General features: G+C 41.6%; 8 protein-coding genes, 3 long non-coding RNA genes and 3 other non-coding genes across 23 annotated transcripts; 9 read left to right on the top strand and 5 right to left on the bottom strand.

The window, feature by feature from the left end:
- Positions 1–11,449: 11,449 nt before the first annotated feature.
- Positions 11,450–16,061, top strand: LOC26535334. Of its 2 annotated transcripts, XR_001453903.2 has the most exons (3): positions 14,554–15,098; positions 15,479–15,796; positions 15,862–16,061. It is a non-coding gene; the product is annotated as an uncharacterized LOC26535334 (long non-coding RNA). The 2 variants fall into 2 exon arrangements; XR_001453904.3 differs by having other exon boundaries at positions 11,450–15,796.
- An 18,653-nt stretch (positions 16,062–34,714) lies between these two features.
- LOC6535357 (mpv17-like protein) lies at positions 34,715–54,768 on the top strand. The gene is made up of 4 exons (XM_002095972.4): positions 34,715–34,828; positions 52,325–52,527; positions 52,608–52,815; positions 54,415–54,768. The coding sequence occupies exons 2-4, from the start codon at positions 52,376–52,378 to the stop codon at positions 54,634–54,636; spliced, it is 582 nt and encodes a 193-aa protein (XP_002096008.2). The 5' UTR covers positions 34,715–34,828; positions 52,325–52,375; the 3' UTR covers positions 54,637–54,768.
- LOC120321744 lies at positions 40,136–42,514 on the bottom strand. Its single transcript, XR_005561457.2, has 2 exons — positions 42,132–42,514; positions 40,136–42,060 (listed from the first exon to the last, which is right to left on the bottom strand). It is a non-coding gene; the product is annotated as an uncharacterized LOC120321744 (long non-coding RNA).
- Positions 54,769–54,906: 138 nt separating the features above from the next.
- On the top strand, positions 54,907–58,763 carry LOC6535356. The gene is made up of 2 exons (XM_002095971.4): positions 54,907–58,188; positions 58,303–58,763. The coding sequence occupies exons 1-2, from the start codon at positions 56,753–56,755 to the stop codon at positions 58,517–58,519; spliced, it is 1,653 nt and encodes a 550-aa protein (XP_002096007.1). The 5' UTR covers positions 54,907–56,752; the 3' UTR covers positions 58,520–58,763.
- A 4,321-nt stretch (positions 58,764–63,084) lies between these two features.
- LOC6535354 lies at positions 63,085–63,249 on the top strand. The gene has a single exon (XR_005561877.1). It is a non-coding gene; the product is annotated as a U1 spliceosomal RNA (small nuclear RNA).
- A 3,120-nt stretch (positions 63,250–66,369) lies between these two features.
- LOC120321898 lies at positions 66,370–67,089 on the top strand. Its single transcript, XR_005561630.2, has 2 exons — positions 66,370–66,591; positions 66,654–67,089. It is a non-coding gene; the product is annotated as an uncharacterized LOC120321898 (long non-coding RNA).
- Positions 67,090–72,293: 5,204 nt separating this feature from the next.
- On the bottom strand, positions 72,294–75,259 carry LOC6535352. The gene is made up of 4 exons (XM_002095968.4): positions 75,047–75,259; positions 73,461–73,570; positions 72,615–73,029; positions 72,294–72,549 (listed from the first exon to the last, which is right to left on the bottom strand). Exons 1-4 carry the CDS (start codon positions 75,108–75,110, stop codon positions 72,398–72,400), a joined length of 741 nt encoding a protein of 246 aa, XP_002096004.1. The 5' UTR covers positions 75,111–75,259; the 3' UTR covers positions 72,294–72,397.
- A 4,221-nt stretch (positions 75,260–79,480) lies between these two features.
- Positions 79,481–83,800, top strand: LOC6535351 (protein takeout). The gene is made up of 7 exons (XM_002095967.4): positions 79,481–79,546; positions 79,909–79,987; positions 80,843–80,961; positions 81,149–81,270; positions 83,163–83,296; positions 83,355–83,507; positions 83,572–83,800. The coding sequence occupies exons 2-7, from the start codon at positions 79,921–79,923 to the stop codon at positions 83,724–83,726; spliced, it is 750 nt and encodes a 249-aa protein (XP_002096003.1). The 5' UTR covers positions 79,481–79,546; positions 79,909–79,920; the 3' UTR covers positions 83,727–83,800.
- Positions 83,801–85,380: 1,580 nt separating this feature from the next.
- LOC6535350 (protein takeout) lies at positions 85,381–87,256 on the top strand. The gene is made up of 3 exons (XM_002095966.4): positions 85,381–85,536; positions 86,316–86,411; positions 86,478–87,256. Exons 2-3 carry the CDS (start codon positions 86,342–86,344, stop codon positions 87,146–87,148), a joined length of 741 nt encoding a protein of 246 aa, XP_002096002.1. The 5' UTR covers positions 85,381–85,536; positions 86,316–86,341; the 3' UTR covers positions 87,149–87,256.
- A 640-nt stretch (positions 87,257–87,896) lies between these two features.
- On the top strand, positions 87,897–91,891 carry LOC6535349 (ubiquitin-conjugating enzyme E2-17 kDa). The gene is made up of 3 exons (XM_002095965.4): positions 87,897–88,106; positions 90,901–91,186; positions 91,253–91,891. Exons 1-3 carry the CDS (start codon positions 88,063–88,065, stop codon positions 91,376–91,378), a joined length of 456 nt encoding a protein of 151 aa, XP_002096001.1. The 5' UTR covers positions 87,897–88,062; the 3' UTR covers positions 91,379–91,891.
- A 2,056-nt stretch (positions 91,892–93,947) lies between these two features.
- LOC6535348 lies at positions 93,948–94,112 on the top strand. Its single transcript, XR_005561868.1, has one exon. It is a non-coding gene; the product is annotated as a U1 spliceosomal RNA (small nuclear RNA).
- Positions 94,113–96,824: 2,712 nt separating this feature from the next.
- Positions 96,825–96,989, bottom strand: LOC6535344. Its single transcript, XR_005561857.1, has one exon. It is a non-coding gene; the product is annotated as a U1 spliceosomal RNA (small nuclear RNA).
- Positions 96,990–98,768: 1,779 nt separating this feature from the next.
- LOC6535340 (FERM, ARHGEF and pleckstrin domain-containing protein 2) lies at positions 98,769–126,821 on the bottom strand. Of its 9 annotated transcripts, XM_039376594.1 has the most exons (14): positions 126,726–126,814; positions 125,631–126,370; positions 120,219–120,451; positions 119,825–120,046; positions 119,521–119,764; positions 119,302–119,462; positions 119,161–119,235; positions 117,329–117,435; positions 116,992–117,107; positions 116,674–116,929; positions 101,051–102,310; positions 100,076–100,096; positions 99,509–99,995; positions 98,769–99,039 (listed from the first exon to the last, which is right to left on the bottom strand). In XM_039376594.1, the coding sequence occupies exons 2-14, from the start codon at positions 125,883–125,885 to the stop codon at positions 98,961–98,963; spliced, it is 3,516 nt and encodes a 1,171-aa protein (XP_039232528.1). In that variant the 5' UTR covers positions 125,886–126,370; positions 126,726–126,814; the 3' UTR covers positions 98,769–98,960. The 9 variants fall into 9 exon arrangements, with proteins under 9 accessions (XP_039232528.1, XP_039232529.1, XP_039232530.1 ...); XM_039376595.1 differs by lacking the exon at positions 100,076–100,096 and having other exon boundaries at positions 126,726–126,813; XM_039376596.2 differs by lacking the exon at positions 98,769–99,039 and having other exon boundaries at positions 99,592–99,995; positions 100,076–100,091; positions 126,726–126,815.
- Positions 126,822–134,187: 7,366 nt separating this feature from the next.
- Positions 134,188–137,752, bottom strand: LOC6535339 (replication factor C subunit 1). The gene is made up of 4 exons (XM_002095959.4): positions 137,625–137,752; positions 136,231–137,558; positions 135,159–136,001; positions 134,188–135,105 (listed from the first exon to the last, which is right to left on the bottom strand). The coding sequence occupies exons 1-4, from the start codon at positions 137,631–137,633 to the stop codon at positions 134,358–134,360; spliced, it is 2,928 nt and encodes a 975-aa protein (XP_002095995.3). The 5' UTR covers positions 137,634–137,752; the 3' UTR covers positions 134,188–134,357.
- Between the last annotated feature and the right edge of the window lie 5,060 nt (positions 137,753–142,812).

The raw sequence follows: 142,812 nt of genomic DNA, 5'->3' as shown, positions 1-142,812 counted from the left end.
CAAAAGGAACAGCAATTGCGGGACTGGCAGCGGAAACAAGCTGCACACATTGGATTCCATACCCGGCTGAAGACCAATACCCATACCCATACCCATACCCATACCCATACCCATACCAATACCCATTCCGATGCACATGACAATCCACATTGGATATGATAAAGGGTAATAAGAGGAGAAGCCTATTTTAAATATTTTCAAAACCTTAATCATTCTTTTCTTTACTTCACCTGAAGTGTAACAATAATTTTATAAATTTTATCGTTTCCATAAATTAATCTTTTGAAACTCCTTACTAATAGAGGTCGTACTGAGACCCAAGAAAACCCAACTCTGTAGAACTTAGAACTTTCGACTCAACGTTTGACTTCATACATGCATCCCTTCATTGTATTTCTTTTAATAATAATAAATGATTGTACGTTGACAAAAAATCGCCAAATTAGTGGCACAGCCAGCCGCATCTACAACCAGAGGCAGACAGGGGCGATTTCCGAGATCAAACTGTGTCTATTGTTGCAGCTGCAGCCGCTTCGTTTTTGCAGACTGCTCGCGAATAAATGGGAAAAATTGGTATAAATGATGGAATTACATTGTTTGGGTCGCCACATCGGGCCGAAGGCAATGAGAGCCACATGAAGTTGTATTACGCTCGAAAATTGCTTTCGGAGCCGGGCCTCGGCTAATTATTGCAGTTCATAACTGCTCCATAAGCTGCACAATCTGTCGGCTTTTTAATCGATTCTCCTCAGTTATTCGCTCCATATTTTGCGATGCGCTGGTTTTTAAAGAGTGATAGAATCTGGACCAATGCGATGGAAGACTGAAGAGAAGCAGCCGCTAAGTTAAGCTCTTCCGTTAGACCAGAGTAATCCCATAAAAATATACTTATGTCGGCCCTCTTAGGAGCAGTGGAAAATAATGATCCAAAAAATGGATTCATTTAGGTATCAGCCATTCAGACAGAAAGAGGTCAATTCGAGTGGCTCTATTTATAGATACATTTCGGAAAAGTTCATCTGGTAACTAGAACTCCATTGTTCAACATCGTTAACAGTTATTGAATGTAAAGTTCGATCCGAATGATTTAAAAAATAGTTACTTTACTTAAAACATTGTTGTCAGTTAGATCGCATTAAACGACATTTGTTTCCAGGCCAGTTGTTGATTCAAATAATCCGATTAAACGGCTTTAATCCAACCATAAAATGATTCACCACAATGGAACGATGGCTTTCACTCGCAAAAGCGTCCTCTTACCCACCAGACAGCATCAATGTTTAATTTATGCCGCCAATATTAATCAATTAGTGTGTGGACAGCAAACAGCACTTATGGTCGTCTGATTGGCAGTGCTATTCACCGCGGGGATGGCAAAAGAGGGTAAAACACCCCCAGTGACCAAAGGGTCGGCCCTGTGGGTCTAGACTGCGTGTATCGCATCGTTGCGGCACAAAGGCAACAAGCAAATCCAATAATAGAATTTATTATCAATGCCAGTCCTCGAAGCCACCCCCGAATGTCAACGACACGGGGTGGAGACTTCGTAATTAAATACAAAGAGCCGGGCCAAGACCGCTGTAACGCAACATATTTTCAGACGGACTGATTGTCTTTGCCATATGCATTACAATACAATTAAAACCTAATTAAGTTTTAATTAAGGCTTATTAATTAAATTATAACGCCAGGCTTAAATAATACGCGGTTCGTTTTAATTCAAATATGAAGTGGTGGAATGTAAGGCAAAAACCACACATTGTGCCTGGGATTAGTCGCAGTCAGCTGCATTTGACAGATACTCGCACTCTCTGCTGTGCAAGCACCGAAAAAAACTGCTACAAATGTCACGCAGCCAGATACAGCTTTAGATACGGATACGGATACAGCCACAGATACTGGCACAGATACAAACACCGCAACCTATGGACTTATGGGTCATATCTGTAGCTAGAGAAGATTACGTTAGCGCACTTGCCAGTTGCGGTTTCGCTCTGTCTTTTGGCGCAGTGCTAACAGAAATTAAATCCGAAACGAGAAGGAGAGGCAAATAAGAAATAAATATCTTGTGCTAAAAAGCAAACAGATACGATTACGATTACGGTTACGGCTCTGGCTGTGGTGCTCTTACAAAAGTATCTTTGGCTCCGTATCTGTATTCGAAAGATACGCATTAGGCATAAGGCCGAACGACCGGCCAGCTATTAAGGAGCTTTTCATTATACCCGTTACAGTATGTAACAGGCAGAAGGAAGCTTTTCCGACCATATAAAGTATTGTGGGATTGGTTTTGGTTTTTAATGACAAGTCCCACTGTTTTCTTATTTTATGTGATTTTTAATAGTTTTATTACTGAAAATAGTGCTAAGTATAGCTTGGTTAAGATACTTTAGAATATAATGTAAGTTTGAACAGAATTTAACATCATTTGATATTCTTCGTCGTGGTTTTTTCGTCGTAGTTTTTTACGTCTTCTCAGCGTCGTCTCTCGATTTCAACTCCTCGCTTTTCACCTCCTCGTCAATCTCCTTTCGTCGTCACAACTCATCTATGGTGTGTTCGGCTGAACAATGATGCCAGACCCATTCCCACAGTATAAATATTCTTGATCAGGATCATTAGCCGAGTCAATCTGGCCATGTCCGTCCGTATGAACGTCGAGATCTCAGGAACTATCTAAAATGTTAATCTTAAGCTTGCAGCTTTCAGGAACATAGACGCAGCGCAAGTATCTATTTGCAAAAAATCTTTTCTTGACGCCGAAACTTTTGGAAAAGCTTTTGATATTCTTTTATATTTTACAAAAGCTTTAGGCCACTCCCACTCCAATGCACACAAGCGGCGCAAATCTGTCACGCCCACTCATTTGAAAAATGTTATGATACACGCCCATATTTTTTTAAATTTTATTTTCTTTCTTAATTTCTACCGATATTTTAGAAAATGTTAAAATTTTTCGTTCACACTTCCACTAGCTGAGTAACGGGTATCAGATAGTCGGGGAGCTTGACTATAGCTTTTTCTCCTGTTTTGTGATTCATTTGCGCTGACGTCGCTGATGACAACAAAATGATAATGACTCCAACAAAAGCACAACGACGGAGACGATGTAGCTACCTGTATGAATGGGTTTGTGGGCCATCCCGGGGGGATCAGCCGGGGCCCACAAGTATTTATTGTGGGGACTGGCTGCAATGAATGGCCGGTCTGGTCTGCTTCCTCCTCGAAGCCCTCTCTGTTCGGGCCAGCGATTTGGCCAAGTTAGGCGCATGACGACGATGTTGTCGTGAAACTGAAAAAAAAAGAAAGAATGCTATAGTAGAGTTCCCCGACTATCAGATACCCGTCAGCTAGTGAAAGTGGGAAAGATAAATTAACAAATTTTTCTGGCATAATGAAACAAATAGGGAAAAACAAGAATTAAATGAATCAACAAATTTTTTAAAAGTGTGGGTGTGGCGGTTTGTGGGCGTGGCAACATGGGACAACAACATTATAGTTTATAGTTCCAGAGATCTTGACGTTCATAAGGTCGCACAGACGAACGGACATGGCCAAATCGTCTCAACTATTGATCCGGATCAAGAATATATGTATATACTTTATATGGCCGGAATCGCTTCCTTCTGCCTGTTACATACTTTTTAACGAATTTAGTATACCGTATTACTCTACGAGCAAGGGGTATAAAAACTCAAGGAAAAATCAGGTGGTCGCTGAGGCGAAGTTAGAATACTCTGGGAAATACTTTAACAAAAGAATTTCTTTGGCTTAATAAAAAAACTCCACAATGTAATAAATAAAACAAATAAGTGTACTGCCTGAATTTTCTGCATATTATGCTGTACATAATTCCCAATGTTATACTATCGTACTTTAAATTTAGATTGTATATATAATTTAAACTATTCGAATTTATCGGCTCACTTAGAGCTGAAAGAATCACCGCACACCATCTGCCGATAGGGTATCCAAAAAAGTAACATCTGACAGTGGGTATATAATCTGATAAGACAAACGAGTTTGACGCTTCAAATAAATGTTCGCCAGTCTTCTGTGCCCGTGCCTTAGCAAAGTAATCGCTTTATGTGTGTTCATACTCGGATCCATCTCTATTTATGGTTCGACGCTTGATGCTTCTACTTCCCATGCTAAGCGCAATTTTATCTAGCCGCTGGCATCTTGAGTATGCGAAAGAGTATCCGAAGTTGCCTTGTAGGTTTCGCTTAGCAGTTTGCGGCCGGGGTTTTTCGCATTTATTTGCAATTAATTTTGTCTCAACGTCGACAAAAGTGTCCCCAGACTAGGACGCCTCCACATTGACACGTGCTGCGGATGCCAATATTCCTGCCGACGATGATAGGAAATTGTTTCGAATAGTTAGCTGACTCAGAAACGAGAACCGACGTCCCTGGCAAACGAAAAAAAAATAGGAAGGCAATGGCTGATGTCCTTGTCTATGCAACGTGAATGCAGCTAATTTTATTTACCAAACGCTCAGTTTCGGTGGAGCAGATGAATTTTGTATGTAAGTGCAAAAACATGTTTCCAAGAACTTCAAGCCGAGTCGAGGGGCAAATACTACAGAGTGGTGGCAATAATGTCGTTCTGCGACTGTGATTACACCAGACTGATAATCAGCGAGTGCATTGAACGTTCTCGCAGTTGGAGGTCGTTCTACCCCAAAAGTGCCTTTCACGACCCCCACCTTTCTCCTTCCTCCCGAACATTAATGGACAGTAGGCGGGTAAACGCCCATTGGGAACAGAAGATAGAAGACTGGGACTTGACTGTCATGTAGGAGAAAGGGGAGTTGGCGGAGTGGGTTTTACCGTTGATAAAACTCTTAAGGGAAACGTCAAGCAAGAGTGTGTTTATTATGCAAGCAAGATTGACATTAAAGAATATTTTGATGAAAATGTGCTGTCTTCCATTTTGAGTGACTTTTCCAAAGTAAGAAAGTGTATGAAGAGTGCATTAATTAGTATACAGCCACTCACTCAAGTCTAGTATCCTATTGAGATCTAAAAACTCACTCACCTTGCCCTCCAATCAGAAACATTTAAAAACTTATAATAAAAACAAGAGAGAACGCTATAGTCGAGTTCCCCGACTATCTGATACCCGTTACTCAGCTAGTGTAAGTGCGAAGGACAGTTTTTGGCGGTTTGTGGGCGTTAGAGTGGGCGTGGCAAAAAGTTAGAAAGTTAGATAGAAATTTACAGAATTTAATTTATACAAAAATGAAATAATATCAAAACATTTTTCAAAAGTGTGGGCGTAGCAGCTTTGGGTGGTTTATGGGCGTGGCTGAAAGCTTTTTGGTAAATCGATAGAAAATTACAAGACAAATAAAATAATGAAAAAATATTAAAACATTTTTCAAAAGTTTGGGCGTGGCAGTTTTGGGCGGTTTGTGGGCGTTAGAGTGGGCGTGGCAACCTGAATCGACCAACTTGCGCTGCTTTTATGTCTCTGGAGTCTGTATGCTTAATCTCAACTTTCTAGCTTTTGTAGTTCCTGAGATCTCGACGTTCATACGGTCGGTCAGATGGACAGACGGACGGACAGACGGACATGGTCAGATCGACTCGGCTATTGATCCTGATCAAGAATATATATACTTTATATGGTCGGAAACGCTTCCTTCTGCCTGTTACATACTTTTCAACGAATCTAGTATACCCTTTTACTCTACGAGTAACGGGTATAAATAGCGAGGAGGTCAGAGAAGTTGCCATAATATGGGCATAAATAAGGCTCGCAGCTTATAATTGTTATAAAGCGATAAGACCAACGTGGAAAAGCCAGAGAGCGAGTCAGCGGAAAAACCGTAAAACAGTCGCAAAACAAACGCGAAAAACTATTATTGACAGTGGATGAACGGCGTGTATCGTCATGGCATGCTCCCCCCTTGAATCATTAGAAATGTTCAACGATTCTGCATTCTGCGACCAATCCTTAATTTTAATTAATTAACTCCAATTAAATGCCAAAAATACGCTGATGGGGCCCTTTATCTTCCATATTCATGACGAGCTCCGGAGTGGGCTGGTCGAGTGGGTTTCTCGGTTAGATATGACTGAAGCTCGTTATGTAAATGATAGTTTAATGATGCCCAAATGTAATCACGTCTGGGTATGTGCACTGGCATTAATTGCGACCTCCAGGGTTTCTTACCGCCATGCTGAACTGCTGAGTACTCCGTAGACTCAAAATAATCCTATATTTCGTGTAAGTGAAGTGCAAGTTCGCAAGTAACATTGTATAATTAATACAGCTCAACATAGTAATACGATTTAAAAGGTTTATTTATAGTACGCGTCATACATTTTAGATTTTATATTTGTAGGGTACTTCAAGTCGACCAGACTTGATCACAAATCATTTCTTGAACCACTGCGATTGCAATTTGCGATAACACATGACGCCTCTAATTATTCGAATTTGGCGCCTTATCTGAAGGCAAACACGACATTTGGGCGGCGATGCGACGCGGTTGTTTTATGAGCAACATGCCATATAAACGGACTAATGCTCTTCGCCAACCAGACTATTTTCACCTCAACTCCACGGACAAATCAAGACACAATTATCCGAATGACGCTTTTGGCTAGGCGAACACAACATGAAGTGTTAGTTTCCTTACAATGCGATTAGTAATAACCAACATACTAAGAGGCGTATCTAAAAGCCCCTACAACGAAATCTATTACTACTGCAGCTAAATTTTGTTTTGCCGATTTTGGACTTTTTCGGATCATTATAACTTGCAACTTACGCCTAAGGCTATTTTAGGCAGATGTTGTGGACGGAGGTTTCATGATACACACCGAAAAAAAATACAAACCAATGACCATATTTAAATGTGCTATGAAAATACACTATTAGTCCGGTTAAACGAGAAAATGCTAGAAATGCTTACTTAGTCGTCACTAAACTGGTCATCATGCGGGAGTTGTGGCTGACAGAAATCCTTAACGCAGTCAATCATGCACTGAGGAATATTCATGTAAAATTAATGCGTAATTAGTTAATTAGTACAACCAATTTAGAGAAACAATCTGTATACATTCTCTGGAAATGTTCACTGCTCCTCGCGCTCGCTTTTCCCTGTAAAGGTGCAAAGGAAATAGAGACAGTCGTAGGTTCTAGTGCTTTGGGCTTGGCTGTGGTTACCTACTGCCAAGGGCATTAAAGCCATATAATATTTAATCCGTGTAATTAGGTCCAAGGAGAAAGTGTATCAAGGGAGATACATACAATTGTGTATGTGTTCGACTGGGTGAGTCCCGGCCCGGCTTTAGTCTTGGCGCATAAAAATGAAATTACAGGTTGACTGTGCCGGCTGTTAATGTTTTTGTTGCGTTTAATTACCACCACGAACTCACTGGGCCACAGGTACGGCCACTTGCATGGCCCTCTGCCGCCAGCACACACATTCTGTGTTGCCATTAATTTTTGTGTCCGCGGTCCGTGTGTCCGTCCGCCCGTCCGTCCGTCCGTCCGTCCGACCGTCTGGTTGTCTTCGGCTTTGTCCGATTGGGCTGTCCGTCAGGGTTTTCGGGGTATTGCGAGTGACAAACATTTTAAGGTCACGAAGCGGGATTATCATGGAAATAAGAAATGGAAATGGGAAACGTTCGAGGAGGGAAACAAATATATCGAAATCCCGTGGAAATCCCAATACCAGCGACCCCGTAAAGGCCTTCGCCGAGATCGGAATACGTAGATTGCGCGGCGGAAAGTGCGACATGAGCCAGTGCCTAATGAGCTGATTGGGGTTTGATCTTTTTGTTCCCGAGAACCGGGCTGCGAAAGGTGAGATATCCCAAAATAACGCGAGAACACCTTCGAAAATGTCTGACAACGCTGAAAACTGATAGATCTGCATAGTTCTGCAAGCGGTCAATTTTTGAAGTCCTATGCCCAAAATAAACTTTTTAGTTGTCAAAGGTTCTTATTTTAGATTTTCAAAAGTAGGAAACTTATGGATTGTAAAGAAGGACAATCTTTCATGAGTGTGCATAAGGGACTTTCCTTTAATGATAGAAGGATCTAACTTTTTGCGGCTAAAGTTTTAAGTCCCAATATTAAAAATCCATCAATGAAGTCTATGGGTATCTGCAATATTTCGAATTCTTCAACTAATAAGTTTATTATCGAAGTAATCTATCCGAATAGACCGTTACCCCAAATAAGAGCTGCGCTTGATGACTGCAAGAAACCCATACCAAAAGCCATCGCCTGCCATTTTCGAGGTCTGGGGCTGGAAATGGTTATACGACTGGGCAAATGCTGGCAAATGTATATGACTTTGCTATTTGGTGCGTGTAAGATTACACTTCTCCGCGCTGATACCACTTTCCCCCAAGTGCCCCTTTAAGTCCCTGGGATAGTCGAAGACGTGTCACAATGTCGTACTTCTACGTTTGTCCGTTTGTATTTCTCCATCTAGTTGGGGTTAGTAGCGTTGTCAGCTTTCCTCGCCGAGTTCGCAGCTTAATTCCCATTACACCTTAATATTTCGTGCAAGTGCCATACAACATTCACTTTAACTCGGAGCGCGAGTGAGGACGTAACCCAATCCCGAGATGTTGAATACACTGTAAGTAAACCTTCGGACTCAAAACTTAATTTCTGCTAGTGGGAACTTTAAATGCGGCTTAATTTAAAAAACAACATTTTGTAATTGGGTCGGTTTACTTAACCCATGACTGTTCCAAAAATTTTCAGTGGGTCGTGAGTCGTTGTACACGATCAAGAAATTAAAGGTGCACTGGTTTTGACCAAAATGTTGCGTTGAATAGTAAGAATTGTACAATCAAAGTATATAAAACTGCGATAATATAATTTAATATAAGAATAATAATTATAGTGTAAATAAAAGTGAATAAAAGAACAGTATCGTCGAGATGCGTTTTTAAATAGATTAGTAAGTATATCTCCTATAATTGATTATTGTGACCCCAATCTGTACAAACATGTACATGGATACAAGTGATACATTTTTTCAGTGCAGGCCTGATTGCAAAGCTTTTCAAGCACAGGCGGAGTGCTCGGCTAATACTAAAAAGTAAGGCCAAAAGCTGACATCGGCCTACCTGAGCCGGGTCCACTTCGCAGGGGTGCGGGTCGATATTATCAGTTTCTTAAAATATTAAATTGCTTAATGACCTCGTTTCGAAATTGTGCTCCTGGTCTCGGTCAAATGGCCACGTAAACGCTAATCCGAGCGTTTAGAGCCTGGAAATCGGAACGGCGGCCGTTCCTCCCTCGCCCTTCGTCCTTCCAGCTCACCCCCGATAGAGAATATAACTGGCAGATTGACGTGTCGTGGACAGAACAGCGCTTAATTACACCGCCTGGCGGCCCCTGTAATTTTCATGCGCCCGTTTAAATAGGAACTCATTTAACTTTTATACTCGGCCGAGCAGAGCGTTAACGAAAGTTACTTCGTGATGGTGCAAATTATGGCAAATATAAAAGTCAGCCGCTCGACCTGATGAATAATGCAAAAATGGCCGCGTGGGGGAGGAATAGGCACAATGGGCTTACAATTTAGAGGCTCCGCTGCTGTAATTATATACATATATAGAGGAGCTTGGGCAATAATTGGCCTGATTACCTGTGACTAAGCCACCGCACATTCAGCCTTATAGTTATTTTCCGATCATTGGCGATGGGTGATCGGTGGTCGGGAGGTGGTACTACTGCTAGTTGCTATAAAGTGGGCAATTGCAGCAGGCCAGAAGTCTCCATTACAATGCTTTCAGGTCCGGTATGAAACTTTCTTTCGTTTATTCAAGTGTTTGTATTAATAAATGAGGGTCTTTGTGGATCTATTTGTTTAATTAAGTGTGACGTTCTCAAAAGTCATAAAATCGTTGGATTAAATGACTTATATATGGGTACGAAGTCGATAATAAATATGTATTAATAAAACTCTTAACTGGTTACGATTGTTCATAGTGGGGCAGCATTACTCCGATGTTCTTGGAAACGTCTTGATGAAGTCTTGTTGAAACTTAGAGCCATGCCATCTATACTGTATATGGTTTGCATCCTTGACATTGGTTTTTTATATTTTTTAACCCCTTGTGACGATTTTCAACTTAACACTGAGAATTTACAATAGTTTTTACAGGAGATAAATATAATTGGACTTGGATGTTAAGCGATCAACGGCCATAAGGGTTTACTAAAGCCGAATTTCAGATCCAGTATCGGGAAACAAATTCCCTGTAGTCATTATGCTTATCCCCTACAATCTGCTGGTCTTCCGCCTGGGTTCACCATTAAGCACGCAACAAATCCCAGGAGGCATTCATCAGTAATCCATCAACATCATGCATAAAATTGAAAGGCGAAGCGAACAAAACGCCCGCATATTTGATTTTTTTTTTGTTTGCATACAATTAGATACAAATCGGAATCGGCTGCCGTCGAAGTCAACCCAATTGAACCTGGCTGGGAAACTCTATCCAAGTTCCGCTCGGCGACTGTTTGTCAAATGTTCCTCTGACAAAAGACAAGAAAAGGGCTGGAGCCTTCTGCTTCCCCTTTGTTTGCCCGATACCGTCGGCAAATAAAATTTCATTCCATTGCGCCCCTCTAAAATAACGGCAAAGTTGAAGTTCCTGTTTGCCAAACCGCACACACGCAAAAAGTTTTAAAAATCGAACTTTTGCTTGCATTTGCCACAAAATGTGACCCCGTTGAGAACCCAAATCCCAATCTTAATCCCTATCCGAACCCCAATCGGAATCGGAATCCGCATCCAAAAGCCGAAAACCAAAACAGCTGGCTCACTGCATTTTTATACCCGTTACTCATAGAGTAAAAGGGTATACTAGATTCGTTGAAAAGTATGTAACAGGCAGAAGGAAGCGTTTCCGACCATATAAAGTATATATATTCTTGATCAGGATCAATAGCCGAGTCGATCTGACCATGTCCGTCTGTCCGTCCGTCTGTCCATCTGACCGACCGTATGAACGTCGAGATCTCAGGAACTACAAAAGCTAGAAAGTTGAGATTAAGCATACAGACTCCAGAGACATAAAAGCAGCGCAAGTTGGTCGATTCAGGTTGCCACGCCCACTCTAACGCCCACAAACCGCCCAAAACTGCCACGCCCAAACTTTTGAAAAATGTTTTAATATTTTTTCATTATTTTATTTGTCTTGTAATTTTCTATCGATTTACCAAAAAGCTTTCAGCCACGCCCATAAACCACCCAAAGCTGCTACGCCCACACTTTTGAAAAATGTTTTGATATTATTTCATTTTTGTATAAATTAAATTCTGTAAATTTCTATCTAACTTTCTAACTTTTTGCCACGCCCACTCTAACGCCCACAAACCGCCAAAAACTGTCAGTGTTGAAGACTCTCCTTTGCACTTCCACTAGCTGAGTAACGGGTATCAGATAGTCGGGGAACTCGACTATAGCGTTCTCTCTTGTTTTATCTTTATCTGTTGGATGTGAATACTCTACCGCCTCCGCCTCCGCCTCCACCTCCTCTCCGAATCATCCTGACCCCTCGGCGGCATTGGCGCTTTAAAAAGCAAACACTGGCTTGTGGGGGCCACTGGCGAATTGTTTGCTCTGTCACAGTGTGTGACGCCGTTTTGTTTAAATAATGAGAGGGAAAATGGCAAAAAATGCGAATGTTTTTCGCCGCCTTTAATGTAAAATTCAAATATTTACCCGACGCGGGCTTCCTCAACGTTCAAGGGGGAGCATTGGGTGGATCGGGCATGGGCGCAAGGGACGGCAAACTTATACAAGCGGTCGGCATTTGCATGGCTTTCCTTGTTGCTCGCCATAAGAAAGAAATTTAAATAAACCACGAACATTGTTTGAGTAATGTGCTCAAAATAAACGAAGCCATTCATGGGCACCACTGAGAATTGCAAACAGAAGCGCACACACTGCACAGTAGAGCTTCCCTAACGAGAGCTATACCACATCAGAATTTAAGCAAGAGGGAATGCTATAGTGGAAGCTAGTCGCAGTGCGAACGAGATATCTTAAAATTTTCTGAAATATCGGCTGAAAAATTAAAACAATTTACATTTTTTTTAAAAGTGGGCGTGACAGTTTTGGGAGGCTTGTGGGCGTTAGAGCGGGCGTGGTAACATTAGTGCGGTGTGTCCATGTCTCTTGAATCTGAATGCCCAATCTCAACTTTCTAGCTTTTATAATTAAAAAATTAAAATGTGTGTGCGTGACAGTTTTGGTAAATTTGCCCCTTTTGCTTCAATTTCATTTTGTACTTTTCTTGCCATAACTACTCTACTGACTGTGCCGCTGCTGAAGTGAAATGAATGGCGACAAACTGTGCCCATAAGTGGCATGCATTCATTTCTGGGCACGAAACATGACTAAAGTCCCATTCGATTCGCACAGGAATTGCTTGTTTCAGTGTAAATCTTTCGCCAAATGTCTGAGGCCTCGGCACGTTTGTTTTTCTCTCCTTTGTACTTAAGCGGGTATTTGCTCGGGACCAGGGAAAATATTTATTGAGCACGATTTTGAAATATGAACGCTTTCCAGCCGCTCGTCCCTCGCTTTGCCTCAGGTTACGCAAGCAATTAGAAGGGACTCGAACTCATGGCAAAGGTTGTCACTCATGCCATGAAGGCGAAAAAAAGGCCATCCGCAGAGGTCCTCCTGTGCACCGAAGAGGAAGTAAGCCGGACTACCGTCGATGGTACCTCCAACCCCGAACACCGATCCCCGATTCCGTACCCACGGTACTATCAAAGAAATCAAGTGAACAAAGGACAAAGCCTCTGGCATTGGAGGGCAGTCGCAGAAGCGGCCAAAGCCTCGAAGTGGGCTAACGACCTATGGTAAAACGTGATCCTTCTCAGAATAAGTAGGAAAGTCTGTTCACAGGCTCAACAACTTAGTCTGCTAATGATAACTACTATGCCAAGTGAACTCACTTAATTCGCACTTGAAAAGATGGATTCCCTGGGAGCAGCGTTGATAATTGAGCTGGCACCTAAGGCTACCTGCCCTCTTCTAGTTTGAAGAACATAGAGTGCAGATTCCAGTTCTATTTGAAAAATATGGTATCAACTTCGGTACAAATGAAATCAACATCAATCCATACTTTATATCCAACATTCTAAAGAGCTGAGGCTTTTAGCTAAATGCCACGACCTTCTAAAAACTCCACCCGATGCTGGGCTGATTTCTATATGACTATATCTTTCCTCGCGGCTGCTACAACACCATCCCCTTCGCTCCCCCTGGACATCGCCATCCCCACGCGGTCTTCACAAGCAAACTGCACATAAAGCCCCGCCCAGGCCGCCTTTTCCATCTCCTACGAGTGGTGTTTAGCTCTTCGCGTGCGTGTCTGGGGCCATCAGAAAAGATATATCACTACCACGCAGCGCCGACATTGTTGCATATGGGAGTACATGTGAATATGTGAATACACGCGGGCAGGAGGCAAAAACCATTCGGTATGTAACAACTAGCACGGGCGCGGCCCTCTAAATTCATTAAAAAAGGCCGATAATCAACAAATTTATAGGCGTATGCCAACACATCAGTGTCCGAGGTACGGGGAGTACAGGGAGTGTGGGTTCGAACTTCGAAGCCCGGGGCAGGTCTCTCGTGTAATTTGCGCACGCTTATCAAATTGTAAAATCTACTTTCAATTCGAGACAAGAGACTTGCCGTAACCCGAGACGTGAGCAATAACGAGTCGAGTGATATTTCGCGTTCTCCATAATAATTCTGATTATGGAAAATCGATAAAAATCAATTTGCAATTTGTAGACTGCGCCCTACCGATGGTCGGTCACACCCAGTCCACAGTGCCTTCAATCCAACTTAAATCGCATTGAGTTGCCCACTTTAAAACTTATTTCTATCCGACTGTGGATGAACTATTAAGATTAAATTCTTCGAAAATTTAAGTAAGCAGGTAATTGCATATGAGTCGAATCGATCAATGAAAAAATCCTTTGCTGGTTAATTGCATGCGTCTCGAATTAGACGCAATTATTTTGAAAATGAAAAATGACCGATGGTTGAGCCAATTTAACCATTCTCGCTGAAGGCCAGAGGCCCGCATAAGGTCCGCTTCCCCACTACTGTACCTGCCAGCAAAACTAATTAAATAGTGTGTGAACGGATACACCTGAGCTGATGTGGCTTTTGTCGACGGAGCCAGCGGCGAAAAAATCAATTTTAAAATGTCAAAGACGAACGCGCATGGGACAGCAGCCCCAGCCCCAATCCCCTTCTAACCACCCCTCACCCAGAGCAACAGACCGTTTGAAGTGACAAGGGCGACACCCCCAAGCCACCAAAAGCAACCCACCCACACGCAGCTAAAGCAATTTGTATATTTTAATAGATGAAAGTCAGCTCGCTTTTGTGGGCCCCGAACGGAGAGATTCTTTGGGCGCCCTCCTATCCGACCAACGGAAATCGGTTGGGTTCTTGTTCTCGTTCTCGGCTCGGCCCAAAAGCTCTTACAATGTTCTGCCTCTAATTGAATTACGCGCTGGGTTCGTCTAGGGGCCTGCAGTTTGGCTCAGTGCGCCTTTGACTGGCGTTCTGAAATCTCTAAGAGCTCTGAAGACTTTCAATGCAGTCCATTTTTTGTTCGGAAACCAAACCCAATCCAGAAACCAGAGGAGTACAACTTCTTGACATTCAATCGCATCGCATATGGGGCTCCTGCTACACGAAGTTGTCTGCGAGCTCGCTGTTTGGATTTAATTTTTTGGAAACAAACAAACAATGAGGAGAGCACAATAAACCAAGACTCGGATGATGAGGGTCGCTAAGAAAAGTCGTGGCATGCTGGCAAATGAAGAGAAATCCAAATAATATACAGGCCATTTGTGAGATGCTTTCGAGTTCAATTAAAAGATGGCCCATTGTGCGCTCATTTAAAATCAATAATCCCTCCGTGACACATTTAAAATCTCTAAGCAGTTTAGGGATCTGCAATCAAAATTGTCCTCGAATTAGTCTTATAAATATTTATTATACATGATGCTAGATATTTGCTAGAACTGTGATGGGAATATTTGGCATCCAGTTCTTACGACTTTAAAAGGTATTTCAATATATATAATGCGTTAAATATTGAATTAATATAAATTTGAATAATACATTTAAATGTCAATTTCAAGCCAATTTCTGCTAAAGCGCCCCATTTTAGAAACATTTTGTAATAGAAACATGACATGAATCACTTCCTAAATAAATCGTTAGGTCAAAAGTAGTTTTGGACTAGAAGAAGTAAGTAATACACGTTTCAAGTGCACGCACGAATTTAGTCTCCTCACTGACGCCAAGCCCACATTGATTTCCAAAGTCTTCTTGCCTGGTAGTTATCTTCCACGTCCGATACGATAGGATACCCAGCCCAGTCAATGAGCTCACTACAGCAGGAACCGTTTTCAAACTACGAGCTAATGAATTTATTTTCAAAAGTCATACGCATTGTTTGTGCAACAATTTATCACCGCCGGAGTCTCGGATCACATTAGAAGCACGCTTTGTTCGCCGAATATGGCAGAAAATCCAAAGCCGGCAGCCAGCAGCCCCATCAATCACCGGCTGACAAGCCACCTAAATACAATATAAATATATTGAGCTGCCAGGGAGGTCAGTCGCAGTCCACAGTCGTTATAATCTTGGAAAGGCTAACCCCGCCGACTTATCGCATATGTGCATTACATTAAGCTTAATTAGTCTTTCAGAGAGTTGACTGGAGGAGAAAATATTATTTATACACAGGAACAACAAAAGGTTAACAATCTGGTGCACAATTTATTATATTTACATTACTAATTTTATATCAATATTAATTTTAGATCAATATTACCCAGACATATCCCCGAATCATATTTATTTCATTGATTTGAATGGTTTTCGTTCACACATTGCGTTCAATGTAGTCTGGAGCTGTGGGAAAGCTCGGACTCTGATTAATGAAGCGTTGTATTTGTGCATAAATTGCGGCACGTATAATAAATTACGCCAAATAATAAATTGTAAATTATGCAAAGCGAAATGAAAAGGTCTCATGTAATCGGCGGGGAAGGTCGTCGATGGAGAATATCTATGTGTCGTTCATGCGAAAGATATTTGCAAACCTGATTCGCTTAAAGCCGCTAAAGTGATGTACACAACCCGATTCCTTTAAATCGTTCCACCTCAGCTACGGAGGCAACTCCAAAGAATTATAAATTCATAATTCGAAGGAAAATCCAATTAGATTTTCTGCAAGGCTTCGAGTAGCCTAACGGCAAATAGGATTGTGTATGAAGCGCCTTTGGGGCATTTCCTTTGAATTATTGCGACCTCATCGCTGTGCCTCTGTTTTCCATTTCCCCTGCAAATTATCGTAATGAGTTTAATATTTATTTTGCCAACGTGTCGAGTGTCTTCAAGAGCTAGATAAAAGGAGATCCCGACGGTGCAAGTGGCGTGAGTCAGCAATTATTTTTTGTCGCATTGATGAGGTTAAAACTTGTTGATAACGTAGAAGATGCTGACTTCCCCATTTTAAATAGAAACAAGAGAGAAAGCCACAGTCGAGTTCCCCGACTATCTGATACCCGTTACTCAGCTAGTGGAAGTGCGAAGGAAAGTCTTCAACAATGACAGTTTTTGGCGGTTTGTGGGCGTAAGAGTGCAATTATATCGATAGCAATTTACAATACTAATACAAAAACAGAAGAGAAAGGTAAAGTCGAGTTCCCCGACTATCTGATACGCGTTACTCAGCTAACAGTTTTTGCGGTTTGTGGGCGTTAGAGAGGGCGTGGCAAAAAGTGTTTGGCAAATTCACCGAAATTTACAACACTAACAAAACTGTGAAAAAATATTTTTCAAAAGTGTGGGCGTGACAGTTTAGGGCGTTAGAGTGGGCGTAGCAAAATTTTTTTTTGGCAAATCCATAGAAATTTACAAGACCAATACAAAAATGAAAAAATATTAAAACATTTTTCAAAAGTGTGGGCGTGGCAGTTTTGGGCGGTTAGTGGGCGTTAGAGTGGGCGTGACAACATGAATCGACAAACTTGCGCTGCTTCTATGTCTCTGGAGTCTGTATGTTTAATCTTTATGCAAAGCTTTTGTAGTTCCTGAGATCTCGACGGACATACGGACGAACAGACGGACATGGCCAGATCGACTCGCTTTATCCTGATTAAGAACTTATATACTTTATATGGTCGGAAACGCTTCCTTCTGCCTGTTACATACTTTTCAACTCTACAAGTAACGGGTGTGAAAACTGACATTAATAATGCATGCGACACAATTAAAAGACAAAACATTTCAAACTCACCCTCGAGGCTCGCAAATCGCCAACTGCACGAGGGAAGTAAACTGCTGGCGGAGTTGGAGTTACATTGACATGTAAGGAGTTATTGGAAGTGCGATACAATACAGGAAACAGAAAGGGTACTTTTGCAACAGGGTGTTGTCAGACCTTAAGTCCGGCAATCCTTTATCGAAGGAAATTTTATCAGAACTTCAATTTCGGGTATTATGATCAGAATGGGGAGATACAAGTTTAGTGCGTAAGTCAGAATCTCTTTAATTTCTGGATTTAATTTACACTTCAACTAGTGTTGCCATCTGCCAGTTAAAAAGAAGATAGAACTCAATAGTCGAGTACCCCGACTAAATACCTGTTACTTAGCTAGTACGAACGAGGAATTTCAACATTTTCCTGCCATATCGAAAGAAATTTATCGATAGAAAAAATTTAAAAGTGTGGGCGTGGGGGTTACCGGCGATTTGTGGGCGTTGCAAAAAAAAATGGTTGGCATACCGATATAAATTTGAAAGATTAATTCGAAAACTGTGGTCGTGGGCGTATTGGGCGTCAGAGTGGGCGTGCCATGCTTGATCTCAACTTTCGAGCTTTTGTGGTTTCTAAGATCTCGATGTTCCTACGGACGGACAGACAGACATGGCCAGATAGACTCCCCTATTTATCCTGATCAAGAATATATATATACATACATACTTCAATTATATAAATATTTATTTAAATTATACTTTATATTTGTATATACACATATATCTAAAATTATATATATATATATTGAAAACTTTTTCGTTCGCATATTAATCTTTCAAATTCTTATGAGTTGTTGCAACAGTGATTCGATAATTATAATTCCCCCAGAATAAACCTGTTCCATTTTAGGTAGAGCTAACGTTGGCATTAGGTTTTGATTGTGCCTGTAGGAACAGCTGTTCCATTGTTACTTTGTTTCTTCAGCAATCTTGAAGAATATTAGTTCTCACCTTACCGCTCTCTGAAATTCACAAATAAGGAACTTTGCACATTGTAAATTACTGAATACGAAGCTCTTAAGAGCTTCAAACTCTACTGCTGCGATGAATGGCCATTCACAATAAGTTCACCCCACAACTTGCAGCGTTTTCCACCGACCGCCCAGATACCCCTCCATTTGGCACCCCATCCGCGGAGTCGGTGTGTGTGGATGCAATGGAACATCGGGAGCGAATGAGTTCGCACACGCCCGCGTAAGTAGCAACGTTTAGAGAGCTTCAATACCCGAGCACCCCCAGTTACCCCGAACTCGCGGGCCAACGGCCTTTCCCCATCCTTTCAACAATTGCTCATTTGACGACGCGTCGGAAACTAAAAATAATTTAACTGACACGCTAATACAGATCTCATGTACAACGTTTTATCGGGTCTCTGCTCCAATGTGGAGCAGATGGCTGTCCGTTGGCCGTATATCTGTCTGGGGTCCGTGTGTCTATGGGCAAGTGTGATTTACAGTTTTCCCAATACTCGTACATTGCAATGCACGCTGACAGCGAAGGCGGCGGGATCGTAAAACCCCAAATATGCCGGCATCGAAACGGAGCCTCTACTTCGCCCCGCAGCAAAACCACTTTCGTTAGCTCGTAAAATTGTCTATAAAACACGATGACAATAAAAACCAAGCATGGACGACTCATTTACGTACTACGAGTATATGTGTGCGCTGAAGACCTCGCTTTTGTCTGAGTCCCTGAGAGCTCGTCCTCATCCGCATCTGAGTTTTGACGCTTCGAACTTCTCCTCGTCCTTTGGCCCGATGGCCAAACTTCGTGTATTGCCTTTCACGATGCCTTGGTAAATTGCCTTTCGAATTTCGTAAAAGCGCAAACTCACACTGGGAAAGAAAATAGATGAAAGGGAAGACGGTAGCGGCGACAGACTCATAAAACGGGAAAAATCGTTTTATGGCTTTCACTTGGCTGGACACATTTGTATTGTGCCCCGTTTTGTTGTTACCAACTGTTCGGCGTTTCTTGCCCTCGGATTCTTTGACATTTGAATAGTTCATTAATTTCGCAAAAAAAGGAAAGATGTGTATAAAATGCACTCACATTGTCGCGTTAGAAACTTTGAAAGACGCTTTTCTATGCCAGGTTTTCTTTTGTCCCTTCAGTCTTTGTTCATCAATTTGAAATGTAAGGTAAGCCGGCAGTTCTTCCAGTTCCACATCCACTTCCAAACCCACTTTGAAGTCCAAAGTCCCATTCCGGGCAACAGTTTCAATTGAATTGTGCGTCGCTCCATGGAGCGAAGTGCTCTCCTTCTTTCATTCATTCATTCAGTCGGTCATCCAGGCTTTCAGGCATTCAGTTGGCAGTCAGCAACACTGAACAAAAAAAAAAAGAGTGGATGAAGCACCCGTTTAGGACATGGCTTGGACTTGAATAAAATACTTAAAGCACCTACTAACTGTTTGGTGCACTTAATATTTTCTTTTTTGCAAAGACAGAAGTTGGCATTCAGTACTTTTCCTCTCAGTGCCCTCGCTTCAGTTACTAGTCACTCAACTGTCGTCCAGTTTTAGTTTCAACTCGTTTGTTTGCCGCTCATTAGCATTTCTTTTTTGGGCCACTGAACTGATTTTTTTTGCTAATTTTGGGCGACAGATTTTGGCCGCTTGTCTCGTCCCTAGCTTTAGCTAATGGGATCGGATCGAATCAGATGTGCTGCCGAGATTGGTGTACCATATCTTCGAGTCTACCTTCGAGACTGGATATATTTTGGTGGCCGGCTAGTAGTGAGGTGCTTCCAGATGTCCGAACGTGAAGTGCATTCTCCCATGGGTAATTAACATAAATGGAACTTACTCACAACGCCATAGGATTGTAATGAAACTTCCGCTGCTGAATTGATTTTAAGGGTACAAACTGCTACTAAGACTTTTTTCTGTAACATGAACCTTTTGAGAAAAGCGTGCTAAAAAAAGATGTTAGAAATCAATTAGAAAAATATATGAAATATCAGACTTCGAGTACCGAAGACTATACCCTGTCTATTGATTCGCTATATTAAGGTTAGCAATAATGAATACTTTCCGAAGGTCTCCGATTTGATTGTGCGATCTGAGCGACCCTGAGATTATGGAAGATATTTATGAATTTGACTGCATATTCAAGACAAGTTTGAAAAGATGATCCACCCCCTGGTGTCAGCTTGTTCCATAACGAATTCCCCGATTATGGCTTTCGAAAGAAAATATTTATCAGGCATGCTCATACGATACCCGGCAGGCAGTTCGTAAATACAACATATTTCGGGGAAACGGTACTCAACTAGAGGCAACGACATCCCCTACAACGTTAACAAATTACACTTATTCGAGTGATTCGCCTTTCTGCACAACTAAGCAAGCAGCTCAAGCAAAAGCAAACACGCAAGTAAAAACAAAGCCGAGGAAAAATATCAAAAAACACATATTCGGGACGGTCAACTCGAGTTTACTACTAGGCTGGATTTCCCAGAACTCGATCCGAACAACACGTACAACATCATCCGAACAACATGGACAGTAGACCGCAGGCTCGAGATAGGAGCTCTTATATCTATTACGATTGAAGCAAGAATGCTTCGTTTTTTAATGGGCGAGAACACACAGGGGAACTCGAGCACGGAACACAAGGGTTGTCCGTTGGGACCTTCGAGGGCCTCAATCTCCAATCTGCAATCTCCATGTGGCCGGTTCTCATGTTCCCGCTGCTCGACAACAAAAATGATTATGTATTAATAAATGTTCAATTTTTGCCAAGGGCTCGCGGGGAGCAGTGCCATAAAAGGCCGAAATGTAGGTAAAATAACATTTTTGGGCCGGCGGCGTGGCAGTGCGTGAGCTCAGCCCATTCACTTTGAGTCCCAAGGCCCCAGCCCAAAATTGTTCCCTTTTCGGCGCATTCCGAGAATCTTCTGGCTTCCCGGACGATTCGACTGGGGAATGAATGAGTTTCGGGTCTACTTTGGGTTTTCGCTATTTGTCGTCCAGGGTTAGGGTTGCTTCTGTCGCCGCATATCTCTATCTCTATATCTCTTTGTTTCAAACTTTTAGTTTTAGTTACGTTTTCTTTAGATCTTGTTTTGTTTTGATATGACTGAAAAACACAGAAAAACCGTACGTATCTGGAAAGAGTTTTTAGGGACTTGTATTGCTCTTTCCAAATAAATCATGATGTGCGCTTATCTAAAATATAACTCATTCATTCACTCTTACTATTTATATTTATATCCGTTACTCGTAGTGTATATATATATTTATATATACTTATATATTTTGGTTCATATAAAGTATTTATTTAAAAACTGACAGTGTTGAACTGTCGCACTTCCACTAGCTGAGTAACGGTTATCAGATAGTCGGAGAACTCGACTATAGCGTTCTCTCTTGTTATACCCGTTACTCGTAGAGTAAAAGGGTATACTAGATTCGTTGAAAAGTATGTAACAGGCAGAAGGAAGCGTTTCCGACCATATATATTCTTGATCAGGATCAATAGCCGAGTCGATCTGGCCATGTCCGTCTGTCCGTCTGTCCGTCCGTCCGTCCGTCTGTCTGTCCGTATGAACGTCGAGATCTCAGGAACTACAAAAGCTAGAAAGTTGAGATTAGGCATACAGACTCCAGGGACATAGACGCAGCGCAAGTTTGTCGAATCATGCTGCCACGCCCACTCTAACGCCCACAAACCGCCCAAAACTGCGACGCCCACACTTTTGAAAAATGTTTTGATATTTTTTCATTTTTGTATTAGTCTTGTAAATTTCTATCGATTTGCAAAAAAACTTTTTGCCACGCCCAAAGCTGCCACGCCCACACTTTTGAAAAATGTTTTGATATTTTTTCATTTTTGTATTAGTCTTGTAAATTTCTACCTATTCGCCAAAAAACTTTTGGCCACGCCCACTCTAACGCCCACAAACCGCCAAAAACTGTCCTTCGCACTTACACTAGCTGAGTAACGGGTATCAGATAGTCGGGGAACTCGACTATAGCGTTCTCTCTTGTTTTGATTTAATTCTTGTTCTCCTATTTCTATCATTATGCCAGAAAAATGTAAAAACTTCTTGTTTTCACCTCCAGAAGCTAAGTAACGGGTATCTGATAGTCTTTGACTATAGCGTTTTCTTTTGTGTTATTATAAATTTTCAAGCACCATTTATGATTGGCCAGCAGGATCTCATGCCATTTATCTAAAATGTTATAAACGAAATAAACTTTCTAGACACGCCGGGATATTTCTAATAATCAAAAACAGACCAAAGTACCTACCTTAGATGTTGTCTCGAATTATTTCTGGTTCGATCAAAGAACATGATTTCCTGTCATTCTCGGCGGATCACCGCCTGATCGAGGGGGAAATCAATAAAGAGCATATCCAATTCGATGACATCCCTGTGAGCAGCTATTCATCTTGTTTTCGACTTTATTGTTTTCAATGTTCACAAGAACGTACAGAGGACAAGAACGAGAACGGGGACGAGAAGGGGAATGTGGATGAATAGTAGGTTGAGGATGACGACAGGACGTGCTTTAGTTGCTCTGGCTGCTGGTGATGTTGTTGTTCAGGGGAAAAATGTTCCAAGTTTTCTTTGAACAATCCACTTTGAAGGCATAAATTATGCCTTCAGTTTTCACTGTGCATGAGCTGTTGGCTGTCAGCTGTCGCCTTGTCCCCTTGTCCCCTCTTCATCCTTTCACCAAGGATAGTTACCCCCCTGTGCAGTCACAAAAGCTTAACTCGCTTTTGTGCAAAAAGTTTTCGGGCCTGCGGAAGAAAACAATCTTCAAGGGTTTTCTGACAGACCGGCAGACAGGCTGGTCGGGTATGCTCCGCTCTCCCTCCTTTGGGGGCCTCGCTCTGTAATTAATTTGATATGCAACGAAGCGTTTTGAAGTTTATATTGTTTGTCTTACTCGAATACGCTCGAGTGTGCGTTTGAGCCGGACTGCGAGTCCTCGACCCGGAGAACTGGTTGAAGTGCCTTTCGGTACTCTAACATTCCTCCTCGGACACCATATACACGGAAAACAATCAGTTACATCGCCTTTACCAATGAACACCTATATACATAAGTGATATACCTGAAAAATGCGGATTTCTTGGTTATTATACCCGTTACTCGTAGAGTAAAAGGGTATACTATATTCGTTGAAAAGTATGTAATAGGCAGAAGGAAGCGTTTCCGACCATATAAAGTATATATATTCTTGATCAGGATCAATAGCCGAGTCGATTTGGCCATGTCCGTCTGTCCGTCCGTCTGTCCGTCTGTCCGTCTGTCCGTCCGTCCGTCTGTCCGTCTGTCCGTCCGTCTGTCCGTCTGTCTGTCCGTATGAACGTCGAGATCTCAGGAACTACAAACTGTCCTTCCCACTTACACTAGCTGAGTAACGGGTATCAGATAGTCGGGGAACTCGACTATAGCGTTCTCTCTTGTTTTTTCATTGATCTACGCATCTCTCTCTGGTTTTTTCTTCAGTGCAAACACAGAGGCAGCTGATACTCAGCTCATCTTTGGCTCAAAAATGCTTATAGGCTATGACTTATGCATGCTGAACTATTTGTATGCCCTGGCCCAGACAATAGTTTTTTTTCAATAGCCATAATTTCAGAACGGGTCAGTTCTGCTGAGTTTGGATCAGTTGGGCTTCTGTCGAGTTGGTCTCAACCGGAAAACTTGTGTTCACTGTAGTGCCCAGACTTTGATGAGGCTCGGTGTATTGAAAGTGGAACTCGTCATTGTTATGCATATTGTACAATGTATGTGAAATTTATATTGTACACACACAATACATTCGATTGTCTGAGCTTCTTCTTAGAAACGTGGTTTACGAGTATTTTTCATGACACAAATTTTCAATTAAGGCCCTCCAAATGCCAAAATCGTAGGGAGAGAATGTGTGGCTTTTATTTGAGCGTCCGTATGAACGTCGAGATCTCAGGAAATATAGAAGCTAGAGAGTTAAGATTAATCATACAGTTTCCAGAGACATATATTAATTTTGTTGATTCATGTTGCCACGTCCACTCTAACGCCCGCAAACCGCCAAAAAACTGTCAATGTTGAAATTTCTGATTCGCAATCCCACTAGCTGAGTAACGGGTATCTAATAGTCGGGTCTTGTTTTAAAATTTAATTCTTGTTTTCTCCATTTCTATCAGTATGGCAGACAAATGAGAAAATTGTTCGCACTTCCACAACCTGAGTAACGGGTATCTAATAGTCGGGAAACATGAATAAACCTCTCTTGTTATAAGTTTAAGTTGTGCGCCAGCTATTTCGTTTATTTCATATTGAAGAAACCCCATTAATTTGCCTCAATGTCTAAATTTCGTCATGTTGAAGGCTAATGGAATTCCTCCTTAGTTTCATCATCATTTTCATGCTCCCGATACTCCATCACATTGTCCGCGTCGAAAAAGGCTTGCAAAGTTTCCCGAGCTATGTACACACATGTGGCGATGCGATGAATAACAGGAAGGCAGTGCCCAGGGCCAAGAAAACTTCCCGGGCCCTTGTTTCCTGGCCAACATTGTTGTCGCAAGTGTTTCATACTCCCCGCTTTGTGCAAGCACAATCATCCGCGCGACGTATGCAGCATATTTTACAACAATAAAGCAGCTAAAACAGCGGCAACAAAGGGCGAATGTGCCTGGCACTTTTTATTCTGTACGGAAACTCACACAGATGTGGCAAAAATAATACATTCCACAGTAAGCCATTATTACGTAGGGGCACGCATGCAAATTTAAAATCCTTCATATGTACATACATATATTGGCCAAAAACAGTTTGTGAAACCATGAGCAGGACTCTAAAATTGTCATTTTAGTTGGAGCAAGTCGATATGACAGTTAAGGAGTTGCGTATGCAGGAATTTAAAACTAATATTAATGGAGCATATACTTTTATAATTCCAGCAGAACTAGCCACCATTCTCACTCCTGCTTTTTGAATTTTATGTAGGCCCCGACGGTTGTACATATGTACATTGCTATGGGTATATACTCATACCTTGGGTGGTAGCACTGCCTCATTTTGTTGAGCAAGTGCCGGCAGACGACTTTGAGCTGTACATACATACATACATACGTACATACATTCTACTACCCAGACTCGCCGATTTTTCGTCTTTGTCCCTGGGTGTTTCAGCCAGAGTCTCGGTATTCGCATAACGAGGTTCAAACTATCCGCACAATGCCACAGCCCACCCACCGCACTCAACCCATGGCACCCACACCTACACCTACACCCACACCTACAGCCGAAACCCCACCCCCTCTCACCGATGTCATCGGGATGGCTCGGCTTAAGTTAATTACACGCCGGTCGACGCCTCGTTGCATAAATGTGTGACCCTCTTCTGCGGGCGAGCTTTTGTCTCTTTCGTCGGATTAGCCCCGTCTCTTTCGGCCCGACTGTCCAGCTGTGCGGCTTGGGCCGTTTTACAACGGTTGGCAAACGACCTTCCCAAAATGCGGCGATTGTTGCTGTTGCTGCATCGGCTTCCTTTGTTTTCCGGCTGCTCCTGTGACACGCCTTTCTACTGCGCAGGCGCTCGCCATTCAGCAGAGAGCCGAGAGAAAATCGGGAAATCAGGAAAAATGGGAAGAAAACGCGCAGAATCGGTCCCTACAGCCATAGCGAGACTTCTGCGGGGAGAGGCGAACCCACGGGAGCAGTCGATGGCTTCCAGTGAACCTGAAACAGAAAAGCCGACTGTCTGCACTGGAATGAAAATCAGGAAAACTCCGCCAAGGCGTGGCTATGGGCGGCGTGGCCGGAAGGTAGGTGAGCGGGGGTTGACGGTCTGGTCTGGATCATGAAGTTACTCAGACATGCATAAAAATGCCGGTTTTATTATGTCGTTAGGTTCAGTTAAGTGTCTGCATGTGTGGGTGCTCTATAAGTATCCATGAGGTTGTATCTGTAACTGTATCTGTATGTGTATGTGTATGTGTATCTGAGGAGTTGGTCCCTGTAGAGGAGTCCTTTAAAGGCGCGTCCTGAAAATAAAAGAAAGAAAACGGGAATAAGGAAACCTGCTTTTATGTGTATGCCCCTCGTTTACGAGGCAATTTGACTGAACTACAGGGTGCCGGCTATATAGACAGGTATATAGATAGTTAGTTGCAGCTCTTGCGAGCTGGTTAACGTAACATTTTCGGACCGAACCCTTTTTGGCCATAAACGAGCTTTATGTAACCTAGTGTTACCACGGCATACATAAAATGATATATAAAAACGTCTCTCGCTCCGAGTTCTCCTTGTTTTATTTTCTGGCCTGCATCCTTGGTCCCTGCGAAAATAGAGGGCACACTTTATATAGATTGTGGATGAGCCTGTTTTTATGTATGCACAATTTTAAAATATGCTTGTGATTAATTTAATTTATTTGCCATTGTTGTTCGTGAATTGTGGGACTTCCTCTACTCTTCTAGGTTTTCATTGTGCTCAAAATTCCTCGTAGCTCTTTGTGTCGCTGCTGTATGGGAATTGCCCTGCCAATGATTTTATTTCAGTTTTTTTCCGTCTTTTTTATTGGCCTAACGAGCTACCAAAGAGCTATGTTGTGGGTGAGTGGTGGTTCGCGTCGACGCTGAATCTCCGCCCGTAATATATTGGTATAATTTTGTCATAAAAATGAAAACTTTTACAATTAGGATTTCTGGCGTTTTATTTATGAGCTCGAGCTCGCAAAGCGTGGGGTACTCTACGCTTGGCAATTTGTTCAATTGCCAGCACCCTCCAAAAAGCGACTGGGATATATATTCGAACATATATAAGTAAACCTTATATATGAATGAATGCGATGCGCTCGAGTGAGCCGAGCAGAAAAGTTGATGACTCTATGACGCAACGGAAATCTTGACAAATTGACAACTTGCCAAGAAAGTAAAGAATGGATCACAATGGCTTCTGGAGGAGTGCTGTGCACCCACGGCAGAATTAATGCCATTTATTGGCAGAATTACAAAGTGTAGCACCATTTCATTTTTATTTATGCAATTATTACACTCAAAATCGTGTTGTAGCTATAGCAGATGATCCAAACGAATAAATGGTTTAGGTCGAACAGAACGAATTACGTTTCCTAAATAAATAACAAATTAAAGTAGAGGTAATCTGAGAGGAATATATATAAAATTTGAGATGAGAAGCACACTCAGATGTATAAAATAATTCGATTGCACTTATAAGCTGATTTTAAAACGGCGGATGTAACATAAAGAGCCAAAGAGATTAATGATGGCCATGCCAGAGAACCGCATCTGGCGCCAGCAGCGACTTCCATAGGCATCGAGTTTAAATAATTCAATTTTATTTTAGTTTTATTGTCATACTCGCATTACAAACCATTTTAAAAAGGCATTTATCAAAATTTTCAATCTCTGGCTTTCACAACCGAGTGTGTTGGCCCCACTGATTTTGGCTGTGGTGCATATCTGATTTACCCACCCCACACGGAAACACCCACACGACCTTCACAGCTTGTGCGACCATAAGCGCCAAAAAATATGGCCGATAATTTTGTGTACGCCAATGCCGAATATGCAGTCTGCAAAAACCGGCCAAACTATCCGGGAAAAGTCAAACCGAATCCCAAGCCCGTGGGCAAGACCAAGCCAACGTGATAAATTCAATTGAGTCGGGGGGAAAAGTAGCATAGAAATGAACATCGCAGAAACAGGAGAAAAAGCCGAAAGCATAGAATAAAAATAAGAAGTACATATATAAATAAAATGCAATTTTTAATTTCGCTCCGCTGTGTCTGCTGACACAAACTAATTTATGCCATTTACACGACAACATTGTACAACGTTTGCACATCCACAATTTCCATTGCCTGCTGCGGCAAATTAGCCAGCAACAGCGAATGAGGTTTTTCTCCTTTTAACTTTATTTTACTTTTATTTTTTGCTGCGGCAGCCGCGCGTATAAATTTCGCAACAGCAGCAAATGAAAGAAACTCCAAGAGATTTGCCTGCAGTTAAAGTTGCGCTGCTGCATGTATCTGTCGCTTGTTTTCTGCTTAAATTATAGACATTTGACTTGGCTGTGACTACACAAACAACCAAACAGCAATTGGCATGCAATTTTTCTTGCTAATTTGCATGAAAGTCGCTGGCGCATATTTTTCTCTCACAGCGCCTGCAAAGTTCTGGGGACCACTTCCTTTCAACTCGGGTGCTATGGCTGCCTCCAATATTTGTAATTAAGCAATTTATTTTCCGCCGCTTGCTGTGGACGACCAACATTTCCGGCTTCACTAAGCGCGAGTGGAGGGAAAAAAGACTGAAAATATTTTCGATTGATCGCAGAGCAGGGCGACTCGAAGCAGAAGGGAATAGCTGTGCAGCGGATGTGACCATTTTGACTCTGTCACATGGCAATTAGGGAGCAGAACAGAACTCGGGCTACTTGTGAACAGGGCGTATGCGCAATTTCTTGCAGGGGAATGAATATCGATGCTAAATACTCGTAGTAGAAGTAGTGGCATGATAATGTAATTGCCTTGTAAATTTCTATCGGTATGCCCAAAGTTTGTATCCCACGCCCACTCCAGAGCATAAATTTATTTGATATTTATCTGGAAACATCCTGTCCAGCCAAGACACCAAATATCCAAGCTGCGTAACTTTTCCTCCTCATCTTGGTAGAAGCTGCATTTGCAGGCCTCACACGACTGCACATGGAAAATGTCAGGATGTGTTCGCTTGTGGGAATTTCTTATGGCCACTCCCATGATGACGACATGGGTTTGTTTGCCAAGACCCAAGTCTTGGCTGTAACTTTGGCGTGGCTGCCACTTCCACTTCCAGCTCCACTTCGACTCCCCTTTCGTCCTGGCAGCCATGTCCTCATTGAGCTGTTCGCCTAAGTGGGCGACTGTGTGAGTGGCAGAATTCAGATTCCTCCGGCTCCAGTCAACCTTCATGTCAATATTGATTTTTCATTGCTCTTGTCAGCGACAGCAGCAGCGGCAACAACAACTACAACAGCAATAATAATAATAAAAAGCGTAGAGCAATATAATTGGAATTTGAAATTGGAAATTGGATATTTGCAACAAAAAAGAGAGCATGCGAAGAAGTCGCACAGCAGCAGCAGTATATTTTATTCGATTATTTATTCAATGAGCGTCGCTCTGTTTGGATTTTATTGTGCGGACGAATGGGCACATGTATGCCATACGTGAGTGCCGCCTGAGTGTCCGCACAAAGGCCAATTCAATTTAAAGCACAAACAGGCGCGCGGACAGACTCAATGGACTGCTGGGTACAAATGAACCAAGATATTCGAAAATTAAAGAATGTTTATATACTCGTAGTTCCCGTTGTTCCAAAATACAATCTCCTCTAGCAAAATGGCTGCATACTTAGGACGACTGTCAAGGCGGCTATGTAAATCCTTCCAAAATTAAACTCTATCTTGAAAAGTTGTGAGCTCATGCAAATAAATATCATTGAATCACCGGAGGTTAGTAATTGCTGCAATGTTATGCATGCCCAAAACTAATTGTGTAGATCACTATGTACATTATGCTAATTTTTCTGCGTGTAAATAGTCCGCAAAGTGACAGAGAGAGGCAAGAACTTTGACCAGACAAAACGCAAATAGCTCAATGTAATTACACGAAAACGGGGCTCAAACTGAAACTAACAGCCAAGTCTCTGGACGGACAAGTTAAGGACAAGTTAAGGATGGAAATAAATTGGAAAAACGTAAACCATCGCCTGATCGATGGCCACTGACGAGTGCTGAGTAAGCTGGAAATGGTCGAGTGACCAACTGGTTTGGTGTTTGAATGATAGCGAGTTGGACAAACATGAATAAGCGGCGTTGGCGGCAGCAGGAACACGAGCAGGCGAGTGTTTATATGGAAAATATAAAACAAATAATGGCGCAGACGTTAACAAACAACGCATGTGGCACGGCAGACATCCAGATGATTATCGGGCTTACAAAGGTCTCGATGTGTATTTAATTGCAGACACACCACGTCCGGTGCGAGGGATCCGGGGGTTTGTAAGTGTCTACAAATGAATAGTAGAGACAAGTAGAGAATATACCATATTGCCGTTTTTTGTGCTTAAATACGAGGAAAGCCTAAAACTGACGTAAGAGGCTAAAACAAACTTTGATTTTGCACAAATCAAGCCTTAATTTGATTTGTATTGTTTGTATGCAGTAGGCTACAGTTTTTTCAGCACATGGAAAATATAAATTAGGATAAGTACCGAATACTGAATGCAACTGCACAGTGGTGGTTTTCAACATAAGCATGAAAAGAAAAATGCCTCTTGTTGTTTATTTTAATTTTGTGAGACACAACTTCTAGCTTACGGACTTAAAGCTATATTTTTTGGCTGCTTAAAATTCCTTAAAGCACAGTAAGCCCATTTAGAGAGAAAATGTCTACACCTCGCAGTTGCCTTATTGATTACACAATATGAGTTGCACACATTTTAATCTGAAATTTACCTCACTATGGGCGCAACCTTAAAAAGTGTACTCAGGATGGCTGCGAAAGTCTGCGATCAATTGCAGCATGAAATACCCGATAATTGGCCAATTGCACTGGGATTGGGACACCGCGAAAGACAATGCGGCGTAATGCTAATGCTTACACCGCTTGCCCACATGGGTTCAGATGTAGCTACAGCCATGGCTGGTGGGTTGTGGATCAGTGGATCGGTGAATCGGTGGATCGGTGGATCGGCGGATCGGAGCACAAGCCACTTAACGAGGTCGGGCCCATAGCGGCACGTAGTCATTAGCCATATAATGCGGCGGGCAGCCAGCCGAACATTTGGATTACAACGAAACCTCGAAAACGAGACCATGTACGAGTATACGGGTTCGACGCTTATCGGCCTGTTGTTGCGGTAATTATAATGCGCCATAGTCACGCCAGACACGCTGCATAAATATTTAAATAAAATAATAACAAATGCTAGAAGTGAAAAAGGCGAGCAACTGTAAAAACAATACATAATGCCACAAAGGCGAACACAGGCAAATATGAGCCGCTGTCGCATTCCAAATCCAATCCCCTCCATTGACTAATGTTGCTGTTGGGAGTTTGGAAACGAGTTGCTGCCGTGTCTCGGTTTTTGAGTGGCTTTCCGTGGATCTGGCCGTGGATTCCTTTGTTCTAGCCATTCTCCGCATCTGGTACTCTGCTCCGGGGCGCCACTCCCCTTCGCATTTTATTTTAATTTCTGTCCTGCCCCAGCTCGAGTTTCAAAAACCAATAATGCGGCTGCCATCCGCAACATCAACAGGAATAGCAAGAGCGGCTACGTCGACAGCAACATGGCGCACAACAGGCAATAAAAATGGCATAAAATTCAAAATGAAAGCTAAATGCTGACCCCGACCTCTCCGCCCATAAGTATGGCCACATAAGTATTCCCGATCTGCTGTGAGCTGCATAAAAGTAAGTAATATCGTAAAATTGCAGGAAATAAAATCGCAACGTAAATACGTGTAAGTGCGAGACTCGGCCAACTTTCCCAGCTGCTGAAACGGGCAGAAAAGTTATGGCAAGAGCGACAAAGAAGTGGATGGACCTCTTAGGGGAGTGGAAAGCCATTAAAGTTTAAGTTAGACATTACATGGCCATATTCTGGGCAAATGTTTTGGAAAATAAATAATTCTCCGTTGCCATAAATGTGTTTTCAGGGGTTGTTGTCCTACAGACCGTCCTCGGCCGATAAAATAAATGAGATAACTTTTCCAAGCAACCCGAGCGGAATACGCAAGTTCAACGAGCCGGCAAAGAGGCAGATATGAAAGCGTTTTCTAATCCTCCAATTAGGCAGCACCTTTCTATCAACTAATCATTTCAAACAACAAGCGACTAAGGCATTCCTATTCCTTAAAGCACCACTTTGAATTATAGTTTAGTAGTTCTCGCTCCACTTAAAGTGGACAACTGACACTTGTCATAAATATCAGCAAGACTTAGGCTCCTAAAAGTAGCACATGAAAAGTTAGGTAAAGCTTGGTCTATATAAGACAGCCTACTTGCTACAGGTGCCACACAACACCACTGAGCCAATAATCTTCGTGGCCAACTGAAGCTTTGAACATATTGATTGTACATATGAAGCCAGTCCGTGGATTAATTAGCTAGACAACAACTGTCGCGCAGCTAAGCATGTCGCGTATTGTGCATGGATATGTCTTCTGGTATAACTACAAACATCTGCATCATTGCCAGTTGCAATAACCGACTGTGTATCTCCCATAATCATTTCAAACGGCAAATTACGACAGCGGAGAGGGGTGTAAAACAATCGCAACTGCAGTTGCAGTGGCAACAACAGGCAATGAAATGGGCTTTTAATCAATTTCCGGTATTAAAGTCTAGCCAAAACAAGTGACCAGCCAGCCATACAATCCGACAACCGTCCCACAGTTGTGTGGTTGTGTTGTTGATCCTGCTGGCCCTTATTGTTGTTGGTCTTAATTAACAAACAATTTATATTCATAAACCTCAATCGGTGACATGCAAATGCACATGCGCCTTGGGAGCGAAGTGGAGAATCGTTCCGCCGAGTGCAGATACCACTTGTGCAGAGTATGCAAGGGGGTGGAAAATAGATAAACCCCACTTATCACCTTTTAAAGATTACTCGATTAGCACTATGATTTCTATATTTTGATTAGATAAATACTTTTAATGTGCCAGAGCGACGATAGAAAAAAGGTCTAGCGGATATAAACAGAAAACCCTGTATTCCGACGAAAATGTGATATTGTACTGTCATTTCATTTTGAAAATATTATAGATATCAATTCACCCCTCAAGCAGAGGGTTCGATTGAACTTCGCGACGTGGATGCAATAAATATGGCAGATGCAAATGCGTGGCATGGCAAGAAACTTAAGTGTGCATGCTTACAGTCGCAGTCACATGTTACCTACGTACATGTGTAGTAAGCTCTTACATCAGTAACTCTATGCTTTCTTGACCCTCGGAGTAACTGGGCCTTTGTGTTACGAAAAGTGGCAGTGAAAAGAAATGTTGTCGCCACGACAAAAGCAAACGCAGCAATATGGGAGCTGATTGGGGCGCCCCGCAGTCGGGTTGTACGTTTCAATGGGATGGACGCAAAGCCGTGTGGCAACGGAAACCCGTCTCGAACTAATTAGAATGTTTGGCCAAGATGTGCTTAGTGAAGCGGACCATTCAGAGGCTGACCAAGAACACACATTAGTTGCAGCAACAAGAGCAAGAGAGTCAGGAAGGTGGGAAAAACCACCTATACGAGCAAGCTGGTTCAAAAAAGGCTTAAATGAACAACTAAATAGTTTTTATATTTATTTTGGCCATGCAGTACACAACTTCATGTCCCGCATTTAAATCGCAGCTGACATTTGTGTCAGTGACATATATAAATGGTGATTATGAACGTCTGGTGACGCAAAGCATTCACCGAGTGGAAAGCAGCCAACATTGTATGGCTACAAATTGCACGAGAACAAATATAAATATGAGGGCTTATACATTATGCTCTGCGGCAGATTCAGTCTAACCACAAACTCATTACGGCCCATTCTCTCCGGCCCCGCCCCATTGCAGCCACTACTCCTCCTCTTTCCGCTTTAATGACAGACGAATATTCCGCATAATATAGACATTTTCTACGGCCCCTACTTGGCCAAGTTGAAGAACCGATGAGGAGACAAAACCAAGCCAGCTGAATTGCGACCTGGCAGAAACCACAAAAACTTGCCTTTGGTTATTTTGTGTCTGGCATTGTCATTGCGGCGGATGTTGCTGCTGCGATGTTGCCGCTGTCATGGCTGTTTTGCTGGCCAAAACGTGCAATTAAATGCTGTATAGCTTCTATTGCTGCCGCTGCTATAAGCCATAGTCCGTACACAGAGAATTACTTTTTGAATAGCTGTCAATTAATTAGGAAAAATTCAAAGAAACAATCATGAACTAAAATTATACCTATGTATACATTGATTTCGGCAATCGATGGAAATAAAAATAAATATTTCATTGTTTTAGTTTCCTACTTAATACATCCGCATTTCTTTCTCTGTAGAAGCAACTTATTGGCAGTTTCTTGCCAAGTGCAATGAATGAAAATTGCACAAAAACAAAGGCAGAGGCCAGATCACAATTACAACCGGCGGAGGCATTCACCAGGCAAATTATTGATTGGCAACCGCAGAGATGCATTCCGCCTAGAAACCTAAAGATACAAAGATACGAAGATACACAAATGCAGAATCGTTCGGCACTCACTAATGATGATGACGCCGCCTGGCCACCGGCCACTATTTACTCTCTTTTGGCCGCCATTGACATTGAAATCTGGCTATTTGCAATCTTTGCAATTAGTTTTTATTTCTTGGCTGAAGCAAACGCATCGCGAATCGTCGCGAGCATTTTCGAATAAATTTCTGCTCAGGATCGGAGTGCGAAGAATTTCCGAGGACAGCATAGGGTATGACAAACGATGGCAGCTTGCATAAGTCCCTAGCAAGTTTTCCACTCTCCCAAACCTCGAGAGTACAAATTGCAACTGCAGGCAGCTAGTTGCCAGTGAAATATTGAAACGCGTGCATAAAGTTCACATTTGCCATTCGTCGGAAGTAATTTGTATTTTGTCCATTTAGCCCTTCTATAAATAGCACCTGCTTCTCGCTCGCCGAGAGCGAGTTGAGGCTTTAGATACCCCTCTCCACCGATGGGTTTCTGGTTCACAGACTCCCTACTCCTATCCTTCATGCATCTGCGACTGTCATGCTCCACACAAGTGGGTCATATCGTCATCGCCGCAGAGAAGCCTTGCTCCACATTGTCCACTGACTATTCTCGCTTCCGCTAATCTCGAGGCAAACTGCGACAAGCGAATGTATTTATATATATATGTACATACCTACATATATATGTATGTATGTATACATAAAATGCAGGGCACACCGGTCATGAATGATGCATATGTAGCTGGCGGTCTGCCCGTGGCTAATACCTAGGTCATTGAGATATCCAATAATCAATGGCAGTAAGCCCTTTTAAGCAATTAAACAATTCCCCTTACGTTAGTAAACACTTTAGGAATCCAGAGCTCTTCGTAGAGAAATTCATATAAATTTAACATATTCCGTGCAGGCTGTCGCATTTATTTTCGGTGTAAAGAGTAGATCTTGGTATAAATTTAGTTCCATGCTTCGAGCTACGTCTTTTTAGTTTTCCAGCCGAGTTCATGCAAAAGGCAACTGATAATTAACAGGTTTATGCTGATTGCCTGCCTTCCTTTTTCATCTTTTGCTGCTTTCTGAGAGTCTTTGGAGTGTTTGGAGTCAGTGCGTAGGTACAAGCTTTTGTGCCAGTCTTCCCGTCCATTCCCAATCCCTGTCACATTAATCACGGCAACATTTGGCATGCAATTAACCAAATGAAGCCTGCATTTAAGTGCTGACAATGATGATGATGATGGGGACTTCGAGTTGGCCTCGCACTGGGAATGGAACTGGGAATGGGACTGGGAGTGGGAATGGGCAACTCGGCGAAATCATTAGGCTAATGTGGTTAGTTGAACATCGATAAGTGAGTGTGCCCCATGGGCAAGCGGCGATGTGTCTTTGCTTAATGCGCATTTAATACCCCTTTGAGTCATTAGAAATTCAATCGAGCCGCTCAAAATAATTGACCCCTCCTCGGTTTCGATTTGCGACAGACGTTTCTGGCTATTCGTCAAACCCGAATCACAATCGAAATGCAATTTGCTGATTTTGTGATGGCAAATTAAAAAAAAAAGAAGAGAGAACGCTATAGTCGAGTTTCCCGACTATCTGATACCCGTTACTCAGCTAGTGTAAGTGCGAAGGTCAGTTTTTGGCGGTTTGTGGGCGTTAGAGTGATCGATAGTGACCGATTAGAGAATCGATAGAAATTTACAAGACCAATACAAAAATGAAAAAATATCAAAACATTTTTTAAAAGTGTGGGCGTGGCAGTTTTTTGCTGTTTGTGGGCGTTAGAGTGGGCGTGGCAAAATTTTTTTTTGGCAAATCGATTTGCAAGACTAATAAAACTATAAAAAAATATCAAAACATTTTCCAAAAGTGTGGGCGTGGCGGTTTTTTCGGTTTGTGGGCGTTATAGCGGGCGTGGCAACATGAATCGATAAACTAGCGCTGCGTCTATGTCTCTGGAATCTGCATGCTTTTAACTTAACTTAATCTTAACTTTCTAGCTTTTATAGTTTCTGAGATCTCGACGTTCATACGGACGGACAGACGGACGGACGGACGGACAGACGGACGGACGGACGGACATGGCCAGATCGACTCGGCTATTGATCCTGATTAAGAATATATATACATTATATGGTCGGAAACACTTCCTTCTGCCTGTTACATACTTTTCAACGAATCTAGTATACCCTTTTACTCTACGAGTAACGGGTATAAAAACAATCGTACAAAAAAAGAATTGACGCAGACCGTCATTCATTGACGGTGTGGCTTTTTTGCAGCTTGTCTTATTGGCCAAACAGCCGGTTAACGAAGAAAAAGGACAAACTGTCAAAGGCATTCCACCATTACTGAATTATAAAACAAATATTACACAAAGTTGTTGCTTTCATGCGCAACAACAAAGGTGCACTTTGGATTTTAAGTACAAGTCGCTGAAATGCAAGAGTGTGAGGGCAGTGAAATATCGCGCATACGCCACGTTGCGCTTTTATTATTCGTACCTTCATTTTTTGCTTATGCATAATTCGTCATTCAGATTTCTGAATTTACTAAAAAACTAAAACAGTCAACCATCCACTTCCTTAAACCTATGATGTTTTAGGTTTTAAATGATATGCAGCAGTCATTAAAGAATCTGGCAATTGAACTTAGTGAGTTCATGGACATAATGATTTCGTGTGCTCGCTGTGTGCAATCGGAGTGCAATCCTGTGCCCACTTTTCCGGCTCCTCTTAACCCCACAGGGGCTATGCCTTTCTGTTTGGGTCGCCAATCACGTGTCGCAAACATGATTTCGTCAATTTATGCCAAGAGTGTAAAACGATAATTACATTTAAATTCAATTGTAAGCCGAATAAATTGAGGGGTTTTCGGAGTGGCGACGGGAGGAGGTTTCTGCGCATTTGAATTGGCCAGATATTCACGATTACAATTGAACGCAAATGGCATACAACTCTTTCTGCGGGCTACTGTCTGTATAATTTTTCATATATATATTAAGGAAGTTATCAGCTTTTACACAACCTTCCTGAATGCCTAACTTCAGGCTTTTTCTCAAAAGTGAGCATGGCTGACAAATTTCAGTTAATTAACTACGCTTTTCCTAGTGTTCGTTAAAAATTTTTTTGAACCACAACCACATTAGAGATCAACTTTTGCGATAAAAGACAATTGCCATTTTATTTGAGTTGTGTGTGCTGAATGCGAGTTGTCAATGCTGGACTTGTATTTATTGTGACCACATCAAGTCCGTCAACCTAAATAAAATTGAAATTCACTTAGCAGATGGAATATCCCACACAAAGCAGGCGGAAACACAAACACAAAATTAAGACCATATTTGTTCCAAAGCCAAGGAAAATTAAACATTTCTATTAATCACGTCATTAAACTTATTGAGCTGTGATAGGGCCTTTAAAGAAGAGGGAAACTAGAAATGCCGAGCGGATTGAGCAACCGCAAAATCCCAACTAAATAAATTAATAGGAAACAAATGCATAATGAGTGCAGGCGACCCGGACCAATCAGTCCGTATCTGCAGAGCCAATTAATGATTTAGGTGCAATAAAACTGCAAATTCAGACATTTTTTCTGCTAAGACGCCGCTCCCGTGCAATATGCAAATTAAGCAAATGCCAACTAAGCTATCTATGGTCAAGTGCAGATACAGATACCCGTATGCACAAGACACAAGAGACCAGATACCAAATTGCGAATTGCGAATAGCGACTACAAGATACCAGAAGCCAAAAACCAGACGTTGCAATAGCAAAGCCATCGCAACCATTTTTATCGCATGTGCATTTTCTTGGCCCAGGACGCCAACAACGATAAATGCAAATCTTGACAGTTTTCTCTGAAACATTTTTATTTATTTTCGGTTGCAGTTTTTCTGCCTGCGCTTTTGTCCCCATCTATTTTCTTGACTGTAGTTTTCATTGTCTGCCCGTCTTGCCGGGTTTGCTGGGTTTTGGCAATTTCGCCATTTGGCCATTCGGAAAGCACGTTTAGTGCTCGCACATCCGCCGCGCTCAGATGGCCATTTGTTGGTAGTTTTGGATGCGGTTGCAGTCGTTGCTCTTGAAGTTACAAATGTATCTAACCCACAGAGGATAGAAGTATGCTGACTTTAGGCATTTATAAATAATAGCTTTGGGTCCGATTTATTCATTTCTTATGTATTGCTTGTGTCAAGTGTAATATGTGACCATATTACTAAATTAATAAAGCCATTTCCCGAATCATATATATAGAATATTGGAGGCTCAACTAGTAGTCGGAATTCATCAGTGCGGAATGTTTATTAATCCATTAGATACATTTCGCGGTGTTTCCGTGTACCGACCATAAAGGGCAGGGCAATAAGGATTTTGGCGACCGAGGCTACGGAATCACAATATCGATTGCTACTTACCTTCTTATACATAATTCATTGAGGCCTGGTCGTGTCGTTTAATATGAAAGCCAATTAATTAAACTCTCAACAGCCAGCGTCACGACTAAAAGCTTAGAAATTACTTAATAAATTACTTTCATTAAAGTCACAAAGGAAAAGTCAGCGGACAGGTCACCCACTTCCCATTCCCTTTCCCCTTTCACAGCCAAAGCTCCAACCTTCCCTCTCAACTTCCCTCTGACGACACCGTCACGCGTTGATTTATATTTATCGAACCGCTTGCACAGCTCCAGGCGTTATTTATTTCAGGCAGCAGCAAAAATAAAGCAGCGGCAAAAAATATGCCAAGTAATAAATTGAATGAATCTACACTTCACATGGGGGTTCGCTAAGTGCACGGAAAGAAAAAGGGGTCACCCCGCACTAAACTCTTTTTTCCCATGGCTCACTTTAACTCTTTTCCTAAAATATGGAAATAGGTTATTACTAGGCTGGTAATGTTATATAAGGTAATTGACACGGAAAGTTCTGCTTTTAATTTATGCTAAATTACAATTAATTATTAATAACTAATTAGGTTATCAATACAAATACATTTTCATATTACATACTTGCGATTTAGAATTTGGAAACTAAAAAAAGAAAACAATACGATATAGTCGATTTCCCCGACTATCAGATTCCCGTTATTCAGCATCAACATTTTCTGAAATATCACTGGAAGAAGGAAAAAAGTAATGGAAGTTAACAGTATTGTGTTGTTTGAGGGTTTCAGAATGGGCGAGGCAGTTTTAGACGGCTTGTGAGAGAAATAAGGAAATATATAAGTGAAAAAAGAATTAGAGAGATTAAGCATGCAGATTCCAGAGACATAGACGCAGCGCAAGAATGTTGCCACGCCCACTTTAACGCTCACAACTGGCCAAAAAATGTCATACACAAACTCTTTAAAACATTTTAAATTTTTATTGGTTCCCATTTCTATCGACATGTCAAAAAGAAAGTTGAAACTTCTCGTTCGCACTACCACTTGCTGAGTAACGGGTATCAGATAGTCGGGAACTCGACTATAGAGAGAGAGAGAGAACGCTTGTTTTTTTTTTAGTTGCATATGTGAACCAACGACTCGGAACTGAGGGCAAACAAAAGAATCTTAAAGAAAGGAAAAGAGGGTACACAATGTGCCACAAGATTTATTGGCCAAAAAAGGACAGGAAAAAATTGGTATTCTTGCAGCTTAAGTGGGTTGGAGCATCTCCGGTAGAAAAACACTCCCAATCAGCTGTCCCAATCCAGCTCGGGGTTAATTCAGAAGGTAAGCTTGATGTTGAGATGGCTCGGCGAAGCAGGACAAGAAACTGCTGACTACAAAATGCAGTTGCAAGTCGTGCCCAGAAGAAATTGCCTCATCATTACGTCGACCGTCCGCCGTTCCGTCCGTCCGTTTGTCAGTCCGTCTGTTCATTTTCCGGTCTGGGTCTGTCACGACCATGTCGTCCAGCTGTCTCTTTGGGTCTCTGAGGAAACACTAAAGTTTACAAATTTCTGCGCTATAAACACGTGCCTGACTCTTTGCCAAAATTTCCCACCGCCCCCGGCATTTTTACCGGCCGTTCGTTAGTCCGTTTCCGTCTGCCCCTTTTTCAGATTCCCTTCATGTTAATTTTCTTTCCTTTGATTTTTCGTTTCCATTTCGGCATGCCTCTGTGTGTTTAATGTAATTCTTTAGTATTTGCCTTCGAAATAAGGTTACGCTGGCACAATGCTGAATGGCCAATGGTGAATGCTAAATAGCAGGCACTGTGCAAGCAAAATGGGTCACCTCAAACAGATATACGAGTATCAGTGTAGCGGAAAATGTGGACGGACGGGAAAAATGTGCGCACGGGAAGACATCACAGTGGATCTGCAAAAAGCGAGTTAAGAATTTTGGAGAATTAGTTATCTATGCCAACTTGTCTGTAGTATATTTTACGGACACCGCTGCCCCATAAGAAGTTATACCCCGATGTCGCTTCAAAAGCTTTTAATGACTATACTTGGCTATGTATATTATAGCCGCGCCTAAATTCTAAACGCAGTCCAGTAACTAAAACAGGAAAACTGGTTTCGGGAATAGGGTAACTGCGCCAGTAAATGCACCAAATGATCATACTTGTAATTTTTGAGACCCAGCCGACAAGGGCAACCCTGCGCACCATCAATGTAATTACGAAAACGGCACGCAGTCGGCCAATCACACCCCTTTGCCCAGTTCCCTGGTAATCACTACACCTCAAATTGCACAGGGGTTCAAAAATATAAATATAAGCCCGAGGTTTTTTCCAGCGAGATATCAAAACGAAACAAGGAAACGATGACGTACCGAAAACGACTCGTAGCTGAAAAAACCATTACCCCAAATGAAAAAAAGAAAATCGGACAAACAACCGAATTAACAAAACGAAGGAAAAAATATCTGGGAGGGAGGAACAAAAAGCGAGTTTAAGTGCATGAAATTACAAGCTGCATGGCCCTTGTTTCGTTGGGATCAGGGGCGTACGAATATGTATTTGAAAAGGGGAAACTGAAGCTGATCTTAAAACAAACTCTTATATAAGCTGATAAAAAGAAATAACTATTGTTTAATATTACACTTTAGCCCAATATAGTTTAACATTATTCATATGCATCCGGTTCTAATAATTGTTAACTATTCTCTTGTGTAAATAAACCTTTGATATGTTGGTATGTATTTGTATGCCCTTGCAGTGTGCAGACTAATTTTAATCATAGGTTGCAACTTAGTAAAGGAGCCATTTGGGCGGGGAGAATATCTAGCATTATGCGAAAAATCAGTATTTCGTACATCGGTACCGCAACCTTATTTTATTTGACGTTTTTACTTATGTTTTCACTTATTAGATTCTTAAACACCAAATTTCTAAAACCCCTCTCAAATAAACGCAGTACGTTCCTGGTTGGGATTTTCTGGGTGCAGGGTCTTTCGTGTCGAGCCTCGGTGCTCAAAACTGGCTGCACCCGTTGCTCTTCCATTTGTTCCACTAATTTCAAGAGCCGCGCTAGTTTGGTGACGATCTGAAATGAGGCATAGAACACTGCACTTCATGGGACATTGTAAATAAATGCGGAAGTGTGTTGAGCCTGACATTTAAATCGCAGATGTGTTCGAACTTCTGATACTCGTGGTGAATTGGGCTCGCCGCCGGCCGTTCGCTTATCTGGTAATTGTTGATTTAGTTCTCGGTTTTTATATCTGTGCGGTTCGATGGTTTTTATTTCTCGATGCCCTGAAAAGGTGCCAGGGGATCCGGCGGCGGTTAAGGGACTTGCTCGGGCGGAGGGGCGGTTTGTTTGCCCGCCCGGTTCATTGTTCGCTCGTCAATGAACCGCCCGTGGTTGTTGTTGTTCCCGGCGCGTGACAAATGACTTCGCCATTGCATTCCACATTTTCGTATCTACATACACTCCCGAAAACTAAGAAGTCAAAAAAAACAAGAGAGAACGCTGTAGTCGAGTTCCCCGACTATCTGATACCCGTTACTCAGCTAGTGTAAGTGCGAAGGACAGTTTTTGGCGGTTTGTGGGCGTTAGAGTGGGCGTGGCCAAAAGTTTTTTGACAAATAGATAGAAATTTACAAGACTAATACAAAAATGAAAAAATATCAAAACATTTTTCAAAAGTGTGGGCGTGGCAGTTTTGGGCGGTTTGTGGACGTTAGAGTGGGCGTGGCAAAAAGTTTTTTTGCAAATCGTTAGAAATTTTCAAGACCAATACAAAAATGAAAAAATATTAAAACATTTTTCAAAAGTGTGGGCGTCGCAGTTTTGGGCGGTTTGTGGGCGTTAGAGTGGGCGTGGCAGCATGATTCGACAAACTTGCGCTGCGTCTATGTCCCTGGAGTCTGTATACTTAATCTCAACTTTCTAGCTTTTGTAGTTCCTGAGATCTCGACGTTCATACGGACAGACAGACGGACAGACGGACAGACGGACGGACGGACAGACGGACAGACGGACGGACAGACGGACATGGCCAAATCGACTCGGCTATTGATCCTGATCAAGAATATATATACTTTATATGGTCGGAAACGCTTCCTTCTGCCTGTTACATACTTTTCAACGAATCTAGTATACCCTTTTACTCTACGAGTAACGGGTATAACTAGTCTTGTAACATAATACCATGTAGTATGACAATAGAGAACAAATAGTCTCATTCTGCCTTTTTTGAGGCTTCTTAAAAGTGTCCACTAACTATTAGTGTACACATCGCCAATTTAATTGTTGTTTTGTTTTCAAATGATTAAAAAATTCCTCAAGAAGTGATTTTGATCCTATACCCAGGTATCGGATCAGAACATACATTAGTATCCAAAGGGTTTTTTCGATATCGCCCCATGCAAAAATCGCTGGGTTTCACGCTATCCTCTTTTAATATTTCAATGATTAAGATAACCTCCATGAGAGTTACGGCTCGAATCGGTTCATCACTTTCTCCAAGTGTATGGACTTAGTTGGGTGCAGCACATGGCTCTTTCAATGGGTGTCCGATTCGGGTCTGTGTCCCTGTCCCTGTCCGCGTCCTACGTTGCCATCAATCGAAAGTCAAGCGGCCGCCAAGCGGGTGGCGAATCAACAAATTGAACTGCTGCTGTTTATATAAAATATCTACATACTCGCATCTATTGTTGCCGTTGGTCGTGTATGTATGACCTCAGCCGGAGTCGATCCCACGAGAACCACGACCATAATTGACAGTTGTGCCGGCATTTATTTATTTTCATTCTTTCTAGGCGAACACAAACGCAAACACACACACACACACAGACCAAGTGCAGTGAACCAGTCGCTAAATATGGGCACAGCGTTTTTACTGTTTTACTGGGTTCAACGAAACCCCACGGTCTCCCACCCATCCGATGGTGCCGGTTACCAGATTGCCGTGAATTCATGGTGGTTCTTCGGTTCCTCGGAGTTGCGGGGTGATTTGCCTGTGAAGGATAGCTACATAAGTGGGCGCCCTGAACCTGAATGGATCGGGGAATGGGAATGGAGAGTAATTGAAACTGTTTAAGCAATCTGTTGAAAAGCCTCCGGGACTTGCAACATTAAATGAACTTGACACAGATCTTAACGGACCACATTATTCAAGGTATATACATATATTTCTTATCACAAAGACAGCGGTCACATAACTCATTTAGCTATCTACATACCTACCACGAACTTCCAATACTAAGAGGTACAGCCTGTTCTAAAAAAAAAAAGAAAACCCTTTAATAAAAAACCGTAGTGTTTCTGATCTGTTTTGTTTTTATACCCGTTACTCGTAGAGTAAAAGGGTATACTAGATTCGTTGAAAAGTATGTAACAAGCAGAAGGAAGCGTTTCCGACCATATTACGTATATATATTCTTGATCAGGATCAATAGCCGAGTCGATTTGGCCATGTCCGTCTGTCCGTCCGTATGAACGTCGAGATCTCAGGAACTGCAAAAGCTAGAAAGGTGAGATTAAGCATACAGACTCCAGAAACATAGAAGCAGCGCAAGTTTGTCGATTCATGTTGCCACGCCCACTCTAACGCCCACAAACCGGCTAAAACTGCCACGCCCACACTTTTGAAAAATGTTTTAATATTTTTTCATTTTTGTATTGGTCTTCTAAATTTCTATCGATTTGTTAAAAAACTTTTTGCCACGCCCACTCTAACGCCCACAAACCGCCCAAAGCTGCCACGCCCACACTTTTGAAAAATGTTTTGATATTTTTTCATTTTTGTATTAGTCTTGTAAATTTCTATCGATTTGCCAAAAAACTTTCTGCCACGCCCACTATAACGCCTACAAACCGCCAAAAAATGTGTTTAAGACTCTCCTCCCTTCCACTAGCTGAGTAACGGGTATCAGATAGTCGGGGAACTCGACTATAGCGTTCTCTCTTGTTTGGTACAAAATTATAGGGGCAAACATATACGTATGCATACATATATGTATATATAACACGCTGTCGGTGAACCGAATCTCACTACCTGAGCACTAAAATACTTCGTTCTTTCTTTTAGATTTCATAGCATTACATTTTTCAATATTTTTTCGAAACTACGGTTGCACATTCTGCCCACCCGTATTCAATTCACTTTGCTCCCTGGTGGCTGAGAACAATTTGTGGCTAAACGTCAATTTGGCACAACTGCTGGGCGAACTGCCTAGAAAGAGATGCGTAGCTGGGGAGGAAAGAGACAGGGGGCACATATAGAGGGAGAAGCAAGAGCGGAAGCCCACTAAAGTGTCATGCACGTTTGATGACCAACTAATAACCCAGAGCCGTTGTCGTGTCAGCTGCAATTGACACTTGTGCGTCGGATGGCAATACAAGTATTTATGAATCCGCTGAACTCGGATGCGCTGCCTCTAATTTCAATGGCCTCTGTCTCTTAATGGCAATCTGTCGCCCTTTCTGACCGCCTGTCTCCTTTGTATACACAGTGCACATGTCGGCATGAAAACAAAGCGAGAAATAGGGATTCGAAATGGAGGGGCTCAAAAGGATATCCTGAATAGAATCTTTGCTTCTCAGTTTTGTTGCCTAATGCTAGATATTCTGAAAGACTTCTTCATATCCAAAAATTTAGAACTTTTCCCTTCTCGCCTCGACCCCTTTAATCGTCTATGCTGTATGTCTGAAGATACCTTAAAAAAGAGCCAAACTCGCAACACTGATGGTCCTGAATCACTTTCATGGGCTTCCTCGTCATTTCAGTTGACAATCAAATTCTACGGAATTGGATTCTCTTGTTGCACGGCACGCTCTGGTGGGCTCAAAATTCACCCTCCTGCTGCCCAAAGAAAAACAATACAGTACACGAAAAAAGAAAATCAGAAAAGAAATCTGCCAATGGCAATTGTGTTCGCTCCTCGGCCGCATGTGTGCCGCTGTCCGGTATTGTATTTTATGTGTTTCAGCTTTTATTTGCCCGACCTTGCGTTTTTAATGCGAAAATGATTTCATAAATTGTTTGCGGGCGTTGTTTATTCTGAGACTTAAGTTACCGTTGGGCCCCCAGGGATGGCTAAAACCCGAAAGAAAGAGATGCGCACCCATTTCCATTCTATTATTTCAGCTATCGGACATTTAGATACTCCAAAATGAGCGTGCGTTATGTTATCATTCTTGCCAAAGGGAAGGGGTCGCGTAGGTGGATAAAAAGCGCCACTTTGCCGGAATATGAAAGTCCAACACGGAACAAATAAGAGATTATTTTAGAAGGCAGCACACTTCTCGCATACTTCTTGCATGCTTATCTAAGTGTACAAAAAAGGAATGGGAAATGGGGAACGAAGGAAGTTCGCACAACAGGAAGCTGTAATTGGCCAGGAGCGCTTGAGCAAACATCGCCAAAGTAACCGGCTTCGGAGGGGAATAGCTGCTTTATTGGAGGAACGGCAGCTGTTGCGCGATAAGGTCGCACCCAGACTTCAGACATCAGGCTGAGGTCCCGTATCCCATATTGCACTTCCATATTCCGTATCCCATATCCGAAGACCAAACACAATGCCAACTGATTGCCGTCTTGCGTGTTGGTTTCCCCTCCAATTTCCACCCGAGCCTTATTAATTATGACGGGACATGAATTGATAATGGCCAGAGTTCAGCCCCCGAGGAACTGCCGATGAGCAACGTTAGATAAGCATTGGACGGGAGGAGGGCTTCCTCAATGACTGCACTGGATTGGGTTTGGAGTCGGTTGGAATTGGGTCTGGGATCCGATCCGAGTCGGGACTGGAATTGGGGTCGGTCAGGCTTATGGCGCCCAACTCAAATGAGGCGTAATTACGGGAGTTTTTGAATCGCTTGAAAAACGTTCGATCGAGAGGAAGTTGTCCGGCGCAGAACCTTTTACAAAATAATAACAAAGCAGCTTGGAACTGCCTCCTATTATCGCCTTCAGTAACTTTTGTAATTATCAGGCACATGAAGCGTAATCACCAGCCTGATACAAACTAAAGTTATAAATTACTGCACTATTACTTTGAAGCTTTAACATAAGGCACAAACTTAAAAAGCGCCAAATCAAACTTAAGTTGAAATATCTTTATCCCATAATTATCTATACTTTTTGTAAGGAATGCAACTACAAGCTATTATATTTGACTTTCCAATCACATGACGAACAAGCATTTTCCAGCCTTTCCGCTCCGAAAATCTGCAAGATTGAAAATATTGCATTTGCTGCTTCTGCTCTTGCCCTTGACGATCCTTCAGCCTTCAGTTGCAGAAGTGTATCATAAAACTGTGTACAAATAAATCAAATCACGGTGCAGGGCGCCGAGAACAAACAAGAGAGAACGCTATAGTCGAGTTTCCCGACTATCTGATACCCGTTACTCAGCTAGTGTAAGTGCGAAGGACAGTTTTTGGCGGTTTGTGGGCGTTAGAGTGGGCGTGGCCAAAAGTTTTTTGGCGAATAGATAGAAATTTACAAGACTAAAACAAAAATGAAAAAATATCAAAACATTTTTCAAAAGTGTGGGCGTAGCAGCTTTGGGCGGTTTGTGGGCGTTAGAGTGGGCGTGGCAAAAAGTTTTTTGGCATATCGATAGAAATTTACAAGACCAATATAAAAATGAAAAAATATCAAAACATTTTTCAAAAGTGTGGGCGTATCAGCTTTGGGCGGTTTTAGGGCGTTAGAGGGGGCGTGGCAAAAAGTTTTTTGGTAAATCGATAGAAAATTACAAGACTAATACAAAAATGAAAAAATTTCAAAACATTTTTCAAAAGTGTGGACGTGGCAGTTTTGGGCGGTTTGTGGGCGTTAGAGTGGGCGTGGCAAAAAGTTTTTTGGTAAATAGAAAGAAAATTACAAGACTAATACAAAAATGAAAAAATTTCAAAACATTTTTCAAAAATGTGGGCGTCGCAGTTTTGGGCGGTTTGTGGGCGTTAGAGTGGGCGTGGCAACATGAATCGACAAACTTGCGCTGCGTCTATGTCTCTGGAGTCTGTATGCCTAATCTCAACTTTCTAGCTTTTGTAGTTCCTGAGATCTCGACGTTCATACGGACAGACAGACGGACAGACGGACAGACGGACGGACGGACAGACGGACAGACGGACGGACAGACGGACATGGCCAAATCGACTCCGCTATTGATCCTGATCAAGAATATATATACTTTATATGGTCGGAAACGCTTCCTTCTGCCTGTTACATACTTTTCAACGAATCTAGTATACCCTTTTACTCTACGAGTAACGGGTATAAAAAGCCCGCATCAGGCGGTAACAAATACACGTGTTCCGATGTGTTCGAAACACTGCCCCACTCCACTCCCTTGAAAATTAGTCAGCCAAAGTTCAACATACACAAACCAAAAAAGGTGAAGGGAGTGCCAGAGGAACTCACTGAAAACTACATAACTTGAAATCAAATAAAGCGCCCCTCTGTCCGCCTGCTTGTCAGAGCGAACGCAATCAGAAATTGCACCTTCCGATACGGCCATTGATACACTACAGATACAGATACGTATAGGCAGGGACTGGGATACAGAAACAAATGGCTTCTTTTCTTGGGCAATGCCCTTTGATGTAGCCCCTTGATATTAATAAACTGAAAAAACAGCCGAGTGTGAAGTATTTTGATGCAAGGGGTATGGGACTCAAACATGAATTCAGTTCAAAACAAGAGAGAACGCTATACTCGAGTTCCCCGACTATCTGATACCCGTTACTCAGCTAGTAAAAGTGCGAAGGAGAGTCTTCAACACTGACGGTTTTTGGCGTTTTGTGGGCGTTAGATTGGGCGTGGCAAAAAGTTTTTTGGCAAAACGATAGAAATTTACAAGACTAATACAAAAATGAAAAAATATCAAAACATTTTTCAAAAGTGTGGGCGTGGCAGCTTTGGGCGGTTTGTGGGCGTAAGAGTGGGCGTGGCAAAAAGATTTTTTGCAAGTCGATAGAAATTTTCAAGACCAATACAAAAATGAAAAAATATTAAAACATTTTTCAAAAGTGTGGGCGTGGCAGTTTTGGGCGGTTTGTGGGCGTTAGAGTGGGCGTGGCAAAAACTTTTTTTTGCAAATCGATAGAAATTTACCATACCAATACAAAAATGAAAAAATATCAAAACATTTTTCAAAAGTGTGGGCGTCGCAGTTTTGGGCGGTTTGTGGGCGTTAGAGTGGGCGTGGCAACATGAATCGACAAACTTGCGCTGCGTCTATGTCTCTGGAGTCTGTGTGCTTAGTCTCAACTTTCTAGCTTTTGTAGTTCCTGAGATCTCGACGTTCATACGGACAGACAGACGGACAGACGGACAGACGGACGGACAGACGGACATGGCCAAATCGACTCGGCTATTGATCCTGATCAAGAATATATATACTTTATATGGTCGGAAACGCTTCCTTCTGCCTGTTACATACTTTTCAACGAATCTAGTATACCCTTTTACTCTACGAGTAACGGGTATAAATAGAAAAGCAAAACTGCGCGACAATTCCAAATTCATAATTAATATATAATATAAATGTTATATATTTAAAAAAGGGTTTTAAATTAAATTAAATAAGTTGGAACGGGAAGAAATGAAGTTAAGTATTGACTAGTCGTTTCATAAAGATTCCGATTTTACTTAGACAGGGATTTGTGATTTCTTTTTACCTGAGAGCGTAGTTACAGTATTACAATATTTGAAAGTGGCGTTGCAGCAAAAGGGGGAGGGAAACGATGGGTTGACATTCCCTATGTGAAATCGACCAGCGACTGGCTTTATTCCCTGTTTTGGAAATACATATGTGGCTCCGGAGCACTTAAATTGGCCAACTTTTAAAGCCGTCCGAGTGGCGGCTGCCACTTTTCAAAAGAGTGCGAAATTAAAACAAAATGTTGCAAGATGCTGATGCATCGGACGTCCAACTACACTATCTTCTCCGACTGCTGGGCCGTTTGATTTTTCAGGGCTGATAAGCCAAGTTGCCGGGGCTCCTCACATCATGTGTAAAGCGGCGTCCAAATGCAAATGTTGCGCAAAAAACCGCCGGCGAGTTTGCCTCTTTTATCCGATTTCCCTCCTACGGGCCTTAGCGTAAATAAACATTTTGCGCCTGAATTTATGTTGCGAGACTTGTAATTGTGTGGATTTTGGTGCACACTCGCCCGGGGAAACATTGCAGAATTGAACTTCGAACTAAATGGGCCAAATGTTGGCAGCATCATCAGCAGCAATTACCTTTTTCGCCCATGAACTATGTACATTTATGAAACCGGGCACATCACCCATTAAGAATGGGAGAACTATATTGTGTACTTAAGCCCAGAACTTTTTCGGTTATCGAAAACCTTAAAAAAACAATGAAAAGCGATCGAAATGTAATGATCTTAATGTAAGCCAAAACGAATTTAAAACTATAAACGTATTCTAAGTTTAAAAAAACTATTATTATGGAAATAGAAAGGTTCTCTGGTTTTAGGAATTTTCTATTAAATGGTCCTTTAATAATCGTTGCTTTCATTTGCTACACACCAGTGCACCCGTTTTATTCTCAGAGCTGAAAGCTTAAAATTGTGATTGTAATTGTGATATGGGATCCAATGCTGAGGTGGCGTCTGGTCAATAATAACCTATGTATATATAATACTAATACCGGTAGCTCCAGATAAAAACCATCCGAAATGAAACCTTCAATGCCGTGCCTTAATTAGTGATGGCACTTCAGTTCTACCTGCTCTACCTGCCCCACGTGTTTCTTCACTGGCAGAGTGCATCTTCAGCAGGCTGCACTCGCTAAAAAGTTAAATGAAGGCAGCGCTTTGTTACCCCGCTGGAAAAGGCTGGAAAGGCTCACCGGATCCCTGGCTACGGACAAGGACAACGTCGGTCGGGTACATGTTAATTACTTGTGAAAATATGCAACAGACGGCAACAACAAGGCCAGTTGCCATGGGCGGACTTTTCACACTAACCCGAATCGGCAGGTCGCTTGTTTTTTGATCGGAACGTGGATTGTATCGCCCCTCTCCTCCTTTAGTTTCTGTTGACGAGTGCCTTCAAACTGAACCTGCCTTTCTCCGTCCAAACGGGCCAACTGTTCGCCGGGATCTCCGCTTCCGTTTCAAATTTAGAGGGCATGGCGTGTGTGCGGGCATACTAATTACAAGGGCTAAGTTGCACTCAAAGAAATTATTTCACTTACCTTTTATATTTTTTATTCCCTCATGATTATTACAAATTTAGCCAAACTTTTCGTTTAGAACATCTTAAAAGTCGACCAAATAATAAATGATGTGATATTAATGGAACGAAATGGTGCTTTCAATTATCATTAAAAGAAGATGAAAATGAGTTATTTTCGAAGCAATTAGGTCTCGATAATATGTGGTCAAGAATTGAATTATACTTTGTCAATAGTAGTTTCAGTTGTAATATATAATTCTGTCGTTCAAAATAGTCATCATCAAAAGGGAGGAAACCAATAGCAGCTGTGAAAACTCTTTGACATGAATTAACTGAGAAGTTGTGCTCAATATCCAAAACGTGTTGTAAAAGCAGGTATCTGGAGGCACTGGACCACTCCCCTGCACTTTTTTATGATAGCATAGAATGAAATTATTTTTTCGGGTGCAAGGCCATCAGCTACAAAAGCAAGCAACCCCGACGTACCGCGCTGGAAGTGGATCTTTAATCGCTTTCCTCGAGCGACTTTTTGTGCGGCAAACTCATTAAGCGAAACCGAAAACCAGACACAACATCAAATCACACATCGTTTCTTTTTTCTTTCTCTGCCCCTTCGGTGTATTGTGTTATTTTTCATTACATTTCGGGACTGCCGGTCGTGTATCTTGCGCCTGGGCCTAATTGCTTTTTATGACAGTCGAGTGAATATGATAAATCTTCGGCCGTGGCCGGCATTATTTCGACATTTGTTTGGGTAGAAACATTCTTGGCAATTAAATGTATGTTTGTATTTCGTTTGTAGTTGCTCGATAATAATACTTGACATGTGTTACTGGCGGCGGTCACCACCCCCTCTCCATTTCCCGACCAACCCACCTTTTACTCATCCAGCCATCCATCAGTTCAGAGGATCGTCCAAAAGTGCCAGCTGTGCATGGCTGACAATTATTTGCAATTGTCTTGAGCTTGAATTCTTGAATTTGCAAGAGGACGTAGCTCTGTCGAGGGTCGAATAATGAGTTGGAGTTTGAAAAGTTTGCCAAAGATAATCACTATTCGATAACTTTGTAGTTCGAATAAGGAAAACTTACCCAAGTTCTCTTTTCTCAGCCATGCAGAGCACACCGTATTGATCTAAAACCATTTCTCTTTCAGCGTGTTTATAGCACTGGCTTTCGGGAAGATTATCACACGAGAGCGTCGAAAATGTTCCGTAACTTCGTAAATATTACAAGCAAATACAAAGTCCTCCGCGGTATGATTTCGTATGGCACCCTCTGGCCCTGCGGCTCCCTCATCGAACAGACCATGATCGAGAAGAAGACATTCCAAACGTACGACTGGATGAAGTGTCTCAGGTGATGACCGATGTGCCGCGCATCTTGGCCCGATTCGAATGCTAATTGGCCGCGATATGGTTTGGCTAATTCCATTACAGGTTCAGTCTATTCGGCTTCTTTTTCATGGGGCCGACCATATATGTGTGGATCAGACTGGCGGGCGTTATGTGGCCGCGCACCGACATCAAGTCATCGCTTTGCAAGGCGATCACCGAGCAGACCGCTTACGATCCGATGGCCATCAGCTCGTTTCTCTTCTTCATGACCTTGATGGAGGGCAACTCGCACGCGGAGGCCAAGCGGGAGGTACAGTGGCTTCCCATTCCCATCCCAGTCCTAGGCCCAACGAATTCCTGTCTTTCATTTCAAAGATCTTTATTTTGAAAGGCTAGCGAGATCTAAAAAGCGGAACTATAACTTTTTTATACTCTCATTTTCATGCCCAATCACACTAGTAGTGATATATTGGCAAAGCTACCCCAAATCCTTTATCAACTTTTAACGATTTCCTTTAACTTTACTTTTAAATATAGACTAGATATTGACTGTTATTTGGTCATGCGGCAGCCATGTAAATAACTTTCATCTCCCAGTTGTGCTTAGTACGACATGTGTGCCCTGTATGCATTGCTATTTATTTGGAAATCTCTCGGGTCTCGGTCCGTTGTTTTTGATTTGGAATCCATTTTCTCACGACACATTCAGACAGTCGCCGGGCCAGTTTCCCCACCTTTGTATCTGTACCTATGAATCTGCATCTGTGGCGGAGACAGAGGCTGCAATGTAAGCATGCATAAATATCACCTGTCTGTCGCTCACCTCCATCCGTTCCCAATTTTTGCGTCTGGTCCTCCGTTTTGAGCTGTCAACATTGATTTGTTGGCTCTGCGGCCATACTGCAAGATACTTTCGGATACTGTGCTCCAGGGCCAAGCTCGGTTCGATGGCAAACTTCCATATCATTAGAAACCATTTATCTTGATAAATGTAAATGTTTTACCGTATATTTGTGTCAGGAGTGCGTTGTCTCATTTGTTTTGCATGCGTTCTTCAAAGATATATGGCTCGAATATTCTGAGCGATTTGGTTGAGATACGCCATAGATTTCAGGCTTAGGCCGTAAAAGAGTTGTGTGCATGGCCGATAAAGTCGTTAGTATCCCGACCCTCAGCCAAATAGTTTCAAATTGGGAGCGAGTGAAAAGCAGAACCAGTGACAAGATCGGTTTGAGACCAACTATGTGTTAGGAATGAAGTATGATTCGACTTCCTGTAGATCCAAAAACAGTTCTTAATATAGCCATTGATCGTCTTTGAAAACGCAATCATTAGTTAGTACCAAAACTTCAAATTCTACATCTCTTAAAAGTACTTTAAGTTTCTGTTAGCTAGAAAAAGAAAACTTTGCTTCCATCCATTTCGAAGTTCTTTCATATTTATCATTTATTCACGCCTTAAAGAAATAAATAATTGGATATGCAACTTTGATGACTGTTATGTAGAAGGATAGATAAATTAAATTAGTTTATTTAAAGTAAAACAACTGAAAACAAAAACTAAAACCATTGGGAAAGCTTTTTCACACTTTCCATGCCAGTGAAAAATATGCCAAAAGAGGTATTTGTTAGATTCGATATCGTGTGCAAACTTAAATACAATTTGAGCCTGGATTATAATATTTCGAGCCGGGCGTTGCCTTTAAATGAACAACATTAACGGAATACCTCGCCCCAGCGTAGCGCCTCCCAAAAGTGAAGGGGGATTGAGCCATAAATAAAATTTTAAACGTCTCCTAGCCGGCGGCACTTAATTACAATATTCCGCGCTGGCATTTTCCATTTTCCGACCGCTGCCGGGGGCATTATGTCACTTCACTCACTCACCCCGATGTCTCCTCTGTTTCCAGGTCGCCGATAAATTCCTGGACGCCTACAAGGTGGGCGTTATTTATTGGCCCTGCGTACAGACGGTGAACTTCGCTTTCGTGCCGGCAAGAAACCAGGTCGTGTTTACCTCTTTCTTCAGCATGTGCTGGACCACCTTCCTGGCCTACGTCAAGTTCCTGCAGCTGCATCCTCCCGTGGATGTGGACCACCACGCCCTGGACATCCACTTCCTGGAGATGTGATTCTGGGTCGGACCCGCACCGAGTTAATGACATGTCATTTCTTTAGTTTTATTAGTTACTTTTAATTATTTTTCTTTGAAATTAAAGTTTTCATAAATTCGTAGTTGGTGTTCTTCCCAGAACTGAATTGAATTTAGGCGTTTAGAAGTAAAACCTGGTGGAGGACTCTTAGGAGTTAGAGAGATCTCGCAAAACAAGCGAATCAATTATTTCACATTCAAAATTTTGAAATATTAATTGTAATCAAATTTACAGAAAACTACTACAAAAAAGTCTTTGACATTAGTTGATCTGCATCAGAATTTAAAATTAATATCTTTTATCTGAGGCACGTTTTGGCCGAGGGAATTGTGGTTAAAATTTTGTGCATATTATATGCACGAATATATGTATTATGGATCGGTTGGGATGAAAGCTAGAACTTAATACATAACTGAATGCCGATTTAGATTATTCTCAAACAGAAACATCATCGTCGAAGTGTGTGCGTCGATGCCATCATCAGGGAAAATAATATGGAAATATATGCAGCGCAAAACAAAACCGCGAAAGTGAACGCAGAGCACCAAACTCAACCCACGAAATCTGTGCGCATGTATAGTAAGTTCCGTTATCAGTAAGGGAAAACGTGGCAAAGTTCCTGGTGAAAAGGGATGTTAGTGATGCACAGAAAAAATATAACCACATACATCTCTAATTTGGTATTTTATTCAGATAAATTAAACGGGCGGACAGACGGATACATTGACTGATGATGACAATGATCCTGATCAAGAATACACATACAGATTTTAAAGGGTTGGAAACGCTTTCTTCCACCTGATCACTGTTTTTTAAAGAAACCTGATACTATTTTTCCTGATATTTTTATTCTACGAGAAACGGGTAACTTGACCTAATAATGTTGCATTTCAACTGTATCAGGGAAGATTTTACGTCACTCCATAACTTATATTTTTACAGTACAATTATATGGCAATACTTAAGTATACCATTGGCCGGTATATCTAAAAAGTTTGTTCAGAACAATGTTAAAAAGTTCCTTTGTCTTAAACTCATTGTTTTCCCTGTACCCCAACTGTGCAAAAGCAATTGAAACAAGAGTTTCATTAAATTCTGGCAGGCCAGTCTTGTGTCTTGGTCGGTCTTACGCTGCTGTTTTATAGCGCATTAATTTCGAAAGTAGCGCTACGTGTGCCAAAAATCATTAGCAACGGAATTACGCTCAATGAAATGCAGTCGGCGTCGCCGCCCAACAAACGCCGTCGAGGGGAGACAATACAGCGTGGCCAAACCAGACCCTGCCGCCCTCCGTCCCCTGTCCTCCGTCGACTACGATGGTGATGTCGATGCCGGAACAGGGAAACCGAGATTGGTATGGGGGTGGATCTGGGAATGGGAGTTGACGGGGAATGAGGGGAAAATTAGACAGCTGCTTACGCTAGCGTTTCTGATGCTTATAAATTTACCCTAACGACAAGTTAAATGCCGAATACGAAATGCTTCAAACGGAAGGGTTCCCAATTCAAGTCCATCGGATACATTTGAATACAAGTCGCTGAATATGCCGTCAAGATGATGGGCTTGATGGGCTTCACACTCGAAATAAAAGTACATGTGAACTGATTAAACCCATATTTAGAAGGAACAGAAAAATCTTCAAATGTGTAACTTTTCGTTCAACCCTTTTATAATGGCAATATTCAGTCAATGTCAATTTAATGTCTTATTATTGACACAGATAGTTGAACTAGAATGTATTATTTTTGATTTAATTAGTGGAACTCAACTATCTAGAATTACGATATCAAACATTATATTATTATGTTTCTTAATTTAATGCGTTTATGGGAACTTTAATGTATAATTATTCGATTTAATTAGCAACTAGAATTATGGCAGCCAGCCACATCTATGACTATGTTTGGAAAACGGTGCACATAGCGCTTATCCGACTTTAGTTTATATCAATGACAATCTTATCACTGAGGAATAAAGCATTATCAGATAATAGGCGGAACTAATTCGCCTAATGAAATTATGCAAATGGCAGTCAGTTTGATTTCGGCACGGCAGGTGCGAGCATTCCACACCTCTGAAAATATACACCAATAGTATGTTCAAGTCCAAGTCCTTTGATTTGGTCATTGAGGAAAAGACAAAGAAACCGGAACGGCTATACCAGCCTCGTCGGATGCGATGGCTAAAATATATCATCCTGCCGGCCGTTTTCTCCTTTGCGCTTCTGCTGATCCTGGTTAATGTGGACTTCTCCGATAACGATGAGGATTCGAAACATCTGGGAAATGGATGTGACACATCGCTATTTATATCTAACTATGGATTCGAAAATAACACACTTTACCAGAGCTTTTTCTATGGAAGATTTGCATTGCAAAGCCTTTCCATCGAAAACTCCACTATAGTTCATATCAACGATGGTGCTTTTGACCAGGAAAGCACTGTAAACATATCAAGCCTACAGCTCATAAATGTGCAATTGGAAAATTTAACTGAATCTGCCCTCCAAGGTCTTCAAAAGCTTCAGAACTTTACTCTAGTCAATAAAAATAATAACTTTAGGCCACTTAGATTCCTCTCAGCTGTGGCTGAATCGTTAATCAGTGCGGAAATACACCAGTCATTAGGCGCAAAAATAACGTATTCGGTGTGCGACTTTTTGGGATCCCGGAACTTCACCCAGTTGAAATATTTAGATCTGAGTGGGACACACTTAGACAAAAGCCTTATTAAAGAGTATTTTAACAATCTTCCTGCCTTAGAGCAACTTATTCTAAAGAACTGTGGGTTGGACCACATCGAGTGGGAAATCCTGAAACCAACACATACATTTTTGCATCACTTGGACTTGGGCGTAACTCGGAAGACAGACAACTATGAATATCAATTGGACGATCCTGAGACAACGAAAAACGCTGTGGATATATATACTAACCTGGATAAAGCGGCAATGGCTCCAGAAGTAGTAGGCACCACCACAACAGAAACTATACATACATCCATAGAAATTTTACCACCATCATCCACATCAACATCACCAACTACATCCACGGAGGAATTATATACTGCAGAGTCAACGGTATCAACAACACCATCGTCAAATTGCGAAGAGGAATTTTGCCAGGATCTGGTATGCTCAAGAATATCCACCGATTCGGTTGCAACTGCAGATCCAGAAAGTTCGTCGTGCCAGGACGGCTTACTGGTGGAGATCTGCGAATCGGATTGCTCCACACCCACATTTTTCTGTGTGATATTAGGCGAGAATTTTACCTCCCAATCAAACTGTTGTTCTTACCAGAGAATGAGATGTGTGATCTCCGCACAGGTCTCCTGGTTCGAGGACCACAGCGGACTGGTCATTGGATTAGGAGTTGGTCTTCTCTTCATCGGCAGTTTCCTCGGAATGCTCATTGTCTTCGGGACCCTGCGACTGAAGCCATCCTGGTTGCGCGGCAGTAAGCAGCGTGAGTCGAACACGATGGGGCTGATTCAACGAAGATTCGAAAAGGACCCGTATGAGCAAGTGGAGTAGGTATTCAATAGAGCCCATAAGTGGCAGCACATATATACGTCTTTTAAAAATAGCTCCTCTCTACTAAATAAAACTGATTTTAAAACCACTCATCTTTCCCTCTTCCCCAGAGGTCCGATTGCGACTATCGACAATAACGAATATGTCACTGCCTATCACCGTTACCTGGAGCAAGCGAATCACCGCCCCACGGAGTCGAACAAGTATATTAGCCCACCCAGGGATAGGGCTCCTTCTGTTCCGCCCTCCAGCGATTATCCCTTACCACTTCCGGCAAGAAATTGCAACGTGTACGAGAGCTGTGAGCTGTACGAGGAACTTCCGTAGAAATATTTTATTCACCGACGTGTACAATATACAGTTATAGATATGCATACGACACCGAGAATTCAGCACATTTCCATTGCTTTCGAGAAAGCAGGCCCCCTGCAAGAAACTGTGGACAAATAATCCACTGATTATTCATAAGATTATTTATAATATTCATATTCAAAGTATTTCAGCAGACACAACTAAAATCACTGCTAGAGGTATCAAATTACGTTCCAATAAAATCGAAATGTTAACGGAGTTTAAACAGAGATATATGTAGGTATCTAAAGGTGCGGCCTGATGACGTACCCAATTATACTAGCTTGTTCTGCTCTAAATCTTGTTAAAGAACTTGTTAAAGACACTTGTCTTGATTCTGTGGAAGTTTGCACAGTTCAATGCTTTTATTTGGCTTTAATGAGTTCCAGTTGGCGAGGAGGGCGCAAAAACGCCATCTGAACTGCCACATCTTGACGTGCCACATGCTCAATAAAATATTTTTGCAATTTTTACGGCTGACATGTGACTTAATACACACAAGCGCAGAGACCTTTTTTGCGACCGCTTTGCCACATTATTAGTTCGTTTCAGTTTGGATATCTGTTTTTTGGTGCCCTGCAGGCTGTGGCTGCCTTAATTTCCCAGGCACATCCCATCCCGAGAACCGAAAGGGAGGAGGGAGTCGGGGGCCCTGTAAAAGTCCGGCAAGTCTCTCGGCCATATGTTGCACACATTATGCTTACTTAACAATTAGAGACGCTCTTGTAATTCCACAAAATTGCTTTGTTCGCCTGAATTTTCTCGCTCCGGGGAGGGTGGGTTGACGTCTACTGGGGCGGGGGAGCAGGCAAAGGGAAGGAAGTGCCGCAGACTAGCTTTGTGCTCCTGAGCTGTAAATCGTTATAAGCTTTAAATCCGAGGAAAATGTGTTGATGTCAGAGGGGAAAACTCAGAATATCTTATACGCGCTTTGGTAATCTATTCAATCCCTTTGCTGCTCTCTACCCTAAAATTATATGATAATGCATATAAAGTGAAAAGTTGAATGATGTGTAATAAATGAAAAATAGTCCAACATAGACGACATGGTCTATGCCTTCATGCAATGGCCTAATTGTCAGATTGCCGATAAAACCTAATTCGATTAGATCATTGTACGTAAATACCTTTACTTCACTGGTGGCAGAAAAAAGAGACCCGCATTCCTGGATTGTGCTAATATCATAAGTGCATCTGGACAATCCTACATGTGGGCAGATGGATCGATTCTGTGCGAGTATCTGTCCCAATTGATATTAATGATTTGCCGCAAATGCCATTAGGCCGTTCGTACCTTTGTATCAGCGTGAAGTGAGGAAAGAGAGGAATACAGAAAAAACTAGAAACAATCTCCGATTGCATGACGCGAAGCGAAGGCGTTGCTTCAGACAGATACGAGTGTATCTACCCTCGCAGGAAAGCCCATGACACGGGCGAGAAAATCATAGGCCCTTCTGCCTGTTTCCCATTTTCCATTTCCTTGCCGATAACGAAAACGAAGCGACGGCCTCGTAACGTGGCATTTGTTTAATGGATTAAAAATAATATGTACGAGGGGAGGACGGATAAGCAGTTTGGGTGCAGATAAAAATCATGGCACGTTTTGTATGCGCTCAAAAAATGGAAAATGTGCCGCGGCGTGTCATAAATTAATTTTTGTAAATTCAGCAGCCTGTCTGATTCGGTTACGGATCGGAATCGGCTTAAGCTGGGCTCGAAACAGGGATTCTGATTAATAATAATAATGCCACACGACTTTGATGGGCAGACAAAGAATTTCCTCGGACGGAAACCATTTCCATTTCGAGGCCTACAAGGGTTGAAAGCCTTTCAACTACGTTTGGCGAGCGGAGAAGCTTTTAAAAATTATGCCAAAATCATGATTAGGCAATTTCCCGATGCGATGCTGGAGTCGGTTTTGTCTCTCAGCAACTAATTAGCCATTCATGAAGTGTGGTCTGTCTGCCTGGGGAATGTTTAAACAGTTGGATGGTTCCCAGAAACGGCGGCAAAAGTTTAATTAGTCCGATGAACAAATGCGCCTTATGAATATGAAATCCGCACACAAATCTATTCAGCCCCAAATCAGACTCTCTCGCATTCGTATCCTTGAGACTTCATCGCAACTCAGCTCAGTTCGGCTCGACTCAGTAGATTTCAGTTCCGACTAATGAGCCCGAGCAGAAACAGCACACAAAATGTAGCAGTTATGGGGCGCGACGGGAAAAACTGGCATTAATGACAAAGGCCAGAAAAGTACTCGGCGCATGAGGACGGGCTGCTTAAGAGGTGCCCTGAAAAGATGAAACATAAAACGGGGCCCCTGAAGCCCATAAAAAACACATTGTGCAGGGCCGCACTCGAAAGGCAACTTCTTACCATACCCGCTCGCCTTACACCTTCACTGAGAGAAACTAGCAATGATCAGACAAAACTTTGATATGAAATGTAATTTAATGTGTTGCAGGTAAACGCAAATCCATCTAAACCAATTCTAATTCTAAAGGCAAAAAATACATAAATTAAAAACCAATCATAAAAATTTCAACATTTTGGGGTGCAACCAATAATGGGCGTGGCAACGTTGTGAAACAAACTTTTACTGCCGCTACATCTCCGGGAACGGCATGCGTAATGCAAACTTTTTAGATTTTATACTTTTACCGCAAACGTGATTTAGTTAGTTAGAGATTTTTTTACGTATATATTTAGGCAACAAATTTCGTTCAATCCAAGTATTCCAAATTTAATGTGGCAAAATAAAATCCTGTTCAGATATAACCTGATACTCGTTACTCAGCTAGTGGAAGTGAAAGGGAGAAATTTCAACACTGGCAGTTTATGGCGGTTCGTGGGCGTTACGGAGGGCGTGGCAAAAAGTATTTTGGCAAATCGATAAAAGTTTACAAAACTAACAAAAAAGTTAACACATATCAAAACATTTTTCAAAAGTGTGGGCGTTGCAGCTTTCGGCGGTTTGTGTGTCTTACATACTCTTCAACGAATCTAGTGTACCCTATTACTCTACGGGTAACGGGTATAATAAAAACATTTTCTCGATCGGCTACGATTGTGCAACTACATATCTTAAATAATACATACCCCTTAACGTGCACTAAAATTTTCCTCAGTGTGGGCTAGTATGGGGCATTTGGAAGGACTGCCACCATAAAAATAAAAATTATGCCACTAAACGCAGTCCAAACGCGGCCGCATTGAGTCCAGACGCAGACTTTCAAGTTTGCCCACCCCTCCCGGATTGATTTGACTTTGAGCTGGCTGACAGTTCGGGAATCGACCCAAGGGCAGAACCTCACGTTCGCAGGAATACGGATAAGGGTGGCGAGTGCGTTCGAGTGCCCCTAATGGTATTCAATATTAATACATGCGCATAAAAACCACTTGCGACCCGCCGCCCGGGAGTCGTCAACATTTCAGACATGCCCCAACTGCGCCTTCAGAATTTAATGTGCTTATAATGCCGCCCGCTGGCTCTTCGTCATAAACAGTCCTCACTGCCGGGATTACCCCATGCCCGCCCATCCGGATCCCGACCCCAACTCCAATGCGAATCGGATAGGCACACACGTAATAGCGAGCGCAGCACCCTCGACATATTTTAACAGCAAATGAAGTCAATTTCCATGCGCACCAAGGGCAGCAAAATTCCCAGATGGAATCCGATGCGATGGATCAGGGAATGCAGAGTGCGCTTTGTTATTCTATCGAAAATTGAACTTAATTGGTGCGTGAAGTGTGCTCGGAGTGGATTTGACGGCCGAGTTGCCAGGCAACTATTGTAGTAGGGCTGCAAATTTGTCTCCTGCCGTTACTGTACTCCCATCCGCTGCGCCCCCGGCCGCTAATCCACCCACCAGCCCTCATTATAATTTGCCAGTCAACAGGCAAATGCGGCCATCACATGGGACAGGCGTCGAGGGTGTCTAAGATATAGCACGGGAAGAGTTGTTAACGCATACCAATTTGGTATAATGCTGCTCCTAGATGTTTCAACGCTATAGTCGAGTTCACCGACAATCTGATACCCGTTCCTCAGCTATTGTAAGTGCGAAGGAGAAATTCCTACACTGACAGTTTTGGCGGTCTGTGGGCGTGACAAAAAGTTGTTCTGCAAATCGATCGAAATTTACAAGACTAAAACAAAAATTAATAAATATGGACGGTTCGTGGGCGTTAGAGTGGGCGTGGCAACATTAATCGACCAACTTGCGCTGCGTATATGAATGAGTCTGCATGCTGTTCCAGTTTGACTTGGCTACTGATCATTATCAAGAATATATATACTTTATATGGTCCGAAATGCGTTCTTCTGCCTGTTACATACTTTTCAACGAATCTAGAATACCCTTTTACTCTACGAGTAACGGGTATAAATACAGTTAAGAAAAGTACAGGAATCGCTTTTCCGACTCCAGTGTAATTCAGTCCAGGGGTGAGTTTTTGCTTATATTCAGCAAAATAATTCCCAACTTGTTTTAGGTTCGTCCTCATGGATACTCCCTTGCCTAGTTGAGCAAGGCATACTTACCTGGCGTAGAGGTTAACCGTGATCACGAAGGCGGTTCCTCCGGAGTGAGGCTTGGCCATTGCACCTCGGCTGAGTTGACCTCTGCGATTATTCCTAATGTGAATAACTCGTGCGTGTAATTTTTGGTAGCCGGGAATGGCGTTCGCGCCGTCCCGACAATGGTAAATAAATACGTACCTAATTAAAACCATCTAAAGGTTTTAAAAATGTGATATGGATTATTTATGATAATTTGTATTTATACCCGTTACAAGTAGAAGCAACTATAAAAGCTAGAAAGTTGAGATTAAGAGCATGCAGTTTTAAAATACATAGACGCAGACCATGTTACCACGCCCACTCTAACGCCTACAAACCACCCAAAACTGCCACGCCCACATTATTGAAAAATGTGTTAAATTTTTGTCATTTTCTTATTTGGTTTTTATATTTCTATATTTTATAGAAATTTTTATATTTCACGCCCGCTATAAAACCCAAAACTGCTAAGCCACAGTTTTATAATTTTTTCATTTTATTATTTGTCTTTCCAATTTCTATCGATATTATTTTTTCTTTTAATGCGCGAGTCTTACTAAGTATCGTACGGCTCGATTCGCGAGAGTATAGAAGCGATATAGAAAAGAGTACTGAAACGAGGAAAAGTATAAATATTAGTAAGAATTGATTGCTTTAAGTGCGGCAGAGAGTCGAGATTAGAAAATGAATAAAGTCTATTTTAGTCAGAACAAAATACTCTGTAGGGGTCATGCAACTCAAAGTTAGATCTACAATAAGTTAGTTTAAGTTATATAATTTATAAGTTTATATAAGTTAGTTTCTAAGTACAGTAGATTCCGGTTATAACGACTCCGCTAGCGTTAGTCCGATTATTGCGACGGAAACTCGATGGCTTGGTCGGTCCCCATACAAAATTTTATGAAAGGACCTCCGGTTTGTACGTCTCCGCTTTAAGCGAACCGGATATTGCGACGTTTCATATAAAAACAAGAGAGAACGCTTTAGTCGAGTTCCCCGACTATCTGATACCCGTTACTCAGCTAGTGAAAGTGAGAAGGAGAGTCTTCAACACTGACGGTTTGTGGGCGTTAGAGTGGGCAGTTTTTGTAACGATTTAATATAATAAACCACCGACTAATATTAAAGCATGGCATATTTAATATAGACGCTCAAAATTCTGAGCAATTGTCACATGGGAAAACGGTAAGCTGAAATCAAAAACACAAAAATGCTGGACTTGAATGTTTCGAAACTTTTGACTTGGCGTGTTGAAACGCAGACCCTAATAGACGCGATTTGGATTTGAACGATTTCCAGAAGAATCCAATTCCAGTGAAGGGAGTCATCGATGTTTCTATTTGCTACAATCAAAAACATATCGGAAATCTGACTCTGGTTATTGTCACAGGTGGCGGCTCAAACTTGATAGGGTGTTGAGTTGAGTATTCGGAATGGGCAACACCAATTGTCCTAGTTATCCAAAAGGATGGTTTTGTCCGCATTTGCGGGGATTACAAATCAACACTATACAAAGCAATTAAGCCACATTGCCACCAAATTCCAGCTGTCAATACATTGCTAGCAAACCAGCAGGTTGTTGTAGACGAGCACTCAGCAAATCTTCAAACGATCATCACACACATGGGGGCATTTAAGGTAAACAGGCTACAATTGGGTATTGCATCAGCACCAGGAATTTTTCAAAGCTGCATTGAGAAACATACTGCTGGGAATACCTGGCGTATTTCTGTTTTTCGATGATATCATGATCATGGGAAAATCTGAACAGGAGCTTGGTAAAAGACTATATACCAACAAAAGAGTACACAGCAGTTATATCTCCAAGAGCGAGGTCATCCATCTTAGAAGCGCTACATTCAGCTCACCCAAGAATTAAGAAAAATTAAGGCTCTAGCACGCAAACAATTACAATTACGCACTGCGCACATTGGCACGGGATTGTAATTTTGGTGGCCCAACATCGATGCTATAACCGCGTCATCTGTAAAGAACTTTATAGCATGTCAGGAAAACAGGAATCAGCCACCACAGGCGGCAATATTGGGAATCATTGGGAATCGTCCCTGGTCGCGTTTACACGTGGACTTTGATGGACCCTTTCAAGGTAGAAATTTCTTTTCGGTCGTCGACTCATACTCCAAATGGCTCGAGGTTACAGTAGTCCCCTCAACATCTGCGCACGGCGCAATTAAGGTTCTTCGCCAACTATTTGACACACACGGCTTACCGACGAACTTGTTTCCGATAATGGCACGTCGTTCACATCGGAGGAATTCAAATTGTTCATGGAGAACAACCTGACTAGACCTGACCTGACTACAAACTGTCAAGCGGAAGAAATGGACCAGAGCACCAAAAACTTTCTAAAGAAGTTTGACCGTAGTGCAGACATCAACCTGAACTCAGCCAGATACTTGTTCTATCAGCATAAAACGCCGCACGCGACCACCAACCATTCACCGTCTGAATTACTGCTAAATCGAGAACTAAAAACCTATTTGGACAAGATCCAACCCACCGAAATAACATATGCACAAATCAGAGACGGTGTTAATGATAAGATTTATATTGCAGGCAGCCCAGTGTGGATTAGAAACTATGCTACAGGTCCCAAGTGGATCGAAGGATGGGTCGCGAGCCATTTCATACAATGTTTGTTTGCTCGACCATTGCATAATCAAACGCCATCATGACCAACTTCGCAGCCGAAAGACGGCATTACAGTGCAGTGACAATACGAACATAATCGAGGACCACGACAATGAGCCAGCTGATCCGATTTCCGAAGCCATCGAAGAACCTGATCCTTACCAGCCATATTCTCCAGCTGCTTCGGAGACAGTACCGCGCTACGTAGATCTCAGCGTAGTAGACGACGTCCGGAAATATACGACCCATCAGGATGTTAGGGAGTGTTGTCAATTTGTTGACATAATGTAACATCTGTAAGCACACAGCAGTGTCAGTCGAGTAAGCAGCGTAGTATATTTCCTTACCATCTTGTAACGATTTAATATAATAAGCCGCCGACTAATATTAAAGCTTGGCATATTTAATAATATCAAAACATTTTTCAAAAGCAAGTTATCGGCAGTTTGTGGTCGTTCGAGTGGGCTGTGCAACATGAATCAACCTGTTTTTGGAGTCTGTTTGCATAATTTCAAATTTCTAGTTTCTGAGATCTCGACGTTCATACGGACAGATCGGCTCGCCCATTGATCCTGATCAAGAATATATGTATATACATTATATGGTCCGAAGCGGTTCTTTCTGCCTGTTACAAACTTTTAAACAAATCTAGTATACATTTTTCAAAAGTGCAAAAGTGTCAGATTTAGACTTGAGGGCGTTGGAGTGTGCGTACTGATAGAAACTGACAAGAAAAATAATTAAAAGGAAAAAAAATTACCAATTGTGGGCGTGGTCGTTTTGGGCGATGCAAACCGCGTGGCAACATCTTCTACTCTACGAGTAACAGGTATAAAAGAAATTTGATCAAGTTTATCAGAAATTCACGTTCAATAATATTATAAATTATAGAAGTAAAATCTGAAAATATCCCTTTACCTGTCCCACAACTATGTAGTAAAATGACAGAACGTTTCGCTATTTAATTGCAAGTTTATAAACCGTTAATTTGTTGCCTTCATGATGGACTCCTATATTGGTAATTGCGCTGTACCGGAACCGGAATTTAATGTCAAATAATCTTGCCAGGCCCGACAATCAAATTAATTTTTCATGCCCCAGTTTACCACTGGCCCAGCAACCCTCTTGGCCAAAATCCAGAAGGACTGACTTCCAGGGCATCGAAGCTGATTAGCATAAGTTCGTCTATGTCGTCGCTGGCAACGTTGTCGTCTTTTGTCAACGTGTCTGGCATGCCAAGCTGGGAAACTTGCAGCTTTCCACAAAGTAAGGGAAACTCAAACAATCTAGAAAAGGAACAGGAAAAGAAAAGAAAAGAAAAGAAAAGGAAGAGAGGCAGAAGCAGGAGCAGTCACGGACCTCGGCTGGGAAACATGTGTCACTGGGGCCTGTCTGCTTATTGCACGACTAATGTCACTCGCAGGCGGCCTCTGGCTGCCAACAAAAGGTGGCTAAGGCAAACTTCCTGGCATAAAGACTGGCTTTTCAGGCAAATTCAGGCAAATGCAAGTGCTGGAATTTGTCGGCCTTCCCGGGTGTGCGAAATCATTTCCGAGCCCCTGACGTGGCTGGGTGAGAACGATCGCCACAGGACGAGCCATTGTTTTCAAGAAGTTTTCAGTCTTGAGTCTGCATGCTTGCAGTGAAATATATATAAAAAAAAAGGTTCCCTTAATTAATAATCCTTCGGTACATATAAAGTATAATTGTCTTTACGATAACCAGAATATTTTTGATGGGAAATATATACGAAATAAATATAATTTAATAGAAAAGAATAAATTTATTATTTACTGTAAAACTTTAATTTATGAACAAGGAATTACGCTTCGGATGACAGTTGTTATTTCATATTTAATATTAATATATTTAATTTTTTGTAAACAAAATAACCATTTTCGAAGCGACAATAACGCAAAAAACGGGTTTTCCTTTTCATCAAACCCGTTCCTGTTTTCTACTTTTCGTCGTTAGCACAGTGTCATTTTTCCAAGGGCTTTACGGCATTTTTCAAGTCGCGATCTGTCTACGTGGGCATTATTGTTGCCGAGCCTTTGCTTGCAAAAAATGTCGACATCTGAGGTAGGAATTAATAGGAGGAGGTGGACGAGTGCGTACTAATCATTTTTTAGTGCGGTTCATCTAATTGCGGTCGCAGCACGAAATTCTCGCTTCTCCCTTGTGTTGGGACACGCAGAGCCCCAAGTGCACCCTCCCAAAGAAGAGCAGGGACACAGATACTCATACCTACGCATACAGAGTCACTCGACAACAATGGTGCGGTTAAGGATGCTGGCGGGAGAGGGGGAAAACAATTTACACCTGAAATCTACATCTGAAATCTACAAGGTATTGCAGAAACTTGGAGAACGTCTTACACATACCGTGTTGTATCGTGGGTCATATATATTACATAAAACTAAGAAGTTGCCAAACTAAAAAGAGAAATAACTAGATCTGATTAAAATCCCAAATGCTTTTTCTGAAAATGGGGATATCATGACGAACTTCATAAAACTGGTTAGAAATTACTAGCATTCTCACAGAGAACCAATTGAGATTCGTTTAACGTAGCCCAAATGGCTTGTCACAAACTCTAAGAGGGTCGTGCATATTCTTTGCAAGCACCGATAAGACAGGGTATACATATGTACATGTACAGAGATCCGAGAATCGCAGCCTGACTCTAAAGACGTGTTAATGAAGCAGACAAGCGGGCCAGAACGAAGTCGTGGTCTTCGTCGCCGGCTTGGCATTGGCTTTGGCTTCGGCTTCGGCTTAGGCTTTCGTCGGCGCTGAATGGATTTGTGTATCTTGCAAATCATGTTGACTGAAGAAGAACATCGTGATGGGGTGTGGGGAGCTGGGGATTGGTGCTGGGGATTGGAGACCAAGCTCGGTGCCGCTGAAGTTTACTTTGGCCGGGCAAAATTTGTAAAGTGTTGAGCGCAGAGCACAAACACCCAATCATATTGTGCCATACATATTATAAAAATACCAGGCGACAGAGAGGCGATCGGGGTTGTCTGTTCTACTAAATCAACATCATTAAGTTTTCTGTTTATAAAGAAAACAATCGAGCATCATTGCGCGCTCTTTTTTATACCCTTTAGTCGTAGAGTACACAGGTATACTTGATTCGATAAAATGTAGTTGAAAAGTAGGGGGAATCGTTTCCTAACCCATGAAGTAGGTCTTGCCATATCGAAATGTCCGTCCGTCTGTCATAGCGAACAATTTTGTATCAGAAGCTAGACACGCCAACTCGAACGCACACAAGCCGCCAAAAACTGTGACAACCATAACTTTTAAAAAGGTTTTGAATTTGTTTCCTGCCGAAAAATGTGATAACCCCTGTTGAAAAATGTTTCGTTTTGTTTCTGCACATTTTTATCGAACTTTTACCCATTTCAATCGATATGCCAAAAAAAAATTAAAATGTCTCTCTCGCACACCCGCTAGATAGGTGACGGGTATCTGATAGTCGAGGCAATCAGCAATAGCGATCATTCTTGTTTATTTTTGCCTTTCCAGGGGTTCGGTCCCCGGTCCTCGGTCCTCAGTTTTCGGCTTTTGCTGCACCGGAGTATTTACACAAGCCGAAGATGCGTTCAGTGTTTTTTTAGGCTGGCTCTATCATGAACAGCGCGAAGACTTCAAAAAGAGATACAACCAAGTGCCTAAAACAAATTAGTAGTAGGCAGTCCGGGCACAAAGTGCTGGAAACTGAAGTTTCTTGCATATTTTCCTGGCCTTCTTACAAAATTTCTGTAAACTAGTATAATACAAGTACCTCCGCTAAATTCTAATTTGTGTCTAATCGTGGCATTGCAGGTATACAATGATATTTCAATATGCTATAAATATTTTATCTAGACTTTATTTTTCTGTGTAACTAACGGCTGACTGGCGCAGACATCCATTATGTGTGTCGAACGAGTGGTGCATCAAAATGCGAGGAAAAATAAACAACAAAGTCACGAAATGGTATATACAATAAATAAAGTGTGTGCGGAGCGCAGCGTCTGCGGACGAACAGCAAAAGTATCTTAAAGATACAAACAAGCACGCATGCCGAACATGCCATCTCCCAGGACGTTGTACATCGCCCAGATACGGAGATTCAAAGGCATTTTCTCAGATGCGCGTATCTGCACTTGCATGCGGCTCGAATTACTAGCAGGCAAATGTTTAAATACTTGAGTGCCGTACACGAGCATATTAACTTTTGCTCAGCGCTCAGTGTTTGAAAGTGTCAACACGAAAATTCACTTAGATCTGTGCTTCCTTCGGTCGCCAGACAGTTTTCCCTTTAGCGGCAGATGCAAGCGGACATTAGGAGCTGGTTTCCATCTCGCACTGATTTCTTGGCGCCCCGTTAAAAGCTGTCAGAAAAGGCTCGGGTTGCTGCGGGAATGTCTAAAAGGTGTCGGGACCCCGTTTTGTCAAATTGCAATTGCACTTGTGTTTCCAAAAAATAGTGTCTATAAGAAGTGTGTAAGCTAAAGACTTCAAACGAAAGATCTCCTGTAATGGACACTCTTCTTCTCAAAAAGGAAATATAATATAATTCACCGCGAGCTTTTGAAAAGGACATTAAGATCCAAGTTCAATTTAAGGCGAATGCCTTCGTAGCTTCCCACATCACCTTTTATTAGGATGAAATCATCGATTTTCTCGTATTCAAAGATAAATAAAGGCTTATTCGATCGATTTAATCAAACCTGAGTATACGTAAAGTTTAAACACAAATATAAAATCGAAAAACCCGTATTGATTGAATAATGCGACTATCTTTAAAAAAAGTGGGGAGAAGTACTCGTTTAGGCGCAATGAATATACAAGGGAAATTCAAAACATTTGCCGAAATAGCAGACAAGTATGCTATGAAAATAAGTACCTTACATGAGTTATTTCATCTCTTGGTTTCGTTCACTGTTATTTTCATAAAATTTATCAACAATAAGGAAGTGTTAAGCGTAGCGGATTTATCCCCTTTCAGCTCAATGGTGAAATTCAGAGGTGCTAGCTACAGCAATTGCAGTCTAGAGCGTAAGCTCTAAGTTTCATGGCCACATCCTGTCGGCTGGCAAATAAATCTGAAAACCAAAATTATCCTGCAAAGCCTGGTCGTAATGTCTACAGGAATCGAACGGCGTGTATTCCTTCAGTTAATTTTACGGTCAGGATCGTTCAAAATTTATGTAAAATAAATTTCAATGACAATGTCAATTACATTGCAGTCATAATATGTTTTTTGCTTCACGCCATCTATGGTTATCAATCCAGTTAACCCGAGTCTTTACCCGAAATCAATACCAAACCGTTTGTCACGCTCAACCAGTATTATTCCAAGTACAAAAAGTTATAAATATCCAGGCCCGATTCAACGCCATCTATGGCGTATTTCGTTGATGCATCCCTGATTATTGTTGTATTTGACGCCATCTATCTCACGCCTATTAAAATATAACACGCGCGACAGTTTTTGAAAATGTTAGAAACAAAAATGACATTATTTTTCTACCGAGTTTTAATCCCAGTACTTGAACCGCATTGATACAAAATATTATAATTAGAAAAATTATGGAATTAAAAATAACCCTCTACCTATATTAGTTTTAATCCCAGTTTTTGAACTGCTTTCTATTCAAAAAATGAAATTGTCGAAAAAGAATAGCATACCCTAATTCTCTTAAAAAGTTTAATTCACCTTATTTTAACTTGAAAGGCATTGGAAGTTCAGTTTAATAAACAAGACAATTTATTAACAAAAAATATGTATTTGCTGACTTAAGACTGAAGTAGTAAAACATTACACATCTCACGAAAACAATACCTTTGGAGCAAAAAGACCTCAAAGTTAGAAACACAAATTTGTGCTTTTTTTGAACGCCAACCGTAAACTGAAGCACCTATTTTTCGATTTCAAATCGAAATTGTAAAATTCTTACAAATTCCGTTACTCGAGCATGCCTGAAAATAATATCTCACAACCTTTCACATTCTTAGACAAGTTTTAGTCCGCAGCTAGCTGTGGTTGAGAACAGCGCCACCTATGTTTGGAAAAACAGGAGGAATTCAAAAAGCACGGCTAGTATTGGTTTTTTAACTTCTTGCTTCTGACTTCTTTGACAAATGAGTGAAAATTATTGGATTTTTTTCCTAATATTGCACCATTGTTTTATATTTGCTTCATTAAATTAATTATTTATTAATAATAAGATATAACATTATATAAAAAAGTAATACACTTTTATCACCTTAAAGGGTAAAGGATTCTTAAAAATTAAGTTTGTATTTTTATTAAAATTATAGCTTTTTATCTGGTAATCACTAACGAATTGCGTATTCGTATTCGTCATTGTATACTCTGATCAAAAAATACGCAACTATGACTTATTTTCAATACGACTTCTGGAAGTATTGAAGTATCTCCAATCGATATTTTGTGTGTAAAAAGCATTCTCGCTTTAATAATTCTACATACATGTATTCTAAGTCCTTACTACCCCATACAAATGCGCACAGTTTACACCATATACAATTTAATACTTGGTCTAGCATTGGAGTGTAATTTAGAATTAAATACAAAATTCCTAAGACTAACGAACTACCATCTAAAGGATTAAGGCTTAATCCACGTAAAATTGCTCTACAGGAACGTTTTTCAGGAGCTGGTTGGCGAGCTTGCCAAACTCGCTAGCCAATTTTTTTTGCAATTGAGCCTGCATAGCCTCCAAAACGACTTGAGAGTTTTCCCGTAGAAACAGATTGGTGGCCTCCACTGTGAAATAAGAAGCGAATTTGTAATCTTATATTTTGGCAGGTGGGCAATAAGTGGACACCTACACAGAATTCGGTTGTTGTTGAAGGCACCCGAGATGCTCATTTTCACATCCTTTACATCCAGAACCAAACTAAGTGCATCGATGTGGAGGTAGTTTGCGCCCTTGGAAGCGTGAATGGACGTCTTTCCTGTGAGATCGGCACTTACACCTTCGAAGTCAGCGTGGAAGTCTCCCCCTCCGGAGGCTGGCAGGATCAGAAGGACTCCGGAGCTCGTGTATTTAGCCTCAATCTTTAGCTTGGGCATTACGATTTTCGCCTTGAAGGGCTCACTTCCTTCGCTCAGTTTTAGGGATGTCACCTTGAAGTTGCTCGCCCCGAAGGCCTCCATGTTCTTTAACGTGATTTTATAGCCCTGGGGACCCTCTGTTAACTGCAAGGCCAGGGTGTCCATCTTGAAGGGCTCCACAGAGGGCAGCTAATAAGGGGTAACAAAAAAGTATTATTTCTAATGCTAATGGTTACGGAAATGTTGTGATTTGTGTGTCTTTTTGACTAGTTTGTGCATTTATCATTAATTTTGATTATTATGCAGTACGTGAATTGTGATTCGGTCATTACTTTCGGTATGATTCACCCTTACTGTCGTAAGCTTTCTATTCTCGTATAAGTTTTTAAGCTTCCCATACAATATTAAAATAAATATATATGCGAATATGAATGTGTCGAATGACCTTCATAGTAAATTTTGTGTTCATTGCGCCACTGTGCAGAAAGTAAACCCTTCCGTCGCGTTCTCCCGCGATAACACTCATTATGCAAGTGCGAAAGTCACAGTGACTTTCATTCAAGTTGCTCTATGCTCTTATGCAACTTAAAACACGTTTTCAATCATTAGCTCCAGCTCACCTGAATATCAGGAATGCCACTGGCCAAATATGGCTTAAGGTGTTCAATAGCTCCAATGAAGCAGTCCACCAATTTGGGGTCGTTCCTTTGACATTTTTTGATGTAGGGTGCTGAAAAAATAAAGAGAACATTTTTAAATTGCCAGCCGGCTGGTGTATTTATTCTATCTATGGGGTTTAAGTCACCCCTAATTGTTATTTTTTGATAAATCCCCAGAAAACTCACATGTAAATTTCTTACGGATGTATGTAGCGTTTACTACATTTTCAAATGAAAGATAGAAAACAAATTAAAACAGCAAATATTGATAAATTTGTTAATGTTTTATGTTTCAGTCGGAAGACAGCACTCAGAAGTGCCAACAAAACTAAAGATCAACACCATTTGCCGATTTAATACCTGTAAAGTTCATCGACTTTGCAGACGGGCTCAGCGCAAACGCGGTGCCACAGTGGCCTCCAAATACGATTGAGATCTAAATCAAGATCAAGATCTCGACTCGGCTCAGTTTTGATAGCAAGGCTGCCAAGAAGTGCACGTCTAGAACCTGTTGGGGCAGCAATTCTGTGGCACATGACACACATTCGTGGCCACAGCGGCTATTATCTGTAGCTGGTTTATCATTAACGCTGACTTTATACCTGAGCAGTTTCATTAGCGCCATTCGATGGCAAGGCGAACTGCAGCGAGAGCGATTAAGATTTCAAGTTGAAGGCTGTCCAACAGCCAACAGCGAGCCGTTAATTAAGTATGGATTTGGTTCACAGTCCGCATTTTGAGTGCTTACATTTGTGTATTCAGCATTTCGAGTGCGATGCGGAAGCAAAGATTGTTTGACACTCATCCGCCGAACTGCCGGGCTGTAGTCCCCCTTTGGTTTTTCTGCGTTTTGTTTCTTGCATTTGCCTAACAAAACCACAAAACAGTGTCGCCTCACACAATTAGCGTTGAGTGTCTTGATTAGTGGGAATGGCGGTAAACTTGACATTTGACATATTCCAGAAGATGTGATTGCATTTCGCAGACACACCACAGCAAGTGTGAAAAGACAACGAAAGTGCTAATTCCGCGGTATTGAATGCGCTGACTGCCAAACCGACAACTTAGCCCTCTTAGCCATATATTAGTTCGACAAAAATCTTGGAGCTGAGTTCAATACGCTATAACACAAGCAATAAAGTTGGTAGGTAATTAGGTAGGCACATAAATTTAACCAGATAATTTGAGGAAAAAGTATTTTCAAATTTTTGTTACGTTAACCATGGTGATTTTTTCAAGAGACAAGGGTCACCGACTGGTCATAAAGCTAAGGGAAATTATCGAATTATATAAAAAGCTGAAAACAAACTACTTCGAATAGCGTTTTTCAGTTAACCTTACAACTTGCATTTTTAAATATTCGCCTTAAATAATTTGTAATTATTTCGAAATATTTACTACACTTCGTTAGATAAAACTTGGTCATTCATTTTTAAACTAATAATAATAAGTCAAAGTTGCCTTTCCTTTCGTTGCTAAACGAACTCAAACTATTTTTCAGGAAATCTTTTTCTATCCCTAAGAAATAGAGAATATAGACAACTTACGGCTCTCAGCCTGCACTATCATCAGCGCTTGGATCACAAATACTAGGCACACCGCTTTATTCATTTCACTCAAGAACAGGCAAGAATATCCGGAATATGAATCTCAATCTGCAACGGATCAACACGCAACGGAGTCGGAAACTAAAGATATCCACTTGCTCGAACGTCCGTCAACGCGAAGCTGAGAACTTAAACTGCTAGCTGCTCGCCGGTCAATAGCCGATTTTAAAGCCCCAAAGCTGCAGATCACAGATCGCAGAAACGAGATGCAAACCAAGCCGATCTCCGATTCCGTCGTCGACGTCGGCAGATCTGGGTATACCTATATATAGCTGGAATCTGCATGGGTGACTGACTTCTTGACTTCTGTGCAAGATTTTGGTTTGTTTGCCCACTTGTCGAGTGGCAGAAAAGCAATTAGGCAACTCTATATTCGTAATCCCCCGCCTGCAGAGGTGCAGATCTCAGAAACGATCGATGAGGCATCGTCTGATAAACTGCACATGAGGTCCACCACACAGGAACCCTGATTGCGGTTAGCGAACAAAATTGATAAGTGCTACTTGCTCGTGAGCAGAACGCATTCGAAATATGCTCTTCCAAGTGAACAACTAAATTGCCGCGGAACAAACTTATTTTTCTTTTAGAGACAGCAGTTTGAATTAACGCATAAAGCATAAAACACGTCAAGCGAGCCGCTTCCTTTTATTCCAAAAACCTTGGGATAAATCGAATTCGAGTCTTCTTAAAACCGTAACGAGGCGAGCTGGGCAAGTGATCGTTACTTGTTTTCGTAAAAATGTCTCCGCCTCTAATTAAAAATGTGTGTGGCGCGCTGATTGTCCATTCGAGTGAGATAATAGCTGTGTGCTTATACGGTGAGAACAGAAATCAGATAGCCCAGACTTTTGAAATACCCTGTTCCGTGTAATACCCCAAACTTTAATCTATATTAGGGGAATAATTTGAGAATTCATGTCGCGTAAAAATAATGTAAAACTTCATAATAATGGGCTTATTTCAGCCAGAGTTAGACGATGGTTGCCAATTTAACTCACAAGAAAAGTGATTGGTCGTTTACGTTTACCTGCCAGCCAACAGCCCACTGACTCACTGAAGCACTGATTACCTGGATCTTAAACATGTTTGGAATTAAATGCATAGTTCAAATGGAGAACTACAAATAATTTTACCTGTTATTCATCGGAACACTTTCCTCGCGTAGAATATGAATTATTAATGAACTATTCAACTAAACGGGTTCCAGCAACAACTGAGTTCTTGATGTACCACTCTGGGTGGGGTTTTGTAACTGCCAATCAAAATTTAACCAGGAAGAGCTACCAACTTGGATCAATTAACAAGCTTACTCATCAGTACAAGTTTGGTGTAGGGTGTGTGATTTCCAAACACAAACTCACAAATCCACATTTTTTTCTCTGTGTGCCAGTTACTTAGTTTTACGGAGAACTATGGCACCATACTTTGCACTGTGATCGGAACATACTGAACTCTTAAACTGCTTACAATAGCCCTGAACACAAACAAATAGAGTAATGGAGAAGCGGAAGTATGAGGGAACTCGATGGGAAGTCTTATTTGTCATACAAAGGCTTCTACGCCGATTCTAAAGCCCGTTGTCACGTCTATGTAGCCCTGAATGCGGGTGGATGTGGTTATAAATACATCTCAATGTGTAAATGTGTGTGCTTCACAAAAGACGGCGGAGAGTAATGACAATGCTTAGTGAAATGCGAAAAGGAGGAAGTCTCATTTTTCTTTTTTGTATTTTCGTATTGTTTCTCTCACGATTCCCACGTCACTAATTATTTCGCTTGCTTATATGTTTGCCGTAATTATCCAAGTGACTTAACCTACCTACATATATGGCAAAGTGCAAGAGTGAGCACAGAAGATGTCACCAAAATCTATGGCAAAATATACAATCAAGATCATCTATAAAAAAAATCTATACTCTTTTCGGGAATTTAAATCGACGCAATCCATTAGCAAACCAGTTATCCCAGACACTTTCAGACTCGACTCAAAACCGCTTTCAATTCGCACTTGATTAAATGCGCCTGGGCTTCATCTTCCTTGTGGCCCAGAAACGTGTCATTCAACCGACCAGAGCAGAAGGACGACTCTTGCGACTATATTCACAGTCCAGTGATTTCAGCTTGACGTTGACCCAGTCACCACTCCACCTTGACCTTGAGGCCGAGTCTCCACACGCAAACCAGTGGAGCTGGGCAAAGTGGTGGGGTCTGCTGTTCTGGATCTACTCTGCTTTCTTGAGCACATTTTGGCCATTTTTATAAACTGATTCGCTATTATATTTTTATATTTTACTAAAACTGCAGCAGAAATGCGCAATGTTATTGACAATTTTAGTAACAAGATTCGTATGACACATTCTATCACTTTGCGCTAAACAAAATAAACAATGCTATTTTATATTTTAAATAAATAAGGAACGAGACCAGTTTTGCTTTAACGGTGAGGCCTCTATATTGGACAGTAATCTAGGATATTATTGCCTTGTTATTCAGTTAAAATCACAATAATTTTAAAATATAAAATTTAAGCGGCCTAACTTTTCAATATACAACCACCTAGTGTAAAATGTTAAGTGTAAGAGCAATTCATATTCTTTCAAACAACTCATTTCGCACAGCATACTTTCAGGCGCCATACCCACAGTGAAGGCAAACGAAGTTGGTATATTACCACCACTGTACACTTTCACGAACATTTCTGTGTTTGACTCACATGCCTGATTATAATATCTACATTCGTAGTATTTGCTTACAGATGGCTTGCTTACCTATGTAATTACATTTAGTTAAAAAAATTATATCTTTATTATGTTTTAGTTAATAAGAAAATTAAAGTGCCTTTAAGTCTTAACACGTCCTATTAAGACAACGTTTTATAAGTATTTTTTCTGCGTTTCATTTTCTTTGATCAAAAATAAATGTTTTTAAAATTTTTTTAATATTTTACGAAATTTGTAAGTTTGCCTTTGAAGGTTAAAGAAATAAAAGACATTTTAAAATCATTGTGCCAACGTAATGAATGTCAACGTTACGGCGCTGATGTTTGGCAATAAACGTTTAAATTATAATATTATTATAATAAATTATGTATGTTATTATATATTATTATTATTATACATTACAAAAACAATACAACTGTATCGTGTCAATTACTCTTAGAGTAAAAAATTACCAACATGTAAGTTAGTAGAACGCACATTTTAGAAAAAGATTTTTTATAAAACGTTCAGCACATAAAATTAAAATCGTAATACATCTTTGAAATTAAAAATATAATTGATACTAAAAATATATAAATCGATACAAAAAAACCAAGTTTATTTCGTACTATTAAACTTATAATTTTTTGCCGCAACTTGGATCACGCCCTCACGCATCACGAGAAACTTCCACCTCCAGTTTACAATTTAAATGCGAAACAGACATTGGTCAGTAATCGGAATTGTCCCCAACAGTTCATTAAGATCCCCGAAAGATTTTGAAAGACAATTGCATTTTGTTTTGACGCATGTCTCTTTTCCATCAATACCTCGACGCGCTGAGCAAAGACACGTTTCTGCATTTTTAGGGTTAACACACTCTCTGACTGGCTCAGTGCGTGTTTTGTTATCTGCAGGCTGAATGGATGGATGATGAGTGCCCATTACCGCCTTTCCACTCGGCTCTTGGAAAGCTCGTGGTTCTAATCGCACGGCTTGCCCTTTTCGCCACAAGTGGAACAGCGGCCCACAAAAGGGATGGAAGGCAGCAATACTGGGCTAATCCCGGCTTGGAGAATCGCTAATGATGGCAAGTCGCTCCTATGATTCATGACAGCCTCATTACCAGGCTGCAATCGCGACTGTGGGAGGTTGGGCTCCGAGTCAGAGACCCCTTACACTTAACCTTCGGGCCTCCGTCAAAATTACTACCCGCAAATGTACACAGAGAAAAATGTTGTTGATCCGGAGGTAGTTTAAGTAATGGAGTATGGTATGAGCAGTGTTACCCCATTTCATTACATAGGCTCCCCATTTGAAATAATGCCAACACATCATTCTGCAACTTTACAAGTGCTTAGTTTTAGTGATCCAGAATGTTGATAAGTGATCTACAAAATCCAGTCCTTTGAAGTAGACCTCATCTTTAGATACCTTACATTTGAGGGAATATCTTGCAGTCTTAAGTCCAGACTCTGATGGCTTATACTTATTTTATATGAGACGTAATGTCCAAGTTCCCAAGATTTTGTAGCGTACATCGATGATAACTCCGGCTGACTGGCGGCACCCGTCAATTTTTGGGATGTGGCAAGAAGGCCTTTTGTTCGGTTCCCCTTCGCCAGCTCTTTCGCTGCATTTTCGCCTTTCGGCGCTTTCGAGCTTCTTGCTGGTTAAAATGGCTTGGACCAACTCAGGCCGAGCTCATTCCTCAGCCGAGTCGCGTGAAAGTTGGACGCAAAGTAAGCGTTGAGGCGAAGAAAGCTGAATACAGCAGTCGGACTCTTCTTCTTTATTTAAGAACAAACAGTGAACTGGTTGGGAACTGGCTGTTTGACCCACTTCAAGCACGAAGCCAAAAAAGAGAATTTCGGCTCCAAAGTGAAACCAATCGGAGCTTGCACTGCGACGCTTTAAATTCTATCCCGACTTTTTCACTTTCGCTCGTACAGAGTGCGGACTACGTCATCTAGGCGAAATTAACATATGCATATCCATATCCAGCTGCAGAGAGCAGTTTGAACGTGCTAATCAATCGAAAACCTAGAAAAGTGAAACAGCGCCCATCTAAAGCCAAGTTCCGTTTACTTGTACTTTCACGCAGGCAAACCGAAAAATGTGCAGAAAGATTGGCTTCATTGTGCTCGTCGCCGTGTTGGGCTCCACTTTTGCCCAGGAGCAGCGTAAGTAGTGATCAAATAGACCGATAGATAGCTAGTTGACCGCGCTTTCTAAGTTATACTCGTATGAGTCGCATCGCCGACTTTGACTTTCCAGCCGGTCCTTAGACACGTCCGCCGACCAACTTGGCCCATGCTTTTGGCACTGGCTAATTGCCCACCCCCAAAGACGTGCTGCGGCAACAAAGAAAGTCGACTTGCGTCGGATCTGGTCGAGTAGGTTCCAGAATGGCAATTGATGGCCACGATAACCTCGGTTAATAGTTCTGGCTTGGCAGTCACTTGCCCAGTTCCATAAAGATTCCACTTGATTGGACTCACCTTACCTAAGTACTTTGTCGGCTAGCCTCTTAAAAATGTAGGTCCGAGTCCTCCGGTTTTACCACAATTTCCGAGAAACGTTGTCTACCAATCACAAAAGTTTTCGACCCCACTTTCAGGGTAAAATTACATCAAAGTTTGGAAAACCTTTTCCGAAACCCGTAAGTGTTATTAGTTTTCACACATCCCCTCCCCGACACAACTACGATAATCAACTCGGCAATAAACATATCGCCAGTTTTGTCCCACCTATCCAAGCAATTCATAGTTCAGCCCGAACATGTTCGCAACAATCGTCGGCGAGGTAATTGTGCACTTGAACCCACGTCAACTGACGCATTCGCCTGGGAATCGCAATTACAAAAGGAAAGGGAATCTTCATTTTCATAGTGAGCCCTGGTGATTAATTTAGTGGCGATGGAGAGACAATGACATCCACGAACAGGCAAAACATGACATCTACAGACTGCATCTACACTGCATTCGTATGCACTCCTTGCCCTATACGCATTACCTCTCGACCTTTGACCTTTCCAGCCTACTACCTGCAACAATGCCCGCGGGACGAGGCCCAGATCAACGAATGCCTTCGGGATAGTGGCAACAAGTTGGTGAGCTATTTGCAGAAGGGAGTTCCTGAGTTGGACATCTATGAGGTGAGCTGAACACTCTACTTTAAACACTCCAATATGATATTAGGAAGGGCAAATAGAAGTAACTGCTTGAGATAGTTTGATCTTTTCCCCAAAAATCTGATAGTTTAGATCTACAAAAACACATAACTCGAGTTCTTCGGGTATTCATGTTTATTCAAATCGCCCAGTAAGTTATTTGCCCCAACAGATCGAACCCGTGATGATTGATGAAATCGGCATTGTTTTGGGCAGTGGTCCGGATGGCTACCGCGCACTTTTCCGGAACATTCAAGCCTACGGTGTGAGCAATATTACGGTGACCAACATCCGGTAAGTTATGCACATCCTTAGAGCTAAGAGTAATGAAAGGTTTTCAAATTTTGAAATCCATACCAGATGGTCTTTAATTGGGTGCGATATAGCGTTTTGAATAATAAGTGTGCAATGCTACTATGAAATACACTGTTTGCTTTGCTATACACATCAAATCATTTTATTTAATTTCATTAATAGTCTGCTTAATTTGTAAGTCAACCGTAACTTCGATTCCCTGTAATTATAATTTAATTTGCTGCTCATTAGCCTAACTGCCCAGTCCATCGGTCAGTGAGTCAATCAGTCAGTTGGCCAATCAAACAGCGTCCCCAGCACGCGATCCGCACTTAGCATTTTGTCAACATTGTGGGAGCTCATTTGAATGAGCGCAGTTTCCAATGATTTGACGGGCTTTGCCAAAGCCTCGTGAATACCTCGTAGCTCATGGTCTTGATTTATGGACCAAACGTTTGGCGCACGATGGGAAATCGATTGAGCAATAACCGATTTGCATTTCAGTGGTTCCTTAACTTGCTGGAACGTTTTATGTTTGCCAGACAAATTTGCATTTGTGCGGGTTTTTTTTATTAAAGTATATTTTAAACGCGTAATTATTCGCGACAAGGTGTTTGCCCATTCTGGTGGCTGGTTCCACTTATTCCGGGCTTAAATGGGAAATCAGAGAACTAAGGCTCGTGGTTTATCTGGAAAAAGTGAGATGTGTTATTCGATTGAAATGGTTCGCTGGAAATTCGTTTTCAATGGTAATTGACTACTTATACAGTTTAATAAGAGTTTTATGGAGTCGGGAAATTAATACAGAACACATTATCTTCGCTACCGACAAGATAAGGTAAATCGCATACTATACGTTTTGGGTCAGAAAATTTGATTCGTGCCGACTAATAAAAGTGCATCTCTGATATTTTAAGCATATTACCTATGCAAATACTCTTTGATCCACCATAAGTTTCTCGGTTTCATAAGAACCACAATTAAATAAATGCCAACAGCAATTAAAAACTAAAATGTTTATTAATGATATCTTACAAACTGGTTATGTCTCTATTTAAACCTTTCAAGCGTTTTCCCATAAGAGGAGCTACTCTCTAACAAGTTGACCCACTCTCCTCAGTGGCCTCTGATTTTTTAAGTGCCCCGCATTATGCAACACCCAAAGCCAAGAACACTGTTGGCTATGCTTTCCGGTATTTGGAACGCCAGCTCCGCCAACAATAGCAACTACAGCTACAGTAGTTAAGCCGGCGACTATCAATCTGGCTATAGACACTCAATTGGCGAAAATATAAGAATCCGAGTGGCAGAGACATAAACACAGCACAGCACAGGCACAGACGACTGGCCCACAGATCGTTGACCAAGAAACGAGACAGAAAAGTGTGCCAACGCTAGATTCTCTAAGTGGAGAGCATTGCTTGGCCGGTCCAGTATCAGTTTCGTTTTCTATGCTCACTTACCCTGACTTAGGGTTCTCAAATAGACTCCTGAAGTCTGCTTGAGACTCCATTTAAAGTCTTCAAATATTTTGCAATTATGTTTTGTACTGTAATACATTTCATTATTGTGTTTTTAGGATTTTTAAGTTTCTAAGTCTGGACAAATTATAGCCGCAGAGTAGAAAGAAGGGTTGGTTTTCGTTTTGAATTCGATTATCGAAAAATACCACGTAGCTCTACTGATCTGGCTAATTCACTTAGATCTCTCTGGTATCAATAGCTGCAAAGACTTAAGAGAACTTTAAGGCTGAGAAGTACGACAAAATAGTCGGCTCATCTTCGCATGAAACCAATGAAAAGGCAGTTTTTCGCTAAGCTCATTACTTCGCAGATTGTCACTGTCATTGCCATTAGAGGCGTTCATTAATATCTTATCTTGTCTTTTTGCAGCTCCGACTTGGACTCGCTGCAGTTCCAGCTGACGTGCGAGATACCCCGCATTCGCGTCAAGGCGCAGTACCGGTCCACAGGTGTTCTGATCTTGGTGAAGGCCTCTGGAGCCGGGGACTACTGGGGGGAGTACGGTGGGTACCGGTCTTCTGGGTTGGGATGACGCACTGCTAATGACTCTCGATCACGCAGAGGGAGTGAAGGCGAAGATCTACTTCAAGGCGGTGGCCAATGAGGGTCCCGACGGTCGCACCTACCTGACGACCGACTCCGTCAAGATGGACTTCAACGTGAAGGAGATCCAAATGGGAGTGGACAACATCGCCAATGGCAATTCGGTTATCCGTACGTAGTAGAAGTCGAAATATGAATTAACATTATTATCAACATAAAATACTTGCTTCCACAGAGGCTGCTCTCAACCTCTTTATCAACTCCAACTCCCAGGAGCTGCTGAAGGAAATGAAGCCGGCGCTCAGGACCAAACTCACACTGGTCATCCGCAACTTCATGGATCGCATTTTCGCCAAGATTCCACTGGACGAGTGGATCAACCTTAATTAGAATATAGTTTCTCTAGTCTAAGTTCTAATTTATTGCACTAGATTCCGCGAAATATACAAAGTAAATCGATTATAGCTCTTACTTTGAATGGCTCATGCGCAACACAAGTCACACTTAATTGGCCTCTCTTGCTAAGTTTTGTCACGCTAATTCAAGGTCTTTGAATGAATAAATAAAAAATCTGGGTAAAGGGTTGGCAGGAAAATGTGGTAAAAGCGTGAATTTGATATGGTTTTGCTAAATCATATTTATATACATGCCGAATGGATCGAATCGGACTATTTTCTTATAGTTTAAAAGGAATAATGTAACTAATTAAAGAAACTTGCCACAATCCCTTTGGCAAGAAAACCGAGCAACTGATGGTCAAGGTAATCAAGTCAATGCAATTAGAACTGTAATCTTAATAAATACCTTTAGCCGATGGCTAATGCATTCGTGCCCTCAGACTAACCACGAATGTAGTCTTAGTTCTTCCCATTAGATATAAGTGTTATGCAAGCTGGTTATCCATCAATACGCCTACACGTGCTTGCATTCAGCAAATGCCCAAATGCCTGGCAGTACAAATCTCCATGCCCAACGCGAGGCTTTCCTCATCCGATTGAATAATAAACTATGAATGAGCAACAAACATCTCAGCACTCCCCACTTATCTAACGCATCTATCACTGGGATGAGGGATGAGGCTGGGAGATGATCTTTGAGTTGCGTGCTCCTCCACAATTTTCCACCGCAATCAGCATCCTCATCGAACCGTGTCATAGGCAACCAGCCGATGCTTTCCTTACAGAACTGAAGACAGGGAAAGCTTTTCGCCAGGGGATTGCCATTATTCAATCCGCCAGCACAATTTTTAGAGTTAACCGGTTGTCAACACACGACCCCCCATCTAAGCATCTAAAATGCTCGCGTGGCGTAATTACGCCGGGCACGTTAGCGACTAGTACGATCTTCCTGGCCCCTGCCCTTGGTTTTGGTAGGGAGCTTAACAACCACACACTCTACATTCTGACCCCCGCTAACTGCCAACCCCACACTCGGAAGAAAACCCCTCTAAATTATTTAGTTGGGCCCATATGCTGCGTTTAACACAAGTGTATGCTCCGCTCTGTAAGGACAATCTAGTGCAAGCCAAATTTGCATTTAAGAAAATGAAGTATTTAAATGAGTCCTTTTGACAAACCAGGAGAAATGTGGGAATTTGGCTATTACGACATGACGATATGTCTACCCACAGTCGGTGTACTGGTATCTAATTCCGGCTTGAACTGCGGTCTGCATTTTCCCGGCCAACTGGCAATTTTCCCGCTCGGCTGTCTCCGTCAGCGCTTGCGTTTGCGCTGGTCGCCGAAAAGCATTAATGGATCCCACAACCTTTATTATAATTATTAAGCAGCAGCTGCTTAGCGCTTAGCCTCTTGCTAGCCCTCTCGTTTCTCTCTGTTGCTCTTTCCCGCCGCAAACATTTGGTCCTCTCTTTCTAGTTGCTTGAGCTTAGCTTGCGATTTTGGGGGGGGAGTGGGGTGGTCGTCGACGAGGTGAGTGGCAGGGGCCTGCGAGTTCTACGTCGTGTGTTTTCGAGTCCACAGCTTGCCCAAGCTCTCATGTAAATCGTAGCGTAATTTTTTCTATAAAACACGCCGGTCTCAACAATTTAGCATTCAGTACGATCCGTTGACGGTTACTAAAACAACACCTGACTTCGACAGCTCGAGAACGTTAAAAAGCCTTCGACTGCTTTAAAAAAATAGCAAATCAGTGCCAAAACAAATAATTGCGAATCCAATTGAACTCACTTTTGAATTGTGTAAGTTTAACGTTGCCTGGTTAGTTTTGATCAATCCTCTATATCTCGGAAACGCGAAATCATCCTTAAATCCAAATTGGGTAAACCAATTAGAAAATCCATTTAGGATTTAGAGAACAGCTTACAAGTATAGTGCCAGTATCCATAAATAAAAGCGATAAAATATAAGCAGTCTAATACAAATCAAATTAATTTGAATACATTTTTTTTAAGTTTTTAAGTAAACGTTTGATTTTAATTCAGAGTATTTCATGGACGAGAAAAATAATGCTAGTCTCTACGATACACATTTTTTTTCCTTTGGTTATTATATCGTCCCCGTCTTTATTATGAATAATACTATTCATATAGGATACAATTTATTCAAGGAAACCAGACCCAGCAATCAAAACTGTTTTTATTAGAGCAAATGGACCCACTATATTGTATTAATGGCCTTTACCAAATGCATTCCAGTTCAATACCTAAAGTACATACTTCCTTGCATTATTTATAACCCTACGCTCAATCACAAAGACCATTAAGCCCCAATCAAAATCAATTACAGTCTTGACGACAAAACAGGTAGCAAATGACAGTAATTGAGCAGTCTGGAGATCCTCCCATTCATTAGACTAAGTCGCAGCTGCGTAGTGCCTACAATCAACCACTTCAGATGATAATAGATATGGGTGGTGGATCATTTTTGAGGGTGGACCTGGTGGTTAATGAACCCCTGCTGACGAACTTTGACGTCAATAAAATGTATTTATCAGCTTAATAGTAAACATTTCTTACAGAAATCAATTGAAACTTAAGGAGCAAAATGCAGGTTCAACTCTTCGTAGCCCCCCTCTTGATATGTTTTGTAGCATGCATCTCAGCTGGCAATATGCGTAAGTAAAGACGGCCTTTTACTTGTACTTCCAGTAATAGTAATACTTATCAAACTTGTTCCCTAGCCGACTACATCCAGGTGTGCCATCGCAACGAACCCGAACTGTCCAAGTGCCTGAAGAGCAGTGTTCACAACTTGCGACCCTATCTGGCCAAGGGCATTAAGGAATTGAACGTGCCACCGCTAGAACCCCTCTACATTGGAGATCTTAGCATTCTAGATGGCTCCGCTGGACTCACGGTGAAGGCCAAAAAGCTGAACATCCTGGGCGCCTCCAACTTTGAAATAACCAAGCTGCGGGCTTCCACCCAAAACCGCCGCTTTGATTTTGAGTTGATTCTCCCTCATCTCCATGGAGATGGTCTCTACGAGATCAACGGCAACATTCTGGCACTGCCGATTAAGGGCAATGGACCATTCACTGGAAACTTCACCAACTTTGTGGCTTATGTGCGTGTCCAATACGACATTAAGAACGTTAATGATCTGGAATACCTGCATGTCAAGGAATTCGCCTTAAAAATCCGCACTGGCAAGGGAAACATAAAGCTGGAGAACCTCTTCAACGGAGATAAAGTTCTGGGCGATGTCATTAATGACACGATCAACCAAAACTTCGAGCTCTTCACCAACGACTTGATTGCACCGATTGCCCGCGCTCTGGAGGCCAAATTTCTGGTCATCACGACCAAAATCCTAGAGAACTTCACCTACAGCGAGCTTTTCCCCGTTTAATACTGTAGCCAAGAGCAACTGTAATTATCGTAAATTTAAGCTTGTGATACACTCGTTTTGTTTTAATTAGTCCTTAAATATTCAATAAACTTTAGAAATTGACGCTGACAGATTTGACATTGAATGGATCAAAGAAAACCATCCACTAGCGAAGATACATGAGAGAGTGTCTCGAGTATCAGATACCCGTTTCTCGACAAAAAGGAACGCAGCCAAACGGTTGTGGCGGTTTTTAAAAGTCCCGTGCACAAGCCGCCCAAAATTTTGACGATTTTGAAGAACTTTTTGATTATTTATTTGTATCCGTATGACGCGCACTCAATCGCCCAATAATCACAGAGCCCGAGAAATTTTATCTAGGTAGTATGTATTTGTTCGGCCAAAATCTCCAATGCTTTAAAATAGTTTAGTTTATTAAGATTTTGGGCCTTTACATGATTGGTCAAGGCGTTCATTTGAATTGTTGGGAACTAATATTTAATTGGTTTTACTTATATTAAAACTAATCTCATGAAATTCACCTAATTTTATTTTCGCCAAGTCACTCAATTTTATTTGCAAAGTAACCACGCTTGTCTTCAGTTTGAATTCAAATTGGTTTACTTCGATCCGTTTTTGCTATTTGCCGTCGCAATGGTCTGGCAACCCCTGACTCTTATTTTCGCTCGAGTGCTCGCTAGATGGCAGCTCTAGGCGATGGTATCGAGCAGGCATCGATTTCTGCTCCACCTCTACACAATAGTATCGGAAAAACATCGATTTTTGTTCCAGCTCTATACCACTGCTGCCCGAGTTTGTCCTCAATTAAAAATAAATTACAAAATTTCATTGTTTCCGTTTGCTAAACGCAGCGCATCTCCAAGGCTTCCGAGTTCCCAACCAACACAACACGAGTGGTAGTATCGTTGTGAAACATGTCAACACCCGCACGCAGACGTCTTATGAGAGATTTTAAAAGGTGAGAAGAAACTAAGGAGTGGAAGTGATTCGAAAATAAGCAAAGCGGAGCTGGGCAAAAGCAAAGGAGAGCAGGAAAACGAGAAGCGAAGCGCAAAGTACACACAATAGTCGCATTTTGCAGATTTGTGTTTTGCTGTGCCAAAAAATGTTGGAGAAAAGAAACCTAGGGGCTGCCCAATACATATAAGCAAACACTCGGGCATACATTTGAGCTCCACGTCTGTATGTAGTGGAAAAGTTTGCGCAGCCAAAATAAGTACGTGTGCACGTTCCCGTGCTCTTGTGTGTGTGTGTGTGAGTGGTTGATTATTTTTGCTGCTTTGCTCTTGCGAAAAAAACAATTCGCTTGTCTTTGACACTTGACTTTGATCTGTGTGTGTGCGGTACGAAGAAAAGCAACGAAAGAAAGGGGAAAATCGGAAAACCAAACAAAATTCTTCTTCCGCCGCTTGCCGAAATTGCGTCGCAACGAAGCATTAAAACAACAATTGTCGTTTTTGTATCCGCCTGAATAGGCAGCTGCATCCAACGCGCTAGCCCCCTTTCGCCCGCACTTAACCTTGTTGACTCACGCGAAAGAGACGAAGCACTCCTATTGGAATTTCATTCGACTTCGAAATTTTCATCATCTCCGAAACGTTGGCACGACAGTGCAGATTGCAGTTGGGGAATACGAAACCAAATGTCAAGGCTGTTTGCGTGGGCGCGGGGTCCTGCCCTACGCTTGACGGGGAAGTACCACCACGAAAAGGCAAAAGCAACTGCACAGAAGCATATCTAACATACACAGTGAAAAACAAGAGAGAACGCTCTAGCCGTTAATCAGCTAGTGGAAGTGCGAAGTAGAAATTTCACAATTTTTTGACACATATATATAACTTAGATATAACTTGGCAATCAAAATAAAAAAATAACAGCTCCTGATCAAGAAAATATATATATATAGGGTTGGAACCATTTCCCTTTACCCTTTTATACACTTTTCAACTTAATGCAAATCGAAACTGACACAATTTTAAGTTTAGTTTTTGAAGGAAGTTAGGCACAAATTTCATTAGAAATTTCCCATTTGTAATATGTTAGTTTTTGAAGAGATTTAATTCTTTAATTTAATTCTTTGATTTAATTTCTAACGAAATTTATCATGTGTAATTTATTTTTATTATTTTATCATGTTATTGCTTAAAATTGACCTTTTAAGTTCATGCATATCTAAATTTGCTTAAGACTTGGATATTGCACATCTCATTTCCATGTGCACTTTCGCCTTTCTTTGCTTGTTTAATCGATGATTTTCTTTTCCCCGAGTATCGATTTAAGCCGATTTAAAGGGCGCGGTTAAATGGGTTACTCCGCCCGCTTGTTGACCTAAATCGCAGACAATTCCGTTAAGTCAAGTCTTAGATTTGTTTTTTTTAAGCAAATATCTAGACGTTGTCTCTATTGCGCAATGTGTAAACAAATATATGGTGTTCACTGAACCTTTTTATTATCAAACAAGAGAGAACGCTATAGTCGAGTTCCCCGACTATCTGATACCCGTTACTCAGCTAGTGTAAGTGCAGTTTTTGGCGGTTTGTGGGCGTTAGAGTGGGCGTGGCAAAAAATTGTTTGGCAAATCGATAGAAATTTACAAGACTAATACAAAAATGAAAAAATATCAAAAAATTGTTCAAAAGTGTGGGCGTGGCAGCTTTGGGCGGTTTGTGGCCGTTAGAGTGGGCGTGGCAAAAAGTTTTTTTGCAAATCGATAGAAATTTACAAGACCAATACAAAAATGAAAAAATATTAAAACATTTTTCAAAAGTGTGGGCGTAGCAGTTTTGGGCGGTTTATGGGCGTTAGAGTGGGCGTGGCAGCATGATTCGACAAACTTGCGCTGCGTCTATGTCCCTGGAGTCTGTATTCCTAATCTCAACTTTTTAGCTTTTGTAGTTCCTGAGATCTCGACGTTCATACGGACGGACAGACGGACGGACAGACGGACATGGCCAAATCGACTCGGCTATTGATCCTGATCAAGAATATATATACTTTATATGGTCGGAAACGCTTCCTTCTGCCTGTTACATACTTTTCAACGAATCTAGTATACCCTTTTACTCTACGAGTAACGGGTATAACTAGAACGACTTACGAGCTGCGATAAAAGTGACGATAGTCTAACTATTGTGCCGACTAAAGACCATTACAATATAATCAGAAAAAAATGAATATTATAATTACATTGCTGTAAAGAAAATGATTATTTCATTTGAGGTAGAAATTTTTATTTTCGCCTCAAGTGGAATTTATATTCTGGCAAAACAAGTTTTGCTTTTCTTACATTTGCAAACTCTTATTTATTTACAAAAGCATACCAACACAAGAAAGAACGCTCTAGTCGAGTTCCCCGACTATCTGATACCCATTACTCAGCTAGTGGAAGTGCGGGAGAGAGTTTTCAACACTGACAGTTTTTGGCGGTTTGTGGGCGTTAGAGTGGGCGTGGCAACATGAATCGACAAACTTGCGCTGCTTCTATGTCTTGGGAGTCTCTATGCTTCATCTCAACTTTCTAGCTTTAGTAGTTCCTGAGATCTCGAAGTTCATATGGACAGACAGACGGACGGACAGACGGACATGGCCAGATCGACTCGGCTATTGATCCTGATCAAGAATATATATACTTTATATGGTCGGAAACGCTTCCTTCTGCCTGTTACATACTTTTCAACGAATCTAGTATACCCTTTTACTCTACGAGTAACGGGTATAAATATTCCCCTTTTAAATGTATTACTTATCTGCAGACTTCAGGAAGATCCACCCACGGGTGTCTCGGGCGCGCCAACAGATAATAATATTATGATATGGAATGCTGTGATTTTTGGTCCACACGATACACCTTTCGAGGACGGAACCTTTAAGTTAACCATAGAATTTACGGAAGAGTATCCAAACAAACCGCCAACAGTTCGATTTGTATCGAAAGTATTTCATCCCAATGTGTACGCAGATGGTGGAATATGCTTGGACATATTGCAGAACCGCTGGAGTCCCACATACGATGTGTCAGCCATATTAACATCCATACAGGTTAGTTGCACTTCACTTCTGGAGCCAGTAGTCAAATCTCAATCTTGGTTTGTTTTTCATTCCTAGTCACTGCTAAGCGATCCCAATCCCAACTCACCGGCTAACTCCACCGCCGCCCAGCTTTATAAAGAAAATCGGCGCGAGTACGAGAAGCGTGTGAAAGCCTGCGTGGAGCAGAGTTTTATCGATTAGCCATGCGCCCACTCTTGGTACAGCAGCAGCATCAGAAGCAGGAACCACAACACGAGCAGCAGCAAATTTGAAAGCGGCCGCAGCTTAAAGCATCAGCAAACTACAGTAACAGAAATATGCAATACCATAAAGAAGTTTAAATTAAATAATAACAAAAATATTTATGATAATTGTAATGCTATGAAATTGTAACCCCGCCAACGGCACGGCACTGCAGCACATATACGCCCTGCGCACATCATTCGCAAGCCAGAAATACTGGGAAGTTTTGAGTTAAATTTGTTTGGCCAATAGTTCTACCTTGTCCCTAGCTTGATAACCCGATTCCGAAATTCGACGCAGTTCACTTAAGAAATCAGCAAGTCCTTTATGGCTGCATCCGATAGTACCGCCTGCAGCCAGAAATAAGACTCTCATAAGCTAACAACTCAAATGTTATAATTTAAATAGCAGCGGCAATAATAATTAATAATAATAAAAAAGATTATAAAAACCATTTCAAGCAATTTCAAAGTCAAATAGTTTCATTTTAGATACGCGCAAATCCTGTCCTATAAGCCTAAACAGAAATTAAAATATCTAGTAGTTCGTGTCTCAGCAAACAGCAACAGAAAATTTAAATTTAGACTTTGCTTGATACCTAGTAGACAATGTCCAGTGGCTACAAATTGTGAAATCACTATAAATTGAGAATTAAATGTTAGTTGTAAGCAATGTAAAGCAAACCTCACCGGGATGGGAACGGAAATAACTATGTATGTATACCTATCTAGCATCCAGAGACCAATGCGCTATGTGTTTTGCACTATTGTTTCGGTGGCGTACCCATGCATTACATTTACCCTGATTTGGCCTGTTATGATGGCCCAGGAAGAGATGAGCGGAATCTTTTTTCAGTGTATAGTTGGATGAAAACACCTCACAACTGCCATTTGCCACGCTATGTACTCTTTAGGTTCCACAGTGTCTTGGCTGCGGCAATTGATTTAGTTAGTTCTTAAGCGTTTACAATCCACTCTTAATCTTGTTTTCTGTTGAATGCGAATTGCTGTTCCGTTTGCTGTGAACCCTTCACTTTTTGGCACTTTGTGTTGGATGGATTTCGGAGATGATGATGCTCTGAGCATCATGTTAATCTTATTGATGATAAACGTACCATATATACATATATATACCGTATCATATGGTTTTATTAACTATGAACCAACTAAAGCAGAGGAAGCCAGTAAACCCAATATAACTCACAGTAATAGTAAATCAAAGGATGAGGACTAGCATCCATTCATACAATGTGGAATTTCAAATTACCTTACTGTAATTAACATTATTTATAAAGATTAAGATTTCAAATATTAATAAATGAAAGTAACACGAATACACCTTGTCTAACCAAATTTTAAGGGTAATCTATTATACTCCTTACCACATCTGGAGTTAGAGCGGGTATGGTTGCTACAAATGTTAGTTCAATTGTAATTAGGACGAAAGTGTCAGTGATGATAAAAAATTTCAACCATAGTGTGCTCATGAATTCGTTTTAACTTAAAGATAATGCTAGAGAGAACGCTAGGGTCGAGTTCGTCGAATATCCGGGAACCGTCACTCTGGTAGTATAATTGCAAATCAAAAACAATTAAAACATTTCTTAAAAGTAAAGGCGTAAAAGTTGGGCTCGTATTGTGGCGTGTCCAACGTGGCTTTAGTATTTTGATATAAATTAGCAACAAACTAAAAATTTCAAAATTGGCGTGGAATTTATTGAGCGTGGATAAGTTCTACAACAAACTTGCGCTGCGTAGGTGTCACTAAAATCAGTGTGGTGAGATTGTTATTAACACCTTACATTTTTTTATTTTCCTCCGACTTCTGCATAAGAAATTGGAACCATGACTAAACATCTTCTCAAAGTATAAACTTTTTATAATAAAAAAAAACGTATTTAAACGAATACTCTGTAAAAATTAATGTTTATAACCACATTAAACTTAATAACAAATTTGATAACTGATTATTATTTTTGGTAAAAAAAAACATACATAGTTTAAAAATCAAAAAACAAAAAAAAACACAAATTAAAACAAGTGAGAACGCTGTAGTCGAAGGAGAAATTCCTACACTGACAGTTTTGGCGGTCTGTGGGCGTGACAAAAAGTTGTTCTGCAAATCGATCGAAATTTACAAGACTAAAACAAAAATTAATAAATATGGACGGTTCGTGGGCGTTAGAGTGGGCGTGGCAACATTAATCGACCAACTTGCGCTGCGTATATGGATGAGTCTGCATCCTGTTCCAGTTTGACTTGGCTACTGATCATTATCAAGAATATATATACTTTATATGGTCCGAAATGCGTTCTTCTGCCTGTTACATACTTTTCAACGAATCTAGAATACCCTTTTACTCTACGAGTAACGGGTATAAATACAGTTAAGAAAAGTACAGGAATCGCTTTTCCGACTCCAGTGTAATTCAGTCCAGGGGTGAGTTTTTGCTTATATTCAGCAAAATAATTCCCAACTTGTTTTAGGTTCGTCCTCATGGATACTCCCTTGCCTAGTTGAGCAAGGCATACTTACCTGGCGTAGAGGTTAACCGTGATCACGAAGGCGGTTCCTCCGGAGTGAGGCTTGGCCATTGCACCTCGGCTGAGTTGACCTCTGCGATTATTCCTAATGTGAATAACTCGTGCGTGTAATTTTTGGTAGCCGGGAATGGCGTTCGCGCCGTCCCGACAATGGTAAATAAATACGTACCTAATTAAAACCATCTAAAGGTTTTAAAAATGTGATATGGATTATTTATGATAATTTGTATTTATACCCGTTACAAGTAGAAGCAACTATAAAAGCTAGAAAGTTGAGATTAAGAGCATGCAGTTTTAAAATACATAGACGCAGACCATGTTACCACGCCCACTCTAACGCCTACAAACCACCCAAAACTGCCACGCCCACATTATTGAAAAATGTGTTAAATTTTTGTCATTTTCTTATTTGGTTTTTATATTTCTATATTTTATAGAAATTTTTATATTTCACGCCCGCTATAAAACCCAAAACTGCTAAGCCACAGTTTTATAATTTTTTCATTTTATTATTTGTCTTTCCAATTTCTATCGATATTATTTTTTCTTTTAATGCGCGAGTCTTACTAAGTATCGTACGGCTCGATTCGCGAGAGTATAGAAGCGATATAGAAAAGAGTACTGAAACGAGGAAAAGTATAAATATTAGTAAGAATTGATTGCTTTAAGTGCGGCAGAGAGTCGAGATTAGAAAATGAATAAAGTCTATTTTAGTCAGAACAAAATACTCTGTAGGGGTCATGCAACTCAAAGTTAGATCTACAATAAGTTAGTTTAAGTTATATAATTTATAAGTTTATATAAGTTAGTTTCTAAGTACAGTAGATTCCGGTTATAATGACTCCGCTAGCGTCAGTCCGATTATTGCGACGGAAACTCGATGGCTTGGTCGGTCCCCATACAAAATTTTATGAAAGGACCTCCGGTTTGTACGTCTCCGCTTTAAGCGAACCGGATATTGCGACGTTTCATATAAAAACAAGAGAGAACGCTTTAGTCGAGTTCCCCGACTATCTGATACCCGTTACTGAAAGTGAGAAGGAGAGTCTTCAACACTGACGGTTTGTGGGCGTTAGAGTGGGCGTGGCAAAACGCTTTTTGGCAAATCGATAAATATTACAAGACTAATACAAAAATGAAAAAATATCAAAACATTTCTTAAAAGTGTGGGCGTGGCAGCTCTGGGCGGTTTGTGGGCGTGGCAAAAACTTTTTGGGAAATCGATAGAAATTTAAAAGACGAACAAAAATGTGAAATGTTTTTGTCACGCTCCCTCTAACGCCCACAAACCTCCCAAAGCTGCCACGCACACGCCTTTGAAAAAGGTTTCATATTTTCTAATATCTTTATTAGTTTTGTAAATTTCTATAGATTTGTCAAGAAGCGCCAAAAACTATCAGTGTGGAAATTCCTCTTTTGCACTTCCACTAGCTGAGTAACGGGTATCAGATAGCCGGGGATCTCAACTATAGCGTTCTCTCTTGTTTTTATATTTATAGCTGTGCAGCCTTTAATGTTGACTATAAATATGTTTAAAACAAAAGTTACTCTACCGGCACGTTAAAAACAATTCTTTATAAAGTAACTTATAAAGAACATTTTAATGTTATAATCATATACATATGTAATTTGATGTTTATCTTTTCAAGAGGCTTTTATTTATTTATTTATTTATTTGTTTAAGGCTAACAAATTGCAGGTTATTTTTTTTTTTTGATATATGATACATTCAATTCTTATTTGAAGCAGTCTTCAAGTACGTTATAAAAATAATATATACTTTATATGGCCGGAAACGCTTCCTTCTGCCTGTTACATACTTTTCAACGAATCTTGTATACCCTTTTACTCTACAAGTATCGGGTATAAATACAGCAAAATAATGCCAACAAATTTAAGCATCAAACGACTCTGTTAGAAATGAATGTAAATATGTTTGACCGACGTCACAAAAATGTTTACAGCGTGCGTGTGCAGACCTCATGCTATATTCAATGAGATGTCCCGTTATATTTCTAGTTTTTTTCTGCTATTTTCTTATGAAAAACCATGTTATTTAAATAAATTTTTGATTAAAATTTTTGTTGGTCTGCGTTTCAAGAAACCATGCTGGCATGCTGATATAATTGACCTATAAAGGTGCTGCAAATAAGGAGTGATAACATTTTCAAAAAGCTTAGGGATAGACGACAATTTAGAGATTTCTCTGTAATTGCATGCATCCAATTTCCCTTTTTAATGGATACGGATCACAAAGGACTCCCTCCATATATTGGGAAACTGCGAAGATTTCGGAGATAAGGTAAAACTATTTAAGTAGAGGCTTGCACAGGGCTTCCACACAGAATCTAGGCACACAGCCAGAAATTCCGTCGGGGCCTGGGACAAAATAGTGAAATCGACTATAATACAGTGTAGGAGTAAGGGTGTTCGAAATGAGGTAACTTAAAATAAGTGTTAATGAAATTATAAAACTGTTTCGGATCCTGCGCGAACTGAAACTTACAACGGTCTAAATAGTTCGTAGGTAAATGAGAAATGTAAAAAAAATTATTTCCAAAGAATAGCAATATCATGTAAAGAAAATCCACACCATACTATCAATACATTGAAATATTTTGCAAATGGTTTAGTTACTGCGTTCTAAAACAAATATGTATGTACAGCGTAGGCGTCAATAGGATCTTATCTCTACATTACTATAAATTAGTAGTTGTAATAATAGTGCAAAACAGCTGGAAACATTTTTTTTTTGCATTTATATTTAAACCAATCTAATTATTGAATATAAATCGTTGCTTGATAATTTATATTTCTAGGAAAATTACGATTTAGTGTACATTTGCCATTTATTTACCAATGTCGGGACGGCGCGAACGCCATTCCCGGCTACCAAAAATTACACGCACGAGTTATTCACATTAGGAATAATCGCAGAGGTCAACTCAGCCGAGGTGCAATGGCCAAGCCTCACTCCGGAGGAACCGCCTTCGTGATCACGGTTAACCTCTACGCCAGGTAAGTATGCCTTGCTCAACTAGGCAAGGGAGTATCCATGAGGATGCGCCTAGAACTAATTGGGAATTATAATGGGACTACGCCTGTGAGAAATCAGGATGCGCTGTAGGGCCACAAGAAGTGTGATAGCGGGCAGCAGTGCTTTATTTCGTGCTGTGCGAAGTAATTACCTTTTTAAATATATTATTTTTATAACGTACCTGAACACTGCTTCAAATTAGAATTGAATGTATCATATATCAAAACAAGAGAGAACGCTATAGTCGAGTTCCCCGACTATCTGATACCCGTTACTCAGCTAGTGGATGTGCGAAGAAGAAATTTCAACACTGACAGTTTTTGGCGGGTTGTGGGCGTTAGAGTGGGCGTGGCAAAAAGTTTTTTGGAAAAGTGATAGAAATTTACAAGACTAATACAAAAATGAAAAAATATCAAAACATTTTTCAAAAGTGTGGGCGTGGCAGTTTTGGGCGGTTTGTGGGCGTTAGAGTGGGCGTGGCAACATGAATCGACAAACTTGCGCTGCTTCTATGCCTCTGGAGTCTGTATGCTTAATCTCAACTTTCTAGCTTTTGTAGTTCCTGAGATCTCAGCGTTCATACGGACAGACAGACGGACAGACGGACAGACGGACGGACGGACAGACGGACAGACGGACGGACAGACGGACATGGCCAAATCGACTCGGCTATTGATCCTGATCAAGAATATATATACTTTATATGGTCGAAAACGTTTCCTTCTGCCTGTTACATACTTTTCAACGAATCTAGTATACTCTTTTACTCTACGAGTAACGGGTATAAAAATAGCCTGCAATTTGTAATTACTTCCCCTTAATTACTTCCCTTAAACAAATAAATAAATAAATAAAAAACCTCTTGAAGAGATAAACATCAAATTTCATATGTATACGATTACATAGTTAACATTTAAATGTTCTTTATAAGTTGACTTTATATTTTAGATTCGTTGAATAGTATGTAACAGGCAGAAGGAAGCGTTTCCAACCATATAAAGTATATATATTCTTGATCAGGATCAACAGCCGAGTCGATATGGCCATGTCCGTCTGTCCGTCCGTATGAACGCTGAGATCTCAGGAACTACAAAAGCTAGAAAGTTGAGATTAAGCATGCAGACTCCAGAGACATAGACGCATATTGTTGACCCATGTTGCCACGAACACTCTAACGCCCAAAACCGCCTATCACTGCCAAGCAGTATTTTTATATTTTTTCATATCTTTATTCGTATTTTAAATTTCTATCGTTCGGCAGAAAAACTTTTTGCCACGCCCACAATGTATCGATTGCGCTTCCACTACCTGAGTAACAGGAATCTGATAGTCGGGAAACTCGACTACAGCTCGACTATCTTGGTTTGTTTCATTTATATTAAATTAACTGATCATACAACCCATTACGAATAAAAAAGACATTATTATATTGTTGATTGTAATGCACAAAAAGTCTGTTGTTTCGTGTGTATTAATTTTGAATTTTATTATAAGTAATGACTTAAGCTTATGATTATAAATTGTATAAGTTACTTTAGAAAATACTATTTTTTTATAAGGCCTTTTTAAAATTTTTTTTTTTGATTTTGGAATCAATTTTCTATTATACATTTCTCCACAAAATAACTTGCTTGAAAAATGTATACGACTGGTAACATTGTTTGGAAATCTAAAACACTTAAATCCAGCTATGAGCACAAATTGGTACAATTGCAGGAAAATATAAAATATTTGCTCAAAGAAACAAAAAACAAAACACACCGACAAAGACATTATATACACATTTACTATAAACCGGTCATAATAAAGTAGACATACAGAAAATGGAAATATGGGCTGTGGTGTATACGGTGTTTAAGATAGAATACTTGAAGGCGTGTTTATGCGTCTGATTTTTTGAGTGTCTCCTTTATGGAATTGCACAATTATGTGCGCGCCTATTCTGGAACACTGAGTTCTGTTAGTTGCCTAACACAGCATGGCTGTGTACGTTCTTGAAGTCCTGGGTTTGAGTCGTGCTGCGCAGTACCTCCAGCCACCTATGAAAACAAAATTATTAAGTTATTAATAAAAAGTTATTATTATATGCATTTAATAGCGAAAATGCGGAATAAGTACGTTTCATCAAGTTTCAAGAGTTTTAATTCCTTAAACATTTTGCGTACCTTCATGTAATTGTTTGAATTTGCGTTTGTTTTGATTTGAAAGAAAAATATTTTTTAGGAACTATGACTATGAATTAAAACAATTTTATTAAAACAAAATGTGGGGGAATGAACAACGCGAATGCTGCGTCGGAAAGCCTTCATTAAAACAACTCGTCGGACTAACATTAATTATAACCTATTTATACTATACATGTATACTATGTATGTATAAAAAAAAGGTATTTTAATTAATTAATATTGTTTACTTCAAATACCTTTTACTTTTAATTTCGTATATTTAAAATGGTTTCGGAATTTTAATATCTGCCCTTTCCTAGCATCTCAGCCGTCCTAGCCTTACCTGTTGTACGTGTGGGCACTCTCCGCGCGGAAGAAGTACACGTGGTTCTTAAAAGAAAGCTTGAATACGAACTCCCTCTGAACGGCATCTTGGTGGCCAGGAGGACCCACCGTGTAACCCAATAATGGCAGACTAGCCAGGGCGAACTCGTCCTGGTAGCTCTTGTAAAAGTACAGACAAAAGGACGTAAACACCACCCAGAGCTTCTGCCAGCCGGAGCTATTCTTGAACTTGCGCAGCAGATAGCCGGACAACTGGTGCTCGGCGGCTATCAGGTGATCGCCCAGTCCTACGGTGGCGCCACGATGCCAGCATACGTGCAGAGCGGTATTGCTTCGAGATGGTTGCGTCCGGTTTTGCTGCTGTTGTTGCAGCTGCAACTTTTGCTGCTGCGGAGTTAGCGGGCCGCCGCCGTTCACACTGCTGTTGAGGCTGCTGTTGTTGCCGTTGCTTAGACCGAACAGGTCCAGACCCTCCTCCGAGGAGCCTAAAAATAAATTGGAAAATACATTACTGGGTGCTTTGTAGGCGAAGTACTTTGGGTTTGGGGTGTATCTTCTTGCTTACGAAGCCATGCAGCGTGCTTTTCTTGCCAGACAAAAAAACAGGAGGAAAAAAAAGGGAAAAGATTAAAAAAACGTAATGTTAAAGATAGCTTTGGAAACACTACCTCTGAAACCACTTTTAAATTACCGTAATTAAGAAAAAATTATTTTGTAGGCTTTACTACAATCTACATGCTTAAGCTTAACTTTCATGCTTCTAAAATCCCCGAGATCTCGATATTCATGCGGACAGACAGAAGTAAGTACAGGGATACATAGCGAGATCGAGATCGGTAACGCTTCCTTTTACCTGTTACCTTTTACTTATCAATGAATCTCGTCTACCGTTTTACATTGCAAGTAAAGCGGTAATAAGGAACGCAAATATCATTTTAAAACAAGAGAGAACGCTATAGTCGAGTTCCCCGACTATCTGATACCCGTTACTCAGCTAGTGGAAGTGCGAAGAGTCTTCAACACTGACAGTTTTTGGCGGTTTGTGGGCGTTAGAGTGGCCGTGGCAAAAAAGTTTTTTGGTAAATCGATAGAAATTTACAAGACTATTACAAAAATGAAAAAATATCAAAACTTTTTTTAAAAGTTTGGGCGTGGCAGCTTTGGGCGGTTTGTGGGCGTGGCAACATGAATCGACAAACTTGCGCTGCTCAACTTTCTAGCTTTTGTAGTTCCTGAGATCTCGACGTTCATACGGACAGACGGACATGGCCAGATCGACTTGATCTTCTGATCAAGAATATATATACTTTATATGGTCGGAAACGCTTCCTTCTGCCTGTTACATACTTTTCGACGAATCTAGTATACCCTTTCACTCTACGAGTAACGTATAATAATAAACTGACACCAATTATCCAATTTGAAAACTGTGCAATAATTGGGAATTTATGTAGAAAACAATTTTTGTATAAACATACGTATGTGCAAATCTCCATTATAACCAAAACCCGCCCAATTACATTTCTACATATATACTCACTGCAGTTCTTAAGCGTCGTTAGCTGGAGTTGCATGTTGGGCGGTCTGTTTTTAATATCCGCTGCCGCTTTGGAGAGCTCGGCCAGCCAGAGGGTCTTTTCTGCGGTGGTGCCCGCACTCACTGTGATGGCACACTGTCCGCCAAAGATGGAGAAGGTGTTGTGCTCGGCGTTCTCGGTGAGTAGTGATCGCACAGGAACGTGGCCTAAAATGCGAAAGCTTTGGTCCAGCGGGGACTTAGACCCGTAGAGCAGCAGGTCTGAGAACAGGAAGAACATTCTCTGCTGCAGACCGCGTTTTGAGTGCTTTAGAAGGCATCCCTGGCGGATGAGCCGGCGATGGGGCTGAACCAGCTGCTCGAAGTTGATGTCGCGTTGTAGCTCACACAGCTCCACAAAGTTGGCAGAGTCGGGAAGCTGGGACCTAATCCCCTTGGTGCTGCGAACAAGCAAGTGGTGCACCGCCATAGTATCGGCATAGTCGATATGCTCTTCCCCATAGTAATCGCATAGACGCTCTAAGATTAGTTGGTAGTGCAACAGGCGATTGAGAGGCTTCAGTAGAAGCTCACCGATAGGTAGATAGCACACCTTTTGCTGCTCAAGCTCCTTGTACACGTGACGGAAGCGTTCATCCCCTTCGTACATGTCGTTCATACAGTGCAGGATGTCTAGGTGCGTCTGCACGTACTCATCGTAGATGGGCAGAGCCGCCATGTGCTTCATCATTACGTCTCCGATTCGGTGGGCTTCGTGACCTCCTCGTCCCTCCCACTGCACCATGCGATGTTCAATGTCGCGCAGGAAGAGATTGTGGTGTTGCGCCAGGGAGTCGAGCAGCTCGAACAGCGGCTGCAGTTGCTCCACATCCCCGAGACTGAGGACCTGTCGGAAGGTTGTGTTCAGCACATCCAGATCCTTTTTGTACGTACGTTCTGTCATCAACAGCTCTTTGGCCAAAAAGTAGCTGGGCTCTGTGGGCCATTTCCGCTTTTTCACTTCTGCCTCAATATCGTGTTGTGTGCTCAGGGGATGCACATTTCCGTTCCCATTCTGGTGCGAGGCGGTGGCAACGCCAGTGGCTAACTCCTGTCGCTTGGCGTGCTGGATTTCTGCCTGGATTACGTCATATGTTCCAGCCTCGGATCGGGATAGTGACGAGGACTTATCCGATCCTAAGGTGAGGTCGTACCGCGTTGGTGGAGTGGTAATTTCACCACGCCTGTCCAACGACATATTTCCATTTATGCCATAGTACCCATCTAATAATGAAACAAAAAAGAAATATCAAAATAATTTAATCATAAAAATTCAATGATTTTAGGCTTAAATTTTTTTTTCCTATAGCACGAAGATATTCCAAATTTTTACAGTTTACAGACTGTTTTATCTTTAACTCATTACTTAATAAGCTAAGTATTTAAGAAATTAAGTGGCTAAGTATATAAGAAATTATCATTACATAAATAATAACAAAAAATGAAATAAAAAATATGTATTTATTAATGTTACAATTAAAGAAAAACTTATTAGGAATTATTTAAAATAATATATATATAAACGTATTGAAAGTCTTTGATAATTTTTATTGATTAATGAAGTTTTATTTATTACGTTTGTTTCTATATAATTTTAATTTAATGCTTGGTAAATAGATTGCTCGTGTACGTTTCATTGGCTTTCATTACTATATTTACTTTTAACATTTTTTCTGTTTGTTTTTGTGATCTTCTTTTATGTGAGAAAACGATTTAAATTTAACTTAAGTCGCAATCAGTTTTTACTTTGGATTAAGTTTTTTTTCTCATTTCTTAAAATTAAGCAATGATTTTTTGTAGGTTTCATTATTCTAGACATTTACCATTAAAGTTTTGATTGAAAACTAGAAAGGAAGCTAGCTGGCATGCTGAAGTTTAAGACTATTGTAAAAAAACAAGAGAGAATACTGACAGTTTTATAAGATATACTGATAGAAATTTACAAGATAAGCATAAATAATATACTCGTCTTAATTTTGCTAAAATTAAAGTCGAAATTATTATTATTATTTTTATTTGTCAAATAATTGTTGAATACCGACGTTACGATCAAAAACAAAGAAAGAAATTTATTTTTATATTTTTAATGATATAGAGGTCCTGTCCGGCCCGTTACATACCTGCATAGGATGAATATTTCATGCAGGTAAGTTTAAGCCGAGAGACTGGTTTTCGTAGCAACGGTCGGACGGACATATGCACGTGGCTATATCGCCTGGGCATTTGGTATTGATCTAGTATACATATATACTATATATGTCGCAAATAAAAATGAACGCTAGATAAAACTAAATTGTTTCCTTACTAAAGATCATTTGATTGCATGTTATTTGATATAAGACTTATTCAACTAACGAAGATGCTTACTTTTTCGAAATAACTAATTTTAGAGCGCATTCCATTTTACGTTAATTCTAAACACAAATAGATATTTTGATTTAAATACTTTTGATCTGGATTAAATTAGTAAAATTATTGTATGTCCCTTACATTATCTAGTACCAATCAAGGTACAATCATTTTAACAACTATAAAATATCTTTTTCCATCTTTTGTAAACATAAAGAGAAAACATACATTAGTTACTTATACTTATGGGTATATGAGTTTCAAATGGGTATAAAACTTAACAGGGTCTCAACGTATTCTGCGGTCTTTTATATGGATCTCTACTCTTGGGTTTTCTGGTTTGGCACATATATGTACTAAGCAACTAATTTCTAAAACAACGTTATTTCACTTATGACAGTTTTAGGTAATAGTCTAAAAACGTTAGAAGTAAAATTAAAATCGTATATATAATAATAGCTTTATAAAATATATGTGACTCCAAAACCGCATAATAGCGCGGAGTATATGCTCTTATTATACCGTGTGTTCAGGCAAAAGAAACGTTTGATCATTAATTATATTAACTCTGTTGAGAATTGTTAAAATCGTTCTCAATAATTTCCCTATGATAAGTAATTCAAAGCAGTTGGTTGATTTGTCACTTCATCATGTGAGATTACTAAATTAGATTATAGTGTACGTAACTAGCATAGAAGTTTGATTCCGGATATTCCGATTTATGTATGCCGGGCTTTGGCACTTGGATTGGAAGTCAGATGGAAGGGCAACCTACGCTACCATTACTGACAAAATACCGTAACTGCACATAGTTTGTGGCAACTTTTTTAATCGTATAATTCAATATGCATTATATCTTTAACCTTAAGTATGTGTCTTTTTTCGGATTTTTCTAAATAACAATAAAACATTTGTATTTTTGTATTCCATTATTCGATGATTAAACAGTGCTTTAAAATTTTTTCAACTGGTTTAACGTTTTTGCGCAATATACCCATATCTATTGTAATGTTAAATTGATCTATAATATTATTATATTTAGATACCGCTCAAAGGCAACTCATTCTACACCGACCTACGGGCATTTGCCATCATCTCTTTTTGTTTGATTTTTTACGTTTGGTAATGTTTGATAAAAATGGCTTTTACTTGAAATTGATTTGTATTTCTAATGCTTCAAGAAGAGTTATAATTGTTTTAAGTCGTTAAGCAGCTTGGGTTTTCTTTGGTTTTCATTTCTTCTTTTGTTTGTTAGTCGTAAATCAGTCTCAGTTACAAATAAGTTGGTTATATGTAAGTATTTGGATCGTGTGTGTCAAAAAGCGTTCTAAAAGTTTAAAGGCAACGAAACAAATGAAAAGGCTGCATTCGTTAAGCACACGCAATAGAGATTCGTGTTTCTTTGCTTCTCGTTTCTTGATTTCTTTGGTAAACTTAATTCACTGGTCACTTAGCTCATCAGAATCATGAAATTTGGGTGGGGGATCCACACGTATGTCCAGACCGCATGCATATCGCTCATATTCAATGGGTTCGGACTCGTAGTCAGTCAAAAAATCGGGTTTCGGCACATGTCGAACCTGGGCTCCAGTACCTTGTTGCTGAGCCTGTCCAGCTCCTTTGGTCGGACCCCTCCGTATAGTACCCGATCCTGATGCTCCCGCGTCACCCCCGAATCCACTACAGCTATCTTCGCTAGAGTTAGCCAATTCATCGGACAATCCGCCACCTCTGGTTTCGTACTCGCTTTCCTCTGGGTTGCAGTAACTGCGCCCATGATAGGATCGAGCCTGAGGTGCTACTGTCGAATGTCCTGATGTTCCTGCCACAGTGGAATCCTCCCGCTTATACTGCCTTTTCTTGGTCCGTGCTGGTTTCACCGGCTGTCCCGAGGTCGGTGGCATTGGATGGTTAGAGGGGGCTGGAAGCTGCACCGGATTAGGGCGTTCCAATACAAGGGCCTGGTGATACATGGGCTTGGTGATGTGGCCCAAGCGATCATAGCGGGGAAAACCCATCTCGTCCACATTGTCGCTCATATCCAGACTTTCAAATTTGCCACTATATTGGGGAAAGTCCTCATAGTCGTCTGTTTGCTCTTGATCCCGCTCCAGTTCCTCGTCGAACTCAAGGTATTGGTCATCCCGCTGGCAGGACGAATACTCAGAGCTCCCTGAATCAACTTCCGGTACGTAACCCTCGGAGCACTCTGAACTCTCCGCCTGCTCCAACAGAGCTGCAGCTGCTAAATTGGCTCTTATTCTTTTTGCGGGTAACTGACGTTTCTTGCGGTATCCTCTGCTTCTCATTTTTGCCTCCTGACCTCGTACGTCCAGTGAGCTGTCCGTATCGTTGCCACTGGGGGGACTTTTCAAGGAAGCCGCTACGACTCCAGCGCTCAGCTGGTTGGTCACTTTCCTAGGGGGCTTCTGCAGCAACTGATTCGGCGGTGATTCCGAGCTTAAGCTGCTGGAATAGTACGGTGAACAGCGGACCAACTTGTCTGCTCGCTGAGGCATTTGTGGAGAATTCGGTTCTGTACTCTCGCTGTTCAGAGTGTTGGTGGTGGTGGTGGTATTGGTGGCTGAAGACGTGGAGTGCGGATCCCTCTCTTCGTCGATTCTTATGGGCAGCTCTTGGGACGACTGCTGGGATTTGCTGAGCATGTGCTCATGGAAGGAGCTTGACTGACGCAACTGCTTGCTAGTGGTCTTGAACTCACGGATTTGGGTCTTAGAAAGGGTTCTGTCATCATAGCTGTGATGCTTCGCCAGCGGTTTGGGTGGGGGAGCCACAGCGTCGCCAGGTAAATCGCTGGGCGTCACAATGGGTGGCACAGTGGGTACTGGCGGTGGTGGGGGCTTCGCCGCTACACCAGAAACAGAAATCATTGCTTTATTTTCCTCTACCCTAGCAGCTTCGGCTGCTTGCTCCGCCAGCCCAGGTTGCTTCATTTTGTTAAGCAAAGCCTGCATAATAGGGCGAGTGACTGCAGGTTTTGGTTTCGTAGGTGGTTGAGGAGCCCTTGGTTTTTGGCGGACCTGTTGGGGTTGCTGGGTTTGAATCTGACTAGTGGTCGATGAAGGGACGTGGGATGCTGGAGATCCACCATGGAGCGGTACAAATTCCTGGCTCTGATAGCGCTCTGTTAACTTCTCGCTGTGCGCATACAAACGCTCGACAAACGGTGACTCTGACTCAGAGCATATTTCCTGGCTCTGATACAATTTGGACATCATTTCCAGCGACCGACGTTTCCGGGCAGCTGCACTTGTCTCCGGACCAGTTGGAGTATCAGCATGCTCCTGGGGAACTCTCACCTGATTGCCATTGCTACCACTTCTTCGATGAACTTGCGGGAGCGCGCAGCGCTTTTCTTCACTGGGAGAGCTTAAACTAGTTTTATTTCCCGACAGCACCTGTTTGAGAGGAAGATACTCTCCAGGTGCCACGCCAACAAGTGTCCGGCTACTAGAAGTTGACCACTCACTGATAGTGTGAGCCATTTCGGTAAGAGTCAATGTAGTGTCATCACTCCGAGTGGCTGAGGTGGCCTCACTTAGCTTATCAGTCTCGGAATTGGAGAGCATATCATATCGCAGGCCTTCGGATGAACCATTATCCCCGCTAAACTTGTGCGAGAAGCTACTTCCACCACTCTGCTCATTTAGGCTTTCCGCTGATTTATTTATCGAACTTATACTCGATTTAGTCTGATTAGATTTCTCGCTCTTAGCACAAGAGTGTGTGGACACGGCGGAAAGGCTGTCCGATCCGGATAGATTGGCATACTGGCGCACTGTGTTGGTTCCCGTGGACCATTCCGAGATGCTTAGTCCAATTGAGGTGTCCTCCGAGTGAGAGCTGTGTGTGCACTTCTTCTGCTGCCATCCACCCATTCTGACCGTCCCATCAAGATCTGTACCAAGGGAACTTGTTTCCTCCTCAGAGTGGCTGGAATGACTGCATTTATTGCAGCTTGTTCCCCCTCCACCGCTGCTCAAGCGAGGCTCGTAGTTTTTCCGCACTGTGGTCTGATCCTCTAAATATGTGGTACTGCCAGATAGAATGTCGTCAATAGAAGTGTCTGAGTTGTTTGAGCCTTTGGAAAGCTTCCTTAATTGGGCATCTGGTGAAAGCTGCACTTTAATAGTGCCCGGCATGAAGACATCATCACTGGAAAACAGCTCTTCCTCTGAGAGAGGGCTTCGAGGAGCTGGCGATTTTGTCGGTTGAGCGACAATTACCTCAGGGCTGGAGTTTTTCAGCTGAATTCTTGCTGTAGCTTGGGTTGAGGAAGTAGTACAGCTCACATTTAGCGAGGACGAAAGGCAAGAGGCTGCACTTAGCGTAGAGCTAAGACAGCTTACCGTATCTGGTTGTAATTGCTCATTGCCGAAATCATTATCATCAAAGGCTGCCGACATAAGATAGGCGGTGTCCTCGTATGGTAGTATTTTAGCTACATCGGGAGGTCCGACTGTCATTTCCTCGTCCAAAATCACTTTATCAGCACATTGGGCTTCGCTTGCATAGTATGTTTCAATGTTTTCGACAATTATGGGAGCCCCGATGGCACTTGATGGAGGCGACGGCCAGTCAAGCGAATCCTGAGAATGCTGGAACGACAAGCTTGCCTTCCAGCAGAAAGACTTAGGCACCGGTTTGTCCAAATCCGGCATGGCATACAGCGAGTCAGCCGGCTTTACCGGGACATGATCAAAGGGAATCTCCGGAAGAGGCCAGTCCTCCGAGTCCTGACTGCCCGCATTGGAAAGGCACATAAGTGTGTGCCGCTCTACGTCGTCTCCTTGTAGTTCGTCGACATGGGTCACAGAAAAACGTCCCGTGACCAGAGTTGGCGATTTGGGTTCATTGAGACTACCCAAACTGGAGAGGCGATCCCCAGTAGCAGAGTCGCAGGGAATTTCTGGCATCTCTGCCGAAGTTCGTCGGTCAGCATCTGAGATATAAGCAAGATTTGTATTGCTCCTCGAATCGGAGCTTAGACTGGGCTGGTGATCTGTTGACCCCACTGATTCATCCCGCATGCTAACGGAATGCGTCGAGGCTTTGCTAACATCATCCTCCATACTTGACTTTTCCGAAGCAGTGCTACGTTCCGAGATTCTTGAGAGAGTCCTTCCCAAGGTGAACCCAGTACTGTATCCAATGATATCAGTGGGGTTGACACCGATTCCACCTAAATTACTGGTCATGGCTGGATAGCCGAACGTAGCCGGAAAGTCGTTCAGCTCGTCTTGATAGCTAACATCGCTTGCGTCCTTCTGATCATCTGGCGATACCTCCTTTACGTCGCTGTCAGAGGAATCGCGCAATGGATTGTGTGCATCATACCGTTCATAACCACCGTCGGTTTCTACATGATGCCAAGGATCATCTGTACTAGAGCTATTTGAGCTCTCGATGGGAAATGGGCGCCAGGTGCTTTGCTGCTCTTTTAGGGCCAGTTCCCCTCTCCTTTGCGCGGCCCCCAGAGAACCAGAACTGCTTTCAGTTTCAAAGGAACCGCGCGACTCTACGCTTAGAGAACCTTTGGAGTCGAAGCTTGATTTTGACTCCTGGGAACTGCGATCGCTACCCGATTTTCCCGCATCCGCACGAGTTACCGATAATTTTTTTCCCGCGTTAGCCCTCGCCGGCTTCTCAATCCGTGGCGGTTTGCGAGATCCACCTGAACTGGATTCACTGTCCTCAGTGCGCGCACATCCCCGATCTAATATCTTAGCAATGCGCTCCTCAATGGGTTCCAGATAGGACTCTGTGCTAGTGCCCAAGTCTATCGGGCTCTGCTTTTCTAGGGTCGGTGTGCTCGGTTTTTTGCTCACCAAGACTTTCGGCTCGTTGGTAGGCGTCTGTTCGTTGGATCGTGTAGGTGTGATCTCATCCTTACGGACTTCCAGTTGGAGCATGCGCTGCTTAAGTTCTTGGCACTTGCGCGTTTCTTCCTTTCCAAAATCCTGTGATATTCCAAGAGGGCGGGCAATGGAGCAGCTGACACTGGACTCCTCTTCAACTGAACTTTTTTCCTTATCCACTGACAGACTCCCATCTTGTTGTCTCTGCGGACTTGTGTCCTTTTCTCCGCTTGTCCACGAGTCTGAGCTCTTGGAACGTTCGCTTTGCTTCTCCAGGATGTTTTTTTTCTTGCTGGTTTCCGAAGAGCAGGTGTACTTCTCAAAGGTCTCTAGGACTGACTTCTCGATTTGGGGACTTGCGTTGGGTGGCGTTAAAAGAATATTTAAATCTGATGTAGGAGTGGCGCAGTTCGAGTATTCAAGCGGATTAGCATCTTCTAATGTTGCTTGCGTTTCAAGAACATTACGATCTGGTTCCAAGGTGCGTGGTTCATTGTCAGAAGTATCCGATCCTATGAACTCATCACATTCAACTGTCATCCAGGAACCAGTTTCGTCGCTTCGACTGCGATCCAGACTCAGCCTATTTGTATCTTGCCTACCAACTTTTAGATGTCTTTCAGAAGAATTGTCATCCTCTTCGATGGACGGTTCTTCGCATTCTATTGTGGGCACTCGGTGTGGGTACATCTCGGTTCCGCCCTTTGCCCCTGGAATTGGAGACTTGCTTGCGGGTGAGTGGCTGTCGTCAGCGGAGACAAATGAGTCAAGGCTTTCAGCTGTGGATGGCTTACGACTAATGACGCCCTCACTGTCGCGCGCATCTTCCGAAGGTAAGGAACGTTTGAGGATCTCCAAAGACCTACGCTCTGATATCACCGCTTGCATGTCGATATCTTCCTGATGGGGCTGAAACAATAATATTTTATTATTAAACCAATTATGTCACTTAGCGGATACCCATATTCAATCTTTGATGTTTAATCGTTGCCCTAGTAATAAGTCAAATTCAATTTTACTTTTACTTTAATTTTCCCTTATTGAGTCAAGGCAACGCTAATCAAAAATCAAATGAAATAAAATGTTGCTTACCTCTTGAACTTGATATTGGTGGGCAAACATTCGACGATCCCCGATTGCACTCCTAACCACTGGCGCCGGCTTCTCCTCATTCTTTTTTGCTGCCTCGGTGGCCTGTCTTTTGTCATCGAGACTACGGGCCTTGACATCGAGACCTAGGTGATGATGTTCAGCTGGTCTCTCCAGGCTACTCGACTTTCCATCTATCTTTTTGTGTACGACACTGCCCTCTATCTTCTGCTTAAGTTCCTGTGCCTTGGCAATTTTCTTTGGCGATTTTATGAGCATGTCTTCCGGAGCGTCTGACTTCTCGGAGTCCTCAAAAGACTTATTGCGATCCTCAAAGCTGCGATTTGCTTTATCCAACTTGTCGGGGCTGCGTCCTTCGTCAAAGCTGCGGCTAAATTTTACGAGCGAATTGTCAAGTTTTCTGGGGCTCTTGGCTATCAGAACGTGATCCTCCGCTTTAGATTTAAACTCTGTTTCAATGATTATCTTATCCCCATCAGTCTTTACGAGAATTTTATCTCCGGGAGCGGGGAAAGCCGGCAACGTGTCTTTCACTGGACTCAGCATAGTTATGGTTTGTTTCATGGCTGATTCGTAAAGCTTCTGTTGGCGCTCCTTGCGCTTGGCAATATCTGCCTCTGTTTCTTCTTGGGATTTGCTCTTGTCCTTGCTCAGGCGACGCATCTCAATGGCGCGTGGGCGCTCTTTCGGACTGGATTTTTTACTACCCCTCCCATCTCGTGCTTTTATATCATCGGCACTGGTCCGCCGAGATTCAGGTCGGCTTCTGGACACTGGCTTACCCTTATATGGTTCAGTAGTTTTTAGTTTACCTTTTCCAGTACTTTCAATGCTACTGGCTCTGGAGACCCCAGGTGAGGTCTTTCGGGAACTATTAGCTGAACTGTAGGGTGACCAGTCAGTGAATCGGTATTTTGGTATATTTAGGATGAGATGATCACCGCTTCTAAGCTTCATCTTTGACTTCTTCTTATCCTTGATTTTGACTCCCTGTAAGGCAATTTTTTCTATGTACCGCAGTTGGTTAAGCAGTTCGGCCTCCTCGCTGTCGATTGATACTGCACTTAGCAGAGAGTCTTTACCATTTGTTTGATAACTACTTTGCGTGGGTATGGAACCTGCACAAGAGTGAACGCTGTCGGCGGTATCTTCATCCTGCGCGGCCGTTTGATTCTCTCGTTCCAATGACTTCTCTTCGAGAATCTCCGCCTCCTCCTCAAAGCCCACGGTATCGTCTTTTGAAGAAAACGCGTTCATGGGAGGGAGGCGATGAAGCGAAATAACTGGAGTGTCTAGACTCTTGGTTCGTCTCTCTGTTGTTGGAGATTGCTGCTGTGTGGCCTTCTGGCGTTGCAGGGACACTGATCCCTCAGAGAGATTCAGACGTGCATGAGCGAACAAAATGGGAGCATGGCCTTTGGAACGCATTACAATCGAAGAATCTATAATCTCCTCGATTAACTTAACTTTGGACTTGGCCCCGCTGGCTGTCTGTTTTTTTAATGTATAATCAATGTCGGAGGCAGTAATTCGTTCTTCGTGGCAAGTTTCATATATATCGTCGTTACTGCGGAAAAACTCGGCATGTTCCAATATAGGCGAAGGAATGTTTTCGTTCCTCTGATAGTCATTCGTGCACTCGTCAATACGTCCGCGCATTGGCATATGAGGTTCATCCTCTGACGAAGGTATAGAAATAGATCGCTCTGAGATTCGCCGTAATTCAGAAGCATTGGCATACTGAGGGTCAAGTTTTTGGGTTTGGTACCGACTCTCCAGGTCAGCAAGGCGCCTACACTGAGGAGGAGACCCCTCAATCTCTGTGGAGCTCATTGTTTGTCCACGACCCCACGCCGCCGATATAAGCCTGCTTTGTTCAATGCGGAGAATAGACTCGATTTCCTTGCGGGACTGCGGCGGCGAGAACTCCAACCGATCGGGAATGGCCTCCGCTGAACCAAATACGTCATCCGAGTCCAAGCTTTCGTCATCGGAGGAAAAGGAGGTAATACGAGTCTTACCTTTCTTTGATTTCCCAGCTGACTTGGTCTTCGGAATAACCCTTGGCTTATTAGCTTTTCGAGCGTTGGCCTGCAGCTCTTTTCGAAGACTCTGAATGAGCTCCATCTGCTTTTGCTCCAACTTCTGCTGTTGCATGCTCTCCGTTCGCGAACTGGTGGCTGAATCGCTTTCAATCTGACTGAGTTTTTTATTCAGTTTCTCCAGCGTTGAGGCGTCCATCTGTTTTGTGATGTCCCGTTTCGGTGAGGACAAATGAATTGTTGGTATGGTCTTATCGATCTCCAAAGTGATTGGGTCCATCTTCGAAAGGTCAATGTTTTGGGTGAAAAGAAATTCTTTGGTGTCTGGAGGCAAGAGACTGTCGAGAATATCAGGCAGAAAATCTGTAGATTTTCCCGGAACTCCGGAACTAGCCTTTGGTGATTTGGGCGATTTGGGAGATTTTGGCGACTTCGGGGACTTTGGGGATTTTGGCGACTTGGGCTTAATGTGTTTCTTTTCGCTTGGCGAGGGAGCTGTTCCATTCATGATGTGGCGCTTGTGGAGCACATAAGGAATATCCTCTTTTAGAACTTTTGTAAAACGCCTCTCGTAATCTCTGAAAAAACTCTTTGGAAGTTCAAAGCCTGTATTTGGCAGTTCTTGAGCCATTTGCGCTGCAGCACTTCCATCATAGCACTTGGGAATTTCGAAATTGCCGTGTGTTTTACAAAGGGGGGGAGCGCTCGGTATCTGCTTGTAGATGTAATCTTCATCGCTGGAGTTCGAGTCCGCTGGGGTAAGATCAATAGACTTTTGATGCATAAGCACATGTCGGCGAGAATTACTTCCTAAACGAGCACGATTGGCCAGCGAGTTAGGATCGCTTTTGGTGCGCTCCACAGTAGCATGAGAGGAGTAATTTAGTGGCACCATAATGGGGTTATACTCCTCAAAGTGTGTTTTGGCAATAAGCTCCTCCTTACGTGTTATCTTTTGGTGAGCCATAATGCGAGCCTGCTGCTTCTCAAACTCCGACACAAGTTCGGGAGTGAGTGGATACTCCGGACTCTGCTTGCTCTTTTCATCCTTGTGCTGCTGACCCTCCCATTGCTTGGTGTACTTCTGAAGGCACTCTATGCGATCCTGGTCGAAACTGAAGATATTTTCACTATCAGATCGTCTACGGAAAGCAGAAATCTTACACGATTGTGAGTTACCCCTTTTGATAGGAGCCATTTGGTCAAGAGAGTCTCCTGTCTGTATATCTTTTTCTCGACATCGTTTTCCCGAGGCCGGAGTCGATACGGATTCCGGTGACTTGCTGCCAAAGGACTTGGCGTTGCGTTCGATCTCTACATTTTGCAGACTTATAGAGTGCACCTTAGAGGTCTTGTGTGTTTTATTGCTGGGAAACGTAGAATAAGTGTCACGACTGTCATAGAACGAACTGTTTGCAGTGGAGCTATGCGTGTCAGAAAGCAAGCAATCGTGACTTTTAACTTTTGGCCTGGAGTATAGCCCCTCGGGTGCTTGCTCTAAGCCGGTTTCAACGGCATCATAATAATCACTTTTAGACTCCTGGCTGGATTGGGCAAATTTGTCGTAGATCTCTTTCTTGGTAAACTGCTTCACTTTCTTCCCGGTGGTGGTTGGCATCTCGTAGTTCCGACCAAAGCAGTCACCCACCAAGGATTCTTTTGAGTCCTGACTAGAAGCCACAGACGTTTTGCTTTTGGTTGTCTCCCGCGACTTTTTACTGTCCGTATGGTAGAGACTATCTCTCGACTTTTTGCTGGAGTCTGAACTGCGTGAAATCTTCGTTTCGAACATTTCGCTCTGGCTCTCCAGGCTTGATGTGCGGATCAGAGCCTCCTGAATCATCTTGTAGAAGTTCCCATCTGACTTAACAGATAGCTTCTCGCGCGGCAGATAGCGCGGATCCTCAGCATCCCAAATTTCATTCATAATATCCGCTGCGGACTTTGATTTGACGTCTATTTCCGAGCGGTATTTGTGCTGCTGATGCCCCTCGGATAACGACTCGTCGTCGCTTGGTATGTAGTTGCCCGAATCAAGCGAACAGGAGCGCATGTGGTCCTCGGAGCGGCCACGCCCTCCAAAGAAGTCAATATCGTACTTCTCCAGAAGTTCGTAGCTGTCCTGCGAGATATCGTCTTGTGAACCTGAATAGTCCATATGCTGTCCATGCTGGCGCTTGTGCTCCTGGGTATTGTAAGTACTGCCTGGATAACTGGAGGAGTACACCTTGCTCTGCGGCAATGGAGAGAAATCTTGATGTGCATCGATCGAGTGGTTCTTGGTCACATACAAGGAGTGACGGGAGTCGTCGTATCGTGTCACTGGTGAGTCAATACGATTGGAGGAAAGAAACTCCTTGTCAAATGCAGTCATTGGCTTAGAAAGCTCCCGATCATAGTAGGTGCTATTGTAGCGCTCGAAGAGATCTTTGCAGGAGCTACTTTTCAGCCACGAATCGCGCTCCACCTGGTCGTAAATATTTCCGCCCTCGTCTTCCCCTTCTTCCTCTTCATCTTCTATGTAGTGCGCGGAAGCATCTTCGGGTTTCACAAACTGAACCGTTGAGTAAAGATTGCCAGAAGGCAACTTGTAATCAAGTTTCTCTGACGAAGAAGAAAGGCGACCAGAGGGAAGAATTCCTACTGAATGATGGGTGATGTAGTGGCTGTCGTACGAATCTACTGAATCCACTCCAGACAGCTCCGAGTTCCGGGGAAGTGAATGGGTGTGCCGGGAACTTTGCGAGTCCAGAGAAGGCGTCAGGTAATTTTCAGATTGAGCAAGCTTGGTTCGCCCGCTCTGAGCATACCGCTTAGTACCGAATCCAGTCCCAAAGTAGGAGGAGGATGAGGACTCTGAGGGGTGGTTAAGATCGTTATGATACTGGTAACTTTCGCTGTTGTAATTTCTTTCTTGAAGGGCAAGCGCATATGCAGAGGTGCTTGGCTGTTGCAGGAGAACAGGAACTTGACCTACTCCCATTTGCTTGGCCCTCGTGTACTGAAGTATAGACTGATCGATAAACTCATCACTAAAATGCTTTTCTCGAATCTTTGACTTGGCTTTGCGATTTACAGTGGCATATATGTCGTTGCGTTCATTAAGATTAAGGTGCTCGCTATTCGAGATCTTGTGCTCCTGGTGTGCAGAGCTGTGAAAGTCCGGATACTTGAAGTGGCCCATGTCGTTGATATCAGTGTAGATTATGTTGTCCGTTTCAGTTTCGGTCGAGTTGGCATTGGCGTTGTTGAGCATGCACTGCTTAGACATCGAATAATTCGTACTGCTATAATGGACTGGCGTGGCAGTTAGCGACTGGGACTCCTGTGACTGAAGCTGCGGATGATGGGCATCTCGGGCCGATCCCGATGCCAAGGCCGAGGCCGATGCTGCCGCCGCTGAGGCTGCCCCCATAGTCTCCCGATTGATGGTAGATGCCGTCAAGTCCGAGTCCGCTTCCTCCCCGACTGATTCCTCCTCCCCCATAGGCTCCCCCTCCTCCTCCGTGTCCGCAGTTCCCGGATCCTCCGCCTCCTCCTCCAACTCCATAGAGCTGTTGAGATCCACCGAACGAACTACCGTGCGGTTGTTGTGCATAGTGTTGTGCTTGGTGCTGCTGCTGTGCGTGTTGATGCGGATGAGCTGCGGCGACGCAGGGACAAACGCTTGGGATCCCACTGAGACTCGACGAGGGGTGCTGCTGCTGTACAAGTGGGACAAGTGGCTCAGACCTTAACGCGCCGGATGAAACAACAATTCCAATAATTAGGAAATGAACGCGAATCAGGTATGGAAACAAAACTATACCAAAACAAAATCCATTTCAATTGATCAAACTGCAAAACAAACTCTAAACACTGGAAAAGAAATCATTAAGGTTACAAAACCCCACGAGTAGTGGGAGAAAACTATTAGAAAACTATTAAGCTATTGCTAAAGGGTAAGAGTAACTAAAATATTGAGAGGGAGATAATCATAGGCACCCTTGATTTGAAATATTTAAAATATAAAAATATATTAAATATATATCATTTGAAATATAAGTCACTTAAATTAACATATTTTATTAAATTATATTTTATTTAAAACTTAAATCAAGGGAAACACTACCTTCAATTACAGATTTTTATAAACGAATTGAACTTAAATAATATGTTAAATACTAACGCCATTTTCATAGGCTTCTTAAACTGGACGGGCACTCACCTGTATTGTGATCGCCTAGATGCACACGAGCCTGATCGGGACCGCGATGTTGGAGGTGGCTGCTGTGACTGGGCGAAGTCCACGACTGCGGTCCCTGGGGCGAAAGTGAGCGGTTCGAATTCAGTTGGTCCATATCCACTGCCGAGTGGTGTTGCCGTTCCGCCACCGCCGCCGAGCATTCCGCTTCCTCCAGGGAGGTTGGCGAGTCCGCTGCAAAGTTCGTCGTCTGATAGATCTCCACCTGGGCTGCTGTGACCTGTGACGGTAGCTTGGACGGTTATTGGCTGAGATGCAGAATGGTCCGCCTAAGGAACTTACTTGAGAACGCATGTGGTCGATAGGATTGTCGCGTCGGCGATCCAAGGTATCCGCTGCCTTCTTCGTCAGAGAAGGGGTCATCGAGTCGCTGCATTGATTGCGATAGTCCCATGCCGCTGCAGCGTGCAATTAAAAGGCAATGAAGAATTAAAACCAAAAACATTAAAATCATAGAGCATACACTATCAAAACACAATAACTCGACTCGACTATACATTATTTATTCATTATCAGCTAGCAACTTAAGCCCGAACTCAAAAGTGAAATCAAGGCGAATAAAATGATATCAAATCAAATACATATATTAATCAGAACTAGTAACGAAATAAATACAAACCAGTGTCAATTGGGAGAAGGGGATTGGCTGAAATGCTGGTATTCACATACGTATGCGATTGACTTCGGCTACTAGCATTCAGTGGCCCTTGCCGGAATGACTGAGACCTGCAGCAAAAGAAAAGACAAGAGGATACCACGTTTTATATTTTCACATGCTCAGGAAATTCGGTTTCGTAATTAGTTATTCGTTTTAGGTTTAACATTTTCTCTAATGTATTAGTTGAGCGTTTTCGCAAGGAAATATTTAATTTAGATTTTTTTTGTTTTTACGACCAATTGATTAGAAGTCTTTAGATTTGTTTAGAATTAAGCTTTGCTTAAATAAACCAAGTCATTTCAGTAAAAATTATAAATAATGAAAATGGTAACGAAAAAGTTAAAACAACTAGTTAGTATGGAACTATAAAGAAGAGAATGTAACGCAATACATATTCAATATCCTGTGTTACTACAGAGGCCCATATTAATTCATTCTACTAACGAAAGGCATTTCGGATAACTTAAATTAACTTTAAAATATGGGTTTTAAAATCTTCTTTTCTAAATATGTACAAACAAATTAGTTAAATTGGCATTACGTGTTTACCACGAAAGTGTTTGTTTCATTTATTGTTTTAGGTTTTGGGGATATTTATAGTAGAAGCAACCGACTAACTTACTGCACACTTAGGGGGAGCAATGGAAATGGGTAATTAACGTGTTTAACTGGCTTACCATCAACGTTATGCTTGTGGTACAGTCTAAACAACACACAAAAACGTACGACAATAGGAGATTTTGGGGAGTTCATAATAATGATTATTTTAGTTGAAAGGCAAGCTATGGGGCAAGTATGAGGTTTTCCTACAATCGGTTATTTGCAGTGGGTTAAATATTATTTAGGCTTTGAACGGGAAAGAAGCTGGATAGGGTGGATGAAAAAAAAACTGAATGCTTTGCAGTATCATATAATGATATGATATATATATCATATCACAAAATCAAACTCTATCTACATCTACATTTGTTTTAAAATTAAACAGAATTACACATACATTTGGTTGAGCAGCTCCATATTGGAAAGTGAAGTAAATCAAAAATTAATACTTAAATGTTTATAAGGAAAATAAATGTCAAATCAATAACGATAGTAATTTAAATGCTTGTCGTTGTTTCTTGTACATTTAACTGGATTTGGAGTTTTGTTTTGGGGGTTTTCTTAAATTATTAATTGAACTATTTTAAGTTTAAGTGCTATTTTTATTAGTTTCAGTTACTGTTGTACCAATTGGTTCTTAAAATCCTCTTTTCTTTTCTAAGGCGCAATTATGACATTGATAGTTTTTTTTTTCATGTTGTTTCCATTGGAATTTTTTGTATTAGTTGAATGGGTGGGAGGAAATTTGCTTGAAAATAATAAACAAAAACCACATATAAGGAGTGTAATAAAGAGTGTAAGAAATAACGAACATACGAGTCGAGTTAAATGAGAACAAAGTCAAGATGATTAGGCTATAGTATGTAGGCTGATGGCTATACTATTTGCATATGATTAAAAACATAATTGTATATGAATATGGAGATTATTTATATTAAATGCTCGTTCAAAACTGGTTAAGAAGTTTGTTGCTGCCAAATTGGTTTTGCTCTGGAAATATAGCTGCATAGGCAAAGCTTAATATATTTATTATTTAACAATAAATGTAGGAATAAATAAATATCTTTCGCAACCCAATTTGTCAGCATTATTTTAAGTCGGTTACACTTAAAATCATTATGAGTTTTGCTTAAAGCCTTTAAAGGTCTAATCTGAAATTAGAAAGTAATGCTTAGCGTAAATTTTTTGTATACCTTTGAAAGTTTTGCCGCTTCACATAATTTTCTCGAACAAATTCGATAATCTGTTTCTGGGTTTTTCCGCTATAGCTGCAATGCAATGTTAATACAACAGTCACATTCAATACCTTTATTTCAATGCTAAGAAAGACATACCGGAATGAGCTACCCCGTGAGAGAACGCGAGTTTTCCGCCTGGGCGTATTTTGAACGGCAGTGCATCGGAAGAATCCGTGATTTTCGACGCATTTTTTCCAGAAGTTTTTGCACTCGTTGCGACCCTCGAAGAAGAACTCCACGGTGTCCTTGTAATATCCCTAAAGTAGTACACCAATTATTATTTTGGACTAAAAACTCATTAAAGCAACTGCTTACATATCCCTCGGGGTGAAGTTTGACCAGAAATCGCTTGCGCTTGAAAGAAATCTTGCGTATTTTAGCCCACGAAAAGGTGTTGATTCTCGTGATGTTCTGGAAGACTGTGATTCCCATGTGGGCCACAGCTAAATTAAGTGGCACTCCTTCCACATCCTTAGCCGGATGCATTTTCATGCCATACAGTTCACACCTTCGAGCCGTCTCCAAGAGGTTAAGATCCGCCTCCGCCGGGGATTGACCGCTGATTAAAAAACCAAACAATTAAACTCTGAACTGTTTGGCATAGTAATAATTGACATACACATGCTTTTTGTGGTTCTCCATAATCTTTCGCTGCATGGTGGCATCCTGGTGGGGCACAAAACGGTAGGAGGACAGATAGGTATGGTCGGGATAGTCCTCAGGAACGAAGTCGCCGCATGACGCCTGAACAATGTAGCTGGCCATCAAGGATGCCGTGTTGTCGTTGCACTGCAGACTGCCTGTGGCCAAGTCGCGTTTGATTTGCAAGCAGAACAAGTACCTGAAAAATTACAAGAGACCCTTTAGGTATTCACTTTTGAAGTATTTGGGTAGTATTTTTAAGAAAAAAAGGTTAGCTATTAAAACCTAGTCTCTGCATATGTTTTGCATTGAGACTACCACAATATAGGGTTGGTTCTCGAGCCTTGGTTAGACCTTTCTTCTTATCTTACCTGGTATACTCTTCTTCCAATTGCGCTGGATCAGGTGTATAGAACTTTATGCAGAAGCGCAGCACTGGATCGATAAGTGAGAGGCCCACCTGGCGATTCATTGGCTTCTCCAGATCCAGCCAGTATTTGGTATGTGTGGAAACTTCCTGGTATTCCAAGCCAAAGTAGTCGGCCTCAAGTAAGTTCAGCTGACGGCATACTTGTTCAAATAGAACGCGCCCCAGAGCTTTAGCCTTTAAAAAGTAGAGAAATGGCACTACGTTAAATCAAACTTCGATTATACCTAAAAACATAAGATGATTCGATGAAGGTAGCATGAAGAAATCTTTAAAGGGAGATATGTGGTTGATAACAAAGCTAGGAGGTTCTATAAGAAAGCTTCGGGCGTGGAACAAATGTCCTAATTCGTTGAGCTCGTGAATATCTACACGCCAAATGCTTTGTGGGCGTTGCGCCTGTTTGCATTGAAATAAATTTCAATTGGGTCGACGGCAGCAATTAAGTTAAATACAGCATCAGTGGCGACGGCAATATGAGCAGACCTCGTTGCGGTAACTTAGAGCGAAAATAGGCCTAGCCTTTATATACATATGAGTGCTTTCAACTAAAATTGTATTTTGCAACAAAGAAGCAATCCTTTAGTATTATTCGAATGGGAAGTCCACCTCTATAATGAAATCATTAGCATTTAAAAGCACTCCCAATTCCTATGAGCTTATAACTAATTGCCTTCAACAATAAACAAATTAGCTTCGAATAATAACGGGCTACAGTCGAAACACCAATTCGCTTCCGCACACATATTCTTTGCATAGCACCTAACAGAAACCCCGATCCAATTTGCAGCTTCGACATAAGGAATACATTTATTCGGAATACATTTATTTATCAGGAAACAAAACTTGGCAACTGTAGCGGCCTTTGGCAAGTAAGGGGGGTTGCCTAGCCCCTTTGCAACCAATCAGGCAGAGTGCTGTGTTAGTGCCTAAAAGAGGGCAAAAATTTATCAGAGTGTGAAATGTTTAGAGAGTCGTGCCAATATGGTATTAAACTGCCCCTGTCCAAAATATATGTAAGCCCTGATATAGGGCTCATAAAATTCGTTGGCTGACATCAAAATAGCTGTTGTTTTTCAACGCATAGGTTTAAAGAAGTTGGTAGTAACTGGTCAGCGTATTATATATAAAGAAGAAAAAACGTTATAGCAGAATTGTACAACTATCCGCACCCTAAAAGCAAGGCTACGAACCATAAATGCCACACAATACGCCATAAAATTGTTGTATATCTTAATTTAAGTTATATTTTCTAAAATTTCGGCCGCTTTTTGCGTTTGAACCTTGATTTTAGAATCAAGGACGAATTGCCATGTATTTGATCCTAACACTTTTCTAAATCGACGGATACGACTGTTTTGTGTTTGTGATTAACTGTTGTGACGACATGGATATATACATATAAGTTAACATATTTTTTGGTAAGTACATGTATTCTTTAAATTTGGTGTATATCAATACGTAAATAAATAAACAATAATAACGTAATTTATGTGAGAATAATAGTATGTTACATACAATAACTTATACCCGTTACAAGATTCGTAGAAAGGTATGTAACAGGCAGATGGACCGACCATTTAAAGAATATATATACTTCTGATCAGTGTCAATAGCAGAGCCGAACTGGCCATTTCCGTCTGTCCGTATGAACGTCTCGATCTGAGGAACTATAAAAGCTAGAATGTTGACATGTAGCTTCCAGAAACATAGACGCAGCGAAAGTTTGTTTCCAAATGTTGCCATGCCCACTTTAACGCCCACAGACCGCCCAATACGGTCACGCTCACATTTTAGAAAATTGTTTTGTTTTTTTTTAAAATTGTTTTGATAGTTTTGTAAGTTTGTATCGATTTGCAAAAAACTATCTGCCACACCCACCATAACGCCCAGAAACATCCTAAGACCGCCACGCCCACACTTTTGAAAATGTTTTAATTTTTTGTCAATTTATAATGTAAATTTCTGCATGTCTGATCTTAACTCAAAAGCTTTTATGGTTCCTGAGATCTTATCGTTCATACGGACGGACTGACATACGGACATGGGCACATTGACTCGGCTTATGATCCCGATCAAGAGTACCGACCTTCTACTTGTTACTTAATTTTCAACGAGTCTAGTATATCCATTTACTCGACGAGTGACGGAACTGAACATTAATCAGTATTTTAATTTAATTTGAGCCCTTGTGCCAGGTATATTATCATTCACAAATGATTATAAGAACTTCTCTCTATGGTAAAATTAGGGAGGCCGATAAGTAGTTTTCAAAAACGAGTCTAGTTATTAACTTAAGTTGGCACACAACAGTGGGGTGAGTGTGTGTCAAAAGTCCTCCAAAAGTCACCACCAAACTCCTGCCACGCCCAAGCTCTGACATTTTTCTGGACCAGGTATACGGGCATATATCTGGGCGCCATTCATTGGGAACGGCTCGGTGCCGCAAAGCCTTTTGTGTTTTTAGGATCTTCTCCAACTACGCAACAAACCAATTAATTTTGGAGACTTCTGAAGGCACTGCAAACGGAAATGGCAAAACGACAGGAAGCTTTTCAATGCAACCAACCTTTTCACCTGTTCCAATACATCCCCCTGCTTATATACTCCATGCAGATGCGATAAGTTGGTTCTCTTTAATAGGTTGTTCCATTTGTAGGCATCAAAAAACATATACATATATTTTGTCAGTGCACGTGAGACTATGGGAATCAAAAAAGAGAGGCCGGGAAGGACATAACCTCTCATCTCGTTCCACTTGTATTGTCCGTGCCTATCGAATGTCCTCCTCCCATTGAGCTGGGAATGTCAACTAACTAATGGCAAGCTTCTCCTAGAAAAGTTGACAATTCCCGTAAGGAAAATTTGATATCTCAATTTCCTAAAAACACCTTTTCGAGACAAAGCTTAATAGAAGAAGAATGCATCTAAAGAAGAATTTGTTGAGGGCACAGGATCAAAATAAGTTCGTAAAAGTAAATGCTCAACCTAAATGCTCTACCTTCGGAAACAATAGTTTGCGAAGATAGCTCTAGATTAATAGTTTGCGAAGATAGCTATAGATAGATGTATAAATTTTGAAATGGATTTAAATTACAAACGCTCATTGGGATAAGCTTTTTAAAAATGTTTGCAGGCAAAGCACACAATTTGGCAGCAGAAACACTTTTGGTAGCAAAATAAAAAGAATTCGTAGGAAGACCAAGTCGGAAAAAACTAATACAAATGCATTTAATTAAATCATGGTAAATAAAACATCCACAAACTGCTTTTCGTTACAATTCGAATAAGAATAAGTGGAACTGCGAGAATTGAGTTGGTCTGCAGGTAATGTTGATACTTTGACTTGAAAATGTATTCAGTGGGTCAGGGTAGCCACTATTTGACCAAATCCTCATCATTCGTATTCAAAACCATATAACCATTTACAAGCCACAAAATCCATTAGAAGCCTTTATTAATAATGCAACCGACGGACCAGGTAACAATATGCATTTCTAGTTAAGGGACGAAAGACAAGCTTAAACTGACAAAAAGCAGTCGGTAAAAAAGCAGTTGGTATAACAAAAATAAAAGGGCTTGGTGGCACCGGCCCACTCGAGCCTTGGGTTTTAAAAAAATGGAACCATGTCAATAATACGGTATGTTACATTTACGAGATGTTTACATGGATTTTTGTGGACTGTAAAATTGCAACATGATTGAATTCCTAATGGGACAAGAAATAGGATTTCAGCTGATGTAGTCATTTAATATAGCGTTGAAAAAGTTAAAAGGATTTGTAAATAGAAATTTAATAGTGTTTTAGTTGCCTTCTTATATATTATGTTGAAAAAACAATGATATATATATATACAAAATCGTTTAATACCTAAAGTATTGTGAGTGTTAAAGTAATGTTATACGCGTTACTCGTAAAATAAGAGAAACACTAGATAAGTTTTAGATGTTTTGATTTGTTAATTTTAATCTTTTTCTTGTCAATTAAAAAAAAAGTGAAATGATAGATCTATAATCCTTGACCTTAAACGGCAAGAAAACCGTCGACTCTACAATTTCCTCTTTTGTATAAATTGTTTGCACAGGCAAATGGAAAAATGTCAGCAGAAGAATGCAGATAGAGGTTGTCTGATACTCGCGCAGCGTTTACAGAGCTGGGGCATCGCCACGAGTGCCACTTTTTCAAGAAAAGGTTAGGCCAGAAGCCCAACGAGGACGACGGGGTAGTCAATCCCCCACACAGCCCCAACCACTTCACTGGTCCCAGCGAAAACTACCCAAGCATTGGCAACCAGTTAAATGTTGGCATGAAACATGAAAACCACTTCTCGCTGGCGGTCCGACTCGTCTGTTGAACCTTTAGGAATTTCGGAATGTTTCTTTAGTTTTAGGGGAAACTGGGCGCTTCACTGAGACAGCAAATTTTATGAATTTTAAAAAAGTAAAAATGAATATAATCGTCCTTTTTTATAATTTGCACAACTATTAGATATCTGTTTTTTACAATGAGTAAAAACTACGTTTTCGTTTCAATAATTTTTTGAGTGTACATACACATTTGGGCGAGGCCTCTTGAACTGCGAAACAAAAAGTTCTAAGCCTTTTACTAAGCCAGGCTTGTAAGGACAGGAAGTGGCGGAAAAAACACCGACAGAATGAGCAAGCACCACCAAGTACGGCAGAATCCATTAACCAGCCAGAAGTGCCTGACAACAGGCCGCATGTGAGTTCTTATGCTCTTGCTTGGCCTAGGAGAGGGAAAAATAGGCACCCTGAAAGTATTTCTGGGGAGATTGAGTTGCATAAAGGAGCCCTAACAGATAATATTTGATACCTATACTATTGCCGGCTTTTATTCTAGCCTTGAGCACTGTTTTGGTGAAGCAATTATCTTCTGATCATTACAGATTCTGATCGGATACGGATGTTCTGCATCTACAGCAGCCCCACCTACTTTTCCTGTTGACTTCAGCCTGTTCGCCAATAAAACACAGCGAAAAGAATTTTCTATTATCTGGCTCTGTGACAACTGAACTGGGTGCCACGCCCACAGAAACCTGAGGGTCTTTGTCGCAATGATACCAGCCTCTCCCTTCCTTACTTTTTCGAGTTCACATTTAATTACAAGTAGCTTCTCTGATATTGTACCGACTTCCACGTCTAGTCTTTTGTTTTGTGGCAGTGATTTACATTCAAGAAAAGCTGTGCACAACTGGAGATGCACTTATACAATTTTCACTTGATGGATTACTTTCGTTTCAACAGGTGCATCCTGAGTAGGAGGTATTTGGCAACTATGTATGTGAAGATTGTTTAATGACCAAATTGGAATTTCGAAAGTGTAGCCTAAACTTACCTGTACTTGGAACATAGTGATCGAGTCGTCCAGCATCTGGATGCGAACAGTCAACTTTTTTCCGCCACGATGTCGGGGAGTGGAGGGCGTGCCATCCACTCCAGAAGGAGTGCTGAGGGAGTGCGTCATGCGGCCTCCGGGTAGCCCACCGCTCACCGGATGAGCTCCACCTCCGCCTGTGGCTAGATCATAGTGTCGACCGCCTCCTCCGCTACCGGCGGATCGAGAGGTTGTGCCCATGTCGGCCAGGGACATTTTGTAGACGAGAATCTTGCTTACCGCTGGCGAGACTACTACTGAAGATTTGGCATAGAACGAGCAGGATTAGTTTCCAGTTCCCGTCTTGTGGGTCCTTTGTCTTCGAGGAGGCTTGGACTAAATGCTTTAGCGTGGAATGGTACAGGATTCGTTTCGTTTGTCTTCTAAATTGTTTGGCTCAGCTGGCATAGATTGTTCCCCGTATTTCCTCTGCGAGTTGGTAATTCAATTTTAGTTCGAGGCCAGAAGAGAACAGTAACCAAAAATATAATGCTGCAACTCCACTCACGCACGCTCGCACATATGTTTCACATTTGCATCAATTTCTTGGGTCCGATTAAAAACGCTTCTGGCATATTATATCATGAGTAAGTGGAACTGGGTCGTATTTCTTAAGTTTTGTTAGGCGAATTAACATTTACAACACGCATGTGTGGCACTGGATTTCCTCATTGTAGTTCCTCAGACTTGGCATCGGGTTCCTACAAAGTTCGAAAATATAACATTGTGTTAGACATTATCTTAAGAAATTGCTATAATATTGAGCGAAATAACGTTATAACGTTTTATAGGTTTAAAAACAAGCGTTGCTTATATCTGAATATAAATATTTTATTGGCAATCTGTGTAATCGACTACGAAATTCACATACAGGATTGTCGAACCCATTCTGAAATTTGACGACAAACTCTCATTGAAAAATTAAAATCAGAAGAGCCAACCATAAACCACATAAATGAATAATCACAATCTATGACCGAAAGGAGTCTAAATTTTGAAATGATAGTAGGAAATTATTGGGCCACCTGTAAATATATATATAAGCTTATCACCCACTGACAAAATAGAATGGAACTTCGTTTTCTCCATCTGCTTTTTCCTTTTACCGCCTGTCTAGACCAGCCGAGTTTGACGGGCCCCGAAAAGCCTACCCACGTGGACAACCAACGTTCCAAAAAGAAAAAGCATAAGGGGAGTACAAAGCTCGAAGCCATCGCCAGCCTACATAGAAATTTTTTGTTGGACCAGAAAAAAAAGTTTATGGTGTGGGCAAGTCATAGCCACAATAAAATAATAACTGGAAAAATTATAAGGAACCGCCGTTCTCCAAGAAGCATTTATTTATGCCTTAACTCATATATCGTAAATTTGAATGCGAACGTGGCTGTCAATTTGCTAGATACAGGATGCCAGACCCATGCACAAGGTTAAATAGGGCGTGAAATGTGTGAATTTACGATTCGATTCGAGTTTCTTGTACATTTAAGCAGAGTCAGGTTGAAGAAGCCACTACGAGTATAAAGCATGTGTTGTCATGGTTACCAAACCCCATGGCGTTTAATGAACCGCACGGTTTTCGGACAACCATTCATGAGAAGTAGTTGCTGCGATAACGAAGCACTATCTGAAGGGAGTCAAGGAACTCTTTCTCATATATAAAGTAGCAGATGTGCTACTTAGTTTGGAGTCTCAGTTCGCATAAGTCACGTTTTACCATAAATATTGCAAATGATTAGCATATGCTCATAAACAACTTGTGCTTAGAAAATAATAATTCTCTCCTATGTGACTCCTAATCAAAAAAAGAGTTCATCACTTGCACAATTGCACAACATTAATGATCTGCGGATTTCAAAAAATTAAGGAGTTATCCTGGGTGACCTCTACAAAGTACAAGCCAGTCACAGAATGGGGTTAAAGTACAGCTAGGTGAGACAACTTGGCTCTGACCAAATCCGCTTCTCTAAGTAACCGCCTATTTATTCCTCAAATGCTAGGCCTTATTGGCTGCATACCGCTCCGCATTCCTGACCCAGATTGGCGCATGATGTGCCACAATGCTGCAAATCTGTCCGACTTAATCACTGGTTTGTCAAGTAAAGTTTAACAAGTTTCTAAGTATAGCAGATGGAAGAGTCTGCCACCAGTCCATGCATCTTTCCCGTTTCTTCGTATCTATACCTTTATAAAGCATTGTGCGAAAGTGTGTGACCTACAAAGTTAGGCGAGCTGGCAACCCATTCAACTTGTATGACCTTTATATGCTGTCGAGTGACATAAATTAATAGTTTATTAAATAAATTTTGTTCGCCATTCTAGGTGGCTGGGAGATCGGTTATGGGCTGGTTTCTTATTTAATATTTCAGGGAAAAGTTTACGTCACAAATTGATAGCAGAGTACCGTTGTTCTTCGAGTTGCACTCTAAACTAACTAACAACATAAGAATCGCCACAAGCTACTTTTATTATACGTTTATGCTGCATCTATTGACAGTTTCACTTAGCGACTTAAAAAAAAATGTTCCCTTAATTTGCGCCTTACTCCCCAATCTCCTCAAATATATAAATCATGTCAATTTTCAATTTAAGCCTGCGCAATCTTGAACTCATTTTTATTTATCTATTCGGTGTGCATCTCAATTAAAATGTATCTTTAGCATCTTTAATAATTCCCGCACGACTTGTCCGCCTGAAAGAGATGAATCATTAAGAGATTTCTTCGAAAAATGAGGCAGTTTGCTTGGGAAGAAGTCGAAGCTGGAAGAGCAACAATTGCAGCTGGGTGCTTGCAGAGAGGCAAATAAAGAAAAATGAAAACTTCAACGAAAAAATCATCCCACTGCAGTGGTAGATATGGACTCCCTCAATTTCCCGGCACCTCTTGCATTTCTTCCACGTTCTACAGTGGGCTAAAAATAAAGTGCACACACAGAATTAATGTGCGAGTATGTGAGTATAAAAGGATGTACTTCGCTTGTCTGACAGCCAGGCGGACTTTCTTTTAGTTGTTGCTATTGGCAGCCAGTCAGTGCGTTTCACAGTCAACTCTTTTTAGGCGTCGGCACAGCCTTTAGTGCAGTTCAGTAAAATATTTATTTAAAGTCCCCCGCCCATGCATACCCACACCATACCCTACAACCATAGCCAGTTGCTCTTTTATATGACTCGGCGCTTTGTTTACTTCGCGGTATACAGCCTTTCCTTATGGCACACACTTGGAGGCATAGCAGTTCAGCATCAAAATAATATATGTGCAGAGGGACATGTGTGTGGCAAATTTTTGCCTGAGCCAGCCCTTCGTCTGAGTTTCTACTAGTCAGCATGTGATGTTCCTAATAATAGCCACAATCGCTTAATTGCTATCTGTGCTCCATGAGCCAAAACTGTTGTTCGATCCACTGCGCCTTTCAATCTTGTTATATTTATAAAGATATAAAGGGTTTTCTTTTGCTATGCCATAAGCCGCAAAACCTATTTTCCCAAGGTACGTATCGCCTTTAACGAATTTTTTGCTAGTTTGCAACACACCACGAAGCCAGCAATAATATAATAAAGAAGAATAAACCTATGAGCAACCACAATACACTGCAGAAGAAAACTCGAACGGGACTGTGTCTGTGTGGAAATCAATTAGTATTGTCTCGGGTAGCTCGCAGATACCCCGATATCCACAGATATAGTTGTATGTGAACAAGACTCCTGCTCTGTACGAAGTGACAGCTGGACAAGACTTTTGTCGACAATTTGTCGAACAATGCACGATAAAACCCTCCTAAAGGTTGCGAAATGCACATGATGAAATTATAAAAGTTCTTGAAAGACTTGAGTTATCTTGACACAGGCGTCTCTGAGACAATTGAGTACGACGCCCTACAAACGATAATGAATAATCTTCTTCAAAGAATTAATTTCTTTCTAGCACTAGAAGAAAATATTTTTTTTGTAGGACAGAACACATTTAGGCTAATTTTTTGTCTTTAACAAACTTTTTTGAAGAAAATTAAAAACAAGAGAGAAAGCTATAGTCGAGTTCCCCGACTATCTGATACCCGTTACTCAGCTAGTGGAGTACAAACTTCCAGTTTTGGGCGGTATGTGGGCGTTAGAGTGGGCGTGGCAATATGGATCAACAAGCTTGCGCTGCGTCTATATCTATGGAGTCTGCTGAATCTCAACTTTCTAGCTTGTATAGTTCCTGAGATCTTGACGTTCATACGGACGGACAGACGGAGAGACAATTGAGTACGACGCCCTACAAACGATAATGAATAATCTTCTTCAAAGAATTAATTTCTTTCTAGCACTAGAAGAAAATATTTTTTTTGTAGGACAGAACACATTTAGGCTAATTTTTTGTCTTTAACAAACTTTTTTGAAGAAAATTAAAAACAAGAGAGAAAGCTATAGTCGAGTTCCCCGACTATCTGATACCCGTTACTCAGCTAGTGGAGTACAAACTTCCAGTTTTGGGCGGTATGTGGGCGTTAGAGTGGGCGTGGCAATATGGATCAACAAGCTTGCGCTGCGTCTATATCTATGGAGTCTGCTGAATCTCAACTTTCTAGCTTGTATAGTTCCTGAGATCTCGACGTTCATACGGACGGACAGACGGTCATGGCTAGATCAACTCGGCTATTGATCCTGATCAAGCATATATATACTTTATATGGTCCTTCTGGCCCTTTAACTCTACGAATAACGGGTATTAATACTAGATTAGTGATTAGTTATTGCAAAGCACTGTTATTGGTTTATCTAAGTCCACTGTACCGGGATCAACCAAATTGATTGTGCTTGATTTATATTCAGCACATGACTAAGGGGCCGTGACAGCAGATACATTTCGATATTCTGGGAGCTGAAAACGGAAATGGTAATGGTTTTAAGCTTAGACCAAAGTCAGAAAACCTGCTAACAAGTGTAAATCACTAGAGTAACGACAATTTTTAAATTAACCACCGAAAAACAAAGAAAAGTGTGGAACGCACACCAACGACCACCCCCATTTTATTATTTGTTCCCCGCTTTTGCTGACTTGGATGAAACGGAAAATACACAGAAAGCTAACAAAGCGAATTGAGATCGCAAATTAAATATTTACTTAGGCATAGGCTGCGAGCATCGCTATATGGCCTAAAAGTGGGCTTGCAACTTAATTTATACGGGTCAATGCTATTGACGACTATGTGTTGTGTGTTGTATCTGTCTATCTCTAGGATTCAACGACAGATAGTATCTTCAGAGTCCACTGTCAGCCCATTTCGTTTGTACGAATAACTCGTTCTCTTTTGGACAACAAGCCAAGTTAAGTTGTTCCTGATTCGGCCTCTATTTTTCCATTGCATCCGTGTAATGGTTTCGACATTGCCATAAGAGGAAAAGATATTCCAAGCATGCATAGTTCAATGGAAAAGCTTTGGTTATAAGTAATAATTGATATTTCTGTTGACAATATTAGAAATAAATATACATATTATACCTACGTACTAACAAACTGAACATGATGAAAACACCTAGTCTTCTACATATATGGAAAACATTTCGGCTGGGACTTTGATCCACCTTAAAAGAGATCCAATAATGATGTCAGAAGGGCTGCTGACTTGCCAAAAACTCAACGATCGGCTTGCTTACAAACGGGTATTTTTGAGGCTCTTTGCTCTGCTCGCTTCTGTCAAGTGGTATTGTCGTCGCTGGCTTATCGCGGGCCCTCCCGCGCCCCAACCCACACCGCGTTTTGCTGATAAGAGTGCGTGTAACCAGAGTGCATAAGTATGGCGTACAGTAAAAACTACTTTAGAGCGAACTATACCATATTTTTACAAACGAAATATCTCTAATTTAATCCAAATATGTGCATACAGATGCGCAAAGGCCGTCTTGTTGTCGTTCTCCCATGGATTATCTATTTGATTTCTGGGTGTTATTTTTGCAGTCTAGATAAAAATACTAAACCCGTTAGGTGTTCCCAGCTGTAATTGTGTTCCTTGTTCTACCTTATCACAAAGCATTTATCGGAAGGTCTCTGATATCAGTTTCGGTCTTTTTGCGGAGCCTGATTACTGAAGAGTTTCGTCACTATGCAAATAGAGATACGACGCATGGCACAGAAAAATGCGCTGACCGTATGAGGCGATAAAAGTGAGGAGTCCCATAAGGCGGGACTGGTTTGGGCGAAAAGTGGGAAAGTGGGCGTTTGGATGGGTGGCACACCGAACAAATGCAATGACCTGAATTTGGAGCGCTGTGTGCAGAGAAATATAAAGAAATGAAAAGCGCGATACAAAATGAGGAAGGATGAGGATGCGCGTAAGAGGAAAAGCAAAAAGCAAGGAAATCGCATTCTGCGATTTGAACTTTAAGTAAGTATAATAAACAAATGTAAGTCTTTTCCGTTTTAAAAAGCGTCAAAGATACCCAGAATCAAACAAAAATAAACGCTAATGTATTTATTAAAAAACCATATTCATACTCTGTACTCTTTTTACGAGAACGGAAGTTGTTCGGTTTAGACAAAAAATGCATTATGAGTACTTATGTTAATACTTAATCACTGTGCATGCTTGGTGAAAGGACTATTGGCACTAGCTATGAGCTGGAAAATTAGCTTATCCGAATCTCTCATTCACAACACCCCCCTTCACCCCACTTCACCCTTACTTTAATGGCGTTTAGGTGAGTGCTAGAAGGCAAACATGTGTTTCCAAAACACGGAGAACGAAGCCCCTCTGAATGCAGGCAAAGTAACGGCACAAGGCGCGGCACCTGTTTACCGAGAAGAAGAGGAGACCGTAAGACCCTGGCTCTCGGGTGTAAGCTGCGTGAGCTGGGAGGCAGAGAGTGTCCTTGTGCCTGGCCCAACAACAACTGAAATGGGGTTTGGGAGGGGAGCAGTCTGCACTTGCCTGCTCTATTGCGCGCTCGCTCTTGCTTTCGCTCGCCCAGTTCAGCAGCGTTGTATCTGTGTGCGTGCGCGGTTGAGGTCGCATGTGTGTGTGCTGGAATTTACGTGCTTATTGAATTTTCAGCACAGCGAGTTGCGCAAAAGACAAAGAAAAGCAAACGAGTCCGATGCTTTGAACTGCAATTAATTTCAATTTGATTAAAAGCCAGGCTGGAATCACTCATTTGTGGGTGTTGTTTTTCGCCGAGCTGCACCCTTTACACGGATACAGATACACACTCACACTAACAGGCGCGCGTAAGCCGAGAATTTTTCAAGGCGAGAATAGAACACGAAAACCGTCGAACGTGGCAGGTAATCCCGGAAAATCAAGTGGATCGCGCACTATCGCAGTTTATCAAACGCTTCGGTTGGATGTTCCCGCACATGCTGTCCTCTGACTTTTCTGGCAATTTTCACAGCTTTTTCCGCTGCCCAGTACGTGCATCCGTTCGCGTTGACATCGGGAAGAAAACTCAGATACGATAGTCTTTGGCGCTACTACAAGATAGCAGGGCTGTCGAAACATCGATTACGGAAATATCGGCTTTGTGGCACCATCGATTTTTCTCAGGCCAAAACGTTGTAATAAAAAGGAAGTCTTATGACAGTCAACTATTTTTAACTCATTTATTTAAAATTTAACCATCTTAGAACATATTTTCTAATTAAATGGAACACAAGATGAATTACCAAATGGTAAAAATACGCATACACTATTAAAAACAATTAAGTTAAATTTAAAAAAAAATGTTGCAAAATATTTATCGAATTTTTTATCTCTGTCTTGATCAGGCTAATAAGGCGAATTAAATGATTATTATACCCGTTACTCGTAGAGTAAAAGAGTATACTAGATTCGTTGAAAAGTATGTAACAGGCAGAGGGAAGCGTTTCCGACCATATAAAGTATATATATTCTTGATCAGGATCAATAGCCGAGTCGATTTGGCCATGTCCGTCTGTCCGTCCGTCTTGCTGTCCGTATGAACGTCGAGATCTGTCGAGATCTCAGGAACTACAAAAGCTAGAAAGTTGAGATTAGGCATACAGACTCCAGGGACATAGACGCAGCGCAAGTTTGTCGAATCATGTTGCCACGCCTACTCTAACGCCCACAAACCGCCCAACGCTGCCACGCCCACACTTTTGAAAAATGTTTTGATATTTTTTCATTTTTGTATTAGTCTTGTAAATTTCTATCGATTTGCCAAAAAACTTTTTGCCACGCCCACTCTAACGCCCACAAACCGGCAAAAACTTACAGTGTTGAACACTCTCCTTCGCACTTTCACTATCTGTGTAACGGGTATCAGAATGTCGGGGAACTCGACTATAGCGTTCTCTCTTGTTTTTACAATCATTTCGCAGTATTATAGACTATTGTTTTTATTACCAATTTCTTCCTCTTCAGTTTAAAGAGGAGTATACCAAAACACATTACTCAAAATAAAAGACGACTGACACATATGAATATACATGTTTCTTGTTCTCGTTTTCAATTTTCAGCACTATCCAGTTAAAAATATTATGATTCTTATGGCACTCACTGTTATAGTAAATGAGCACATGTTCTTAGAGAAAGCTTAATAATTGAAGCACGTATTTATTGGTACACATATATTTTTAACATTATAAACAATGGACAGCCGGTGCTGGTTAATAATAAATGGGTTACTGGTTACTAATAAATGAGAAATTTTATGGCCAAGAACATCATATAATATACAAAATCTTTAGTCCATTTACTTTTTGGCCTTGGCCTTAGGTTTTGGAGCCGTGGAAGATGATGCCTTTTTCGAGGCAGTTGTTTTTTTTTTAGCTTTGATTAAACCATCCAGCTCGATGTTGTCCTCTTCTTCGTCTTCCTCTGAAGATATTTGGCATCCAGCTCCGCTCTCTTCGCCTAAGTAATCATCATCCGCGCGACAAGCCTCTGATTTTTTCTTTTTGATACCAGCTTGAGCGGAATAGGAGTATGCCATAACCTCCTTGTTGTAGGATCGCGTTAAAGCAGCTTTAACCCTCCCATCAACTGCATCTAGGGGGGATTTCTTGCCCGGCCAGGAGGTAAGCTCGACCAGCGAGTCCAGATCCTCGCGGAGTAGATGGTAATCCTTCATAACCTCTAAAGCATCGGACACTCCCACCTGACCATTCTTTGCCAGAGGTCGCACAATATTATCGAGAAGAAAGGGGGCGTAATCCAGCCTCACAGATAGTCTTGAACCCGAGGTGCAGACCCTAGTGTGATCGTGCAGTTCCTGGGCAAGCCGTGCACGTTTTCCAGCCTTGGAATTCTTTCCCAGCCACCCAGGAAAGTTAATCTGTCCAGTGAAGTGACCACACATGTGCTCGCCAGGAAGGACCGAGCTAAAAAAGGCCTGAGTGGGCAAAAGACTCCAAGCTGAATTCGCTCGAATTCGCTTATCTACGAGGTCACCCAAGCTTAGGGCATCTGCCGTAGTTGCCACCTTGGCCAGGAGATCCTTTCTGTAAAGAGCGAAGTTGGTAAATGAGTTCACCCTTGGGTAAACTAGACTTACTTGTTCCCCTGCGGTAGGACCTGGAGAAAGTTCTGCTGCACAAAGAGCGGGGCCAGGCTGTAGTCGTGAAAGAAAAGGTCGCTCTTGTCGGCGAGGGTCATATGTTTGTGCTCGTCTGCTGTAAAGACCTTTCGCACCACCTCCCAGGGTCCCAGCTTCAAATCCTTTGTGGCAACCTGTTGCCCTGATTTTTGGGAAGTGTCTTCCTTGGCGCTCAGAAGGGCAATGTGGTTAATGGATTGCCGAATATCGTTGTTAGTGGCCGCAATGATTTCTTCCACTTTTGCGGGTGATATCTTTACTTTCTCCTTGAAGCAGATGCTCATTATTTTTCCTTTGATTTGCTCTAGACGAGGTCTCTGGAATCGTAGATCGAAGCAGTAGTTTACCAGGGACCGAATTTTCGGATGGTTTCGATCATTACACATGCAAATAATCGGAATAGAGCTATCTTTGATCAAGGCGATCAGTTCCTGCATACCACCACGGTCCTCGTTACCGGCCATGCCATCAACTTCGTCCATAATGAGCACGTGCTTTCGGGAGACCGCTTGGCCGTTCCCTGTAAAGTAACCGGAAAGGGATTTGTTGCTTAGCAGCGTGGATACTTCATCCTTGAGCAAGCGTTTGCTGCGGGTGTCGGAGGCGTTAAACTCCACCGCATCGAAGCCAAGCTCCTTTACTACTAGAGTCGCCGTCGTGGTCTTTCCTATTCCAGGGGGTCCTGACAGCAGTGCCGCCTTGTAAAAGCTGCCATCGTCGTTCTTGGCCCAAGGATTGGGTCGTTGGGATTTCTTGTTTCCATCATGGTTTACATACCACTTGGACAGCCAGTTCGTCAGCCTAGAAACATGTAATTAAAGTACACATTTAATCCTGCATAATTAATAAATATAGAATTGCAAATATGTTAATTATTATTAAGCCCTAAGCTTTCAGTCTCAACATGTGACTGTTTCGTGTTTTGTTGTCAATAGTAGCTCTGTACAATACATACATCAAAATTATATCTTTGAAACTGATAACCCGCCTTTAAATATAAAATATTTTAGTTATTTATACATTTACGTACTTGGTCACGTTGCTGGCGGCACCTGCCTGGCCAACGATTTCTCTTATGCTCGTAGGCTTGTGCTTGTCCACCCAGGCCATCCCGACCACGTCCCGAGTTTTCGGTTCGGCAGTTCTTGGTGTCGGAGCGTTTTCTGTCTGGGAGCTGGGCTCCTTTTTTACTTTCAAGGTAACAGCTGGCACATCATTGAGCTTCTCCTTCATCTCCTTGGAGGAAATGTGTTCTTTCTTGACTTTATGTTTGGCAATATCATGCATCTCACCAATTCTATGTTTAGTGACCTCCTTTTCCTTCTCCTTTTTATCATGGGACCTTCTAGAAGTCTTGACCTTCTCTGTCTCCTCGGAGCTTTGCTCCTTCTTGGGACTCTTCTTCTCTTCCTTTACCTGCTTTGCCATTCCCGATTTCTCCCTAATTAGATCGAAGAGCCCGTCCTCGCTGAGAATGGGTATATTGAGTTCCTCAGCCACAGCCAATTTCTTTGGCCCAGCTTCCTCTCCTATGACCAGATACTTAAGTTTTTTTCCGACCACGGTCATAACCCTTCCGCCATACTCCTTGATCACGGACTCCGCTTCCTCCCGTTCCATGGACTCAAGCACTCCGGTTACGACAAAGGTTAAGCCACTTAGACAATCTGTGGATCCCTTTGGGATTTCCTTGCTGCCTGGGTTCAGGCACGAACTGCGATTTTTGTACTTTTGGTAGAGCACGGCTGAAGCACGTTTACGCTCATAGCGTTCTTCGTCTGTGAGGACACTGGATTCCAGATCTGCAGCAGGCTTCTCCTTCTTTACACGCGGAGTGGAGGCTTTGGAATTGGTTGACTTGGGTTGTGGCGGTTCCGGGCTGCTTTTCTTTGCTCTTTTGGGGGAGGGAGTGCACCTTGTATGCGACTGTACCTTGGACGGGGCAGTGTTTTTGGTACTCTCGTTCAGATCAACTTCCATTAAACTCTGGTCAATGTCCTCGTTTTCGAACTCGAGAACTGCTTTGGTCTTCGGCTTGGGTAGAATCACCCGCTTGGTTTCCCCACCGAAAAGCTCAGCAGGATCCACGTGCCTTTTAAGCTTGGACAGCGCTGGTTTTATGCCGTTTCTGGCCTTCTTTGCATCCGGTTCTGGTGTGGCGGACACCACTTCATACTCGCAGGATGCTGCCTTCGAAGCCTTACGTTTCTTAGTCTCTGGCGGACTAACCTTATCATCCTCGTCACTGGAAATGATCAAGGCTTTCCTGCGTTTTGGCGCCTTAGACGGCGTCTCTTCATTTTTGTCCTCGGCACTTTTCGGCTTGGCCGGCAGTCGTTTGAAGAAGCTGTCAATGCCCTGGAATAAATGATTTTGTTAACTTGAAGCTTTCACGTTGAACGTGACTGACTCCACAACACTTACGCGTTGCATTACGGCAGGAATGGATTAATTTAAAAGTAATGTTGCGAGTTTCAGGGTACAGAACAGTGTTACCAGATCACAAACCCCTTGTGTCACCGCGTCGCTGGTGATTCAAAATAATTAGTATTTGACACAACCATAAATACTGGAATGTTATCGATAGGTCAGTAAATGTGTACCACGGCACAAAAAAAAATAGAGAGAACGCTATAGTCGAGTTCCCCGACTATCTGATACCCGTTACTCAGCTATTGGAAGTGCGAAGGAGAGTCTTCAACACTGACAGTTTTTGGCGTTTTGTGGGCGTTAGAGTAGGCGTGACCAAAAGTTTTTTGGCAAATAGATAGAAATTTACAAGACTAATACAAAAATGAAAAAATATCAAAACATTTTTCAAAAGTGTGGGCGGTTTGTGTGCGTTAGAGTGGGCGTGGTAACATGAACCGCTGCGCTGGCGCTGCGTCTATGTCTCTGGAGTCTGTGTGCTTAATCTCAACCTTCTAGCTTTAGTAGTTACTGAGATCTCAGCGTTCATACGGACAGACAGACGGACAGACGGACAGACAGACGGACGGACAGACGGACATGGCCAGATCGACTCGGCTATTGATCCTGATCAAGAATATATATACTTTATATGGTCGGAAACGCTTCTGCCTGTTACATACTTTTCAACGAATCTAGTATATCCTTTTACTCTACGAGTAACGGGTATAATAAGGTTGTCTGAACACTAGGCAAACAGAAACTGGCGTATAAGTAATATACTTTCAGCCATGTATTTCTTGGAGGCCAAGATACGACCTGACAAGCTAAACCAAAATACATACCTATTAAGCACTCAAATGTGAACTTGGACATTGTAATTAAAAAACAAATGTTTACTTATGCTATTTTAGCTGATGTTGCTGCAGCATTGGTCATAAATGATCAAAACTCATTTTTGGATTTAATTAAATGTAATCGAAACGTCGGTTCTATCGAGAGTGTTCAATATATTTATATTTATATATTTCTTGGACGGTATTTAGAATTTTTGTAGTCGCTTAAAGGCGCCTGTCCAAGATTTGCCACCAAAAAATTTCGTGGCGCCTTTCTATATGAAGTCTTTTGTTTTCGACGCCCGTCTTGTGTCCTGAATGCAGTTTTGTTATAAAAGCCAAAACTAGAATCTTTAAAAAGGGTGTATGTTCCAGGCAGAGAGAAGCGTTTTTGATCCTTTAAGGTATATATATTCTATAGACGAGTCGATCTAGTCATGTCTGTGTCTAACTGCGTCCATATGAACGTTGTTATCCCGGGAACCGCAAAACGCAATTTGTTTGATATATTTTATTCGTTATTATTCCGATTTCAATTTCGATTGAACATTTTAGGTCTAAAGCCTTAAACAGCTGTCACGAAAACACTTTTGAAAATGTTCGGATTTTTTTTGACTCCGTTAACCATTCTATAATGTTTTGTCCTTTGGTGTTCTAATGGGGTAAACTAAATATTATAAAGTAGATTTAATTAAATTTCTTGAATTTACATATTTTATTATTATTGACACAAGAAATGCGAAAAAATGAAAATAAACCGCTCAATGGCCAGAGCCATATCGCATGCGATTTTTGGTGTGCTTAGCGAAAGCACCTTCCCGATTAGCTGAGACATCCCCAATCTATATATAAATTTTACATATACATATATTAATTTGTATAATGTATAAGGTTAATGTCTTTGCTAGAAATCAAGTGTTGCAGTTTAATTTCAAAAGCTGCACTCATTTTATAAGTAAAAATAAACGTTTTTCCACGCCCATTCTAACGCCCACGAACCGCCAAAAACTTACACGTTCACGGTTTTTATTTATTTTCATATTATTAATTTTGTCAAATTTCCACCGATATTCCAGAAAATGTTAAAATTTCTCATTTGCAATTCCACTAGCTGAGTAACGGATATCTGATAGTCGTGGAACTCGGCTGTAGCATTCTCTCTTTAACATCTATTATCTCTAAGACAATGCGCTGTACAATATATACATATATAGGTATATACATTTATACATAAGTAGAGGGTCGACGTCCGGCTGGAAACAAATAATAAATAAAGGAAAGTTAAATTGTATACCCTTTACTTGCAGAGTAAATGGGTGTACTAGATTGTTTGAGAAGTTCTCCATATATACGTTCGGTTTGAAGTCAAGATCTCGTGAGTTATATTAGCTTAAGGAGCTGAGTTTAGAATAGCCTATCTCTGTTATACATACCACATTTCATCAAAATAATTTATATAGTTCGTGTCAGTTTTAAGACAATAATCAAAATAGCCACAAGATAAACAGAAACTCCCACGTAACCATGGTAATGAAATGCAAACCTTGTTAGTCCGAAGAAGCAAATTGTATTTAGCAATCAATTTTTAAAGCAAAGAATGCAACTAATCTGCCCACATGCTTTTTCATTTTACATGTTATTTGACATATGCCCCATCAATCTTTCGCTAATGCAAGGAAATCTTATCAAATCAAATCGGAATCACATAATCAACGCCACTTTACATCGCCCCGAAGTCAAATCCCCCGGCACTCTTTTCCCTAATGTTTCGCACAAGCTGTTTAGTTGCATTTACAGGGCATTAGTCCGCCTCCTTCGGTTTACCCGATTTTCCGTTCCTCGGCGGTGGGCAACCCCCTTATTCAACTGATTACACGCGCAATTAAGGGTTGTGGCCGAACCACCCACTCCACCGCCTCCCACCGAACGGCCTTGCTTGCGGCGGTTGCACGTGCTAAACGCCACCGAATGTCACCCTTGGGACCTATGTAAATAAACACGGGTTAACACCGATTTTGATTAAATTTCACATAAACAATCAGTTCTGCGGACGGGGGTTAAAAGCAAACCAAATTCTTTGAATTTTTAAGGACTCTCATATATTTATTTGCATTCATTCCGCCAACGTCAAAGAGAACATGTAAAATGATCAAAGATATGTTTTTTGTTATCTTTGAGCTGGTTGCGCAAAGCATCTTGCTCACAACAAGTTGAAAGTCGCCGGAGCGGAGGGGAAACCGTGGAAAGGGGTTCGATTTTTCCACCCAACTAACTGATCCTGACTGATGCCGGACCGCATGGTAAAGTTCCCATACATGGGAGCTGAGGGAAGGCCCTGAATATAAATTGACTTTGGCAGAAGCTTAACGTATGCGTAGCCAGTAAATAAATATACATGGGGGGTGGCGCACCCCGTCACCCCAGTCACCCCCGTTCGCACGGATATAATACATTTGCATTCGCATGAAGTGAATTCTGCGATTATGTGACGTTATTTGGTTTTTTTGGCAAGAGATTTTATCCCGTGTTGGGGGCGGAGGAAGGGCAGGGTCGTTACTCTTTCTTTTTGCTAGCCACTAATTTGAGAATCGCGTGTGATGGCGAGCACTTGTTCTCCAGCTCCGCCCTGCTGCCTCATTTATTGATCATTAACACTGATTAATTCCCCCACCTACGCCTTTGACCACCCTTAATCATGATTAATTGTATCAACGCATTATTCTGATTCGATATTTATCAAAATGTCGCAAAATACCGCTTAGCCTTTTATTATGCTTGCTTAGCTGATTAATCTTTTGGCAAAGTTCATGTTGAGGTCGTTGTTTCACTTCGGCCCTTCGGTTTTTGGTTTGGCTTTTTATGCAAATCAACCTCTTTCAGGCTTACCCAACAAAAAATGACCACTTCCTTAGCCTGAAAGTGGCACTTTTTTGAGGGGAACGAAATACATCCAGTAAAAAAGTGATTTAGCAATAATCACAGCAACATTTGTAGTTACTCTGGCGTATAACTCCAACACGACATGTTTGATAATTACCATTACCTTCTTTCCAAACACAGAAACCCTATTAGGTTGGGGACAATCCCATAGCACTCGATACTGGAAACTGTCCATCATCTCGGAAGCATCGAGCCAAGCCCAATCCGAGCCGAGCAGAACCCCACACGGAGCGCGGTCGCTGGAGAACGAGTTTCCCATGGGCAGAAATTAATAAAATTTGCAATTTACAATTTGGAAATCTTATACAGTATATCAGTGGGAAAACACGGCGCAATGTGTGAGGAGAAAACATGTTCAACAGTTAATAAAACAAATAATTGCATCGTGTGCGCAATAAAAAGAAGGTTAAACGCGGACGCACCATAGAAAGCAACACTGGCGACTAGAAAGAGAGGGCCTTACGAGTATGTCCGCAGAGCGAGAGGGCGCAATGGAGCATGGCGGTCCCAGAGCCAACAACTAATCATCAGCAGCAAAAGCAGACGTCGCGCCAATTGGAATTGCAAATCTTGCAGGAGTGGAAGCGAGAAAGGCACACATGTCTATGTGGGTAAGCAGGAGGCACATGAACGCGAAGGCGCTTCCACTAGGATTCTGAAGATCAGTAGCGGATCTAAAGGGCGAGGGGTAGCCAGCAAATGTCTAAATGCACACCTTTACATTTTCGAAGCGATTAAGTGATACCTCTAAGTGATGTCTCTTCAGTTTATAAATTTCACTGTCCGAATAATTCCCGGAATAAATCCGATCTCTCTCTTAGCGCTCCTGTGCATACATACTGGTCCGTCTAAGACAAAATGGTGGAGCTAAGTCATGGACGATGACGGACGAAGCTTGGGAAGGTTGGGATTAAGGCGGAGAAGGAGGTGGAGGACTGGGAATGGAAATGGGAACGGGATGGCTGCGATGGCGAGAAGAGAAGGACAGAGTAGGACACTCAGGTTCATTCTCCCATAAATACGCTCAGCGGGTGTTAAATATTTTGTACGACTTCTGCAAGTCCTCGACTTCGAGCTCGGCAAAAAGACTGTCCAGGCCCCAGACATCGCTGGGCTCTCTCTTAAACAAACGCAAAACTTTTGGCCCGAACGCCTTTCTTCATCAATTAAGCTGTCTGTCCAAAGTCCTCCACCCTGCGCCCTCCGCCCTTCGTCCTTTGCTCGCCCCATTCCCCATTCCCGCCCAGTCAGCCAGCACAGTGAGAAAGAGAGGGAGATGGGCGCATGAATGTCTGGGGCCCCAGAGTTGGAGACACATGCTACGGCTTGTGTCGGTCAGAAATTGAAATATGGCGTCGCAACGCAGGCAAATTGAAATCAATGAAAATACTGTATTCCTTGGGCAGGGCTTATCGAGGGTTACAAAA

The sequence above is a fragment of the Drosophila yakuba genome, chromosome 3R, assembly GCF_016746365.2.
Source record: "Drosophila yakuba strain Tai18E2 chromosome 3R, Prin_Dyak_Tai18E2_2.1, whole genome shotgun sequence".
In the NCBI taxonomy this organism is placed as follows: Eukaryota; Metazoa; Arthropoda; class Insecta; order Diptera; family Drosophilidae; genus Drosophila; species Drosophila yakuba.
This window is presented reverse-complemented; position numbering and strand designations above follow the sequence as displayed.

What these genes read in the sequence shown, in the direction of transcription:
- LOC6535357 (XM_002095972.4), top strand. Translation starts at nt 52,376, where the DNA reads ATGTTCCGTAACTTCGTAAATATTACAAGCAAATACAAAGTCCTCCGC. An exon ending in GACTGGATGAAGTGTCTCAG is followed by an intron (nt 52,528 to 52,607) that starts GTGATGACCGAT and finishes ATTCCATTACAG; the next exon opens with GTTCAGTCTATTCGGCTTCT. An exon ending in ACGCGGAGGCCAAGCGGGAG is followed by an intron (nt 52,816 to 54,414) that starts GTACAGTGGCTT and finishes CTCTGTTTCCAG; the next exon opens with GTCGCCGATAAATTCCTGGA.
- LOC6535356 (XM_002095971.4), top strand. Translation starts at nt 56,753, where the DNA reads ATGTTCAAGTCCAAGTCCTTTGATTTGGTCATTGAGGAAAAGACAAAG. An exon ending in GACCCGTATGAGCAAGTGGA is followed by an intron (nt 58,189 to 58,302) that starts GTAGGTATTCAA and finishes CCTCTTCCCCAG; the next exon opens with AGGTCCGATTGCGACTATCG.
- LOC6535352 (XM_002095968.4), bottom strand. Translation starts at nt 75,110, where the DNA reads ATGAATAAAGCGGTGTGCCTAGTATTTGTGATCCAAGCGCTGATGATA. An exon ending in GATAGTGCAGGCTGAGAGCC is followed by an intron (nt 73,571 to 75,046) that starts GTAAGTTGTCTA and finishes TTATTTTTTCAG; the next exon opens with CACCCTACATCAAAAAATGT. An exon ending in GTGGCATTCCTGATATTCAG is followed by an intron (nt 73,030 to 73,460) that starts GTGAGCTGGAGC and finishes ACCCCTTATTAG; the next exon opens with CTGCCCTCTGTGGAGCCCTT.
- LOC6535351 (XM_002095967.4), top strand. Translation starts at nt 79,921, where the DNA reads ATGTGCAGAAAGATTGGCTTCATTGTGCTCGTCGCCGTGTTGGGCTCC. An exon ending in CTGAGTTGGACATCTATGAG is followed by an intron (nt 80,962 to 81,148) that starts GTGAGCTGAACA and finishes TTGCCCCAACAG; the next exon opens with ATCGAACCCGTGATGATTGA. An exon ending in GGACTACTGGGGGGAGTACG is followed by an intron (nt 83,297 to 83,354) that starts GTGGGTACCGGT and finishes TCGATCACGCAG; the next exon opens with AGGGAGTGAAGGCGAAGATC.
- LOC6535350 (XM_002095966.4), top strand. Translation starts at nt 86,342, where the DNA reads ATGCAGGTTCAACTCTTCGTAGCCCCCCTCTTGATATGTTTTGTAGCA. An exon ending in CATCTCAGCTGGCAATATGC is followed by an intron (nt 86,412 to 86,477) that starts GTAAGTAAAGAC and finishes CTTGTTCCCTAG; the next exon opens with CCGACTACATCCAGGTGTGC.
- LOC6535349 (XM_002095965.4), top strand. Translation starts at nt 88,063, where the DNA reads ATGTCAACACCCGCACGCAGACGTCTTATGAGAGATTTTAAAAG. An exon ending in CTTATGAGAGATTTTAAAAG is followed by an intron (nt 88,107 to 90,900) that starts GTGAGAAGAAAC and finishes ACTTATCTGCAG; the next exon opens with ACTTCAGGAAGATCCACCCA. An exon ending in CCATATTAACATCCATACAG is followed by an intron (nt 91,187 to 91,252) that starts GTTAGTTGCACT and finishes TTTCATTCCTAG; the next exon opens with TCACTGCTAAGCGATCCCAA.
- LOC6535340 (XM_002095960.3), bottom strand. Translation starts at nt 125,885, where the DNA reads ATGTCCCTGGCCGACATGGGCACAACCTCTCGATCCGCCGGTAGCGGA. An exon ending in AAGCGGCAAAACTTTCAAAG is followed by an intron (nt 117,436 to 119,160) that starts GTATACAAAAAA and finishes CTTTTGCTGCAG; the next exon opens with GTCTCAGTCATTCCGGCAAG. An exon ending in ACCAATATCAAGTTCAAGAG is followed by an intron (nt 110,224 to 110,406) that starts GTAAGCAACATT and finishes TTATTGTTTCAG; the next exon opens with CCCCATCAGGAAGATATCGA.
- LOC6535339 (XM_002095959.4), bottom strand. An exon ending in GCCGCCAGCAACGTGACCAA is followed by an intron (nt 136,002 to 136,230) that starts GTACGTAAATGT and finishes ACATGTTTCTAG; the next exon opens with GCTGACGAACTGGCTGTCCA. An exon ending in GTCCTACCGCAGGGGAACAA is followed by an intron (nt 135,106 to 135,158) that starts GTAAGTCTAGTT and finishes CGCTCTTTACAG; the next exon opens with AAAGGATCTCCTGGCCAAGG.